This window comes from Leptidea sinapis, chromosome 28 (assembly GCF_905404315.1).
Source record: "Leptidea sinapis chromosome 28, ilLepSina1.1, whole genome shotgun sequence".
Classification (NCBI taxonomy): Eukaryota; Metazoa; Arthropoda; class Insecta; order Lepidoptera; family Pieridae; genus Leptidea; species Leptidea sinapis.
Window position 1 is genome coordinate 5,837,221 of NC_066292.1, and position 144,179 is coordinate 5,981,399.

At 34.1% G+C, this 144,179-nt stretch overlaps 1 protein-coding gene across 2 annotated transcripts; it reads right to left on the bottom strand.

Moving 5' to 3' along the window:
• Positions 1 to 9,856: 9,856 nt before the first annotated feature.
• On the bottom strand, positions 9,857 to 120,561 carry LOC126972950 (netrin receptor UNC5B-like). 2 transcript variants are annotated; one of them, XM_050820044.1, is made up of 13 exons: positions 120,371 to 120,561; positions 106,163 to 106,242; positions 92,480 to 93,052; positions 78,679 to 78,878; positions 71,669 to 71,747; positions 54,468 to 54,638; positions 52,194 to 52,247; positions 41,239 to 41,397; positions 20,192 to 20,329; positions 16,592 to 16,739; positions 15,696 to 15,817; positions 13,492 to 13,725; positions 9,857 to 12,669 (listed from the first exon to the last, which is right to left on the bottom strand). In XM_050820044.1, the coding sequence occupies exons 2-13, from the start codon at positions 106,218 to 106,220 to the stop codon at positions 11,492 to 11,494; spliced, it is 3,114 nt and encodes a 1,037-aa protein (XP_050676001.1). In that variant the 5' UTR covers positions 106,221 to 106,242; positions 120,371 to 120,561; the 3' UTR covers positions 9,857 to 11,491. The 2 variants fall into 2 exon arrangements, with proteins under 2 accessions (XP_050676001.1, XP_050676002.1); XM_050820045.1 differs by lacking the exon at positions 52,194 to 52,247.
• Positions 120,562 to 144,179: the final 23,618 nt, after the last annotated feature.

Consider the following 144,179-nt stretch of genomic DNA (forward strand, 5'->3'; position numbering starts at 1 on the left):
CAAGCGAGTGATTTTGTGAAATATGGTAGCGATCAAGTAAAAATTTTATGTTTATTTTATAGCAAGGTCGCTTTTGAATATTATTATATATTATTGATGAAAAGACTTTTGATCAACTTCGGGTTGTTTTGGAATTAGAAAGCTTCTCTGTAATCCTTACTTATATTATAAATTCGAACATAACTTTGTTTGTTTCACTTTAACGCCTTGAGTACTACACTCAACCGGTCGTCATGAAACTCGCAGAAGCTGTCAGGGGTAAAGACAATAAAACGGTTTAAAGTTCCCGAGGATACGCGATTAAAATCTAACATGGATGTAGAGTCACGACCTAGTAATATCTGTATCATACTAACTTTATGTCCACGTCGGTGTTTTCAACCGACTTAGGAAACAAGAAGATTTTCAATTTGAGTGTATTTTTGAAGTGTAAGTTTCATTAATGTCGTTGTTATTTGAAAGTTGAGACACGAAAAAGTGATAGTAAAATCAGACAAACACATGCATAAGATTTTACGTGGGAGAAAATGATATTGGAAGCATTATACAGTCTTTTGGTATATGGCGATCATAGTTGGAGAAGAGATTGTCTTATGTATGACGCGAGTATACCTTAATATATTCTGACATCATGCGCACGATATAGATATCAAGAGAACATAAATCTGGTAGATAGGTAGTAGGTGATACGATAATGTCTTTAATAGCGGTTGAAATTATGTGTCATTATAGCAACATGTACCAGGAGTTCATATGCAGGTTAGAGTTTTATGCACAATGCAGGTTTCACATCTGACATGTGTACTTTGTACGCGTGCAATATTTTATTTATTTATTCGTTTATGAACTTATATGGAGTTGTTTAATCATAAGAAAGGAATACAATCGTGCCGGCAAGGATTAATCCACATAATATATTTAAGAAAACAAAGTTGACACATAGACTCTGCATAATATAAGGCAGTATATAGCAACAGGATATTAGTAGGAAATGTCAGTAACAAAATGACACAGAAATTAATTTGCCAACAAAAGACCCTACGGAAGCATCAACCTTATAGTTGATGAATTGCCCTCAGCCCTTTGTCGATAAGGGATGCCATTTGCGATTGATTAGCCGACATTTGAGTCCCTTCAGTTGTAGGGTGTCTTAGAAGCCTCATAGGCAGGGGTTTGGTTCTGACCTGAGGGTTGCGGTGTGCGCTGACGGATAAGTAAAGGTTAATTAATGTTTTCCTGTATACAGAATGTCAGGTGTGAAGTGAAAACTGCTTAGCTCTTCAATCGGAAGAGAAACTTAAAATGACACTATAATCGGAAATGTAATTCGAGATCAAAAATGTAAACAAAGAAATGTCACTGTCATTATGACAATTCAGAGATTATCAACACTTTTCTAGGTAGTCTAATTATAAACTTATTTTGATTCATAATACATATAACATTAATATATAAAAATAAATTATTTAGAAATGTCTTTATTTTGTAATAGTTACATAAAATAATTAATTTCCATATTAATATTCGCTCGCTGATTTGGGGTCTGAAGTGCTAGATGATGGTGAATCGGAATTGGTTACTCTTATTATTAATTGTATTTTCTGCAGCCAACTTGTCCACAGCAAAAATTTAATTTTTCTCTTTTTACGATTTCTAACTGAGCTTTTATCATATTTTAGTACACTCTATCACGACAAACGTCAGAAACCAAATGAATAAAACAATATGGTGACCAGTCATACCAGTCACTGCAGCCCAGATTTTTTGTAACATTATTTACGTTTTTCTTGTGCCAAATGTTTAGAGCATCTATCATATTGCCAGTGTCAAAGAAAAGTTTGCACAATAAATTTACATTTTAATTTTTGGGTATATTTTATGCTATATTACAGAGAGAAAACGTTGTGCAATATTTATTTTTATGTATTTATAATACGCTTATAATTTTAAAATGATGTTTAAATATATTACTCGTTTTATTTGCATAGCTTCAGTGGGTACATTGGTGTTACATAATAATTTAAAAAAAAAAAAATTAATAATTTTTACTCTAATTAATACCTTGTTCTGCGGTCTTTGTACTTTTGCCACACGAAAAGAGTAATATGTGCCTGCATTTAGTATTGAACTCCTTGGATGTTTTACATGACGTAATTTCAAGTGATTGGGCAATGAATTATAGTGCGAATCTTAGTTCAACCATTTCAGGCCGTCACAGAAAGCTATAAGTATTTTCAGAGCGTATGAGAGCGATACTGGAGATCAGGAAATCTGTGCCCACCCTCGTTCCACCATTGTTCACACATCCTCCAACAGAATGTGTAGAGACGCTTATTCTATCTACATGCTTTCTCAGCTGACGTGCTTGGCACATCTTCTTCTTCACACGGGCGCTTTCCGCAACTCGACGTCATACGCGCCTATTTTGCATGCGAGGTGGGTAGAGGCTACTCCAACCAGCCAAGCTCCTCCAAGAAATCACCCCGCTTCTTAACGTCTCGGAAGACTTCCCGAAGAGCGCCTGGTGACCCCAGATGCTTCGCCCTGTAGTTTGCCACCTCACTGCATTCCAGCAGAACGTGAGCGGCTGTTTCCTCTGCCCCCAGGCAAGCTCTGCATAGAGGGCTGTCCATGACACCTATATTAAAAAGTGCTTGGCACATATTGAGCAGTGTAATCAAAACTCTACATATAAAAATACTACTACTCTACGCATAAAATATCGCCAAACAAAACCCTGCAATTCGTAATTAGAAGTTAGTTAATTTAGCACTTGCAGTAATGTAGGTATAAGCGATAGTACTAAACTTTTTCAAAACCAATACCAATAATTGACGACCTGTATAGCCGAGTGGTTAGCGATCCTACGTCTACTAAGCTAGAGGTACCGGTAGGTGCAAACATTTATATGATGAATATGGATGTTTGTTTCCGAGTCATGGATGTTTAAATGTATTTATGTATGTTTATATGAAATTATGTATGTTTAAGTAAGTAAATTGTATTAAATATATCATTGTCTTGTAGCCCATAACACAGGCTATATATGCTTAACTTGGGGCAAGATAATTTGTGTAAAAATTGTGTCAATATTATTATTATAATAATTATTAATTATAATAAAAATAATAGATTAGTAGAGTCAGTACAAGTTGTGGGGCCCAGAGGCGCGGAGAATGTTCAAAATACTATCTTCGCGCCTCAATAAGGCTACTGGAAACCCAAGTGCTGGCAGCTATTTCGGTCAACGGATCAGCCTTGCTATCCAACGGGGTAATGCTGCCAGTATTCTTGGTACGCTTCCACGTAATGATAGTTTTAATTTTATGTAGTCGTAGTATTGTAAATATAGTTATAAGATTTGTTTTGATTAAATATTTTGTAGTTATTATAAGTTATACAATAATACTTTATAGTATATACGTATATTGTTTATTATTATCCCTACTCTGTGATAATAATATACAAGAATCAAATTGATTGCTGTATGGATTTTTACCGTCAGATGGCAGAAAAATCTAATATATAAAATTCTCATGTCGCGGTGTTTGTAGTTAAACTCCTTCGAAACGGCTTGCCCGATTCTGAGATAGGAGAGGTAGGTCTGAGAATCGGACAACATCTATTTTTCACCCCCCTAAATGTTAAGGGTGGTCCTTCGCATTTTTTTTTAAATTTTTGACATTTTTTTTTAATATGTTTGATTATGAGTCAGCATTAAAAAATACATACAACTTTAAATTTTCACTCATCTACGATCAACAGTTACTTTTGTATAGCGATTTTAATATCGGCAATACAACGTTTGCTGGGTCAGCTAGTTAATTTATAAATCAATTCATTGTTAGCTGTACAGTTCAACGTCTTGTTAAACACCTTCAAAAAAAAGGAGGTACTCAATTCTTTGATTTTTTTAAGTATGTTACCTCAGAACTTTCGACTGAGTGGACCAATTTTGATAATTCTTTTTTTATTTAAAAGTTGGTGTGTGCGTGTAATTTGGACCGGATCCGGCAATGGCATCCATGTAAAAACCATAAAACTCTTAAATTTGCTATAAGTATGTGTGTGACAAATGGACGAATAACTAACTCAATACCGCGCCAACCGATTTCGATGACTGTTTATTTTTTGGAAAGGATCTTCAAAGGTAGTTTTGTGAGAGTTTAGTTAGGTTCTCATTATGGGATCCATGACAATGTAACGGAACTCTTCAATTCTTAGGAGCAAATTAACGATGCTCGGCTGAATTTATTTATTTTTTGTTTTCCGGATATTTGAGTCACCTCCCGTTATGTTATGGTCAAGTAATTGTCATTTTCGATTATGATGATCAATGGAACACCGTAATAACTTACAGCCGTTCCCAATATTCAGTCTATCTCTTACTTGAGATAAAAATCGTAACAATCGTTGACTTTTCTGTCCCAATAAACTTATCGATGGTAACTCACCTTATCCGTTCACGCTGTCTGCCAAAGGGACGACGTATAGCTTACTAGCGATAGAAGATTGTATGGAAATTTCAATTCTGCGTCCCAACATAAGGCGAAAAGAATGACTTATCGGGTTTATTGGGACAGCTAATTATTGACAATAGTAATTTATCTCTATCTGTAGATAGTATATTGGTAACGGCCGTTACAGTATTGGTGCGATCTGTGGCTGAATTGATGCAATCTTTCTGTAATCAAATTGCGATGAGTTTACGTTCATTGCTTCATTGCAAAATTTTGTAGGTCTACACAATATTTAGACAAATTATTAATTAGTGTACCGTATCTACTTCAGATTCACTAAAAATAAATAACCAACTGTACCTAATAGTTTTTTTTCTAGTTTTTGTAATACTTGCCTAGTCATGATGTAAATAAATACAGAACGATTCATTTTTAACCTATTAGGAGCTGTTAAATATATATTTTTAAATTTTATTAAAAAGTATTTGTTTACGAATTTTGTTGACATCTGTTACGAAATGCTGTGAACGCATTCAATTATAAATAATATTGAAACAATTATTTTAAAAAGAGTTCTTATATTTTCTATTACATACGACATCTGCACCAACATAATGTGTTATCTGCACCTGCCCTTAAATAAAATTACTCTAGTATGCAAATGGTATATAGTTAAACAATACATTTAAAAGTATTGACAAAGTGTCACTCTTGGAGCCCGATTGAAAGCGGATTATCTATCTACTATGTTATATTTAAGATCAATTTGAAATTTCCGTACATTTTTAAAATATAAATGTTAGCAAGATAGTGCTAACTGATATAAAAGATTTATTTATAAATTTAATAAGACTATAATTACATGTATATATAGCAACCGTGGGCTTAAGATTTCCTTGCGCACTCGTTTACTGCACTGTTACATCTGGCCCATACTTCTATACGGATGTGAGGCGTGGACTATAAATGAAGACCTCAGAAAACGTATAGAAGCTTTTGAAATGTGGGCATATAGACGTATGTTGGCCATAAGTTGGACCCACAAGGTCACAAATGTGGAAGTTTTGCGCCGCGTCAATCAAAAACGCGAACACATACAAACTATCAAGATGAGGAAAGTCGCATATTTGGGGCACGTGCTTAGGCACGAGAGGTACAAACTCCTACAACTCATCATGATGGGAAATGTTGCCGGAAGAAGAGGCGTAGGTCTCAGAAAAAAGTCTTGGCTGCGCAACATCCGAGAGTGGACTGCATCCGAGAGTGGACTGGCATCGGGAAGGACAAACAATTGAAACTACAACGCTGACCGCCAACCTTCGTTAGTCGAAGAGGCACGCGAAGAAGGCTAGATATTTATATGTGGCTTTTCGAGTGTTGCTGTGGTAACCCGTAGGGTAATTTTAGCAAAGTATAGAATTTGCTAAGCCATGATAAGATATTTAAAATAAAAGAATTGTTTATATTTTTTTAAATATTTCCATTACATAAGCGTAATAATTTAGTTAATATTCTTATCACATTATTTAAAAAATATAAATTTATTCACTTTATTAAAAATGTATCCATTGACTTTTATATTTTAAATTCTAAAACGGGGCTTCCGCAGCTGCTTGTAAGTCATATGAATTAATAATTTACAGAATGTCAGGCATAAACAAAAATAAGGTTAACATAAAAAAGGCGTGTATCTATGGTGTGGGTGTTTCACTAACGAGGAAGATATAATATTAGATATCTTGTCACAGTATTGTATATTTATATAACACACACGTGTACTTATTTATGTTGTGTGTAAATACAAGGAACTAAATTACACTGGCCTTCAAACGTAAGTATCACACTTTTAAAATTGGTATAACGTTTTAAGTTCACAATATATACTTTCGAAATAAAAAGGACTCCAAAGAGAATTTAATTTTGTACATAAAAACTTTATAGTCGGTAACCTTCTTTTAAGAATTGGCTGAAAAAAAACTTCAAAAACAAAACCATTCCTTTTTCAAAGTGGACGTTTTCGAATTACAATTTTACCATTCACATTTTTCTTTCTGTTTTAATTTTTTTTCAAGATCGATGGGTCTTGTTTTAAAAATTTATGCTAAAAAGCACATAACATTTATTTATCATGCCTCTTTCAGTTGAAGAATGTGCTAGGATCATGGCTTTTTTGGAACTAGGCATCAGTATGCGTCGCACTGCAAGAATGGTGGGTGTGACGGTACGAACGGTCCAGAAGGTAAAGCGAAGGTACGAAGAGACTGAACACCATCTGAGGAGACCCAGGTGTACCAGTGCCCGAGAAGATCGTTACATTATTTCCACTGTATTAAGAAATCGCCACCAAAATGCAGTTGAAGTCCAGCAACAGCTACTTCAGACCCGGAGGGCCTACATTAGTGAGAGTACAGTGAGAAGAAGACTTGCTGAAGGAAATTTGAAGCCCCGAAGACCAGCGAGTGGCACAAAACTCGAGAGACAGCATCGAGTAGCGAGCCTGCGATACGCCCGTGAAAACATGCAGTGGGATGAAGAAGAATGGTCAAGAATTTTGTTTGCAGATGAGTCTCGATTCTCCCTTTACACTTCTGATGGAAGGCGAAGTGTTTACAGGCGACCTGGTGAGCGATACCTTCAAGCCTACATCTCAGAAAGAGTCCAATACGGTGGAGGCAGTGTACATGCATGGGCTGGCACATCTTCAGAAAGTCGCACAGAGCTAGTAGCCATAGAAAATGGCACCCTCACTGGGCAAAGATATGCTCAATGAGTATGCAGGGCCGTATTTAGCAAATATGGGTTAGGGATCGATGCTGATGCATGATAATGCCCGGCCACACACGGCTCATATCGTACAAGAGTATATTCAGGAGGTCGGTATAAGCGTGATGGCTTGGCCATCAAGAAGTCCTGATCTCAACCCGATTGAACACGCCTGGGATGAGCTTGGGAGGCTAGTCAGAAATCGCAGACCACCACCTACTACCCTCAGGGCACTAAAGCAGGCCCTGGCAGAAGAATGGGAGAATATTCCCCAACATCGGCTCCGAAACCTAGTGTTCAGTATGCCAAACCGGCTCTAAGCTGTAATCAGAGCTCGAGGAGGCAATACCAGTTATTAAAAATTAAATAACATTTTAGTTGAATTTTTTTTCACTAAACTAAAAATGTCTATTTTCATTGTTTTATCTTTTTTAAGTTAAAAATGTTACTAATGTATAATTTTAGTTTCTAAGAATTAAAGCCTATAAAATCTGCAACAAAACGTTTTTAATCTTAAATCTCTACCTTCTATAGTTAAGAAAAAAAATTAATTTGAAAAGTGTGATAATTACTTTTGCAGGCCAGTGTATATTATTACAATTATTGTACATATTGTACTAGTTAGTGCCAGTTTCACTTGCTACGACCTAAAAAAATGCATATTTGTACAAAATTTCATATCGATTCGACCTATGGTTTAAAAGATAAAAGTCACCTCCACCAGCGCCACCTATCTGGCACTAACTATACGCTATTGATCATAGTATCATCCTTTGGGTGCAAACTTTCATTTCAACTGGTCTAACGGTTTTCGAACTTTAGGTGAACATATTACACACATATATTATTTTATATATGTTGACATAAAAATGAGATACTTGTTTTTGGGTATAGCCACGGACGAGTAAAAAAAGAAGGACTCCACGCCATGATATTATCAAGTGAAGCACCGTTATGCTAGTGTGTGTGCGGTTACGGGGGATACTAATTACCCAATGTTTTCTCCATTAATTAATCATATATTGCCACAAATACTTTTATAGTATCGTTTTTACACTTTTTCACAAATCACGACGGCATTTTTAAAATATTTTATTGAGACGCAAACAGATGATGACAATTCTCATAATGGCCGCCTATTGGCCTGTAGTAGTGTAAGTGTGTGCGTGCTATGTATTTACACGTTAATCAGCTTGTTTTGGTGCTACACTGTTATGTAAGGTGGCACGGAGTCCTTATTTTTTTTTACTAGTCAGTGGGTATAGCGAGGCACTAGTCATACGGGTGAACGAGCAAGTATTACAAAAATTAAAAAGACGTTGAACTGTACTAACAGCGTATTGATACATTTTTTTTTTTGTGAAATAGAATAGAGTATTTCATTTATCGTAGACTATTGTAGATATTGCTTTGTCGATATAACTTTGTCATTTGTTTAAGATAAATTAAAGGTATTAAGTTAGTTTTGATATGGCTGAAAAGATTAATAAAATAAGTATCTGTAGACACTACAATATCTGGAAATCTTCCATATTACACTCAACAAAAAGCGTGTGATATTTCCGCTCAAAGTCGCACCACACGAACAACAATTAGTCATAGTTCCAACGATAAAGGTAAGCACACACCTGCCAGCGACGTCTCACACACAGTTGCGCCTGATCGCTTTTAATTATTTACGCCTGTCTTGTTCATAACTTTTTACTTCTCAAATTTAATTTTGAGAAATCCTTTTGTTAGGAATGTGTCAGCGTAAAATTTGAGTAATGGTTATGTGGTGTGAAGAATTGTGTTGAACAAACTTTATTGTTTGGTATTATTTGTACTTGACCTACAAATTATTAATTCACTTTATTTATAGATCTATTTGGTATTCCGACGTTCTCAAATCTAGTGAATTATTTTTCATAAATTCCTTATGTGTTCAATATATGCAATAAAGTAAATGGTAACAACTTATATTTTGAATGAATGAAGACTTGGAATGGATGAAGCTGTCACACACGGCTATGTAACGTCGTTCGTGTAAAGCAGTCTCAATCCAACTTATAGAATTAGTGACAAGTCAGGGCATAAATTACCAGAGTAACTTATGCACAATTATTAATAATAATAATAATTATATATATTGTATATTTTATTTATTTTATATTATTTACCACCTTGATGCATTTTGCACTTTTGTCGTGTCGTCAAACATTAGGCGTTTTCTTACATGTAATAATTATTTTTAAAACAGTTTTAACGTTAAATTTATTGAAGTAGGCGTTACTTTGCGGAAATCCATAATTATACAAATGATTTGAGTTTTCTTTAGTGTTAATTCCGCCAATATTTGTCTTTAAACAATTCGACACGTGTTTCGCCTCTACACGAGGCATCCTCAGGACGTGTTGTCTCGCCAAAATCTGGCACGAGACTGAATCAGTCTCGTGCCGTTAGTTTTTTTCGCTTCAAAAAAAGCGCGTACACGCTCCTGTGATTGCTCTGGTGTTGCAAGACAATGTGAGCGGAGGTGACCACTTAACACCACACACACCACCCGTACGCTCGTTTGTCCTCCTTGTCCACAAGAAAGGTGGTATCCCTCACTTATGGGATAAAAAAAAAAAACAGAAAAAAAAACGAGGAAGTACACATTTAAACATAATTTATTTCGTATTATTTAATTATCACAGATCCATTTATATTAATAGTCATCACGTTAACAAAAATATATAGTCTACAGCGGTGAGGATTTCTTATACAAATCTTCAGAGTATTAAAACAAGATAGACAGAGCGCATAAAATAACCAGTTACGTTCTTTAAAAATTAAGTGTTTATATAATTTGATTGTACACAACTCCTATATTTAACAGCATCTGATAAGTAGAGGAGTGATTTGTAGAGAAAGTTAAATAACCGTTTTACTTGAAGGAATTCCTTCTTCAAAAAAATTCAAAAGTTTAGTTTGGAATGAAAATTAGTATTGTTTAAATGTTAATTTGGTAGAGATTGTAATAAAGAACATATTTTTGATGTACTGATCGATTCCACGCTAATTCTATCTTATTCTAAGTCTGTGTGAAAATCATTATAAGGATTTCTCTACGTGATACACAATATTTACAAAAGTTAATGCTATATATTATGTAGTTATCTGTCTACCAAAAGTAGCAAGCCTCTCATGGCTGGCTCATAATAACAGAACATAAAGATTAAAACAATTTCAAGCAAATTCTAGCAAAATTATGATCAGGGGCGTGCATTGGTTTTCTAGGTAGCAAGGTAGGCACTGTAGATCTAAGTAGTCGTAGTTGAGCCTTGAGATTGCTTACCGTAGGTATTTAGGAAATTTAAGACTGGGGGTTCAATAGAAGTTTAGTTATAAAATAACGAAACCACATTAAACTAAATTAACTTTAACATTATATTTATTTAGGTTTATAACGAAGTAGGCACTGCCTAATTGCCTATATGATATGCACGCCACTGATTATGATGTATTACTTAATGTGTAGAATGTAACAATTTAGAAATCAATAGTGATCTTCAAGGAAGATAACTTACAATGGTATTAGATAATTAGAATTTATTCTAATTCGACATATATAAAACAATCACCTTTTGTCATCAAACTCATTGCCAGCTAAATAAATTATACCACCTTTGGTACGTCTATATTTTTATAATACCATATATACATATTGGTTGAACTCCGGTATCAGGAACAAACTACTAGATATGAAATATAAAAATCAGTCAAATTATTAAAAACTGTCAAAAACAAGTACAATATGCGAAACTTTAATTTATAAATATTTCGATTCCATCAACATTACAATACCTTTAGACTTTGTTCTAAACTTAATATTTTAAAACCAAACTTACAATAATTACATTAAGTATATATTGGTAGAAAATTTAATTAGACAGTGAGATAGAAATAGATTAAATGCACTTTAGTCTTACAAGAAGTAATATGCCATCTAACATTTAATATTTAAGCTCAATGTGAACCTACGCCAAACGAATCGCCATTAATTACAAGTTTGGCACGTTAAGAGAAAAAAAAGCAAAACAAACACTCATAAAATAACATAAACAACAAAACGTTGAATTCTTCAAAATATATCAGGCACTATTATTGCTACTATAATTCATCCAACAGCGTAGATACAGCTCTATACAATATACTACCACGATTTTACAAGGCCGAAGCCGTCTAAACATTTAATCTAAGCGTGTGATTAATAAATACGCCCGTCGCTTGTGGAAGTCCGTACTTCATAACCACGAAGGTCGTCCCTGCAGTAGGTCTGCGGCGTCGTGCCGGTCCATCTGTCGTAGCGCGGTGGCCAGCGATGATATGGCTCCGGGGCCGCGCTCTCTGCATTCCCATAACTCTAAAATAGCTTCAGTGGGCGAGCTCTTAGTGGCAAACCACGTCGTATAACGATCCACTCCAAGCCGAGACGCAAGCGCGCGCCAGTCGTTACCGCGAGCGTTCGGCGGATCCAATATACCACATAACTGCCTCTTAACTCGCACGCTCAATTTAAACGGTCCTTCTCCACACTCGTTAACTCCGTTCTCGGTCACCGTAACGTTCCTTTTCACGCTTCCGTCGCTGCCTTCCCCGCTCATGTCACTCCGGCACATTCTCGCCTCGAGCATATTCTCAGTAATATTGAAGCTTCGTTGCGACTCTGCGCGCGGGGAGCGACCTCTAGGCGACCGACTGCACAGATCGTCAATAGATATTCGGAATGTTTGCTTGTAAGATGGATTCGTCCTTTGACAGGCGGAAGCTGTGAAATCAATATTGTCGCAGTCGTACGTCCTCTCCAATACAAAGTTACAATGAACAGCGTTATAGTTGGCACTCCAGATATGATTGAATGGAATCTCTTGATACGCCGTGCCGGGTTTTGTTTTCCAGCCGGGACTTACGTGTTCTAAATTTAAACATAAATTAGATCCGCCATCTTGGAATAGCAATGTTTTCGGCCGTTCTAGAAGCACGCCGCCCATTTTCTTCTCCTGTTCCTGGCAATAATACGTCGCGCAGGGAGTGTCTTCGAACACATAAAGTCTAATACTATACTCTGTACAAGACTCATTAATTGTTGTAGAAGCATAAATAGCGAGTTGTAGCGCTTTAACGGCTTTGCCATTAAAACTTTCACCGACAAGCACGAAAGTGGATAACATATCGGTTACAAGGAAGATTTTATCAGTATCGAGCTGAGTAAAAACGGGTGTATTTATAGTTTCTTGTCCCAAGTTGACGACTTTCTTCCAATTAGGTTGAGAGTCCGGTTTGTTGTGGTCTATGGCGTAGAGCGCCAGGTTCCAGAAGCCATGCTTGAGGCTAGCGCAGTGTGGTATTTGAAGGATGACTGACTTGTTGAACTGTAGACGAGGTGGGCCGCACTTAACCACCGGACTAAGTTGCGTGATACCTGCGGGGAAAAACATTTTAAAACCATCTGCCTTGGGCTAACTTGATTACTTCGCATAAATTACGGCTCGATTTCATAACGTAATTATATAGGTTCGCAAACTTGATATAAAAAGCAATTTTAATAAAATTTCGATTTATTATAATCGTGATGGTTTGTTAGAACAAATATTTGATGTAAGATATTTATAATCATAGTGATTGAAGGTAGTTTAGAGCATCATGTTTTAAATTAAATTTCATGTTAATGACCATTTATTGTTTTAGATATTGGCCTTAAAATAATAATGTTCGACATAATCAAAATATCATCTGTTAAGCAAAGGTTGTTTAATTTATTTTTGTTATGTATAAGTCCTGTATATTCTTTTATCTATAGCTTAAAAAAATCATATATAATATGGTCAAGAGAACTCAAGTGTGTTTTGTATTTTTATTTAAATAACGTAAAAACAGAACAGTTTCTATAAATTGTTTATAAATATTTATTTTAAGGCATAGGTCTTAATCTTAAGACTTTTTTCTTGCGCGTAAATGAAAGTTACTTAAGTTGTTTGTATTTCATTCTTTCTATTTTTTTATGATAATAAGGGACGAGAAGAGCGCGACGTTCAGCTGATGGTAATTGATACGCCCTGCCCATTATAATACAGTGCCGCTTAGTATTCTTCAAAAACCCAAAAATTCTGAGCGGCACTGCAATTGCGCTCGATATATATAAGATGTAAAGACTCATTTGCCCAGTAATTTCACTAGCTGTAAATACTCTACAAAATCGCGTTATTCATAATGAATATGTAATAAATAGTATAGTTACAATTACCTTTTCCAAGTCTTGCTCTGTATCTGTCATCTTTAACAACAGCGACGTACACTTGTTCCCTGCGACCCCTGGCCAGAGCTCCCTCTGGTATTGACAGAGCCACTCCAGCAGCTGGCAGTGCTAATCTCGCACCAGAGCTCGACACCGCCAGCGACTGTGACGTCGGAGAGTTGGACACGAGCTCCGCCAGTTGGAGAGTCACGGACTCGTTGGCTGCGTCATACATGGACCCCGCTGCAGATATAATATTGTACAGATATTCTCATTCTAATAAAATCCCAGTAGAGAGGATCACATAATTGTTATAGCCCTTGCCCAATATAGCTACGACACTAGACATAGGAATTGCTGGTTACTAATTTTATTAGGCTAGATAAAACACACAATTATTGTTATAAAATTCCGGTCTGTTTTCAGAGATTTCTCTAAATAAATTTAAAAGTTGACTAATACCTTAGATAGTTATCCGTCTAGATAGTCTCTCGCTATTAGACAACTGATAATAACAGGCCAGGTTTAATACTTTTGTGTGCGTGACGTCTTACACACTCACGATTTGTATGATTTTTTTTTTTATTTTTTTTTTATGGAATAGGAGGACAAACGAGCGTACGGGTCACCTGGTGTTAAGTGATCACCGCCGCCCACATTCTCTTGCAACACCAGAGGAATCACAAGAGCGTTGCCGGCCTTTAAGGAAGGTGTACGCGCTTTTTTTGAAGGTACCCATGTCGTATCGTCCCGGAAACACCGCACAAGGAAGCTCATTCCACAGCTTTGTAGTACGAGGGAGAAAGCTTCTTGAAAACCGCACTGTGGAGGACCGCCACACATCCAGATGATGGGGATGATATCCTAAATTGTGGCGTGTCGTGCGAAGGTGAAATTCGGCGGCAGGAATCAGGTTAAACAGCTCTTCGGAACACTCCCCGTGATAAATGCGGTAGAAGACACACAATGAAGCGACGTCTCTACGCAACGCCAAGTGAGCCGTTCACAGAGCACTGAGTCCCCGACAATTCGAGCTGCTCTACGTTGCACGCGGTCAAATGGATCGAGATATATCATATATCACTTTATGCGTAAATTACTCAAAATAGAGGTTAACTCTAAACTCAATTTTTTTCGACCTTTTCACAACTGTCATAATCTAAGACGTATAAATATACTAAGATTGCACAGTAATTCTTCTTCTTATTATAATAAAATCTTAGTGGAGAGGGTCACATCATTTTTATACAAAGCACTTGCTCAACATAGATACAATGTTAGCGACACTAGATGTAGGATTTTCTGGTTACTAATTCTAGTGGGCCTTGAAGCCTATTTTCAGAGTTTTCACTGAATAAATTTAAAAGTTGACTGCAACAAGGCTCTGCTGTTTTTGTTACTCAACTGCAGATAATCCAAGAGTTGGGACAGCCAGGGTTTAGATAATGATGAGGTATCTTTAGCAATTACTTATGTATATTAAAACTGGGAGAGTTGATATAACACATGGTTGAGCAGAACATATGACCACTTTGTTAACAGAACTGGTACTTATAAGAATTGACCTTTGGTAACTTTTATTTTTAATTGTAATATAAATAAGTTTATATATCCGCAACATTGTGTAACTAAAATATACGGATAGCGGTATTCCAACCAGCACTTCTGTTTAAAGCCACAGCTGGGGAGTTGAACAAACATACCAAAATTTATGAGCGTTGTAAGACTTAGCGGTTATATCCGACGATCTATATAGCCGAGTTTATAGTGACCCTGCCTAATAAGTTAGAGGTCCCGGGTTCGAATCTCGGTTGGTGCAAACATTTATATTATGATAAATATGACTGTTTGTTTCCAAGTCATGGATGTTTATTTGTATTTATGTTTTGTTTAGATAAGTATAATGTACACAAATTAAATTTATGAACGATGCGGGTTTCGAACGAACCAACGTGCGAGCACTCTTTCACTGTGCCAAACGTTCGAGTGAGGTATCGTTGATAAATCTTGTATGTCTTGATCAACTCTCATATTATGGCTTCATCTACAGGATCCACTTTTTGTGGCAATATTATAATATTTTTTTGCGTTGGGTGAATTAAGCGTTGGAGGCGTGATGCGATTTCAAATAATAATAAAATATAATAATATGGTGATCACTAAAAATAGATTTAAGAGAAATAATAAAATATAAACACAGAATTCAAACTTACAGCTCGTGAAGCAACTAGAGGCGGAATGTTCTGATTCAGCGTACGGCTTGGTGTCGTACTCATCGCTGTGACCCTTGGTTGAGGCCGAGGGTGTCACCTGGTGGTCCACAGGTGACGCGTAGCTGAAAGAATATTCCATATTAGTTGATTTGATAATTGCTGGCATATAAAGTAGTAGGAATAGCTGTTTAAAGTTTAAATGTAAAGTAAATAATTCACTCATAGTCGAATACAATTCTTCAAGTTGTTAGAGATCATTTTAAAAAGTATAAGAGCCTCTTCCACATCCAGAACCGAAATAAACGAGCTACAAATATCGTTAGGTTCGAAAAAAGCCGACTATACTCCTACTCATAATACTCCGAGTTATGCTTGATCGTATCTACAATAACTAAGGGCGCTCTGACCATATACAATATTATGTGTGCTGAGCATATTACCAAACACTCACGTAGTCCACAAATACATGAGCCGATACACCGAGCAAACATAGAAGGCAACCATACACTCCGAGACGCCTTAGACAGCCCCAATAGGGTTCATTACTTTTCGTCGGTGTTGGTTTGGCTAGAGCCACATGCAACGTTTCACGCACAACCGGCCATCTAAAGTACGTAAAATTATAGCCCAAACATGCACTCAACGTTGAAAATGATATAAAATTTTGAAGATTTAGATTCGAGTACGATAAAGCTATTTACAAGATTTTATAGAACCAAAATAATTGTATCTTTATACGTATTTAACCTTGAAAGTTTTGAAATTTTAAATCCATTTTTTTGACTCCTCTCTCACACTCTCACTCGGACACTCCGACTGATTTTCTAAACTTCTTCAATGCAAGAACTTTACACTAACTACAGGTTATTTATAAGAGCGATTAGTTACTGACTTACCTGTTGGTTAAATGTGGGACATCATAGTGATGTTCAGTTCTGGGATCTGGTTGAGGATGCTCGTATCTTGGAGGTCGGTGCTGCATCAGGTCTGGGGCAAGTGAGAGCGACTGCTTCTCCACTGTTGGGTAGATCTCAGGTTGAAAATCTGCCATTAAATTAGATTATTGGAACAGTTACTTTATACTCAGTGTATACATTATACTGAATAAGATACATTAAAATAAAAAGTACTACGAGACACTTTACGGCAAATGATCAGGACTACCCATCTTTTAGTTTGACACAGAACAGGAATTAAATTTTAGTTTATGATAAAAACTAGGGTCAATGAACCAACGTTGATTAATGTAGAGGTTGTGAAGTGCAGATTGTACGTTTCGCTCGGCGTTAAATCATTAATTAAGTACAGTCAGCACCAAATTCAATGGCCACAGAGTAGCCGAAAGAATGGTGGTAACATCCATCGTAAAAAACGTATAATCGGATCATCGAAATTGACCAAATAGTATATCTATTTGGTCAATTTCGATCATATCGTTATACACAAAATGCTAGAATATTTTATTTCTTTTTTTAACCGACTTCGAAAAAGGAGGAGGTTCTCAATTCGTCGGTAGTTTTTTTTTATGTTTGTTACCTCAATACTTTCGACTGGATGAACCGATTTTGATAATTCTTTCATTATTTGAAAGCTGGTGCTTCCCGAGTGGTCCCATTGTAATTTGGTCCAGATCTGACAATGGAATCCATGAGAAATCCATAAAAGTCTTAAATTTTGCTATACATACGTATAGCAAAGGACGATAAATTTACGAATAACTCAATATCGCGCCAACCGATTTCGACGATTCTTTTTTTATTGGAAAGCATATACGTCAAAGATAGTTAGGTACAAAGTAACGGAACACTGTCTGTTATCAAATTGCAAAGTACTAACGTCCATTGCTGCATTGAAAATTTTTGTATATTTAGACAAATTATTAATTAGTGTACTTCAAATTCACTAAAAATCATAAAAAAAAAATAAAAAAACAACGGCCTTCAAAAACACTATTCCAAAACGATAGATATAATGTGCACCGAAAAGTATAAAAATAATTGCGTATTTTTATACAATCTAATTAATTAATCTAATTCTAGTTACGATTATTGTAATTTTTGGAGTCGTTATACTGATACGGTTTTATACGTTAATTATTTGATCTTTCATCACTTAGTGAACTGAGTCTGTTTGTCCTAATTTGATAAAGATTTCTACCAAATTCTTCTATTCGGTTCTGTATCTGGTTATATAAGAGCATGTATTTTAATTAGCTTTTAATGAGTAAGCATTTCGTATAAACCAGGAGGCCTATTACCAAAATCGAAATAAGAAGTTATAGTTGACGGATTGTACATTTTCCTATAACGAAAGTGTTTCGGATCCGAAGATCGATATGAAGTTCGCGATTAGACATTTTGTCGTTCATTTATCTTATTCCCAAATTCACTTGACATTAACTTTTTCGTTGTTTGACATTATTATGATTGTAACTACAACTTCATACCATAGTTATGTCTATGATTCCAAAACTAAAACCGATCCGAATTACTTTGGTAATAGTATTTAATTCGAAGTTCGTCATTCTTTCATTGCGGACTGAAACTTCGGCTTTCAATTTTGGTAATAGACCTCCTGAACACACCATCGATGAAAGTACCACGTTTTCACAAAAATTCCCTATTTTCTTTTATTTTCCTATGCATCCACGAAGTATCCAAGTTATAGACAGCCTTAATAATAAGGCTCCATCAACCCTTTTGTACGTGGGCCCTTAAATTACAGTGACAGTTGGTATGCAGTGACCCTCGTTTACCAGCCGACTGACTGGGGGCCACATGCCAGAACATTATTATCTATTCCGTTCAAATACTACGTAACCCGATACTTGATATAATCGCGTACAGACAATGTCGTTAGAAAAAAGATCATTCTTACTTTAGCTTCCGCGATATATTATGTTACCTGTTATAGATAATATTCTTTTGTTCAATATTAAATTATAAACACGTGTGTTATACAGAAAGTGTGTACATATTATTACTGGTGAGTTAAGGAAGCTAATAGGAAATATTAATTGTCCTTTCTATGCCTGTCCAGAGCTAGTTTTTTTAATGAAAATATGAGACGAGACGAGCCGGACTTTCACCTGATGATAATCGATACGCCGTGCCATAATGCAGTAACGATAAGGAATCTTGAAAAACCCAAAAATTCTGAGAGGCTCTACAAATTATGCTCGTCACCTTCGGACATAATATGTTAAGTCTCATTTCTCCAGTAATTTCACTAGCTACGGCACCCTTCAGACCGAAACATAGGAATGTTTACACTTGAAATAGGCTGTGCAAAGGAGCCTCCTATTGGGACCTCTGGAGCCTCACAGGAACTACGAAGAGATAAAACAAGCTAAAGCTAAGTTTGTAATTCACAATCGTATCTCCCGAAACTGATCTTAAAAAATAACCTCTTTATGAACAACAACCTACAAAAGTCTGGACAGGTCTGGTTAGGTGTATGAATATTATAAATGTTCTGAACAGGGGCAAATCAAGAGTTCCTAGAAAGAGGCATAAAAAGGCATAAAAGACATTTATTTTCTCAAAATTGATTCCTTTAGAATCTTTTTGATGTCATTTCTAATAACTACTAGATACTACTACCGCTTCGGAAACAAATGGCGCTCTGAGAGAGAAGAAGCAGCGCAAGAAACTCTCCCGGCATTTTTTTTTGCGCTCTTTTCATTAAAAATATACAATATTGTACAGTCATTTCTATCGCTTTAAAATAATCACAATCTAGTCCCAGGCTGTCCGATCATTTAGATATTCAGCAGTGGAGTAATAGTATTTACGACAGAGCCATTTTTTTTATAAAACATTTAAATTTATTTACAGATAATACCTGAACAGTGGCTGGGACTTTATTATAGAAGTTTTTACATTTACCCTTAAAGCTATTATGTATTTTATGAAGCCTACTAGAATTAGTTACAAGCAATCCCTTATTTCTAGTGTTATAATAATGAAACTCACTATTAAGAGCAAAAAGGTGACGATTTTTGTGAATGTATATTAAATTTTCATAAATTTAATGAGAATGAACAGTCATAATATTTATTTCTTTAAATTTTTCTTTGAGAGACTGTCTATAACAAAGCTGATATATAGCACGAACAGCTCTCTTTTGCAGTGCAAACACTATATCAATGGAGAGAAGGTAAGTATTTCGAGACCGTATTAACTTGACATCCGTATCGTTTTATTTATTAATTATTTTATTTATTTAATACATCACAAAATCCACAAAATTTAAGTTAGGTTACTATAATACTATTGTAGAACTTACGTCTAATAATGGATTTACAATATTTATAATAAGACGTATACCACGTCTTGTGCGTATGTGTGTGTGTACGTATGTATGTAGGTATGTGTGTTTATGAATTATTACTAATTTTTTATTATTATATTATATACATTTAACAGCTGTTTCTCTGGTATACAGGCGTGGTGTGTATGTAATTTATAGGTAGTTGATGGGTTGTTAATAATCACCTGTTCTTGTCATGGTGTATAAGGAGTGGTCCCTGGTCTTCCTCTGCAACAGCTTGTAGACGACGGCAGCTCCTGCCAGGAACACCACCACGGCGACAGCGATACCGATATACAGGGGCACGTCATTGTGGGCCGCCACTGTTAGAAAGCATCACTTATTAAATTAATTAGTTTTTATCAGTAGAGCACTATATTATCATGGAAATATTTATCAATTCCAAAGTCACCATATTTTTATATAAGTGCAAGCAGTTTTTAAAATTTGTTCAAATTTCAGCCTGACAACAAGCCTGACTTCAAATGTCAGACGTATGGCTGACGGAGGCATGGTTAGCGGAGCCATAAGTATCCTTCAACTAAAATTTGAAAAGAAAATTTTCTGAACCTTGCGGGACTCGATATTTCGCGTTCCGTGCGAATGCTCTGCCAACTGAACTAACCGTTCGAGTGACGTATCGTCATAAAATCTTGTATTGAACAAAGATCTCAGGTTGTGGCTTCATCTACAGGATCGACTTTACAGTTGATAACCTGCTCAACCCCAATATTTGCATATTAGGAAATTGACTTCAGATGTCGCTCTTGTAAATCTAAACAATTTGTTATGTTTTTAAAGTCATAACCCTCACTTCTAGGATTAATACACAAATAAAATTTGAAAACAAAATTTTATGAACGATGCAGGACTCGAACCCACGGCCTCTCGCATTCCGTGCCAGTGCTCTGCCAACTGAGCTAACCGTTCGAGTGACGTATCGTCATAAAATCTTGTATACTTCGTTCAACTCTAAGGTTGTGCCAGATTTTATGACGATTCGTCACTCAGATACAGATACAGAAAGCTTGATAAGTTTAAATCTATTACTTATATTATTAATGTCGTATTTTTCATAAAATTAAAAGACGTTTATTTCGTGCAAAGAAAATACATCATCCATAAAATTAAAAAAAATAAATAACATCTTTGCTGTAATATTACGTTCTTTTATATTTTTGTTAAATATTTGAAAGTGATTCATAGCAGAAGTCCTCCAAACAGAGAGGGGAATAAATCACAACTTTGTAAGAAAGTTAGTTACTCAGGAAATATTATCACGTCACACCCGGGAAGTCTCAAACTAAATAATGCCTTTACAAACTTAAGAGCTATATTATAACACTTTATTTAAAAAAATATGAAAATCTTTGTTGAAATTATTGTTATTTAGTAAAAGTAATTTATTGAAAATTTATTGAAGTAGGCGTTACTTTGCGGAAATCCATAATAATCCAAAAGTTTTGAGTTTTCTTTAGTGTTAATTCCGCCAATATTTGTCTTTTAGTAAGTCATTAAGTAAGTAACATAAACATCCTTTGTTTACATAGGTTTATGTGTCAACTACACTTTTATATCTCAAAAATATTGTTTTTTTATATATTACTAGCTAACCCGACAGACGTTGTTCTGTAGATAAAAAAAATACTGTTTTATAGGAATTTGCCAATAATATTTCTAAACAAAACATTATTTCGTAAAAAATGCTCCCTGTGGTTATAATTAAATTGTTTCACAGCGGAACTGTCAAACCGTGCGTCACTAAATTCTCTCATAGAAAATATTTCCATACAAAACAAATATTAAAAATAAAACTATTGGAACGAAGTTCCTTACGGCAAGCTTGGAGGGGATAGGGATTTTGCTGCGCGACCGAACTGAAAAAAATGTGATAGTAAAACCGTAAGAAAAAATCCGTGGAAAAAAGTGCGTGGAAAAGTGCGTGGAATAAAACCGTTAAATGAGACGTGCGCAGATGCGACAGTCGCATACACAAGCGAGTAGTGTATATTATGTATTTGTGTCGATTCTACATTAGCCGAAGGAACTTCGTTTCTACCTGGTGTGCCACGACACCACATCATTTTTTAACTTATTATGGGTCCCAAATCGAAATAAAAACTATCCTATCTCTCAAGTTGGACCAAACTGCACTCCATGAAGTAATCCCCATTTAAATCCGTTCATTAGTTTAGGAGTCCATCGCGGACAACGTGTCACGTAATTAAGATATATTAAACATGAATATGACTCGAATGAAAGTGCAAACAATCCCTCCATGAAATCTACTGTACGAAGGTCAAGATATGAGCGACCTGCTATTAAGGTGGGAGTATCCTTGAAGGTCCCCAAGTCGTGCCTGTACCGGAATACTGCTGTGGTTTTTATGTACAAAAATGTGTATTACAAAACCTAATCAACCCTTACCTAATAAAGTAATGTTGCTGCTGTAAGAAAAAAGAACTTAAATATAAAAATAATGAATCTTTTAATGATAATGACGCAATTCTATTAAGATAAAAAGTATTGAGTATTAAATAATTGACGCTATATCTTCGATAAACGTTATTGAAGTAAAAAATAAATTAATAAAATCATTTATCAAAATGTATTTCTATAGAAATATGTAACAACGGTGAAAAATAACTTAATACATCTATGACTTACACTTTTAGAAATGACTAGCTGATGCCCGCCACTTCGTCCGCGTAGATAAGGGGTTTTTAAAAATAATAAGCAAGTTTCGAATTGAAGATTATCTCATGTCCTATTCCAGTTCCAGTTCCCGTTTTCGCTCCCGTTCCCAATATATTATATGAATCTTATTTTGCGCAAGATCACTATGGCAAGCTAAATCTACTATTGGCATAGTTATAGCTCATTGAAGTAAATTCCCAAATCCCGCGGGAACCATGGATTTTTCCGAGGTAAAATGTAGCCTCCTTTCCCAAGCTTTAGTGTATCGCTGTACCAAATTTCATCAAAATCGGTTCAGTATCTCCGACGTAAAAGCGTAATAATCAAAGAGAAATTATAAGCTTATGTGAGATTTCCAAATGATAATTTTGTCAGTGTCAATGCCTTTCAATTACGAGAAACAATCTGAGCTTCTAATTCAAACTCTATCAAGTCCACATTTATATCGCTGACAAAAACTGAACAGATAAACAACACCTGTAGCATAAGCTTTTAAATTTTACGAGATGATCGTAAAACGTGAAATATGATCACGAGTCTCATCGCACGGGAAGCCGCAGCGATGGCTTTAAGACCCGGCCGCGATGAAATGTTTAAATGCTCCTCGGTAATCAACATTTCTTACATTTAATGCTCTCAGATGCGGCTGGTACAAATAAAAACACTGTATTGCCGGCGATATCGGAATACTGAGTTATTCTTCCGAATAGGTTTAAATTTAAAAGGAATCATAAATTCATTTAACCTTTTTTTTAAGTTTTTGTAATATGTTGTCTTATCCTATAACTAGTGAAAAAACGCCAATACTTAAGCTTTTGAGAAAAGCTTCAAAGAAAAAAGATTTTTAAAATTTACAACATTTTTACAACTAGGAGGCTCTTTTCACAGGATGTCGGCTAGATTATGGGTACCACAACAGCGCCTAATTGTGCCGTGAAGCAGTAATGTGTAAACATTAGCGTGTATCGGTCTAAGATCACCGTAGCTTGTGAAATTACTAGGCAAATGAGACTTAACACATGTCTCAAGGTGACGAGTGAAATTGTAACTCAGAATTTTTGGGTTTTTCAAAAGGCTGGCAGGAGGCCAGTCTTGTCCCTTATTTCCATAAAAAAATCATACTTTGAATAAAATTTTGATCAGTTTCATCGCAATCAAATGCACGAATACTGCGCATTCAATATGAACATTCAAAGATACAATTTTATAAATAATCTATAATACAGGATTTTTGTCATTGCTACTTGGTACACAAAGATATTCTTTTAGATATTATTAATAAAAAATAAAAAAATATTTAACGAGTCTTTAGATTATTTGGTAAACAGTTTTAATAGTTTCAAAGTTAGAAAACGTGATAATATACAAAGTAAATTAATATTTGTTTTGCATTTCCTTATTTATACATCCACATATTAAATGGCAATTGTTCAACACTTTGCACTCTTCTACAAATTCCATAAAATTTCACATTCGCCACAGATTATGTTACTTTGACGTCCCTATCTCTAACTAATTTGCTTATGTGTTGAAGCCAAAATACAATATGAAGTATGCGCTATGCAATATGATACACTTTATTTTTCTCAGCTATCAGGTGATGTGAGTTCCCATGCCAATCCATCAACATCGTCAGCTGAGTTTATTTTAACTTCGATTACTAGAGGGAGTGACTGAAACATACTCTGGTAGTGTGGCTTTTCACAACCTTGGTAGATCGGTGGTTACTTAATTGGGATTTATTTATAAAATACGCCTATGATTTGAAAGCCTGAGCGAAATTTTACAGACGTTAAAGTACAATAAAGTCAGACTATTGCTTGTAAATAAGTCAAATCCCTTTTTTTTCACACTCTTACACAAATTATCTTGCCCCAAACTAGGCATAGCCTGCCTGTATTATGGTACAAGGCAACGATATATTTAAAACAATATACTTACTTAAACAGACATAAATACATATTATAAACATACATGATTCGGAAACAAGCATTCATATTCATTACATAAATGATTGCACTGGGATTCGAACCCGGCAGGGTCACTAACCACTGGGCTATAGGGGTCGTCAATAATCTCTTTTCTTCAGAATATGTATGAGACCTGTTTGTTCTGTTTACTGCTGCCGAATACCACGACACGAAACAAACTTAGATATAATTCTCGTCACCTCGATGTTTGGCGTTTCTCTGCTGTTCGGTTTTCAAGGAATACCTTACATTAAATATGGGACGAACTTCTTTGCGCGGTGTATTCAGGACGATACGACATGGGTACCTTCAAAAACCACCTTCATAAAAGGACGGCAGAGCTCTTTTTTGTGATCATAAGGGGCGAGACGAGCAAGACGTTCAGCTAATGGTAATTGATATGTCCTGTCCAATGCAGCGTCGCTCAGGATTCTGAGCCCAAAAATTCTGACACCTTGACACATAAGATGCTAAGTCTCATTTGCCCAGTAATTTCACTAGCTACGACGCCCTTCAGACTGAAACACATTAATGCTTATACATTACTGCTTCGCGGTAGAAATAGGCGCCGTGGTGGTACCCATAAGCTAGGCGGCATCCTATGCAAAGGTGCCAACCACTGGTAAGCTTATGTGATTCCTCTGGTGTTGCAGGAGATCGCTGAACATCAGGTGATCAATACTATTTTTTGTTATCTTTTTCCATAAATAAATAAAAATAAGTATTATATGCGTTACGATCATAAAAAGAATGGTCCTGATATCAACAGATGTAATTCCAAACACACTCCTGTAGTCTGCATTAAAATTATTTATGTCACTGTTCTATGTTTACGATTGGCCCCGGGGCGAATGTTAATGAGAACTTTTTACCAAATTAAGGGTTTAGTTAACGACATCTAAGATAGTTTCAGACGTGAATTGAAAGAAACTCTGGTGATAAATATTGAGTTTTATGCTTGTTTTCAAGTGGTTCCAGCTATTTTTACTTAATGGATGCGGCTTGCTCGTTTTTTATATATTTTATGTTTGTCTATGATTATAAAGGTTGTTTGGTCCTGGAGAGGATTGAGGAAAGTAGATTGAATAAACATTGCATATTACAAATACTAATTTATAGAGCTGATGTGGATGGAACATAGGAGTAAACTTAATATAAATATTTTAATTCAAAATAGGAATATTAAATCAGTAATTATTGAATATAAAATCTATAGAATCGATTATCTAGAAACTGTCATAACCATAATGCTAACACCAGGAACAGACATAAAGTTATAATGCCTCTTACTCGGCTAAGTCGAGTTAGTAAGTCTTTTGTGGGGCGATGTATATGCTTTTACAACGAGATCCCAAAACAAAAGTATTACGTTATTCAAAAGAATTGTTAAAAAACGTTTGTGTGGTAAAGGTTACTATAACATAAATGACTTTCTTGAAGATACCACAGATGGGGAATGGAGTGAACGACCTCAGGCTATTAAATAATTAGTTTAATTATACAATATTACTTTGTAAACATATTTTTTCGATGAAAAAAAAGCCCGCTGAGTTTGTTGCGCCAGCTCTTGTCAGGTCTGAGGCATTCATTTTGGAATCGGTGGCTTTGTGACTTTCAATAAGTGATGTCACATCCTATTTTGAATAAAAACATTTGAATTTGAATATTCATTCGAATTGATATACCCCACACCAGAAGAGAACGAACGCGGGTCTGAAGTAAGAACTTTAAATGAATTAAATTCATTAATGTTACATAAGAATTTAGAAAGCCATTAATACTGTATCAACCATTACATCATAATCATCATAGGTGTTTTAATAATTCTATTGAATTTCTCAACATATTTATGTATTTTGTACATAATCTTGGATCCTGTTTCTAGTAAATTCCGCAATCAGAGCGATCACTTACTGCGGAAGGGACAGTATACTATTAGCGAGAAATATTTATTTTTGATTGTGAAACTTATAAAAAGTGACTATTATTTATCATTCGCAGTATGGAATATATATAGCAGAGTACATTATTATATTATCAGTTTATTGAAAGGCTGAGAGCAATCGTGATAAAACTCTCGCAAGATTGAAAAAATAATGAGATAAGATTAATCTGTGAGACAGATCTGAAACTTGTCGTTGAATGGAGCCATCGATAATCGAATAATCGAATAATTAAATCGAGTTAAAAGCGTATAATTCATTGAATGATCATTATCGATTGTCGAGAGCGGAGACATCGATGGTATCGTAAATGAAAAACGACCTACTTTTTCACTTCCGCAGTGATTTACCGGTTCTAACGATGAAATATAACAACGACCATTATTTTGTTATTGTTTTGGAAAATAAAGTTTTGTGGTTGTTGACAATTTGTTATTTATTTTTAAGTGATAACCCTCACCTCTGGGATTAATTACACAAATTACATTTGACAACAAAATTTATGATCGACGCCAAAACCTGAGAGTTGAACAAGACCTACAAGATTTATCAACTATACGTCACTCGAAAGGTTGGCTCAGTTGTTAGAGCGCTCGCACGGCATGCGAGAGGTCGTGGGTTCGAGCCCCGTATCGTTCATAAATTCGTTTTGTTTTCAAATTGAATTTGTGTAATAAATCCCAGAAGTGCGGGTTATGACTTTAAATAAATAAGAAATTTTTAAGATTTGAAAGATCAACATCTCAAGTCAATTTCCTAATATATAATATAACGATAGCAAATATTGGGGTTGAGCAGGTTAACTGTGAAGTAGATCCTGTAGATGAAGCCACAATCTGAGAGTTGAACAAGACATAAAAGATTTATAAACTATACGTCACTCGAACGGTTGGCTCAGTTGTAAGAGCGGTCGTACGGCATGCGAGAGGTCGTGAGTTCGAGTCCCACATCGTTCATAAATTTCGTTATCAATTTTAATTTTGTGGTCGTTCTTATCGACAGAGTAATAAATATTTTTATTTATTATTTTGTAGTACGGCCCGTTTGAAAACTCTCGCTTTAACTCAACTGGTATTAAGTACGCCTACTTCAGGTACATTCCTTATAATGGGTAACGTGAAGGTTGGTATTTTGTTATAACATATTTAAATTCAAAATCATACCCTTTTTTATATGAAAGTTGCAAATGGGCAAGAGGCTCACATGACAGGAAGTCAACCCAAAAAACCAACTGCCCAAATCCGCAATACCTGAATATTTTGGTAGGCAGGGCAATATATAGGTTGAGTATGCTCTAAGTTTGATGGTTCAGGAACCATCAAACTTAGGAGTCAGGCTCCTATCAGTTCAAGAATACTGAAGTCGGCAGTTGATTCACAAGATGGCTGAAATAAGCTTCTTACAAACCGCGTGATATTTTTGTTATGACAACGACGATGATACAATTGATACGCGCTGCTCATTACAATGCAGTACCACTCAGGATTCTTGAAAAACACAAAAGTTCTGAGCGGCATGACAATTGCGCTTGTCACCTTGAGACATAAGATGTAAAGTCTCATTTGTCCAGTAATTTCACTAGCTACGGCGCCCTTCAGACCGTAACACAGTAATGTTTACACATTACTGCTTCACTACAGAAATAGGCGCAGTTGTGGTACCCATAATCTAGCCGGCATCCTGTGCAAAGCACCCTACCACTGGTAAACTGGTGGTTATGGAACTCAAGACAACACCTGCATCTCTAATTTGACAATTTAGCGTAGTCTGCGGTCAAATTTGGCTGCTGTTATTAACCTCAAAGACTCCTCTAAACACTCCCCGGGTGATATATGCATTAGAAGACGCAGAGGGACCACACATCATAATAAAACTGATGTTATTCAGAAACAACAGGGGAATCGTCGCGCACGATATCGCATGGTAAAAGTTTTTGTCGTTTTATCTACAATATAATATGTACCGAGTCTTCTTTTAGGTTATATGACTTTATCTTTTACTAGCTGATATCCGCGATTTCGATATAAGTTGGTATTTCAATGCTGCCAAATATACTATACAATCATATGTCTCTCATCCTGAAGGTAGCGTTCGTAAGAAATGTTTCCGTTCCACCATTTTTTCTCTGACTTACCTTGCGAATACCGATACTACGAATAATTTACCGGCCTATGTCACTAACAAATAATCTGGTATCTTTCTATTGGTAACAGAATTTTCAAAATCAGTTCAGTAGATACAGAAATTAACCCTTAAAACTCAAAGCTTTACCTCTTTATTTAATGTTTCAAAAACAGTAAATGAAAATTCACCATTGGAAATAAGTATTGCTATATGGCACAACCATCAATGCGTGATCACTACCAACTGTTAGTTGCTGTAGTGCCAACTTACACGAATCAAGTTAACTAAGATCTGAATACTATTACTAATTATTAATACTATTACTTATATTTCTAATCATAGTGACAATCTTATAAAATAACATTACTGAAACAATAATGAATAACATTAGTTAAATAAATGTAATTATTAATTTGGATATCTTATGGCTCCATGACGTTGGTAGCGCTTATAAAATTCACTAATCATTATAACACTATTTCTGTCAAATTTCCTTAGTTATTTATAAAGACCCACAACATTAAACGTTCAATTAAATTAAATCCTTCATTATTTAAAAGCAACCTCCATTCATTTAGCCCACTCTGGGGACGCATTTATTTAATGCGGCAACACTGCAGTCCATGAACATAGATAACATTGTCACCCGAGCCACGTTTGACCCAGATCTAGGTTGCAGCGAGATTGCGAATTCAATACATGGCAACTCACGTGAGGTCACGATGAAAACTTTTGGGGTACATTTTTTCGCTCAATAGAAATGAGGTTGAGTTTTTAATTCACGTCCCATTTAATTGTCAACAATGTAGGCTCTATGCGTATAACTTTCTAATTATTCAGACTTAACCTACATTATATTTTAATAGTTTCATGCGCCCGTATTTTTTAAAATACATTAATTTTGTGTAAACTATTCATGAGAGCTTGCGGTTCTTTATATGCCGCTATAAGGTGAGTTAAAAAGTATTCAATACATAGGTAAAGTAAACATGAAAAATCAGTTAGCGTTTCGGGTTTCAAACCATGATCTACAATTTGACATTCAATTTGATAAAACGTAAGAAATTAAGTTAATTAAAAATATTATTGAAACAGCTTAATGAAGTATGAAGACACTCGAACAATTTTTTTTGATTAATTTGTAGTTCTTGTGCCATGTTATTCGCACCGTTTCATCGTTCCAGGCCAACGAATATGAGAACTTTTGATAAGATTTCATTAAGTTATTCATACCCAGCTCCTACACGCTAAATATAATAATAAAGCTTTATATATCTCGAATCACTTTTTACATTTTGTTTCTGTATAAATAAGAATTTAAACTTAAATTAAAACAGTTAAATCTAAACTAAACTAAGTACATTTGATACTTATTGGTTTACTATGGAACCCTTTCGGGTATGTCCTGCTTTCACCCATTCCTATGCCGCATATCTCTTTTATGTCATCGGCCCACCGTCTCTTGGGTCTTCCGACTAGTCTTTTTCCTATCGGTCCCTTCCGTTTTGTTACCTTCATCGTCAATCTTTTGTCTTTTACTCTACAGATATATCCAGCCCACTGCAAATGTTGCTTTAAAGCATATTCAAATAATCTGAAAGCTTCGTTTCTACACGGTAAATACTTTCACTAAATCTGTCTCTACGTAAGTCCATTCGAACATTTTTCTGTCTCGATTATTTTTTTACACATCAGGAAATCCACAAATCCTCTCTGTCAGATTCTCCTCATTAACACTCCTCACGTTCTCATGTCACATTACTATGGCATCAATAAATCTTCAATATAAACATCCGAGAACTTTATAGTTATGTGCGAGATATAAATCAGACATCCGCACTTCACTACAGGTGCGATCGTTAACTAAAACGCAGTAAAACCTTCACGTTGACGGAATTAATTTGATCCGATTAACCCTCCAATGATTGACCTCTGCTAGGTCGGATTATAGTGAGTGTTTAAGAACTGCTAATGAGTTCGGAATTCAAAAAGACATTTTTTAATTCATCACAATTTTGATTGAACCTTTTATTTAGGTTAAGAATATCTATTATAATTTTGCATAAAAATTTTTTTTAAAAATTATTTCACATCATTTTTTTGTGCAAAGTCAGTTATTAGTAAAATGTTATTCAAAATAAGTGTAATAATAATACCTTAGATTATAGGAATAGATAGCAATGTGTTATGTTCAAATCTTCATCATAATAAATCAATTAATATTTGTTTAATATTATTCGAAATAAGTTTAATATGTAAGATTATATCTACGCACATCGATAAAGATTTATTTAATACATTCTTAATTACACTGCATAAATTACTTTTATTTTTAAAAAAAACCTATAAATCACGTATACCAACCACTCAATAATCGTATAACTCAAAATAAGAATTCAATTTCAAACTCGGATAGCACAATAAAAAGTTAATGGAAAATAAAAGCAACTAGGGCCTGTTGCGCCCCGCTGACCAATCTGACGGTTAATATTGAAATTTGTACACTGTGTAAACATTTGTCAGTGCCACTCGTACCTAAATCCATTGCAGAGATTGGGAGATACTGAATCCAATCGTTTACAAACCCTTGTCGCTTAGGCCATAACGTGGTAGGAGGCCTCGAATTAAATCCAACTCATTTTCTACATAGGATTTTGGCACTACCGACATTTATCATAAGAGTTGATGTTTTATTGTGCTGGGTTTGAATGCAGTTTGCGATCGCCCGCTGTGTTCGCTCGTTGAAATCACAACAAATCATTTACGGGATCCACCTACAGTAACGAGAATTGCATCGTGTGCTTGTGTATGACTTGAACATACAATGTTATTACGGTTATTTATTGTGCATTCAATGTTCTCTACATACCAAATTACATATATAACCCTCTGATACATCAAACATTAACTTAAAATTTATCCCGCAAAAGAAAGGCCCTACACAAAAGTAACTTTTTTCAAAATCAAAATCAAAGTCAAAATCATTATTCAATTAGGCTTAAAATAAATGCTTTTGAATAGTCACTATAAATATTTCATTTAAATTTACTGAATCTATCATATGTTTGAAAAAGTAGAGCACGTGAGAATAACATACAAGAATCTCAACGGCCACCTATCACTGCCTTATATCCTCGCCAGAAGAGAGAGAGATTTAACTCCACTCAGGATTTCTGAACAACACGAAATTCTGACGGGCATCTCAGTTGGTCTTGTCGTTTCGAATTCACAGTAATATCACAACCTAAAGCTCCCTTCAAATCGAACGCAATAATGTTTGCATGCACACTTCTGCTTGACGGCAGAATAAGTTACCGATATGGAACCCATGTGTTATGTAATTGGCTAGTTTTAATTAATAAATTTAGCAATAGCCAGGGATAACTGGCGTAGAATCGTTCGTCGTTCGACGTGACCACGACTGCTCTGTCAAGAGTAATCCGACGAAGAAGAAGAATTAATAAATAAAATCAAAATCACTTTATTCATGAAGGTCACGGAAATGACGCTTATGAATTATTGAATCTACCGCTACTTCGTAAAGGGTTGAGCTAATGAGAAGAAGTAGCAAGACACTCATTGTCACTCTTTTATATCATGATTTACCATTTTTTTCGATTTACAAATCATTTCATTTACAATATAATATGTAAAGCGATGCAACAAACATACTCAAACGTCAAATAGTCCATGCCTTACAAGAGTAAGTCAAAAAAAATGGATGTAAATTAATACAAAGACACACTACTAATATATAATATAACTATAATGTATGTTTCTCTGGAAACATAAAAGCATGAGTAATAAGTAGGCTGTTTACTTACAACTTAAATAAACCAAGCAAATTATTTCCTAAAATATTTCTCAACTTTCCACGCGGTTAATTGTTACAAAAACCGGGACGTGGACTGATTGCACCTTGATGATATCATTAACATTGAGCTTCCAAATTCCACCTCTTGCAGAACCGGGAATTTAATTCTCTTTTTTTGAAAATTTTCGTTAAAGTGCCTCAAACCGGTTGTACCAATAATTAAATTTGTTCAAAGTAAACATAAAGGCATAAAAGGCATTTATTTTCTCAAGATTGATTCCTTTAGAATTCTTTTTGATGTCATTTCTAGTAACTACTAGATACTACTACCGCTTCGGAAACAAATGGCGCTCTGAGAGAAAAGAACGGCGCAAGAAACTCTCCCAGCATTCTTTTTCTGCGCTCTTTTCAATAAAAATATACAATATTGTACAGTCATTTCTATCGCTATAAAATAATCACAATCTAGTCCCAGGCTGTCTGATCATTTATATATTCAGTAGTGGAGTAATAGGATTTACGACAGAGCCATTTTTTTATAATTTCGTTCCAACGAAATAATACGAAACGGTCACAATTGTAGAATATGTATATGTAACTTTGATTTCCAATTATAAAATATCAGAAGCCTCAGTATCTTTAGGAGGATATTATAACCTTCCCCTTTTTTGAAGTCGGTTTGAAACGATAAGTTGCAAAAAGATAACAAAGTAATATACTCGATTCAACCTCTTCGATCGTAATGAGATGCATAATAATCTACACTCAGCCATCCCATGCAAAGGAAACGACATTAAATCGCAATATTAACTCAATATCAAACTTCAAAGTTCATGTTTGTCACACTACTCTTTATGGTTATTAGTACACCCGAGCCATTTGAGTTTCCGTCGAATGCTGTACGCATATTTACACCCTTTACTTTATCACATCGTTACTTGCCCGTAACGAAGCTTTAAATAACTGCACATACTTTAATAATTCAACAGATACAAAATCATTAGGCACGCAGTTTATTGAAGATTTAAATATGGTAATAGATAGAGCGTACATAGAATTGATTGAGTTGTTTATGCAAATTGTTCTGCTTAATTTGCAAGTCTATGGGAGGAAAGCATATTTATCAATTTATGGTTTAGGTGAAACGAAGAAATGTTAAAGAGTGAAAAATGATAAAGTCAATATTCAAATGTTTTGTGTTTTCTTGAGTGTTAATTCCACCAATATTCATCTTCAAAGAATTCGACACGTGTTTCGCCTCTACACGAGGCATCCACAGGAGATGTTGAATCGCCATACTCTGGCACGATACTCAGAGGTGAAACACGTGTCGAATTGTTTGAAGACGAATATTGACGGAATTAACATTCAAAAAAACTCAAAACATTTCCGCAAAATGAAGCCTAATTCAATATTTTTTTTTATTTTCTGTCAAATATTCCTTAATGAAATGGTCTCTGAAAACTGTGAATTACAGAAGCATTAATAAATGCCAACAAAGCACAAACACAAGACAACTGTACATTAAAGCTTGATGTTTAGGCAACAAGAGATGGAAGTGGCTATAAAATTTCACTATTCCCCTTTGTGTGAGCAATTAGGCTAATGAAGAGGGCCGAGTTCCAGTGCAAATGAATAGTCCTTTACCCAGCGTTCTTCTCATTCAACGGTTCACCTTTCATGTGGGTAATTTACTGATGTACGCTGTTTGACTTTATATATTTAGACGGAGTTCGAGCACTGAAACTATGAAAATAACACAATTTCAATTAACAGATATTCTATGGAGAGTAAATGTCTACTACATTGAAGTTGTCGACAATGAAGTTATAACATGTACATTTGTAATATAAGTATAAGTTCACCAGTGGGAGGCTTCTTTGCACAAGATGCCGGCTAGATTATAAGTACCACAACAGCACTTATTTCTGCTATGAAACAGTAATGTGTAAACATTACTGTGTTTCGGTCTGAGGGCGCCATAGCAAGTGAAATTACTGGGCAAATGAGACTTAACATCTTATGTCTCAAGGTGACGAGCGCAATTATTGTAGTGCCACTCATAATTTTTGGGTTTTTAAAGAATCCTGAGCGGCACTGCTAGGTAATGGGCAGGGGCAACGTCCTGCGCGTCTCGTCCCTTATTTTCATAAAAAAAGTGAAAACGCGATTTGGTAACTGAATACTAAATATTGTTTCCGTTATGTTATCTTTTATGGTTATAAAAAAAGGTACTCTTAAGTAGCGATATCTAATTAAAACTTTTAATGGTAAGACAGAACTACACTTCTATCCAAAAGTAATTGTTGTGTGGTCAATCTTTAATGTACTGATCAAAATTATACATAAATTTCCAGCTTTACCACAAACAATCCAAGTTCTGTCTATTTCCTTCTTAGTTTCGTGAACCTGTGTTCTTATGCTCTACTTGAATTAGTTAGCGGCAGGCTCGTGTCTATGAATCACTCATATTCAATGAACGTTGACCGTATTTTCATTTACTCTTCATATATTTCTATAAGCTCAGAAACTATGACTTTTTATATAACTTAATTAATATGACCTAGATGTATATTAAGTAATACATCTGTAAGACACCTGTTTTTAAATTGAAAGGTATTGTTGAAAACCTTGATATAGTAACAACATAAATGGTTTGCACTCTTGCACCAGTTCCTCTAAGCAATCTGACTTTTAAACAAGCGATACAAGATACAACTTTGAATAAAACGATTTAATTTAAATTTGAATGCATTAATGCGTAGCTGACTAATATCGTGAATGACTAGAAACTATAACTACGCTTTCGACTTAAGCCAAGTAGTTTTTCGTTTTAAAATTTTCACCATTCTCATTTTTAAAATCAATGTCAGTTATCCAGTCATTTTACCAGTGAGACGCTCCCTTGCACCGGATAACGGCTAGATTATGGGAACCACAACGGCGCCTATTTCTGCCGTGAAGCAGTAATGTGAAAACGCCGTAAAAGGGCGCCGTAGCCAGTGAAATTACTAGGCAAATGATACTTAACATCCTATGTCTCAAGGTGACGAGCGCAGTTGTAGTGCTGTTCAGAATTTTCAGGTTTTTAAGCAATCGTAAGTGGCACTGCATGGCGTATCAATTAACATCTCCTAAACGTCCTGCTCGTCTCGTCCCTTGTTTTCATAAAAAAAACTAAACACGCATACTAAATCAACATAGTGGTTGATGGATTGTATGAAACGAGAAAATCAATAAATATTACACAGTCTATGATTCGCTGAAATATGATAAGCGATAAACAGCGATCAATCTGGCAGCGAAGATAAACAAAAGCGATTTATACGTAAATGTGTCATAGGTTTCAGATTCATAACAGTAAGATGAGCGGAGTGTGAAACTCGAACGGGGCGTGCCTTGAGAAATGATCTATTTATAGTATTTTCCTTTGTTACATGTTATTCATCATTATCATCATCAGCTGGAAGACGTCCAGTGCTGGACAAAAGCCTCCCCTAAAAATCTCCACGATGATCGGTCCTGCGCTGCCCCATCCAACGTATTCCGGCAATCTTGATCATATCGTTAGTCCATCTAGTGGCGGGCCTACCAACACAACTTCTTCCGGTACGTTGTCGCCATTCGAGAACTTTTCTGCCCCACCATCTGTCCGTGAAACTATGTGCCCTGCCCACTGCCACTTCAGTTTTGCAATTATTTGGGCTATGTCGGTAAATTTAGTTCTACTAAGAATCTCATCATTTCTGATTCGATCTTGATATTATACTATAAACTAACTATTAAGTTAAGATAATAAATAATCTCTTAGTTGAGGAAGATTTTTCACTCGGTTGAGCTTTTTTTTAATGGCCAGGATGAGGACAAAACTGCGTTCGGGTCACCTGATGATAAAAGGAACACAGGAGCATTGCCGGGTTTTTAGTAACGTAAACGCACTTTGTTTTCAAGGTTTCCCATTTGGTATCATTCTGGAAATCAGGAAATACCGCACAAGGAAGGTCTTTTTATAGTATTGTTGTAATAGTTACAGTTGAGTTAAATTAATAATATAACAGGTGGAGTTGTTACAGACGTTACAATATGACTATTTGTACATTCATGTTAATTGAGTACTATTATTTGTTGCATTAAGACTAGATAGTTTCTTTCAACTTGAATTGTACATGGGGCACACTAAAAGTGGCAAATTGAATAAAACCCGCGGATTACCTATGAGACAATTCCTCATGAACTGACAGTGGAGCAGAAGCGGGCTCGCGTGGAATGAAGCTCGCAGATGCTAATGAAGTACGACCACGTACATTCTAATGATGACATTGTCACAGGAGAGGAAACGTGGATTTATTGTTTTGTTTCGGACCCGAAATAACAGCAATCTTGTGAATGGGTGTGAAAATGAGAACAGGCCACCAAAAGGGAGGCAGGCGAGAAACGTTGGAAAAAAAAATATCGAATATTTTTTCTCAGTTACAGGTCCCGTCTGCAAAATTCCATTTGAAGATCAAAAGTCATTTTTAGCTTCTGAAAAAGTACAACTCGTCACCCATAGCCCCGACCTAGCAACCTGTGATTTCTGTATTTTCCCCAAAATCAAAGATTTGATGAGAGGTTTCACTTTTACCAATTCCGAAGAGGCAGTGATTGCGTTCAATCAGCACGTAGAAAACATGCCTTCAGATCTGTGGTCCTCCTGTTCGACTACTAAAAATAAAAATGGTTCGATCGCATAAAAAAATGATTAAAATGTAAAGGAGAGTATTTTGAAAAGCAATAAACATAATATTTTGGTTATAACATGTTGTTTTTTTAAGTTACGCAAAACTTTTAGTGTGACCTACGAAAATTCGTTTGTGTATGAATCTAGTATAATTTGAATGTAATGTATTTTTTGGAATATTAAAGCATCTTTACGCACGAAGTTTATGGAACTATCAAAAAATTTCTAAGTAACTAGTAATTTTAAGTTTCACTTCAAAATACATTAGATGGATCGATAATCTTTGTCAAAATATTCATTGTGTTGAACAGAACAAATTTCTTGCTCTAATGTAACGTACTAAAACTAAATACATTTCAAAGCTGCCATATATATCTGAGATTCGGTTATCATATTACTGTTATTGTAATTATTAAAACTGTAAATTTATCAAATATTAAATTATTAATTACCAACATATTTAAGAGTCACAATTTAATATTACCGCAACAGACTTACAAGAGCTTGTTATTTTTTGGAGCGATAAACTTAAACGATACAAATCGAATGACATTCCTTTATATTTATATTTTTTTGTTTGCACTTGCACAAGAAACCGAACAAAGACTAGCGAAATATAATACAACCGCAGGCTATTTGTCAAAACAAACAGATAGAGGAAATTGAAGCTGAATCAACGGGGGCCAGAAATGATTTATCGGCTTAATAACCAAAATATAGATTGATCATTCCATTTGCTATATTAGGTCGGTAGCATTGGCGAGCTCGAATTCCATTTGAGTCTGCTTTTAAATATTTATGTTGTTTTATAACACTGCTGTTTATAGCATTTAAGTTAAGCGTGATTTTAAGCCTATTTAAGGATATTTACTGTTGAATCATCAGGAGTAACATTTTTTGTATTATTATGAGTATTTCAATGCGAAATATATACTGGTATTAGCTATAAGGTTTTTAAGCTTGTTATTTATTAAAATGGATTAATGATTTTTTTTTTAACAAACGAGTTAGTAAACGATATGTTTATATGTCCATGCTTACTTTCCATGACACCTTATATCGCTACATACAGCAAAACGAAAAATATATTATGTTATTGTTGAAAATCAGCGCGATTGAGAAATCACTGCTAAAACTTAAACGGTGTTATTAAAAAAAAAAATATTTAAACATGACCTAGACACATGTTTTGTAAGACAGACATGAGTTTATCTTTTTCTATTACAAAACAATAATAAGCTGAATGAAGTACAGGAAAAATTAAAAAAACGAAACCACATTTTTGTCAGCTATCATCTATCTGTCATCATATAAACTAAATCTTGATGAATGAATATGATCTATCCACACCTTAGACTAGTTTCATCTCGTGTTTAAATATAAGCAGTGTCTAAAGATTACGCTAAACAACAGAAAGACACAGTAACTGTTTCAGTCGAACAATCAGATAGAATTTCTTATAGTTTGTCCAATTTAGTAACAGAGGTATAAAAATATGAAATTTAAAGTAAATGTTACGTAAGTATATCATAAAATCTTAGATCTTTCTTTATTTAGACGGCATGATATGACCCAGATGGTCACGGGTCTCGATTTTAGTATCTCTCGAATCTTTTTAACGTGACCGACTACAGTGGAGCTTTTGTGTTCCTTATCTTGTAATTCAGTCCATAAAATTTTGTTTGCTGACGCAAGGTACGAGGGTTCGAGATATATTGGTAGGTCGGGGTTACCGATAGCCAGTTATGAAGAGAGCTCAGTTCGTGTAACATTTCATAGTTATGGGCGCGGAAAAGGAAGTGTATTTTTGGAACGGCATCTGGTTGAATAGGATACGGATTTCTTAGAACCACCTAAATTGATATGTCCCTGAATGTTTCATAATGTTTAACTCTTGATAGTGCTACAAGAAGATGATTGAAGGTTTTTGATTGTTATCACATTATCATCATCCAGTTATCAGTTTTATAATGTATTTATTACGGGAACCATAAAGGCAATTATTTTTTCAAAAATCACTTCTTCAGAATTCTTTTTGATGTCATTTCTAATACTAATATCGCTTCGGAAACAAATGGCGCTCTGAGAGAGAAGAATTGGCGCAAGAAACTCTCTCAGCATTCTTTTTTTGTGCTCTTATTAATTAAATACACAATATTGTACTGCCATTGTTATAGCTATAAGGTAATCATTTTCTAGTCCCAGGCTGTCCACTGTCTAGTAAGCTTGCTTATAAAATATTTCAAATTATGATTTCCATTATTTCTTGGCAGTATTTTTAATCGATAGAAACAATGACCTTCTATACATACGTCATTGGATATAAACGTTAGAATTCCTCAAAAATATCTACGTCAATTTTGGTAAAATGACCAAAGTAACAGTATTTCTACCATGAAAGTAAGACATAAAACCTTTACTATGAAAATTTTATAATAGTAAAAGTGGTGATTTTAAGCACATTTACTTAAAAATTTGACCAGCTCGTTCGTTTAGTTATATAGCCTACGTTTCTAATGGTTATTGGGGTTACTGCATATTTTCCTCATCTGGGTATGTGTTGTAACCAAAGATTGGGAATGGATCGACCGCCCTCAGGCTATTTTAATTATAAATTTGAATTTACTGAAATTAAAAAAAAGGAGAAGTCCGCTGAGTTTCTTGCAGCCATTTTTCACAGATCTTAGGCATAAATTTTCGAGTTTTAAAGACATATTTTTATATACAAACATTTTAAAGTAATTTCAGTCACATTTTGAATAAAAATATTTGAATTTGAATTCAACTAAATATCACAGATAAGATAAGATAAGATTTAAAAAGGTTAGTAAATATTTTAGTTTTATATATATTTTGAGGTAAATTCTCGCTAGAAAGGATTGCAGACTATTCTTACTGAATTGTAGATTCACATTAAATTTTAATGAAATCTCAGGCAGTATTTTAAGGTTACTGCGGTTACAGTGTAGCATGGCCCACTTTCACAATTTACACTGCACTGCGTACTTGTAGCTCGTGGAAATGATTATGAAGTATTGTTTCGGTAAAATGTAATTAACGGTACCATTATTTATTACTGTAAGGTTTCTAAATTTAATAGCTAGCGATTCTAGAATAGTTGTTCGTTTTAATGGAATCGGAACACTAATAACCTTGCAGTAAACTTGACAATATTTACTCACCACACAAAACAACTCAAGCAATACGAGAGGTTTTTGGTATTTTTTATTGTATTTATTTTCCAGTCAGAAACAATGTTTTATTAATTATGCTTTACCAAGTTATTAAGTTAGGATACCAAGTTCAAAAATAAAAATCTAGGATGAGAAATATATACATTCTAATTCGCTACACATTTTAAGTGGCATAGGATAAACTGACGCCACGTATATTGGTTGAAATCAACATACTAGCCAGAATAGTTTAAAACTGCCATCAACCTTAGTTTAAGGATTGGTCACCGCTGCGATATACGAACTAGATACCGCACGACCTAAGAACAATAGCTTTTTTATTACGGCAACTATTAGATGCTTTTGCGCGTAGCATCTTGACACTCTGGCATCTTTCAAATTTTATAATATACGATTCATGTTATTTTACATTGAAATTAATAAAATACAAAATATTTACTGATGATATGTGATCCCAGCGTCTTCCTTATTTCATGTATATTATTTTTACAAAGTTTAACTACGCAACCCGGCGATTTTAGTTTCAATTATTAGCAAAGTTTAACAGAAGGTTTCGCACGTCAACGTCACATATTGTTCGATACTTGGTCGAGTACGCCCACTTGACGTAGTTGCCGCACTTTGCGAGAATGCCTGCGTTATCTAGTTATACTGTACGGATGAGTACTAAAAACATCATTATTTCGTAATCCCACTTCTGACTTCAGATAATGCGGGTAGAGAGTGATTTTATGACGACTTTGTATTTGTGGCTTATAAAGAAACGTTACCTCCATGAACTCCGCAGAAGTCTCCAATGCAGTCTGCGTGCTGCACCTGTGCCCCTGAGCAGGTGTCTCCGACGCATGATCTCCGTCGAGACTGTCTGCAATCCGATCCACATTCCGACCACTCCGTCCACGCTCCCCACCGGCCAGATCCTGGAGATGCTGTTGAAAAATTATTGGTCATTAAAAATAAAATTAATCATTAAATAATTTCGCCTATAATCTATATACAATAAAGTGAGTGGAAATTAAAGGATTGACACCTGTTCTGAATAAAAAAATATAAACACGCTAAAAGACGTCTTATAATCCAACGAGCTTCGAACTAGCTTTTTACGTTGATATAAGCCCGTCAATCAATATTATCTATAGTTCTAGTTAACGTCATTAAAAAAAACATTTATTCTTTACGTGATGCATTAAAGTATAAACTTCCGTATATTGAACACTGCAGGGCTATTAAGTTACCCATTACACAAATCATTCCAATTTACTAAAAGCATAACATCTCAATAAAATTGTATTTTCAATATGTGGAACATGCGATCGGCCCATTTGCGAATTTGATCCGCGAATATCGATAACTGCAGCAATATTAAGTCGAGAGCTATTTATATCAACATGTATCGTTATATTATTATGATTATTGGGACAAAGCACACGTTTGCGTTGAAGAGATTTGGAATGTGGTTGGTTGTAAGTAAAACAATATTTTCATATTCAATACAGTTCAACGTTTATTTACACATAAAATAAAGAGAAAATATTTGTATTTTTCAATTTAATTGTAAATATTTTCTCTAAATATTGAGTTTAATAGTAAGTAGTATGGTATATTATCACTGTGAAAGTAGGGTGTTCTTTTTAATTAAAAAAATTTGCAATTTGCTTTTAACAATACTTTGATTTATTAATACTGTTATATTAATAAGCACAGTGTAAAGTTACTCCAAGTTTAAAACTACTTCTCCCTGTCATGTAATTCTGTAGTGACAAGGGTATAATAGATAGGAATAAGTGTTTATACTTCTGATGCTACCAAATTAACCACTAAAGAGGTCGAAAAATTTGTCAAATATAAAAAGCAGTAATAAAGCGTCTTATTGATGCAATTACTGTTCCTTACAGATGAATTAATAAGAACAAAAACTTAAATATAACGTAAATTATTGTAAAATTAATTAAACAGTGAAATGACAATGTCTACCGCAGTAAGACACTTTTGAAATTAAAACTGACACTACTTGTAGTGCGTTTGTTTTATGATAAATCTAGCGGACTTATTATACAATGACAAATAAATAGCTTTTTCCATAAGTTTTACTGTGAGATCGTGTAACAATTCTTATTTACACAATACTTACCAACGGATGCTACCGCTGGACATTCACGTCATTCGCACTATTGAGACGCGTAAATAGTACTTTGTACATTCAAATTGAAATATTTTTATTCAAAATAGGATGTGACATCACTTATAGAAAGTCTAAAACTACCACCCATTCCAAAACGAATGCCTCAGACCTGAAAAGAATGGGCGCAACAAACTAAGCGGGCTTTATTTTTCATCAAAAAAATTTGTTAACAAAGTAATATTGTAGAATTAAACATATTATTTAATAGCCTGAGGGCGCTCGCTCCATTCCCAATCTGTGGTATTATTAAGAAAGTCATTTATGTTATAGTAATCTTTACCACACAAATGTTTTTTAACAATTCTTTTGAATAACGTAATACTTTTGTTTAGCAGCATATAAATTGCCTCACAAAAGACTTACTAACTCGACAGTAGGCATTATAACTTATAAGTTTATGTCTATTCCTGGTATTAACATTATGGTTATGACAGTTTCTAGCAAATTCACTTATGAACATAAATTACATTATAAAGGATATATTGAGAAGCAACAGTCAAGATATTAATTTCTTTGAATTTTACTCTTAAAGATTATCTGGGCCTCTGGGCCCTACGGGCCGAGTCTCTCTAAGATCTATGGTTATTAAGGGTTCCTTATTTATAAAACAGGAAATCGTAGAGACAATATTTATCAGCCAACGTGAAATGCAGAACCCGCAGCTTGAAAGCCACATTACACTGTTTGACTAACAGACTGAGAAGGCATTCATGTCAACTTTGAATGTTTTCTAGCATAAGAAATAGTTATACTTAACAGATAAACTTATAATAACACTGGAGCATTATATTTCTTAACAAAACGGTGAAAACTGTGAATAATCGGGGAGAAGCAACAACAAGTGAACATAAGTTAGTGTGGTATAAATTGAAACTAGAGTAATGTTCTACCGTTGGCTTTACATGGCCAGCGAGGATAAATCACAGAGTTCTTTATAAGAAATAATAGTGTGAAGAGTTCCTAAGTGCTATGTGTGGGATATGTTGTAAGATGATAGCGGTTAATATTTATGATGATTATTCATACATTGCTTGAGTGTACTCAGTGTTAGTTAGTAAGCTTTATTGAAATATATCCTTTTCGCTTAACTCTTACTCAGTCTGAATGATTTTTGTTTTGTTTTTATTGTAACACTTTCCCTGTTTTTACTTCTAAATAAGAAGTTAAAACTTAAAAGGTTGAAAAAATAAGTTATGGTAACTTTTTTATGTGGTTAAATCACTACTTCTACTTTAGTTAAACTTAATGAATCGGAATTAAAAATATATTAATCTAACCACAGCGTATACTAATGTGGAATACTTTGGTACAAAATTAACCATTAATATTAAAACGAAAGTAATTATAACTTAACTTTAACTTTAACACCGCCTTCTAAAACGCAGGTACAATAAACTTACAAAGTTAAACCTTAAATTGAAATTTAATTGAAGGATAGTGTAAGTATATTCTGATGCAATGTATGTGTTAGTTAATTTAGTTATTTTACTTTGAAAAGTACGGCCGCAGACCAGTTACACTAATTAAACACTGTGACATAAAGTCAAAAAAATATATGCTTACTCCACCTACCTTCAAACAAATAGAAATTAGGATGATATATAGGTAACAAGTAATGCATTTAACATGAAAAGGATGCGCGGTATTGGCGACTTACTTCGTATACGACTTAGTAACAACGAGACAAAGAAACAGCATAGTGTTAATGATTTAGGTTACGGATATACTCTAGTTTCATGAGGATGGCTTAAATTGTTTTGTAATTTGTTTTTTGTATTATTTTTTATGAAAAAAAGAGACGGGACGAGTTGGACCTTCAATTGCGCCTGTCACCTTGACACATAAGATGTTAAGTCCCATTTGCCCAGTAAGTTCACTAGCTATGACGCCCTTCAGACCGAAACTGCTTCACGGCAGAAATAGGCACCGTTGTGGTGCCCATAATTTAGCCGGCTTCCTATGCATAGGAGCCTCCCACTTTTATTTTATTTTGAACAATAAAAAAATATAGTTGTGGAGTACATATAACTATAAATCAGGTGCATCGATACGTCCGTGTGTCACATAAATATCTGATCTAGGGTCCTTCTTGCTTTGAGAAAGTTTCATCTCAGACAACCGAGAAGAGAAGTGGCTGGGGAAAGAAAAGGATAGAAGTATCTTTTATACACTACTATATAATACTATACTAAGGAAGTATTTTTTGCATTTTCCAAGTTTCAGACGCAAATTAAGATGTAAATTGCACGATTCTGTGAAACAAAATATAAAAGTGTTTTTTTTTTGTAATCGTGAATAATTGTTATTTTTTGAAATAATAATTATCACTGTACAAGTATAATGTGGCTAGGGTCCCAGACTCTAAAAGCGACAAGATGGAGTGATCCCTCAGGTAACAGATACCGAGGCACACCCAAAATGAGGTGGAGTGATGACCTTCTTACAGATGCAGGTAAAAACTGGCTAGAGAAAGCAAAAAATAGAGAGTTGTGGAAGAAGATGGAGGAGGGATAAATCCGGATGGGATCAACATTATAGTTTAAGTAATAACATTAGTTTAATGTATATTTTTAAGTTACTAACACATTAAAATATGTAATCAATAACTCTTGAATAAATATGCTTATTATATTATATATATACAAGTATATCTAAATGCATTTTATTCCCTTTAATAATGTTTGTTACTCGCGTTATTCCAATTACATATAATAAATTAGCACTTGATCAAAGTAATTAAGTGATTTGAAGTATCTTACAGCTTGCACCAAATGCACCCCACGTATGTAGGAGTAGCGACGCATAACTACAGCGCATCTCATATTAATTAATGCGCGCGCATAAATCAGTCGAGCTTCGATAGAACATAAAGCTCCGTCACATTCAACTTTTTATTGCCTCAAGTAAATAAATTGTAATTACAGCGGCGTTCTGACGCGGATGGCATGAATATTTGGAGACGCGCAAACGGAAGTCTGAACAAGATATATTGTTATAATTTCTAACTTTTAATATAATATTGACACACTTTTTACACAAATTATCTTGCCCCAAGTTAAGAATATATAGCCTATGTTATGGGTTACAAGACTATGATATATTTAATACAATATACTTACTTAAATATACATAAATTCATATAAACATATATAAATACATTTAAACATCCATGACTCGGAAACAAACATCCATATTCATCATATATGCTTGCACCTACCGTGATTCGAACCCGGGACCTCTAGATTAGTAGGTAGGATCGCTAACCACTCGGCTATACAGGTAATGTATGGGCGGATGCAATTGTTTGTGGTTTTCGGTGGTCTTATACAGTTTTTTGGGGCCAAGTATTATTTGAGATGAGGATACACTCGTTTGGCTAGATGACTAGAGCAGTTGGTTTTTCAAAAAACAAGACGAAGGCATATCATGTACCTTAAAGTATTGAATATCTTTCTAGCTTTTTCACTTCTAATAATAAGAAACTTTTTATATATTACTATATTGGTTACTTCTTTGGATAACAAAATGTACAGAATGACACAGACTAAACTTTATTAACTTTTAGATAAAAAACATAAAATAAGATTACATTTGCAAAGCAGCGTTCATGACCAAATGGATTCTTGTGTTATTTTGAAAGCTTTTATTTAATTTGTCTCTAACTGAAATTTAAAATGTGTTCTTTTTTTAAATTTATTTGTTATAAACAAACAGTATCTTTATTAACTAATACAAAGTCCTGTAAAACTGTTTACACAGTTTGTCAACAGGAACGAGCGAATCTCATACAATAAATCCTAAAACTAATTTTACAACTGTTACTTCAACAATAAATAATAGTTATTTTATTTGGTTCCCGTTGGATGTCCTCTGGCAAAGTATTAAGCAGATATAGCAATCTCTTCTTTAAAGTTCTATCGCCAAAGTAACTGTTTACTCAAGGTACTTCAAGTTTGCCTGATGTCATGTGCCATGATTATGACTATTAGCTTAACCGATTAAGTTGAAGTTTAGAATGTTGGTTTAAATTTGATGACAGTTGACTGGCCAGGATTGACGGCCAGGATTACCTCCTCATGAAGGAACTTAAAATATTGAATAAATTATATAGGGCAATTTAAATGAAATAAATATCTAATCTTATTTTGTTTATCTTTTTCTTGCAACGTTTCTAACAGTTAAATATTTGCGGTATTAATATTGTTCATCAACTGATTGTGCACTATCAGTTCACTTACGAGATATACTTTTTCTCTTATTTTCCAGAAATTATACATCGCAATTTTACTAACGAAAATAGTTATTTTATCTGGTGTGGTCCCACCTTCTCTCTGTTTTTTTTTTCTTCTGAAAAGCACAGCACCATCAGTAGCAGAACAGTGGACGAAAAGCTAGTCTGAAATTTGTGGATGAAATGATTCCTGCCGCCGAATTCCACCTTCGCACGACACGCCACAAGTTGGGATATCATCCCCACCAACTGGATGTGTGGCGGTCCTCCACAGTGCGTTTACAAGGAACTTTCTTCCACGTACTACAAAGCTGTGGAATGAACTTCCTTGGGTGGTGTTTCCGGGACGATAAGACATGGGTACCTTCAAAAAAAGCGCGTATACCTTCCTTAAAGGCCGGCAACGCTCCTGTGATTCCTCACAAAAAAAAATGAAAATGGAGGAGGTTCAATCTGAGATCCATATCTCAAAATCATAAAAAATAACAATCGTACTAACAACCAAGATAAAGACAATATATACTATCAAAACAAATAACGCTTGAAATGTAATTTTTTTACTTCCCGCTAAGAAAATTGAAAATTTTCGGGAAGTTATTGGTTTTACCCCGTTTTGCAAAAATCTAATTCTTATCAGATCTCTACGTTCTGAGGTCCTAGGAAGCTTTACTACTCTTCGCGAGGGTGTCACTATGTTTGTACTTAAGTGTGTGTGTGTGTGTGTGTGAGTGTGTGTGTCTGTGTGTGTGTGTAAGTATGTAAACCTCCTAATAACTTTTGAACGGTTTTAACGATTTCATCGCAGTTGACGCCATTCAGAAGGGCTTGGCCAAACTTAGATTTTGAATACAATTTGGACCGATTCAGACCGGTAAATATTGAGAAATCTCAAAAAATCTACAATTCTTTTTAAATGTGTTTTTTTTTTGGAATTACTTCCGATTAGTTCCATACTGACCAACTTTATCATAACAAAAAAAAGAGTGTGTGTACTTATGTATGCGCGTTAGAAGTTATACTTCTTTCGCGTATCGAAAAATAAATCAAATTTTAACAAATAGTTAAGATCAAAGATAGTATAAGCACTTAGCATTTAAGGTTAATATAAACAAGTATAGAAAATTAATTATTTTTTTTATTTATACCTACATAAAATTTGTTAATATACTTACCAGAAAAAAAAACAAAACAAAAAAATCTTTTTTAGATAATAATGTAATAATTTTTAATTAAGGATCTAAATAAATTATACATACCGACAATTAACCTCAAATCTATAAATGCACTCAAAACAGTTTATTCAAATCAGTTTTATAACTAATATCCAATATACATAGATATACTAATAAATTATTAGTAAATACTATCACCGTCGTATATGAAATTGATTTAATAAAAACACCAAAATAATGTTTATTTATTCACACTGTTTAATTGTACTGTTACGAAACACGTGTACCAAATATAAAAATACTAGAATATACAAACTTGAACTTAGTTATCGATTTTCATGCCACCTCGAACTAACTTCACGATGTAGAACTCAGGTGTCGGTGTGCGGGCGCATCGTAAAAATTCACTCATCATTTTTCTCCATCGCGGCAAAAGAAGTATAATTCAAAAAATAGTGTTATTTGATACTTACAACAGACTTTTGCGCTCTTTCAGCTCAAAAGCAGAGAAAAGCTATCTCTCTGAGCTCAGAGAGCTCAAAAACATCACAAGTCCAATTTTAACCGCCTAGGTATAGAATTAGCGGGAAGTTGCAGGTATGGCCTTCAGGGTGAACTGTTTTCCATTTTTTTTTAATAGACATATGTTTATAGTTACATTATTATTTTCTAAACCAGACAGATAAACAAATCGATCGCCTAACTCACCGTCACAATATTAGGCACCATAACCAATTATTAGTGAACAGAGGGCCACAAGTTGAACAAACTGTAAACAGATTGATTGAACATCGTCTGCGGCCGTGTGTCACTGCTGCTAGCAATTAGTTCAAACAAAGCCGATGCCACGTTCCGAGCGGCACGGCTTGATGAGACTTTATTGTCGACGTGCTTGATCTAATTCGGACACACATATCGAGTGTATGACCTAATAGCTTCTCCGCTTGTAACAGGTTTGATTATATGTTATCTTGAACATTTTTTACAAATTCAGAATTCGAACGATTTCAGTATCTCAAGCTAAAAGCTCAAGGTTTTTTTTTATGACAATAAGGGATGACACGAGCAGGACGTTCAGCTCATTGTAATTTGTACGCCCTGCCCATTACAGTACATGCGGCTCGGGATTCTTGAATAGCCCAAAAATTTTGAGCTTGCGCTAGTCTCCTGGAGACATAAGATGTTAAGTCTCGTTTGCCCAGTAATTTCACTAGATACGGCACCCTTGCCGAGATCTGATGAGAATTAAATTTTTGTAAAAAAATTCCTAATGCTAGCTTTCGATTAAGAGCCTTGCACCGTAGCCCTGGGAAAAAACACAAAATAATGTATACAACTTTTTAAGCATAAGTGACTGATCGTGCAATAGGACAATATATTGATGTATAATATTATATTAATGTTTACCCTTCTGACCGAAACACAATAACGCTTACACATTACTGCTTCACGGCAGAAATAGGCGCCAAGGCTCAAGGTGAAACTAAAATAAAATTAAACTAAACAGCTGAAGTAAAAATTACGGTAAAAGTATTGGGACAGCTTAAATATAATGTACTTGACAAATGAGTGTACGTAAAATGTAAAAATATGGTGGATATTTAAAACACGTTTGGAATTACATGGCATCAACTTCATGGCGCAATTAAAAAGTCAAAAACCAAATGTGAAAACCGCAAACACAGAATATCTGTTAAACAAAATATTAATTAAAGACATCACTGCGACATTACTTAGTAATTATTAATTGCACTAAACTCGACATTTCCTAAAGTCCAATTGCACGGCGTAAACAAATTCTTCATTTTCTCTATCGAATAATTCAAGTTTTTCAAACACATAACCGGAAGCGCAAATGTTGAATATTCTTTTGAGCGTTAAGTAAACACTTGATTCGACTGACATCCGGCACACGATATTTTACTATCGCCGCCAAACTCTTTGATGTCAATTGTGAGTACTCATAGAAAATTCTAGAGAGCCCGGTTATTGAGGTCAATCATTATTTATACTTTAGATTCCTACACATACATACACACGATGATAAACCATGGGGTATAATTATTTTTGATTCAATTAATTCACAGAATCAATGATTTTTCAACTTATTTATTTTCAACTTATATATTATACTTTCAAAATTACTCCCCTTCCATGAAATATAATTAATAGCTTAGATCATTTATATGTCTAGTTGACTATGACGATTTTTTTAAATCAAAATACGGGAGGAGACGTGCAGGGCGTTCAGCTGATGGTAATTGATACGCCCTGCCCATTACAATGAACAGCTCAGGGTTCTTGAAAAAATTCTGAGCGGCACTACAATTGCGCTTGTCACCTTGAGATATAAGATGTTAAGTCTCATTTGAACAGTAATTTCACTAGCTACGCCGCCCTTTTATTGAGAAATCACCTCTATTTTGAGCATTTCACGGACACTAAAGTATTATCCCTGGCCTGTTTGTATCGGTTGTGTAATAGCAAGGGACTCTATTTAGACGTACAAGTTGTTCAACACTTAATATAAAAAACCGTTAGAATACATTGATGTACACAGTTATTCGTCGAAACGGATATTATTATTGGAAGTTAAATCTTTGAGATTTAAAAAAAAATGGAAGGAGAACTTCCAATAAAAGTAATGGATTATTTTTGAATCCGGCCCTGTGCACTGGACTCTTGCTTAACTGAGTTATATTCCAGCGTTTTATTGCCCGATGCTCGATAAGGTGAGCTTTGTGTCGCACGTGGTAATACAACTGGTTTTAGAAAACCTCAGGTTCTTTTGTACATGAACAGCGACGAACAATGTCGAAAGTAGTAATCTTTTCTGTATAAAAACGTTAGTTTGTTAGTTCGACGTAGAAAGTTGTAACAATTATGTCGGTATTTAATCTGCACTTAGATCCATTTTCTATTGAGATTCATCCTGTTTCTTATTGCAGTTATTATACACTAGTATTACTGGCAGTTGAGTTTTTTTTTATTTTTCGTTATTATGTTGAGTGTCTTTAGAGAAATGAAATTTTACCAGTGGGAAATTTTACCTCGTTTGCACAGGATGCCGGCTAGATTATGGGTACCACAACGGCGCCTATTTCTACCGAAGAAGTAATGTACCGTTCAAAAGTTTTGGGTATTTCAAGTATCCTTAACGCACTGCATTATAATGGGCAGGGCGTATCAATTACAATCAGCTGAACGTTCGGCTTGTCTCGTGCCTTATTTTAGTAAAAAAAAGTGTCTTAGCAATAAATGTAATTGAATAGTAGTTATACAACGTGTCGCATACAATAATTTTTCAACGACTAGGTAATTTTAAATTTAAATAAACAATTTTAAACACAAATACCACAAATTTTCGAGTCTCCGTTTAAATGGGCTGGTATTTTGATATGTATTGTATCTTATCTCTGGTGAGTGGTTTCATTTTTCCTTCAAGAAAAGGCAAATGTACACCCATACAGCCGACGAAATAAGAAAAATTTACACTTTTTTAAGTTGATATAAAATGTTTTGCCTAATGATTTAAACATGAAAATATTATGTATGTAATATACTATGTACCTGATATTTCAAAGATTCAATAAAGCATGTACTTATATCAGTAATAGTGGCTGTATAAATGACAGATAAAAGGAAAAAAGACGAAAAAATTAAATAAATTGATACGAGTCAAATGTAGCTAGGTATACACTATCAACAGAATATATTCGGGATTAGTTAAGTATTATCTTGCAGAAAAAAATATTTTCCATACAAAAAAAAATGTCGAATATAATTTCTTGCGAGATATTTCCGATGGTCATTAAAACAAAAAATTAAAACCAAAATATATGGCATACAACAATTATATTGCAAATACTCGTAAAATAAAAGTATTAACTTAAACTAGATACGTTGACGAACATATTGAACGACCGTTATAGAAACCTCATACATCGTAATACACATCATAAATCATAACCAATAATAACAATTATAACATAAAGTTATTTGCTAGATTGGTGGAGTATTTCTAACATAATGATATAAAAAGACATATCTGAAAAGGACCCCAAAGTTCTCTTCAAGACATTTCTAGTTTTTGAAAAGGGAAAAATCTGTTTGTATCTTTTCTATTAGGTAGTTACTTACCGACCAACAACTGTTGACTATTGTCATATATTTGTAGATCCATGTTATATCCATCTTCAGTAAGCATTGCAAAGAAAATAATGCAAATGTTAACAATGTGGGAATTTAAAAAAAAACCTAAATGAGCTTAATTATTCCTTAACTGTTTTTATTTTCACAACATAGCATAGAAGGCTAGCTACAGAACAGAAAATATATTCACTTGAGCTTACTTCCACGCACTACAAAGCTGTCGAATGAACTTCCTTGTGCGGTGTTTCCGGGACGATACGACATGGGTACCTTCAAAAAAATCGCGTACACCTTCCTTAAAGGCCGGTAACGCTCCTGTGATTCCTCTGGTGTTGCAAGAGATTGTGGGCGGCGGTGATCACTTAACAACAGGTAACCCATACGCTCGTTTGTCCACGTTTCCATAAAAAAACACATATAATATTAAATTGTCTTAGAAATCCTGTAGAATAATATATAACAGAGAATTTAATCCTAATACTAAAATATTAAAGTGTTCAGTGTTAAATATAGCGCCAACGATAAACTATTCTATTTTAGAACTAAATTATGATACGAATTTACTTTTGTATCCTGTACTAATGCATAATAAACATGAGAGCAAATCTACAAGCATATTGCAACTTATGAGTTCCCTTTGACTCACTGGTTATTACAAACACTCAATAAATCATACGGAAACAGTAATTATGAATATTCCATCGTGAAAGATACGTGCCTAATGAACTTGCTTTAGAGCAATATGGGTAGACTAAATGCAATATATGAAGTCTTTAGAAATATTGATAAATTGGTTTGCACTACGATATTGCAATTTCTATATTTATTATTTTATGTTTGCGTTGAGTGCCATTTATATTTTTCAAATCATAGAAACAATAATATAGAAGAATAATTAATTGCCACATGTGAATGCTTAAACAGGCATAAAAGGCATTTATTTTCTCAAAATTGATTGCTTTAAAATTCTCTTTGATGTCATTTCTAATAACTAGACAGTACTACTACAGCTTTGGAAACAAATGGCGCTCTGGGCTCTCTCAGAAGAAGAAGAAGCTGCGCAAAGAACTCTCCCAGCAATCTTTTTTTTGCGCTCTTTTTAATGAAATATACATAATAATATTGTCATTGCTAGTCGGGGTATCGAACCCAAAGGGTAAAAAATGGGAAACTCCTTTACTAAGGCACCGTCTGTCTGTAGGCTATATCTCAAAAGACGCCATAGTAACTACTAAAATTTTGACAGAGTATGTAATACTACAGCCATTATGATAAAACCATGATAGCTACTTACAAATACAAATCATAATATTATGTTTAATATTCTGACAAAAATATCAGAGCCTCACATAGATTTTATTTAGAATGGTAGACCTACAGTTATTTTGAGAATATTTTCTTAATACCTCGGAACATAATTAATGTTGCATGATTCTTTTTTTACCTAAACATTAGTCAAAACTGCTTATATTCATTAGACAAATATTTTCAACTAAAAACTTGACTTTATATAATACTGCTACTAATCTTTTGTTAAATTTATATTATTGTAACTAATGATTTAGAAATGTATTTTATAAAATTTGCACGTCATAAATGTGGCAAACATGTACTTTATAATATGTATGTAACATCAATCTAACATGTTTATGCAAATAAAAACTTTGACTTTGACTTTTAAACTGGTGCCCCTGTAAGAATAAGTTCTTATACCGGCGCCAGTATTTGTATGAAAAGCCAGATTTAGAGATGTCATTCACAACAGGTTGGTGGCTCGTTGCTCTGTACAGTCACTAAGTGATCCGTTATAAAATTTCTGAATTATTGCGAGTTGGGACCTTCAGGCTCTAATATCTCATCTGAGGCATTTACGGCCGTTCCCAATATTCAGTCTATCTCCGGTTGTGGCCTGCTTGAGATAAAAATCGTAACTATAGTTGACTTTTCTGTCCCAATAAACTTATCGACGGTAACCTTATCCGTACCCGCTATCTCTGAATGGGAGGACGTATAGCTTACCAGCGATAGAAGTTTGTATGGAAATTGCAATTCACGCGTCCCAATATAAGGCGATAAGAATGACTTTTCGGGTATATTGGGACAGCTTCTGATTATTGACTAGTAGCAGGTAGTAATTTATCTCTATCTGTAGATAGTTTATTGGGAACGGCCGTTAGTGAGCTTCCATTGTCCCCTCTTAAAATCCGGTCAAAAGCAAACGATCAACACGTGTTTCTGAACTTATACAGTAAGGTTGCTTACCACTTTGACACACAATACAGTCGGAGGTCTTGTGAACGCTCTGCCCCTGGCACGGAGCACCTCCGTTCAGTGGGTGCGGCTCCGTGCAGGTGCGCACGCGCCGCTGCCCTGACACCCGACCGTTGCACCTGCACTGGGTCCACGGGCCCCAGCCACTCCAACCTCCGTTAACTGGGGAAAAATCATCTCTAATCAAAATCACTTTATTGTAAGGAAATGACACTTATAAATGTCAAAAGTTTTCTTTTATGAAAAGAAGTGGCAAGAAACTGTAACGTTCGAATTGCAACTTAAGCCCACTTAACATATATATGTACCATAAGGGAAACGGGATGAGTTGCAGGGATCATGATGAAACAAGTAAACCTTTAAACAAGCAAGTACACTGGAAAAATCTGGATTCTGAAGCTAAAAGGCATAAAGTTAAAGTGAAATCAAAGTAGAATTTATACAATTAGTCCAAGAAATGAGGGATATCACTTTTAACAATAAAAAAATATAATAGAATGTATTAAAACGATGCAGTAATAAGAAATATTTCGAAAGTTTAGTGGGGTTACTCCCACTATAGCTCATGTTCACTTCATCATAACATATGAAAATCACATTTTCACAAAATTACTTAATTTAGTACTAAAAAATATTGCGCACAATATCTAACGGTTTAGTTGAATTACATAGGTTTTGTATATTTAATTAAAAGAACTCAAAACTAATGCTTAATTAATGCTTGTTTCCGAAGCGTGGTAGTGTTAGAAATGACATCAAAAAGAATTCTAAAGGAATCAATTTGAGAAAATAAATGCATTTCATGCCTTTTATAACTTTCTATTCCTAGAATTTGCGATTATTTTATGAAAATATTTGACAATTAATTTTTGTATGTTCATATGTTTGTGTTGTCTGCCAGGAAATATTTCAGGATCAAAATAAATAAACCCTTGTTTTATGCAAATAAATTAATAAGTTTTTTCATAAACATTAGTTTTTCACATCCTATTCCAACCTTGGCAAATTATGAATTATTTTTTTTGGCATTTTATACCTGAATTCCAACATTTAATGTATCCTACATTAAATTGTTACAGCTTTCGTGAGAAATTTTAAACTTATTTATTGATACGGATTTACTCAAGATTTATCGGTGTGGATACCGACTAGTTTCGGATCATTCGGAGGTACTTCATCAGGGTGGACACCAATAGTGATATAGTGTCAATGACACCATGCTCGTCATCACCAGGACAGGACAGGACAGGGCGGGAGATGCGGTCTCCCCGCCCTGTCCAGCGGCGCACTACGAGCAAAAGTCCGCAGTAAGAGGCAGGACGTTATCGCGAACCCACTACACTCACCCTGATGAAGGATCTCCTAATGGTCCGAAACTAGGCGGTACGCACACCGATAAAACTTGAGTAAAGCCGTATTAATAAATAAATAGGATACATTTATCCAATTTTGGACAATAACGTAGTGAATATAATGGGAGTAATTTAAATGATTACAATATTATTATAAGACTTTCTCTTGCCGTGTGAACGAATAAAAGATCCCTCATCAGAACCGCACTTAAATGAACTCGTAAAGTTTCATATCATAAGCGGAGCACGTGTTGATTCGAGCACTGAGTAAGTTGGTACCACCCGCAACGAACATAACATAACCAGTCATATGGAACTATTAACTATTCTTTGAACTTATTAAATGCAAGTTTGATGGGAATTTTTTGTTGAACATAGAAAAATGAGGTGTATATGTGAAATATCCAAATTATTATAAACAGAAAATCTGCCAGAAAGGGATATCGAAAAAATTGTTTTCTTGAGTAAAAAAAATATTCTGCCATTTTTTTAATACTCCTGGTGATAGGAACAAATATTAAGTTTTTATGCCTACTACTCGTCGAGTTAGTAAGTCTTTTGTGGGGCGATGTATATGCTTTTACAACAAGATCCCACAAAATGGTCAAAACAAAAGTATAACGATATTCAAAATAATTGTTAAAAAACGTTTGTGTGGTAAAGGTTACTATAACATAAATGTCTTTCTTAATGATTCCACAGATTGGAAATGGAGCGACAGCTCTCAGGCTATTAAATAATAAGTTTAATTGAACATATTTTTTGATGAAAAAAAAGCCCGTTGAGTTTGTTGCGACCATTCTTCTCAGGTCAGAGGCATTCTTTTTGGAATGGATGGTAGTTTTTGACTTTCAATAAGTGATGTCACTTCCTATTTTGAATAAAAATATCTGAATTTGAATGTGGATATGTGTGTATTAATGAATAAATTGATCACGTTCAAAACTTAAACCAACTTCCGGTAGGGTAAGTACAAGTTCCTATTTGCCAATGAACAAGTAATTCATCAACCCGAGAGCTCTTACGGCACAAGTATAGAAAAAATCATTCTACATTTGTTTTTATACTGAGTCTATTAAAACCATGTATGTACATTTAGTACCCTATTAACACTAATGGCTTAGTGTACAGTTTTATGGAAAAGGAGGACAAACAAGGTCACCAATTGATCACCACCACCCACATTCTTTCGTAACACCAGATGAATCACAGGAACATCGCCGGTCTTAAAGGAACGCGAAAGTGCTTTTTTTGATATCGATGTCGTATCGTCCCGAAAACACTGCACAAGGAAGCTCATTCCACAGCTTTGTAGTTCGTGTAAGAAAGCTCCTTGAAAACCGCACTGTAGAGGACCGCTACACATCCAGATGGTGGGGATGATATCCTAACTTGTGGTGTGTCGTGCGAAGATGGAATTTGGCCTCAGGAATCAGGTACCAGATATGTAGTCTAATTCGTCTTTGGTCTTTATATATCATAAGAGGTTTTGAGAAGAATAATATTTTTCGCCATATAAACTTTCACTGTGCCTAAGGACGAATATATATAACGTATAAATACTTATATATAGAAAATTATAACTTTGTGAATACCTAACATTTGATTAAACAATTGCGATTTGACGGTGATTAAAATTTAACAAGTCAACAAGTACAGTAATAAACAATTTTAATTAAAAGTCACAGCACGCAACTGCACGCATACTAAGCCGACTGCTATCTTTTTTCTAAATCAATCTTGGTCATGCTAACTCGCGTGTAACCTAAGTGACCTGTTTGAACCTAGCTTAGTATTGTAGCTTAGGTCAGATTCATATCTGTTTTGCATAGAGTTGTACTAGAAATTGTAGTGGGCGGAATTCGTCGGGATAATTCGTAATTCATAAAGAATGAAAATACCACAAACTGATTACTGATTATTATATATTAATATTATTATATCCTCATCTTATATCGAAACTAAACCTGGCTGTTCCAAAAACTCAACTGAGAGCGTGTTAGAAATAACCCTTTTCTCTGTAACTATGCAGGATCTAATTAAGGCTATTTCTCTCCCTTGAATAGAATTACCAGGGAATATAAAAGACATCACGATGAAGTCGACATATTTGATCACGATTTGAATAAAAAAATAATAGTTAAAAAAAAACTAAAAAGCACGCTTTATATAAAATTCAACTAAAAAATAGAAAATAAATTAAAATTGAAAATAGTGTTTTTAGTTTTTTTTAACTATTATCTATTTTTCATTTTTTAGTTAAATTTTCTATAAGCGTATTTTTAAAACTATTAAGTACTTTAACATCAATTCCTGCCTTATCGACTATAGATGAAAATTATATAAATTAACAAAAATCATATTTTGCAAATTGAAAAATTGAATAATTTTAACAAATTAGTGTAATGTCATCGGTCCTCGATAAAGCTACAAAGTTTGAACGAAATCTAGTCGTTTAAAGTGGGTCAAAATCGCGCCCAAAGAAGTCGGTTACAAACATACAGGTGAAGCTAATATAAATCGTATAAAAAATAAAAACGGTTCTTTCAAGGGTGGAATGACCTCGATGTGTTGTGTTCTACTATATAATCTTAATATACATTCTGATCTACGAATATAATCTTAATATACATTATATTAAGATTATATTCATATAGAGAGAGAGATATTTAGATTATATAACAAATTCATTGTTAAATTTAATATTCAGCCAGGCTTTTGGTTTTCAAATACAACCATTGAGGTAAATTAACGATAGCCATTACATATAATTTGGCAACACAAGCGGGTTTAACTGTTTTGTTATACTTCACCAAATGGGGAAAAATATGGTAATTTGCGTAAGCAATTTTCTAAAGAGTTTGCCATATGGTGCCCATAACATATTGTTATGGTGTTATTATAGACGATTATATTCTAAACGTTGATGTTTTCTTAAATTGAAGTAAGTGTAAGTCAAAATCAGTAATCAAACACACTCCATGATATATTAACATACGCTCTTCATAGTGGCTTCCAAGCGTGGAAGAAGTTCCATAGTCCAGGAGGCTACCAGTGGGAGGCTCCTTTGCACAGGATGCCGGCTATATTATGGGTAGCGCATTACTGTGTTTTCGGTCCGAAGGGTGCCGTAGCAAGTGAAATTACTGGGCAAATGAGACTTGACATCTTATATCTCAAGGTGAAGAGCCCAGTTGTAGTGCTGCTCAGAATTTTTGGATATTTCAATAATCCTTGGCGGCACTGCATTGTTATAGGCAGGGCGTATCAATTACCATCAGATGAACGTCCTGCTGGTCTCGACCCTAATTTTCATAAAAAAGGCGCCATAATACGTCATCGACGATGTATATAACAGTATTGCTGTCGCTGTCTACATAGGTAAGATAAAAGTACATGAAAGAAACAACAATTAACACAAGTGTTGTACATAATAGTGACATAAAAGTTTTAGTGATGACGCATGGAGCGCGTCATCACCACCGGCGAACTCCTCACCTAGCGCTCTTTCAAACTGCGCGCTACGAGCGCGCAAATCCGCAAACTCACTACACTCATCATGATAAAGGACCTCCGAATGATCCAAAACTAGTCGGTACCAACACCGATGATACATAAGTAAGTAAATATCGAACGCAAAAGTAAAAGTGTGATGACAGTCGTGCCATACAAGAATATTGCTCATACAGTTAAGGCGACACTAAATGCCGGCGACCTTGAGCGATGAGTTCACGGCTGTTATGTAACAAAGCCAATATTTTGAAAATTCTCGCGTCAAAAATGTAACATTTTAACAGGCGCAAACAGTTTATTTGCTTACAATCCTCATTATTGATTACTAATCAGAATAAATGTACCTCCACAAAAAAGTTAAAGCTATATAAATAACTTTTATGAGAGTAGTATACTAAGCAAATGCATCATGCCGAGAAAAAACTTGTTTAACTTCAAAGAAAACTGGTAGTTCATAATAGTTCTGGAGTGTTAACTTTAACCAACAGCAAGCATTAGAAACCTACAAGTAAGACTTAAGGGTATGTGTAACAGGATAAAGTAGTGTGCATAGCTAAAAATGCTATATTTTCACCACTGAACGTGTCTAAAAACACCTTGATTGCGTGTTTTCTGTCTACCCTTCGCCTTAATTCTATTGCTACTTGGTATATTTACGAAACTCTTAAATAAATTTTATTTATTTCCAAGTATCATCACAACTCATCTTTTACATAAAAATACTCTCATAATATTAGCTCCTCTGAAATATTATTCCTATTCCCCTCAGAACAAAATATAAAATTTACTAAGTTTAAAATACACGCGAGTTGAAAATTTTCATCACAGAATATAAGGGTTGGCACTGGGATTTCCCGGCGGGTTAACTGAGCTTTCACTAAAATAGTTTACAAAGTACGGCATTATGTAACATAATAACTAGCGACAAGCCGCGATATTTCCTCAAAGAGCAGCTCGCTGTGACAAGTTCTGTTACTACTTTAACTTTTAAGTGGCAGCCCTGATAGTTAACATAAAATGTTATGATATTCTCCGTGAAATTGGGACAAACAATTAGGATTTTCTACATAATACAACTTGGTGTGTACACTTTCATTATAAATGTTATTCAGAAACATTAATTCATACTAGTCACTGATTTGAGTAACATTTTGAATTTCATTACAATTATACATTATCTCATCATTGAAGGTGTTTTTTGAAATAAAACAAAATTTCACTTACATTATGAATGATTTTAATAATGATGAAATAACGTTATTTAATTTAAATTTTTTTGTATGACAATACGGGACGAGACGAGCAGGACGTTCATCTGGAGGTAATTGATACGCCCTGCCCGTTACAATGAAATGCCGCTCAGGATTATTGAAAAATTGAAAAATTCAGAGTGGCACCACAATTGCGCTCGTCACCTTGAAATATAAGATGTTAGGTCTCATTTGCACAGTAATTTCACTGGCTACGGCGCCTTTCAGACAGATACACAGTAATGCTTACACATTACTGCTTCACGGTAGAAATAAGCGCCGTTGTGGTACCCATAATCTAGCCGGCATCCTGTGCAAAGAAGCCTGGTACATAGAGAACATTATTAGCATCCATATCATTTAGGGAAACATTGTTATAAGTCAGGACTACACGAAACGCAAAAAATCAGTGTAATTCCACAAAAAATACCGCAGACAATAATACACTACTTATAAGATACTATTATCTCGGTACATACTATTACTGATCACCACAAAGTACTAGTACATACTACATGTATCGCCTGTTATAGGTATCGTTCAGATGTTCAATAACCCAATCAATGACATATATCTATACATGTAAGGATTATTCTCGAATGTTCTCGAACAGTCTAGACTCTAGAGAAAACTTTTTGTATATATTTTCCAGATTCTTTCGTGAACATGCGACGTTCGTCATAAAATCCGTAACAATATTCATGTAATACGTTATCAAATAAATAATACGCACATTATGTATTTCTTACTTCTTAAAAACACAAAGAAGAAGTAAAATCTTCATAAAGCGAGGTTAGCAATACTAAATATAACTTTCTTTTTTTTCAAAACTCGTGACGGATCAAATTTTTATAAGAAAATAAGAGACCAGACGAGCAGGACGTTCAGCTGATGGTAATTGATACGCCCTGCCCATTAAAATGCTCAAGATTATTGAAAAACCCAAAAATTCTGTGCGGCACTTAAGACAAGATGTCAATTCTTATTTGCCCAGTATTTTAATCTCATTCAATACCCACAAAGTAAAGTACACTACGCGTCCAAAGTGGATTTCACTTAAACAATTGAAAAATGTATTAACTGACAATTAAATTATAAATAATAATAAACCGCATATAAAATGATAAATATGGCCCAGATTATTACAATTTCTAGTAACAATAAAGTCCTCCCATTATTCTGATATAAACATTAAACATATTGCACCGACAAATTTGTGTCGAATATGTTAACGTAGAAACATAAAAATCAAACGCAAATTCACCGAACCACGGGCATTACCGGAATGGAAGCCGTAACCGGTGTTTTGTTATAAAAATTCATGGGCCTATTATCGTTTCGGTTAAATATAAAACTATCCACGTAATAGCAATCTATATGAAAGTTACTCCACTTATTTTATTATACTTACTGTTATACACTACTAGTTTTGAATAAAGGCATAAAAGGCATTTATTTTCCCAAAATTGATTCCTTTAGAATTCTTTACGATGTCATTTCTAATATACTAGATACCACTTCCGCTTCGAAAACAAATGGCGCTCTGAGAGAGAAGAAGCGGCGCAAGAAACTCTCCTATAATACTTATGAGCGACAAAGTTCGGACTGTGTAGAAAGGTTAAGAAATGGTATATATCCAGTCACTTTATGTTTTGCACTGGAAAATAAAAGAATTATTATATATAAAACTTTACAAAAAATCCTGCCTAATGTTATCGATATATTATACTTAAAATTCAAAATTAACTAGATTAATAGGCAAACAAAATTAATGGGCATACGTATAGGTCACTATTCACTAACCAAATTTTAATTTTAATAAGACTCAAGTCATGAGTCTCGTGTCAGATTTTGGCGAGACAACACGTCCTGAGAATGCCTCGGGTAGAGGCGAAACACGTGACGAATTGTTTTAAAAACAAATATTGGCGGAATTAACACTAAAAAAAACTTAAATCAATTGTATAATAATGGATTTCCGCAAAGTAACGCCTAATTCAATAAATTTACTATAGAAGAGATTAGAGAGGGCCAATTTTTTTAATACTTATCTATTTCAATAGGTCAAAACGACTTTGTATGATATTAGCTTATTCATAATAAAAGTCTTATTTGATTGAACAGGAAATCTGTACTTGAACATGTGTTTTATTTCGCCGCAATTTCAAGTCCCGCAAGACCCCACTTCTTTCCATAAACGACGCGGCAAAATCTATTAAGTTATAATTGAAAAGTACGCCGGGCAGTAACGGGCGACCAGCTGTCTAATATAGATTATTTAAAATCAATTAAGTGAGGTATTCGTTTTAATGATAATGGAAGAGGCTTAGCGGGCGATCTGCAGCGGGAAACCTCATAAAATGTACTTTTTACGAGTTTAATAATTTACACCGTAAATAGAAAGTTTAGGTTATTTATAATGATTATAAAACTTAATACGGTAATGGGTTTAGAGTTGAAACGATCAGTTGGTTACAGGTAAATAGCTTTATTAAAATATTAACATATTTAAATAATGGTTTTTCATTCTGTGTTATTACTCATTAGAAACGAATGGCCATGCTTAAATGAAATATAACACGTTAAGAAATATTGGACTCATATTCTAAAAAGATAGTTAACAGTACTCTTAACATAGAAATCTAATAAAGAATGTTCTAGAAGTCAAATTACCGTTAAACATTTTAATTACTTCCATTACTTCTACCGAAGATTGGATTATGTGTACCTTATCATTGTCGTACACATCTGTCAGTACATGTACGATTTTTCAGAAACAATTATGAAATCACTCACTCAAATTCACCTACCCAACTTATTTCAAAATTATATAACAGTAAATTCCATAGTAATAGAAGTATAGATATAAATTAAATACATTTGGCAATTTTAAAAAAATACGCTTTTGACCCCTTATAATTTGCTTGTATAAACTTATAGTTTTAGTAATAGTAAAAAAACATATTATAGTTGTATTACTTAACTTACAATAAGAAATGAAGGCAACGCTGTGCATACCTATAAGTTAGATATACAAGCATTAAATATAAGAAATTTTACATTATAAGTAGTCATAATATTAATTGTATATTAACTAGTTGGTAAGCCTTTTATAATAAATAAATAAACAAATCGCCTCACAGGTGACTTATAGACCACCAGCGAGTAAGTCGTTATTTTAGTATAAATTAGAACAGCAGACGTGAAACAAAGCGTAAATAATCTGATGTATTTCTGTTTCATTTGCTGAAACTGATCACAACCTGAAACTGTACCAATCAAAATATTACATTCCATCCGCAAATCTTGTATTAAGACTAAGCTGTTATTTTTTATATGGCGATTATAACATATATTATAAAACATAAGCTGCTTCAGCTCGTCATGGTGGGTGGGAAGATAAGGAGACGCGCAGGAAGAAGACAAAATCCTGGTGAAACATTCGGGACTGGACGGAGATTACGACGGAAAAACGTTCCTTCTTGCCGTTTATAGGGGGCAAGTTCAAAAAGCTTCCAGTCAACCTTTTTGACAGAAGTGGCAATAAAAGAAAAAAAATAATAAATATTTAACATAAATATTTAATAGTCATTATTATATTTTTTTATGAAATTAAGGAATGAGACGAGCAGGACGTTCAGCTGATGTTAATTGAAACGCCCTGCCCATTACAATGCAGTGCCGCACAGGATTCTTGAAAAACTCAAAACTTCTGAGCGGCACTACAATTGCGCTCCTCACCTTGAGACATAAGGTGTTAAGTCTCAGTTGTCCAGTAATTTCACTAGCTTCTTCTGACTGAAACACAGTAATGTTTACACATATTGTTTCACGGCTGAATTAGGCGCCGATGTGGTACCCATAATCTAGCCGGTATCCTGTGCAAAGGAGCATCCCACTGGTAAAACGTCTTGCCGGTTATAGGGACAAGTTCAAAAAACTTACAGCCAACCTTTATGCCTGAAGTTGCAATAAAAAAAGAACAATAATGTAAAACTAACAAATATTTAACATTAATATGTAATAGACGTTTCCATATAATATGATTTATTCAATGTTTGATCTAGATCTAGGATCACTATAACTTGAATAGCGATCGATCAATCAAAACGCTTGTATTGATTGATACAACTGCTTTCCAAACGATATAAACATTTAGCTTTCAAAGCTCTTAAAGTACGAAATTGATGACCAAAATAAAATATTATCATCCACGGTAGAATGATTGATTGGTGCTTAACGTATTAAAAGAGTTGGTATCATCCATTAACCTGAGCTATTACCAAGAATTATTATTTATTCAGTGCAATTACATCTAAGTTAACTAAATCGATCTTTAAAGATTGTGTGGGATGTTTAATAAAGCACAAATGTTTAATAAATAATTAACTTGAAACATAATATGTACATCATAGATAAAGTGTTTATTACAATGCTTTTCTTTGCATTTAAAATGCAATTAAAATATAATATAGAGAAAACAAATTTTTACAATTCCAGATTGATTATCAACTATCACTACTGATGAAACCAGGAAGGGACTATGATGGATTCAATGCGGAATTTTACGTAGACTGTTAATGGATGGATTCCATTGAAAATAAATTTAATTAAATATTAGTATAAAAAAAATTCACCCAATTTAAACCACTTAAGCGCTGTAATTTTTAAATTAGAACATAAATTAAAAAATTCTGAAAATTACAATAGATATGATTGTACATAATTAGGTATACACTCTGTAATACTTCTTATTCATCATGATGAGGTAGTATAATAAAAAGTTACTGGGGTACCGAGTTTATATTCACAAATTAATCAACCATCGAAACATTCAAGTCAAATGCTTGTTACCCACTAACAAAAAAGTCCCAATACATCAGAAGTAACGAACACTGCAAATATTCAATTCCTTGAATCCAACGCTACTAAAAATATTCGAAGATCACCATGTGCCAAATATCTTACACCTTAATTGTTTTCAGTTTACAAATAATAATATTACTACTTTGACTGCGAAAAATATTATTATCATAACATCATATACGAGATACGGGATCGTGTCATTTGGCCTACTTATATAGTTGATTGGAATGCAGCCGTTCCGTGACTCCCGTGTGTCTATTAGCTTATGGAGATTTCCAATTGTTACGGAGGCTATGGATAGATAGTGTTTATTTATTTACTTTATTAGGACCAATAAACAGTAACACAATAATAATATTTAACTATAACTAATACATAAAAACCTTAATTAATTGTGAAACCAACTACATTAGCCAAAGATAAACTATATGAGAGAGAGATAAGCACGTACATCTATATAAACAAAAAATAAAATTTATGTGCTTAGTAACAATTAAAATAGAAAAGAGAAAAAAAAAGATCAATATAATAAATGTTATTGTTTATAACATAGGTATCGGTTAGTAGCTTTCATTTACTATATCTATTTAAATTAAATTATGCTATAACATAAAGTTGAATAACTAATTTAAACTTTTCAATTTTACTTAGTAGTTATCTTTTAATCATACTACCTAATTTATTTTTTAAAACATCAATAACTTCTACTGTAAAAGAGGAAGCACGATTACTGAAAATATCTATGTGTGTAAAGTACTCATTATAATTTTTAAGGAGTCTAAATAACGGTGCACGGAAACCAGCGTTTGTGGAGCATCTATTATTTGCAAATAAGTATTTCTTTTTTATAGCACGCACATGTGTCCTAACCGGCACTAAATAGCGTATTTTATTAATAAGATCAATATAGTCGTAGCGATTGTGACAAATGTCATATAATAGCATCACTTCAAGATAAATTCTTCTAGATTTTAGATCCAAAATGCAATACTTTTTTAACAGTTCATCATAAGAGATGTGACTGTTATGGCATTTATACTGCATGCATTTTAAAAACTTTTTCTGTATACGTTCTATACTATGAATATACTTTTCATAAAAAGGATTCCATATAGAGACTGCGTATTCTAGCTGAGATCTTATCAACGTTTTATATAGTATACTTGGTTTTTTAAACTGCTTACTCGATCTTATAACAAAGCCATACATTTTAAAAGCTTTATTACAAAAAATATTAATGTGAGTATTTAGGGTCAATTTACAGTCCAGATGTACACCCAGGTCTCTCACGATGTCTACTTTTTTCAGAACAGAAGCATTAAGTTTGTAGCAATAGTTTGACTTACTGATTTTCCTGGTAAAGACAATATGATGACATTTGTTTATACTTAGTTCAAGTTTATTCAATTCCCAATAGATAGTGAGACCAACAAGATCTTCTTGTAAACGTTGGTGATCTTCAAAACTGTCAATAATTTGGTATATTCTGAGGTCGTCAGCGTACAAAAGAAATTTATTGAACTTAAAACACGTGTGAATGTCATTAATAAACAGGATAAACAAAAGCGGGCCTAGAATTGAGCCCTGGGGTACACCAGATGTAACATTAATAGAATTGGACTCGAAGCCATGTAAAACTTCCTTTTGTGTTCTATTAGTAATGTAAGACTTGAACCATCGCCAAAGATTACCGCGGATTCCATTAAATGCAAGTTTTTCTAACAGTTTTTTATGGTCCACTCAAATGCTTTTTTAAGGTCCGTGTATATACTATGTGTTTCTTTATTAGCATCCATATTTTCAAAAAGTTAGCAAAACTAACTATCGTAGATCTAACAATGTTGTACTTTTTTACCAGCGCTTACGTGTTACATACACCATACGGATCACGAAGGCGTTTTTTTAAGACTCCCCCAAGTTGTGAAAAAGGTATCTGACTGTTTGGTGCTTAGTGCGGATCTGAAATACGTCAAGAGGAGTAGAGTTAAATATATTTTAGGGAGCCATGAGAGATGCGGTGGTAGAAATACAATGAAGCGACGTCGCTAGTTAGTTCAAGTGGTCAAACGTTGAACAAAGTAAAATGGTTGATTCAAGATATGTTTACAAGATCAAGTCAAGTCAAGACACGTTTCGGACTTCATCAGAGGTGAAGACTGCCCGCTTCTAGTCCCGATCTTAATCCGCTGGATAATAATTTATGGTCAGTTTTAGAGAGTGCTTCTTGCTCTAAACGTCTTGATAATTTGGAGTCCCTAAAACAATCCTTACGATTGGCAGTGAAGAAATGTAACAGTATTTATGGCCAGACTAAGTATAGAATAAAAACCAATATAATCATCATGATAATGAAAAATCGTAACATCAGAACATCAAAGGAAACATCCAAATACAACTCATTTTTCATTCAAGTAAATGCATATATCTGTGTTCAAAAAGTTAAAATATCTCCCCAATTAGTGACTTCCATGCGCTTGTTTGTGTTTTAAATATTTCACGATGGTAATTAATTTCATGAAATATGTGATCCATCAAAGGGGTTTTGCGTGACAACAGAACACGTCAAAGTTGCAATGTTACACGGAAAATTTAATAAACATCTGATGAATTGTAATATTTCACGAAAATGTTTTAAAATAAAAATTACAAAGCTTTGATGTGAGTGAGAAACATTTGTCCAACATTAACATCTAAAACATTTAACTAATCTACACTTTTACAATTTTTAAATTAAACCATTACACTCTTCGTTTAGAATACATGCCGCCGAATTTAAATATGGATCAACCACACGCCATATCCACGAACTTAAATATAATTATCAACTCTTCAATGAACTTTCTTCTAAATTTAACCAAACGAGAATGCATTTATTTAAATAAAACATTTTCATAGCATTACAACGTCATTTTAATGCGCGTAAAATTAATCTAATAATAAGTATTTTATTTATTTAATTATGGAATATACTATTGTAGAATGAGCTTCCTTGTGAGCAATTTCGGCGACATGGGTATTTCTTTTCTTCGAAGGAAGTTTATGTTGATATTACAAGAGAAAATGGGTAGTTGTTGTGATTGTTTTCCTAATCCCATACGCACTTAGGTCCATATTAAAAAACAAAAAATTAAATCACAATTAATATACACATATTATAATATACTATATACTAGCAGACCCGACAGACGTTGCTCTGTAGATCTTAAAAAAAATACTGTTATATAGGAATTTGCCAATAATATTTCAAAACATCAAGAATGATTTCGTAAAAAATGCTCCCTGTTGTTATAATGAAATTGTTTCACAGCGGAACTGTCAAACCCTGCGTCACTAAATTCTCTCATAGAAAATATGTCCATACAAAACAAATATTGAAAATAAAAATAATTAGGGGTCCCAAATCGAAATAAAAACTATCCTATCTCTCAAGGTGGACGAAACTGCACATGAAGTAATCCTTATAAAAATCCGTTCATTAGTTTAGGATTCCATCGCGGACAAACAACGTGTCACGTAATTTATATATATTAAGATTACTTCCAGACCGGAAAGACGTAAACCACAAAAATCTAGAGTTAAACTTAAAATTGTATTTAACTTAAAACCTACTTCAAAAAAGGGGTTTAAAAAGGACGGTAGATAATATAATAATTATAATATTGACACACTTCACACAAATTATCTTGCCCCAAGTTTTAAGCATATATAGCCTGTGTGATGGGTTACAAGACAATGATATATTTAATACAACATACTTACTTAAACATGCATAAATTCATATAAACATACATAATTACATTTAAACATCCATGACTCGGAAACAAACATCCATATTCATCATATAAATGCTTGCACCTACCGGGATTCGAACCGGGATAGATATATTATGTGTTTATTTGTTTGTATTTAGGAAGTTATCATTCAAGGCATCTTTTCCTGTTTTGTGGTTAAGAGCCCTTAATAAGCGATTGGAGATTTTCTGGAAATAAGAACTACAATAGAATCAGTTTGAAACTTATTTACCAAAGTCCGTTTTGGACACTCTAATTGGAGAGGTTGTTCCGGTTACGCCGTGGCCGGGAGTAATTAACTTTGTTAGAGGGTCCGAACTTAGCGTGCAGGAAGTATTGTATATGTGTGATAATTGTGAGTGGTGTTAGCGCTTCATATTCAATTTTAATTGAATGACAGCAAACGTTGGAAGTGCAATTGCCTTTTTAATAAACATTTGTACTCTGACCCTTTTAAATTGGATTTTATCACGCCTTATTGCACTATCTACAGTTTACATAAATCATTGTTGTTCTAAGTTACAATTGGCACTAGTTACTTTTAACACCAATAGATGGCACTAATTTGTAATTTTTATTGACTTTCATACACAACATAATATTGAATATTTTACTTGGAACACTTTTTGATTTTCGATTTGGCGCTACTAGAAAATAACTGGCCAACTTGTGAATTCTCAAAGCAATTGTTATCAAGAAAATTTGATAGGACGTAATGTGTTTTACCAGTGGGAGGCTCCTTTGCACAGGATGCCGGCTAGATTATGGGTACCACAACGGCGCCTATTTCTGCCATGACGCAGTTATGTGTAAGCATTAAGTATTATGTTTCGGTCTGAAGGGCGCCGTAGCTAGTGAAATGACTGGGCAAATGGGACTTAAAATCTTACGTCACAAAGTGACGAGCCCAGTTGTAGTGCCGCTCAGAATTTTTGGGGTTTTTCAAGAATCCTGAGTGGCACTGCATTGTAATGGGCAGGGCGTACCAATTACCATCAGCTGAACGTCCTGCTCGTCTCGTCCCTTATTTTCATAAGAAAAAAAAACAATGTGATCTTTTATAACTGAGCTATATTGTCGGGTAGTCGTAATATTATAGCGGAAATAGTGTTGATGGTAATGTGATAACTTACAATTACGCCTTACAACTAACAAGCAAACATTGAATTTCGAACGTGCCGCGTCAGATGATCGCAATCTCTTAGGCGCCATATTTTCAAGATGGCGTGGGCGCATTCCTAATGACTCTCCCATGCGCCTGCGCATCTATAATTGCAAGCCAGCGCGCCCTTTGATCTGCTTGAAGTATGGTTATTATAGAGGACCGAGGGTAGAAGCGCTAAATGGCATTCAATTGTTGTTCGAAGTAATAATACTCATTTGATGCTTGTTAGCGATTACTGGGATACTTTCTAAATAAAGACGATATTTAAATTTTTTAACATCTAGATAAAAATCACCTTAACTCTAGCTGTTCGTGTTCCGAGATGGTAAATAACAGTAAGCAATCAAACAAAAAATAAAATAACTTAAAAATATTTTATTTAATACACCTCTTATGCAACGTAATCGGTGTATATACATAAAAAATACCGACTGCATTGTGAACCTCCTCCTTTTTGAAGTCGGTTAAAAATATTGAAATAAATTGTAAAAAAAAATTAAACATAAACCACTGTCTAGCTTCTATACTTATATCATCACCGTATCTTTGAAGAAGCATCCTTTATTAATGGAATGGAAAACTTACTTACATTAAGAAAAAGGTGTATTAAATTTATTTTGCGATGTTGTATATTCAGAATTTTGCACCCATTTCACCTTCGCACGACACGCCACAAGTTAGGATAACATCCCTACCATCTGGATGTGTGGCGGTCCTCCACAGTGCGGTTTTTAAGGAGCTTTCTTCCTCGTACTACGAAGCTATGGAATGAGCTTCCTTGTGCGGTGTTTCCGGGACGTTACGACATGGGTACCTTCAAGAAAAGCGCGTACACCTTCCTTAAAGGCCGGCAACGCTCTTGTGATTCCTCTGGTGTTGCAAGAGAGTGTGGGCGGCGGTGATCACTTAACACCAGGTGACCCGTACGCTCGTTGGTCCTCCTATTCCATTAAAAAAAAAACAAATGTGATAATGCAAGTCAGCTTAAATATAAAGAATATGCAGTATAAAGAATTTAGATCTAAATTCTCTTGTCGTAGTCAACTTCAATTAACATAACAATATTGTAGTCGACTCACATTTTCACATATCTTAAGCTTTCGATATTACCTATATATAATTCACAGTAATATTGCATTAAGCCACCATTAGTGTTTGAAATTTAATGTAATTTGTAAACCACTGGTCTCCGAGCAGTTAAACTATAATTTGTGTGACCGAATGTATGCTAAGCGTTAAAATTATAATGTCTTACCGTATACAGTCAATGTGGTGGACTCTGATATACGTTTGCCCGCTATGTTCTCCGCCACGCAACTGTAGTTTGCCATGTCCTGGAAAATAGGTAAATGTTAGACTTACAGACAGACAGTACGCTTAATTTATGTCGTATGTAGTTAGCCGAGGAACAGTTAATTACACAGACCAGTATAAATACCACTGGACAGGCTGTTCCATATGTTTGACAGCAAAATTTTTGTGCCTATTTGAAGCGCCACTCCCAAGCGTCCAGAGAGTATTTTTGCATTTTGAATTAATTTCGTTTGTTTTCCGCGTTATTTATAGTTCAAGAATCAACTTAATAAAGTTCACAATTGTTTTTGTAGTTTCCCACTATCTATCGATGTTTGCTGAGGTTGTTATCACTAGTTTTAGTACGGCAGACTCTCGCTACTTGGCCAACAGCGCCAACATGGAGAATATCAAACAGGCACACAAGCACTATGACAGCCGCCAGTCCAGTGGTATATAGATGTCAGTGGTCACTTATCATCATAGTCCAATTTTAGATCAGTTAAATAAATTCAAAAACACTTGCAGCCTTTATGAACGCCTAAAATTACTGACGAAATTTAGTTTTGTGAATGATGTTTTCATTTAAGTCGCTATCAACGTTATTCAAGTATCGAATTGTATTTAATTTATAATTATATGAATTTTGCTAAGTGACACTTATAACATCCTACTAATATTATAAATGTGAAAGTTTGTATGTCTGGATGTATGTTTGAACTTCTTTAACGCAAAATCTACTGAATAGATATTGATGAAACTTTACAATAATATAGCTTACACACCAGAATAACAAATAAAATATTAGGGTTAGGCTATAATTTATAAAACTATAGTGTGAATTATACAAAATATAAAAGAAGTGTGATTGTTACTAATGAATACAACTAGCGCCATCTCTTATCAACTAGCAAGCACAAGATCAGTACAATTTATATGACAAAACAACGTTTGCCATGTCAGCTAGTAATCTGTTTGTTATTTTTTAATTTGTGATTGATCGGATTGGACTTAAACAAAACTTTAACTGTCACTGGAAGCTTGCCACAATATATAGGTAACATTGAAAACATTAAAATTGGGTCAACTAGTTATTGAGATTTATTTTGCAAAATAATTTTGCTGTTTGGGTTTTTGAGTAAACAGCTCCTGAAGATGCCTCATGTAATGGCTAAATCCGTGTCGAAGTGAAACTTAGTGCAAACTGTTATAATACTTTAAATCTGTAATTTATGTCAAAGTGGTATTAAAAAGTTAATGTCACCATAAATATATTATAACTTTCGTGAAGGTTTCCAAGGAATAATAAAGTTGTCATCAACACATAATATCAAATCTAAGGAGTATATTATGTGTATTATTGAACTTTTAAGTAAATTACACCACAATTCAAAAAACATATCGCCTGATACTCTAACATTGTTATATCACCTTACTAGCTGACCCGGCAAACGTTGTTTTGCCATATAAAGTATAATTCACGCGATAGTTTTATAAGTATAAAATATTGCCCATATTATAGCCTGTACATCATTTTGTTCTATTGTCAATAGTATTTGCAGCGCACGCAAAAATAGGTTTTCGATTTTACACCTTGTGTTACAAAATAGCAATTTTATTACGGATCCCTAATTTTGAAAAAAAAACATAGCCTATAGCCTTCCTCGATAAATGGACTACCCAACACTGAAAGAATCATTCAAATCGGACCAGTAGTACCAGAGATTAGCGCGTTCAAACAAACAAATAAACAAACACTGCAGCTTTATAATATTAGTATAGATAGTATAGATTTACAAAGTAAACAATATCATGTTATATTTTAAAACAAACCTATTAAAGCTAGCAAAGTGACAATATCAAGCGAAGAGCACGCAAGGGAGACGTGTACTACACAACGAAACACGAATCAACACATTTGCATTGAAAGAGAATATCAAATATTCACACGTACTATTTAAATTTCATATAACATCGTCGGAGTATCGACAAATATTTAAATGAGATAAATTTTAAAATGATCTCTAGATACTGTAGAGATATTTTAAGAAATATTTACCACAGCTGCATAACTGAGCACTTATTAGAAAAACTGATCAAATGTTGCAGACCTGGTCAACTCATTACACATGACATGCACCCTCAGCAGCTTTTTCAGAATTTTAACAGAAACAAGATGGTGCTTCATCAGTATACCCTTTGTAGGGCCCGTTATGGGAATAGGTTGATACAGGTATTCACCAGAGCCTTTTTGAGTATTTAATTTTAAACAACCGCAATGGCCTAGTGCGGGTAGTGCGACAAAGAACGCAATACCGGAAACCGAATAAACCGGTCCGCGATAGCTTCATGTCATCTAAGAAGCATCAAATAATACATGATATAAATAAAAAATGGCATAACGGAGGGTATTTGATAACTCAAATAATTTTAAAGGCTTAATACACTTTCACGTCCCAGTAGCTATCATATGCATAATATAACCTATACCTATGTTCCAAATTTATGTTATGTTCTGCAAAAAGTATGGAGAGCTCCAGTTTCCGCAATTAAACTCCTGAGTTTGTACATTTTACGTACATCGTTGACCAGATAATCCGACGAGTCAAGCTCTTTTCTAAAGTTCAGAACCTTCCTGGCATGTTCACAAAATTCTCAGAAGCATTTTTTTTGAAGATTTGTGCAGAGAACATAAATTTTCAATGTGTTTACGTTTTTGTTATATCACGTTACGTTACGTCAGAGGCCAAGAAACATGGTTGATAAGTTTGTAGCGTTGAAAGAAGTACTCGTAATTACACAACCTACAAAAATGGGAAAAAAATTTAACAAAATGATGTAAATACAAATGTATGGACCGGCAATTCACAGTTTGCCATTGGACAGAACTAACGGCAGCAATCCATTCCAGTCACGTGACAACTGAAGTTATTTGATAGATGTACTCGTGGTTCTACTCACTATTTACTCCATCACTGAATCCATTTTAAACACTGGATGATTTTAATCATTTTACTACAGCATTAACAAATTCTTAGACGACTTACGCCTAAATATAGAATTTAGTGAAAACAAACCAACCAAGAAAACGCAATGTTAAAAATATTCAATAATTTTCTTAGTTCATTTTTATTTAATAATGCTACGACTAATATCTGTTACATAATTAAATTGTGAAAAGCATTTTTACGGCAACTTGCACAACTATTGCAGAAAAACCTCGTAACTAACAAAATTAAACACTAAATTATGCTGTAAACATAATATTTAATTAAGAAAATTATGTTCCGTCCGAGATAACGTTACCGAGGTTGACACTGCTGCAATTAATACATGTCTCGCCACAAAGGGTAATTAGAAGAGTGCTTTGTAGGAAACAGGAGATGGTGTGAGCTATTTGCAATTCTACCGCGAAACCGGAGTTCATTATGTGGGACACTCGGCTGTGATTACAAGCCTGGGACTGACGTTTAAGTGGATAATTACTGTACGGCTGTCAATATGGAGTAATTGTTGAGTATGTAGGCTATGTGGTGCAATTACCGCTCTTTACATACTAAAGGTCTACTTTAAATCATTTCAAGGACATTATAATATTATGGCCCAAGGTTATACAAAATTATGTTTTTTTGTATATATAAAAATCTGTTCATGTTTGAAGATGAGACGCTTCTATTTTATGTTTTTGCTTTTTTCATATTCTTATTTCGGAACTGGAATACTCGAGATCAATAATCCGTTAAAATAAATAACATTAAAGTCCTAACCGACGTGTCATCGAGATGACCGACGAACATACTGTGCATAGTACCAATAAAGTGTGCCGATCAGTTTTACATGTTGCTTTCGGAATTTCAAAAACACTCACGCCTTTTTAAATGACCAACGGTACTGCGATGCACGTTCGGAAAATTTATTTGTTACTTTGCATTTATTCTAACTATAAGCAACTGTACTACATAAAGTACGTATGTGATGTTGGTAACCAACTAAGGGAAAGGTTACAGGTAATTTAATATTTTCATTTTAATAAAGTCTTTAGTTGTACTCTATATGAAACAAGAATTAAATATTATGATATCATTAACAAATTTTTCACCAAAAAGTCTACAATTATAACACAATAATTCTAAAAATTTTATTTTTTTATTTTGAACATTGTTGTTATTACACTAATTCAAATGAATATCAAATCACTTATTAAAAGCCAAAACTACCAAACATTCGAAAAAGTATTCCTCAGACCTAGTGGCCGAATACGTATTTTTTTATAAACAGTGTACCATACCTTCATATTATTAATAAATTCGATTATGTACCAAGATCAAATTTTCATATCTTTTCAAATTGAACTTTCACTTTCGTCATATTTTTCAAACTTTTCCCTCAGTCATACTTCCGTGAACTGTTCCACATCTTTCACGCTCCGTAACTTTTCAATTACAAACTCACTACAATTTTCATACCCCAAAGTGATTAATTATACCGTGGCAAACTTTCAACTTCGTCCATTCTTCAGCACTATTGTTTTATTCATGTCAGGATAAACTTAGAGATAATATTTCATTCGTTTTTATTACATCGTGCCTTCGATAAACTAATTTATTCCAAGTTATATCAACGCTTGGGAATGCTATTGTATCTTCTTCTACCGCAACATCTCCATAAGACTTCTCATTTGCATCTTTATGCCTCGATAATTATAAACATCATATACAATGACTTAAATATTTGTGAGGTTTATAATGCAATAAAAAGATATTATGATCAGATTAATGAGACCGCAAATTTAAACAGTGACTTTAATGTTCAACTGTTTAACATGTGCTAGAATTGGGTGCTTGTTTTCGTTCACATCTTTGATTTTATCTGCAAGAGAATATATCACTACGTACTTGGGTAAAAGAGCTGAGAATACTGAATTAGCTTCATTTAATTGGTTACTCATATCGTTGAGTCAGTGGTCTGACACACGTGCTCATTCAAATGTGCGTGTAACTTTTGATGGCGTGCCCGTTCGGCTGACTGTGATGTGTCGCTTGTTTCGTCGTTTTCTTTTACAGCCGATTCTGACAGTTAACAAAATGTATGCATTTGTCATTTCTACCTTGAGCAGCAAATGCACGAATTAAATCAGTTTTAAACTAAAATTTTGGATTTAGGCGCATTTTATTATGTTCAATTTATAATTACTTTATAAGTGTTGCAAATAAATGTACTTGCAAACAAACTCTGTAAATTAATTACATTGTGATGTTATTCATGAAATACTAAATAGTAATTAAAATTTACCCATTTTGAAAGTAGGTGTTGTTAAAATAAGTTAATTATGAATATAGAATAACAGACTGTCAAGCGACTGAGTTTTCGAAGCGAGGAATTCGGGATTTTAAATATACGGTTTAAAAGCTCATTTTCTAACACCATCATAATATGAGCTAAGTATAATAATAAAGTTAAATTATTTTTGCTTATATTAGTTTATTTAAAGGATTAAGTAATAAACACTCTATCAAAATTTCAGCTGCCTGTTGCGGCCGCTATCCCAATAAATCGCCAAAATAGCGCATAATTGAAACCATTTCTTGATGGTTTTTATAAGGCTTGTCTTTTTACAAAAAATAATAGTATATCTACAGAATATGAGAAGAAAATTCATTTTTTCTTTACATTTGTATTTTTTATAGACACTGCGAAAAAATTCACCAAAATACCCCTCCCCAAATTTTTTCAGTTGGAGCCATTATCATTCAATCTAGATAAAAATTGTAAGACAATTAATTAAGTATGCACCAATATAAAAACATAATATAGTTTTGTAAAGAAAATTGTATTGTGTTTGTAAAAAATTAAAGATGCTTCTAATTCTGAATAGAGAGGTAACCTAGCTCCGCTCGATTTCTCAAGACCGTTGGCTCGGTCCCCAGCCTTAATAGGTATTACATATTTAATTACCTTTCGGGTATACAACCCATAAAAGTTCTATAACAAACCATACTCAATTAAGTACCGATAAAATAGTTTGCTATTTCATTGTGAGCCACGCATTATTATAAGTCACTTGTAGTTATAACCTATATTTTATCAGAACGTGTTCATAATATACAATTTAAATCTAAAACAGATGGCGCATGAGGATAGTGAGACGCGTATAATTCACCGTTCATATGATCAGCTTATCTTAAGAGACTGCTATTAAACGACGCTTTCACTTCAGATGGAGAATTGATAAGGAAACCGACAATCGCCTCGTTGCATTCATCTTTATGCCCAGCGACAGCGCAAGCAATCTTAGCATGTTGTCCCAAGTGTTTATTTATCTGTGGACTGCGACTAATTAGTCGGGAGAGTTGGACATTTATTAATCGAGACACGACTCTCTGTCGACTCGATGTCCTTTTTCTTGTCTGATTTAGGTATTCGTTGTTTGTTCAAAGTTCACGCGATAAAAGTCGGTTCAATTAAATCCATTTACATTGCTTAGCTTGTTTTGTTCCTAAGTACCAATTTTCACCATTATTTAAGCTGAAGTTGCGTATGTTGAATTCATATTAATATTCTTAGTAGAAACTAGTTTGACGCGGTCTAACAATTTTCTTAGTAAACGTTCTCTGTAAAAGTCATGAAACGTCTGGATAAATAAAATAATAATAAAAATGTAACTTTTACGCAAATGTAAAAATACAGTTATAATTAGACGCGTTTTAATCCTTTAAAAAGAATTTATTTGAATATTTTTTTTAGTTTTAAATTTAGGTAAATAATTGGAACTTTTTTAACTAAATAAATAAGTAATATATTGAAAAATATATACTTAATAATATTTGTTGCACCAAATGAATACGTTATTTAAATTGAACATAATACATGTCATGTGGAATCAAACTTTGGAATGCAATAATTTTTGTCGGAAGCACTTTAAAAATAAAAAAAACACAAATTAACAAGAGATATAATCAAAATAAAATATACCTGCAGGGTTGCTCTCGATATAAGCATGTTGCCTTCAGCCGATATGAGCACATTGTGATCCTGCTGAAGTGGAACTCCATTCTTGAGCCACGATATCCGAGGGGGAGGCGCCGCGGGAGGGGGGGAACATCGCAAGGATGCAGCTGACCCAGCCTCCACTGACAATGAAGTCGGTGACACGGTGAATTGCTTCTTGAGGTCTGTAGAGATAAACAATATTTTATTCATTAGTATAAAGTAAATGCTGGCTGGCGCCTATTTCTGCCGTGAAGCAGTAATGTGTAAACATTACTGTGTTTCGGTCTGAGGGGCACCGTAGCTAGTGAAATTTCTGGGCAAATGAGACGTAACACGAAAAAAATTGAGTTTAGAACGAACCTCTATTTTGTGCAATTAACGTACACTAACACAAAGTGTCATACAAATCGCGAGTGTAATACGTAGCTTGTCACGCACACTAAACTAATACTCATGGCCTGTTTTTATGGGTTGTCTAGCAGCAAGAGGCTTTATCTAGTTGTATAAATTATCTAAGTTTCTGTATATAGTGAAGTAACATATTTTTCAATAAAAATAATTGCCTCAATATCTCTAGAGCAGTGTGTTACTAATGCGAGTGTCGCCGGAGTATCAACACACCGTGACAATAATTTACAACATCTCGTATCTGTTTTGACTTTGAACAAAGCTTTTAATATATTCTCGCAATCTCGACCATCTGTCTTACTCGCTGTCTTTTGTAGCGCTTACAATTTATGTATTCGCACTAACGTAATTAACAAGAAGCAGTTTAACAATTAATAGCTCATATAAATAAGAAAAGACATGAATAGTTGTAATAAAATATTATGGCTGTTCCCATTAAACTCAAAACTGTTAATTGTTTCCACTTCCCATACCACCACACAGGTAATAACGAAATTGATAGAAATTTGGTCAATGTTTTAGGTATCTATGTGCTTAGATCATTTATATTTTATTTCTAGATAGACTCGGACAGCTGTGAAAACATCGAAAAAAGTTGAGGTTCACACTTAGCCTCTATTTTTCGCAATACACGCACTACAACAAAGTGACACACAAATCGCGAATGTAAAACGTAGCTTGTAACGCACACTAAGGTAATAAAACTGGCCTGTTTTCATCGATTTTCTAGCAGCAAGAGGCTCTATCTAGACATATAAATTATCTAAATCTATGTGATTCTGAGATAGAAGATTTTAATAACAATAATTAAAATATTCTGCTTTCCATCATAATCTATTTAACTGTAGTGGTTTGTGTGCTGCTAAGGATTTCCCATTAAATTAAAAAATTCAAAGTATGTTTCACTTTCTTGATTTCACTTTTTTTGACATTATAAGATGATGATATTAATTCTAAATTATAATTTGGATTACCAGAAGCAGGCACTGGATGCTAGTGGGTACCACAGCGGCGCCTGTTTCTGCCGTGAAACAGTGACGTGCAAATATTAATGTTTCGGTTTGAAGGGCGCTGTAGCTAATGAAACTACTAGTCTAGTCTTATGATCTTAATAATGTCTTATGTATCAGCGACCAAGGCCCGTTATCCACCGAAACGGAGAGGCGAGGAGACAAGAGGCGATAGGCCGCGATGCTGTCAGATTCCACCAAAGCGGAGAGGAGATGTGAGCCGTGTGAGCTCGAAATCAGTCAAGTGATGTCTTCGAAAGTAAGAAGTCATCACGCCCGCCTACATACATCTCCGCTCCGCCGCGCCATTTGATCGCTCGACGCGGCACAAAATTCTATAGAAACATGAGACATCTTCTCTCCTCTTCGCTTGATCCATTTCCACCGAAGCTAAGCAGAGAGAAGATGTGGAAATAACAAAATCTGATTGGTTGACATCATCACACAATACATCTCCTCTCCTCTCCCCTTTTGTGGATACCAGGCCTGACACTGGATTGTAACGTACAGGGCATATAATCTGGTATTACTTACTATCGGATGTATGTCTTATCTTATCGGTTCGTAACTTTTCTTCATAAAAAAATCAAATTCAACGTAGTAACAATTAAGTGTTTGACTACTTGGATTATTTTTCTTATATTTAAGTTAAACATAGCTAGGATAAAAATTTCGTGAGAATTATTGAGACAAATCGAAGTAGTCTTTTAAATATCTAAAAGTAAAACAATAAATTACACAGTACACTAAAATTGAGTATTTGCTATTTTATTTTGCTTTTATAGTTGTAAGATAAGTACACACTACGCAAAAAATTCTGATGTTTAACTATTTTAGCTTACGAGGAAACTACTAACTGACAGAAGGAAGATGGAGTCGGGTTCTTTTGGTTGCCCTTCAGGTACGGAACACGAAATAGGGGTAGTTTCCTTAATTATAAAGATATAAGTCAATTTACTATACTGGATATCGCTATCTACTCAAGTAAAACAAAATGAATTGAAAATAACATGAACAATATTTCAAGAATAATCCAAACAGACAGTCGAATAACAATCCACCGCAAACCTCTCAGCCAAAGGACAGAAGAACAAACATATCACGGACACAGGAACGGGGAGTGTAATGGACCGTACACTCTGCAGATTTATGGCTCGCTTAAAGCACTCAAGAGTTCAACTGTTCATTTTGCTGAATGTACACGAACTAGCGAATATTAGTTTCGCTCGAAACCCTTTCAGAACAGATATTTATGTGATGCGCTTCATGGAATTAGAATTGCGACGATTCCGCCTGGAGACGTGCCGAGCGTAATTGATTTAAAACATCACAGGCGAGTACGAACATTTTTTTTTGTTTTATTAATTATTCTGTGCTAAATAATTCTAACTATTTACCTTATTCTTTACCAGTGGAATGCTCTTTTGCACAGGATGCCGGCTAGATTATGGGTACCAAAAATTTATTGAAGTAGGCGTTACTTTGCGGAAATCCATAATTATACAAATGACTTGAGTTTTCTTTAGTGTTGATTCCGCTCGAGCAGTCTCGTGCCAGATTTTGGTGAGACAACATGTCCTGAGGATGCCTCGTGTAGAGGCGAAACACGTGTCGAATTGTTTAAAGACAAATATTGGCGGAATTAACACTAAAGAAAACTCAAATCATTTGTATAATTATGGGTACCCCACCATCGCCTATTTCTGCCGTGAAGCAGTAATGTGTAAACATTACTGTGTTTCGGTCTGAAGGGAACCGTAGCTAGTAAAATTACTGAGCAAATGAGACTTAAAATCTATATATCAGAATATTTGGGCTTTTCAAGAGACCTGAGCGGCACTGCATTGTAATGAGCAGGGTGTATCAATTACCATCAGCTGAAAGTCCTGCTCTTCTCATTCTCTCTACTCTATTTTCATAAAAAAATATATATATTCGGAGTTGCAACAGTATGGAAGAGCCTACACGATAAATCTACTCACCAAACAAATTTATGCGTCGAAATAAGCCTACTGTTGTGTAAAAAAAAGCTTTTAAAAATATATCGTGGAAGACCGTTCACCTTAGGTTGACACCATTTTCAGCGATTCTTTATGCTCGATTTGAATCGGCATAAATAATTTACACTTGCTTCCACAATGGTGCATTTGAATAACAAATGAATTAGTATGTATTATTATGTACATGCAATTAATTAAAACAGTAATACAATTGTAGGTTGTTATTAGTTATTTTATCTAACAAGGTGTGTTTTCAAGCAACTTTCATCCTCATGAATCCAGACCCAGGCACTTATTTTCCCGTTCTTCCGGGTTCGTATGACAGGAGAAGGTACTTTCAGTAACTTACTATCAGGTGGCCTGCAATTTGTAAGTTCGTTTGTATATATATTTAATTTCGATTTAAAAACTTGTCCGGTACAATTTTACAGTCGTACTTGATCATGATAAGCAGAAAAAAATCGAAACATTGTAATAAATACTTATATAATTTTTATTTACAAATTAATGATATATTTAAGTTTCAATTACACGCATTTTACACCTTTCAAAGTATTCAATTTTAAGGTAATTAAGTTAAATGCGAATTAAACTTATAAATAGTGGAATTCTCACCAAAATCAAAAATTATGTAAGTATTGGAGTATTTTTTTTGGAATAGAGGACAAACGAGCGTACGGGTCACCTGGTGTTAAGTAATCACCGCCGCCCACATTCTCATGCAAAACGTTTATTAATGGCACCTAAGACGTTTCGAACTGAAGTTTGTTCCAATTAATAATTTTTGTTTATTCCTGCTTGGTTACAGTATATAGAAATGGTTTAATGGTGCGCGGAGAAAATTACCCTTCACACTGACTAACTCTGAAACACCATGCAGGTGGGGGCGATGATTGTGAAGCGAGCCATGACTTGAAGAGTGGAAATAATTTTGAATTTAAAAGCACAGGTCCTGGATACCATTATCCATAATATATTGTATGTTTTAGTTGTCGTTTGAGCCAAAAGGAATAAGTATATAAAATTATTATTAATCATTCATTTCGTAGCATTTATTCAGTTTAAACCAATCTGCAACATTATTCTAACACAATTACCCAATGCCTAGCTGAGCCGAAATAGCTAAATTATTTAATGAAGAGCAATTATCGTCGTGGGACGGACCGTCAACTTTATTGTATAATCGACGAGCTTGAAACTTTTTTATGAAGATTGACGTGAGAACAGATGAGCGGTTGTGCAATTTATAAACGGAAGCGATTATTTTATCGATATTTTATTAATTCTCTTTGGTAAGTATATATTTTATGGTATACGGGCTTAAAGCTCTAATAGAACATGAGCGGAGTTTATCCTCAACTTTCTTCTCCTATTTCACAAAAAAAAAATGTTTAAATTAAAGGTATGGAGCGTAGTACGTACTAGAGAATTCTCAAGAGCGTTGCCGGCCTTTTAGGAAGGTGTACGCGCTTTTTTTGAAGGTGTCAAACCCATGTCGTATCGTCCCAGAAACACCGCACAAGGAAGCTCATTCCACAGCTTTGCAGTACGAGACAAAAAGCTCCTTGAAAACCGCACTGTGGAAAACCGCCGCACATCCAGATGGTGGGGATGATATCCTAACTTGTGGCGTGTCGCGCGAAGATAGAATTCGGCGGAAGGAATCAGGTTAAACAGCTCTACGGAGCACTCCCCGTAATAAATGCGATAGAAGACACACAATGAAGCGACGTCTCTACGCAACGCCAAGTGATCCAGCCGTTCACAGAGCACTGGGTACCCGACAATTCGAGCTGCTCTGCGTTGCACGCGGTTTAATGAATCGAGTTGATACTGGGGTGCGCCAGACCAGATATCTCCCTATTTTCTTCTATGGAGTAGGAACGTGTACAATCTTGGCCCAAGAAAGGCAATGAATGGATTGATGCAATCGAGAAGTGGTATTGGGGGCGATAACGCATTATTGCATTGATCCTGAACCAGTTTCAAATAAAAACTTGATTTTCCACCTTATGCCGACAACATATTCTTTCGTATTTTGGCCACACAATCCGCAGAGGCAACGAAAATTTGGAAAAACTATTTAAGTCATTTATGAACAAGATGGACCGACGCACGAACGCACTGAACAGAAACTGGTAGAGTCAGGTACTCCGCTCCTGATGTAGTTTCTGATCCAGCTGGAACGTCTTTGAACTACGGTTATCTCATGTAACATAAGCTACTTTTCTATTTTAGAAACATGACTAATTTATAAGAAAGGACTTTTCTACGCAAATATTGCGACTCATTAAATTATAATATAATAAAAGAACTTTTTATACTTTTGAGTGTTTATTATATCTATTGTTTTGGAACAGTGTTTTTGAAATCGGTTGTTTTTTTTTACAAATTTTATAACGAAAAATACTGTGTTGTTTGAAATCGTAAAAAACATAAAAAAAATATTCAACAATTAATTAAAACACAAAAAGCACAACATTGAATCAGATAAGCACATAACATGGGTACGAAAAATAATTCACACCATAGCAGATCGTAATAATTGACTACAATACCAAGACACGTTTTTGCTGTAATAATTTATGTTGTGAACGTTCTTGAAAGCTAATTTCTATACTTAGAATTTTTACCATGTCGACACCGCAGACTTGCAGCGGTGCGGAAATACATACAGTCGTGAACACGGGACGAAGATTCTTACATTGCATACAAATTATTTTCGGGCCCTTTGTCTGTTTTTGCAGAACAAGTTTTTCATTTCGTTTAACTGTTTTATAATTTTAATTAGAATGAATAGCATGCTAATTTGATATTCAAAGTACTTATACAACATAAATAATTGTTTTCACTTTTTTTATTTTTATATTTAAATACATCAAAATAATAAATTTCTTTATATTCATTAAAGAAGATTTCATTGTTGATAATATATTTGAAAAAAAAGCATACTTTTCACATTGTTTTATTTGAAATTATATAAATTAATTGAATAACTAATTTGTGAAACGTAAACACATTTTTTTTTGTTTTTATTATGAAAAATAGAATTACAATTTATTATTATATAACAGGCCAAAAACCATTGTAATACTTCGGTTGATGGAATAAGGTGCGTCAATATGTTTTTTGCGAGACAATTTTCATGGTATAAATTTGTGTGTAAAACGCTTTCTTATAAAGCTATTAATAATACTATAATTAATTAAAATATATTAATAAGTACGAATGAAAAACATCATTACGAAGGAGTTTATGATATTTCAACAATTACCGAATTCATTTCCGCTTTATCTTCCAATTTGAACCCCATCCTGAATTTAGTTATGCAATATTAATATAAACAATTGCTTATTATCGATTATGTTGCTAACAGACCCCTCATTATTAAGATATCAGGTTCAGTGTAATTGACATTTTGATCATCATTTACTGATATTTTTTATTCATTATTGTTTTGAAGCTCGCTCATATGCGGGCGAATGATTTTGATCCACTGTTCCACAATGTATTGTGTTACAATGTATAGTTACGTATTCTATTTTAAATTAGGCTGAATTGATGTCTAACAAGATTTGACATGCGTGAATAATTTTTGATGTGCATTTGATGACGATATTAACGGTAGGAGTTTGGATAACTTTATATATTTATTATTTTAATAGTCTAGCCTTTATTAATATTAAATAAAGCTGCTTTTATGTTGATTGATTCTTAGTAATTGACTGAATTTGAAAAAACAGTGTCATTAATTATTATTTTTTATTTATAAAACTAGCTGACCCGGCAAACGTTGTTTTACCATATAAAGTATAATTCACGCGATAGTTTTATAAGTAATAAAATATTGCCTATATTATAATAGCCTGTACATCATTTTGTTCTATTGTCAATAGTTTTTGCAGCGCACGCAAAAATAGGTTTTCGATTTTACACCTTGTGTTACAAAATAGCAATTTTATTACGGATCCCTAATTAAAAAAAAAACATAGCCTATAGCCTTCCTCAATAAATGGACTACCCAACACTGAAAGAATCATTCAAATCAGACCAGTAGTACCAGAGATTAGCGCGTTCAAACAAACAAACAAACACTGCAGCTTTATAATATTAGTATAGATTATCGCAAAGACAAAAAATGTTTTTAATTAGATTTTAATGTTTAGACACGCTTAACTCGTGGAGTAAGATGGTAAATGCGTGACGAGAGCGTTACGAAAAGTGTGATCGGGCGAGGCGAAGGGAAGTTGAGATAGAGATATGAGTTTATGAAGATATCAAGAGAGAAAGTTAAGTTTCGTATTTTAATGAATAATATTAATATAAAATTATATATTTTTTTGTGAAATATATAAGTAATAATAAATATTATTAAATGGTGATATGATATTTATTTTAAGTTAAATCGTTTCAGTGATAAAGTGTCGTAAGCGTCAAAGACGTTTTACTTCAATCGCGCGTAAAGATTATACGCACATACTTTTTTATATGTTATCTGCTAATCTTTCCCTTAAATTATATTTTTTTTATAAGCATAAAATCTATTTATCTTAAAGGTGGCCTTTGAAAAATTTTATGTTAGAATAGGGCATTCGTTTTAATATGTGAATCAATTTTAACTAGTTTGGTTTTGGTAAGTTGTTTTTATGATTAAAAACATTAATCTAGGCTTGATAATTTGTTAAAATAATTTCCTATTAAGATCGAATCAGATCAGAATAGAAGCACGCGGCATACGAAACTCATAAACATCTAAATATACCGTAAGACGCCACTCGGCCCTAATTGCACGAGCAGCGTGTGTAATACACGCCTTTAAATCCTCATTCTGACGCTTTAATTGTTCCTCGAGAGCTTTAAATACACTCTGAAGTGGCATCTACGTCGCTATTAATGATTATACCTACGGGATTGTGAGTGCACGTAAAAGTGTCTATGGTAAGTCACCGAGAAAGATTTAAAAGTAGGTAAGCTTGTTATATTCGGTTTAATGGCCCAACACGTGTTAGTGGTATTGAATAACGCATAAAACTGATTGCGGACTTCTATTATTTGTTCAATGGAGTGGTTTTATAATCATGCATTTTCTTTCACCGATCTGTATAAATAACACTGGACAGGCTATTCCATATCTTTGACAGCAAATTTTTTGCGCCTAGTTGAAGCGCCACTCGCGAGCGTCAAGAGAACTAATTTTGACGTTTAATACAAATGGCTGCGAGAGAAGCGTACATTAGATACTATGAAGTATTTTTGCATTTTGAATTGGTTTCGTTTGTTTTCCGTGTTATTTATACTATATATATAGGAATTAACGTAATAAAGAAAACATTTTTATCCTCGATGTTTGTTTAGTTGAGTTCGTCGTCACTAGTTTTAGTACCGCAGAGTCTCACTATGGCCAACAGCGCCAAAATAGCGAATATCAAACAGACACAAAAGCACTTTGACAGCAGCCGAGGTCAGTGGGTTCTTTCAAATAGTCCCTTAATAAGGCGGAGTCAATATTGATATCTGCAATATCCTCATCTGTAAAATATTTAAGTTTTTTTCAGCCTGTCGTTATCAGAAAATTCGCTACCAAGATGTATTTAGTAAAGCTTTTAAATCTGTGCGATTATTTATTTTAAAGGGCCGTTTAAATCACCAACAAATGAGGTTTCCATTAAAAACTTTAAACCGTAAATGTAAAACTTCTATCTGATGGGCGTAAATGATAAATGGGAGAGGGGGGGAGAAGACCGAGTATTCGTGCGCTATAAATTTAAGCGGTACGTTTCATTTCCTGGGTAGGTTTCGTTACTGCTCTATGAGATATGCTGAAAATGTATGAGGTACGGTCACTTAAACAATAGATGGAATATAAAATGGAATTCGAGCTTATGAAATGAAATTCATTTATATATGATACTAGCTGACCCGACAGACGTTGTTCTGTACATAATAAATAATAAACTGTTTTTTTGTGAACTCGTCAATAATATTTCGTAACTTCAAGAATTATTTCCTAAAATATGCTCGCTGTTGTTGAAACGAAATTATTTTACAGCAGAACTGTCAAACCGTGCGTCAAACAATTCTCTCATAGAAAATATGTCCATACAAAACAAATATTGGAAATAAAAATAATTATGGGTCCCAAATCGAAATAAGAACTATCCTATCTCTCAAGTTGGACTAAACTGCACTCCATGAAGTAATCCCCAATTAAAATCCGTTCATTAGTTTAGGAGTCCATCGGGGACAAACAACGTGACACGTAATTTAGTAAAGTTGCTATAGTTTGTCCAGTGATATTATTATTGCATACTTATTGCTTATTAAAGTGACATTGAATTTCTATTGTTAATACTTACAATATTTTAATTAAATAACAGTTTCCATTGTTGCTTTATCAAAACCAGTTTTGATAGACTATGACATAGGTAAAATCTAATCTCGTGTCACGATGTTAGAACGGGTGAGACACTAAAACCACTCAATGTATTTGAATGACATTTTGTAAACATTAAACATTATATATATTGTTTGGTCCAACTTGAGAGAGCTCATTAGCTTTATTTATTGTACGAAAACCCAATTTCTGAAAGGTAAATGTTGAATTTATAACTGAACATCTACCTATTTCAAATTATTACATTAAAACATTAAGGAGTAATTGAAAAAAATAGTCTATGGGATGCTAGATGATCTGGATGCTGGCTAAGAGGAGTACCACCACGGCACCTTGATCAGCACAAGCAGTAGAGTGCTACATTACTGTTTAAAGCACCTATTGTAGATTCAATAATTTAAATTTAATATTTGTAATGATGATTCAAAAGCGCTTATTTTAAGTATATTTGAATAAAGTTCATTTAAGTTCGACTTTTAAATGATACTTAAAATCTTAGTACAAGGGGACCAGCTTGATCACGGTACCGCTCAGAATTTTGTGTTTAAAGAATCCTAAGCGTCACCACAACTAACTTAAAAAACAAATGTTTAGATTTGAAAGGGCGACATCTCAAGTCAATTTCCTAATATGCAAATATTGGGGTTGAGCAGGTTATCAACTGTAAAGTAGATCCTGTAGATGAAACAACAACCTGAACAAGACATACAAAATTTGTCAACGATACTCACTCACTCGAACGGTTGGCTCCGTGGAAAGAGCGCTCGCACGGAACGCGAGAGGTCGCGTGTTCAATTTAATTTGTGTAATTACTCCCAGAAGAGAGGGTTATTTAAAAAGTGCACTTTAAAAAGAAATCCATCAGGTAAACGCCTTGTTCGTTTATTTTTTACTCAGAAAATAAATTTCGTTTTTCAAATTAATAAGTTTGGAGACTTTTACGTTTTTGGTAAAAGGCGCAGTATACAGCCTAGATTTACGGTTAGTTTGTTATTACTTTTCAACATAAATACTAACTTTTGTTATAATGCACAACGTCGGTCCGTATTACGAGGATTTTTTTTTATTACGCCTTTTAAAGTTTCTATCATCATCATCAGCCGGAAGACGTTCACTGTTGGACAAAGGCCTCCTCCAAAATACATTATATTCCATTTTTAAGTTGAACAATACAAAATTTTACGTAGACAAAATCAGATCAAAATCTAGTATAATTAAAGTTCGTGACCTTCAAAGTGAACACGTCTGAACGTAGAATCTCAAATAAAATTTCAAGAGATAACTCGACGATTAATTTAATTTAGAACTTTGAAGACTTTGTACAATTCTAAATGGAAAATTTCTTCAAACGGGACTTGGAATCGATTGAAGGGTGTATAAGAGCGTAATTTAAACGTATTAATGAGCTATTCAATTATTGCTTAGTATTCACGACCGCTTCGGAATTCTACTTAGAATTCTCGATTCTATTGACACTCCAATCGTAAGGCCTCATCTCTATTACTAACTGCGCATACTGTTAAATTACCATTAAGTAGTTGTTTAAATAATTGAGGGTAACCAATTTGCTATACCTGACGACCTGTATAGCCGAGTGGTTAGCGATCCTACCTACAAAGCTAGAGGTCCTGGGTTCGAATCCCGGTAGGTGCAAGCATTTATATGACGAATATGGATGTTTGTTTCCGAGTCATGGATGTTTAAATGTATTTATGTATGTTTATATGAATTTATGTATGTTTAAGTAAGTATATTGTATTAAATATATCATTGTCTTGTAACCCATAACACAGGCTATATATGCTTAACTTGGGGCAAGATAATTTGTGTAAAAAGTGTGTCAATATTATTATTATTATTATACCTAATTGAAAGTTAAAAGAAGTTAATGTTCAAAAAAGGGAGATACAGCTTCGATTCTCGTTTATGTTATCTTATTGAGACTTTTGGCCTTTGAAGAATAGGTACTTGATATGAACAACTTGACTATTTTGATAGAATACTGTCCAACTAAGGCAAACATTATCAAGTGGGTTTTTTACGCTAACTGTCAGAGAAAGATACAAGTCGTTAGAATATTTAATTAAGGATTTTATATTTTTAACCGACTTCAAAAAGGAGGAGATTCTCAATTCGATCGGTATTTTTTATGTATGTACACCGATTTCGCTGAGATTTATATTCCTATTGACGTAATTCTTCTTCAGTTCGATGCGGAATAGATGCCATTTGGTCCTATGGCACCGACTTAAAACCAATCCATAGATAGCACATATAAATAATAGTATTTTAATATTATTCAAGGTAATGGTTTGCATAAGAGGTGTATTAACCTTGCAGTTTATGATTTCGGATTTTTTAAACGTAGTTTTTTTATTAAGGATTAATAAAGAGTTTCTTTTATAAATGGGGCAATAAAACAAGAGGTCCACATGATAGAAAGTGAAATACGAACCGCCCATGGATACCCGCAGTAACATAGGCCAAGAGTTGAACATATCAATATACTCATTAACATAACAAATGTTGTATAATATACTTATACACTTTTCCTATACATTTCGGTATTTTTAATTGTATGACCTGTAACTATGTATTACCTAGGATATTAAATAGACTACCTGATGATCTTATAGATATATATCTACAAAAGAAAAATTTCAAAGTAAAGCTAAAAAAATACTATCTAGAAGCTAATAACCAGGAATACCTTTGATATATATTTTAATATTACTACTAAACTATGTTATATTAAGTCTTAAGTAATGAAAAAATTATTGCAATGCGAACATACTGCTCGCACATAAACCTTAGAGGTTTTGCGAGGATATCTTTATTATTATATATATTAAGATAATTTTGTTCATTGAATAAATAAATAATGTTTATAGCTCATATAATTGAATTTCAATCAAGAATTCAATTCAAATGTAAAGCTTAATGTACTTAGATTAGTAAAGTGAATTTCCAAATTCGTTATTTTGAAATACATTGAACAATAAAAATTATTCGAATATAATCGAAGAGAAATGATTACTTTTAAAACAATTCATCTCGACTCCCTTAAAATTAATCTACCTTAAATGAAAACATACCAAATTCATTTCTATACGAGACTGTCGTGAAATAAACATTAGTAGAAACGAGCTTAAATTGGCTTGTACGAAAGTCAATCTAGAGGCAACACTTAAATTATGAGCTTTGAGGAAATGTTTCACCACGGCCCATTTACACCGGAAATATGATTTTTAATGCCTCGCCAGTATCAAATGTTTATTGACTGCTTTACAACCTTCTGAGTTTATGTTTACGTTTAATATTCTTTTCTATTCATTTACATTCGTATTATGAATATTAATATGTAGGTTTAAAGTTGACTTTATATGTCAATGTACTTAATACGTAAACATTAATTCCGCCAGACTTGCTGTTTAAGGAAAAAAATATAATTTACTTGCTATCGATATATTCCGACATTACTATACAAATAACTTTACGTATGAATTGCTACATCAGGGCGTTAAAAACCTATCCGCAGCATAATATTGTTAAATGCATAACTACGTGCAGTTGGAAATATATTTAATAGTTTTGGTAACTAAACAGTTTAATTATAAGTTGAAAAGTTATTTCAATTAGTTTTTTTATGACATAGTGGAACGAGATGAGCAGGACGCTTAGCTGATGGTAATTGATACGCCCTGTCCATTACAATGCAGTGCCGCTCTTGATAAGCCCGAAAATTCTGAGCGGCACTAAAGTCTCATTTGCCCAGTAATTTCACTAGCTACGGTGCCCTTCAGACCAAAAAACAATAATGCTTACACATTACTGCTTCACGGCGGAAAATGGCGCTGTTGTACCCATAATCTAGCCGGCATGCTGTGCTAAAGCACCTCCAACTGGTAGTAGTTAGTAAATTAGTAGACAATACACTTTGGTAACTTATTTTAAGTTACGAGTATACTTACAAGCTAACTCAACAATCGCTGGTTGACTTCTTATGTCGCCACGACTGCTCCACGCATAGCACGTACACGAAAATCTGTCCTCTCCAAAGTACTCCTCTAAATGGTCTCTTGTCACATTGCACTCTGCTTCAACAATTCTCACACCACTTTGAGGATCTACAAATTCAAACTGAGTACTACCCACTGAACGTATATCGTTACACTTAAAGTACACTTGCAATGCATTCGCTGCACGACATCTTAACATAGCTGGCTTGTTGCGCACAACATAGGCATGTTGAGGTTCCAGAAGAAACATTGGCAGATCATCAGTAGAACTCTGCAGAAGATGATCTCCTGATAATGAAGGCAGCTCATCAGCATCCTCTCTATTTTCATTGTCGTCTTCTTTGTGCCCTTCATGATCGTAATCTTCTTCGAGATAATCTCTATGATGTGAAGGAGCATGGTTTTTCTCAGAGTTATACGGATCTAAGGCTTCCACTCCGGCTGGGTGAGCATATTCTGGTCGTAGAGGAATCGGCGGTGCTGTCGCGGCTGTTGTGCGATCTGGTTCAGTTGAACTGACATCATCTGTAAACAAATAACTTTATTTAAAATTTGTATCAGGCAATTTCAATTCGGAGTTCCGACAACTGTTTGGATCTCAAGATGGATTGTGTTGGAAATAACTCTAAATGGCCTTTGAAATCCTACTTAATTGCTTCGTCTTATTTAAACACAAACATAAACTTATAATCCAGTCGTTCAGAGATATTCTAATTGTAGGCTTAATAAACATCGGCGTCTTTCGAAATAAACGACAACTGTCATAATAATACCTCCCTAGAGTGCCGCCATCGATTTCTCTTAAAAGTCCGCACCTGGTTTGACGCCTCACTCACTCCTGTTTACATGCAAAACATATATATTGGGATACTGTATACTTCACTCTACCAATCAGCTCTAGTTTGATCAAAATTGGACCATACAATTCGGTAATAGGGTCTATTTTGTGGGTACGAATACTGAAGCCACCCTCGACAAAATTTTGCTCGGAATCGTTATCAGCACATCAGTGTATGTTTCTCTTCCAACAGTGTTGACAGTAATACCTCTAGTATTGTATTACTATTTGAAATGTGGAATGGTACGAAAATAAACCGCAAGTCGCGCGAAGCGAGGATAACTTAATTAGTTTCACTTCCGTGGTATATTTCTATTTCCGATTTGTAGGGAACGTTGTTTCCTTCTCATGTATTTTTCTTTAATAAGATTGCATTCCTTTTCTTAAAACTTTTGTAGTACTCTAAGAGAATGGAATAGATTTTTGAATTATAAAAGAAGTAGATTTATAATTAAAGAAAAAGAAAATTTAAAGCTCAACATTTTAGAAAGTCCCAAGTGATTGCCTAAACTGATACTTCTCGTATTCATACCTTTTGGATTCAAATTTTAGTCCCTAGACGGCTAAAGTTATCCTGTCTTGTAAAAGCCGTAATAATTTTAAAGCTGGAAGAGCTTTAACTTTTGTAACATGTGACATAGATACCCGTGTCAATTGACATGGGTGAGTTTAAATGTAAATAGTCTATGATTATTGTTCGCTAAACATCATCGGGTATTATTAGTTAATAATCTTTTTCTAACTATTTATTTGAAAAAGCTATTGATATTAAGAATCAAATTAAATACATTGAATCACTCCTGTATCCGACTTTCCTGGATCCATTAGCCACGGTACTAACACATTTTTGGAGTTAATTAGCACGAAAAAATAGGCAGCCATAGACTGCTGATAAAAGTGAAAACTTAAAGCTAAAGTAACAATAGTTGTACTTGTCAGCTGCTAAGCGCTACATTTCAAAGTAATTTAATAGCCACAGGATAAAGTTGACAGCGCGCCTAGAGAAGTATTTAAGAAGCTTTAAACACGTTTCTTTTATAAAAATAAAAGTACCAATACGTATTTTTAATTAAGGACACGCCCTTTTTTATTTGTTATTAGTTGTTGTACCGCAGTGTCTGAAGACGAAGATTTTTAAACAGTGTGTGTTGCCAGTGATGACGTACGGTACCCAGACGTGGTCGCTAACTATTGGCTCTATGAGGAAGCTCATTGTCGCTCAGAGCGCAATGGAGAGGGCTATGCTCGGAGTTTTCCTGCAAATCGAATGAGAAATGAGGAGATCCGCAGGAGAACCAAATTCACTGACATAGCCCAAATGATTGCGAAACTGAAGTGGCGGTGGGCAGGGCACATAATTCGACGGACAGGTGGCTGGTGGGGCAGAAAAGTCCTCGAATGTCAACCACGTGCCGACGCAGTGTTGGTAGGCCCACCACAATATGGACCGAAGATCTGGTATAGATCGCCGGAATACGTTGGGCAACGCAGGACCGGTCGTCATGGAGATCTTTGGGGGAGGCTTTTGTCCAGCAGTGGACATCTTCCAGCTGATGATGATGATTATTTGTTGTTATTGCGACAATAGATATATATTCTGTAAAAATTTTAGGTGTTTCAGCCCTCTTGACAGATCTGCGGACGGACAGCAGAGTCTTAGTAATAGGTTCTGTTAGATACCACGCAAGCAAGGACCCGTATAAACTGAATAGAGGCATACTGTGAGTAAAACAATTTGGAAAATTTTATTTTGACTTTTACCGAGACTTAGTTTGTTTGTATATTGTTAAAATGTTAATCGTATTTAAAATTGTTTTTCATCATAAATAATGAATGAAAATGTCATTTTATTTTGATACGAGAACGTAACTAGAGCAGCGGGTCGTCGTAAGCAGCAGTTATTTCAATCGACTGTCAATTGCAAACGGTATATTGGACATTTGAATATTTTGTAAGTCAGATTCAGTGCTAGTTGCTTCAATGTTTTGCAAAAATCGATGCTTCGAGAAATAAACTTAACCTTATCAGATGATATCACAGTGCATCACAGTTTAATGTACAAAATATGACACACCAACTAAATAGACTGTGTTCTAATTATTTCTGGACATAATGATGATTAAAATAAGATAATACTAACATGTAGTAATGTCTCATTTTATTATTAATGTGATAATATTGAGCTACTTGCATTAGTATAATATTAAAAGTTAGCGATACATTACATTTCACATTTTTACGTGTCATATTAGATAATAAACTTCAAACCACTATTCATACTAAATTTTAAGCTTATAATGCAGGGTTACGTATTTCATCTTGGTTATTATTAAGGTACAATGAATAAAAAAAATACGTGTTGCACTCCGTGAGTGCCGGCAGAAGTGAAAACTTCAACCTTAACGTTGTGCATTTTTGAATATTTAGAAAAAAAATCGCACGAATTGCTTTATTTATAGTTTTTATATATTTATTTTTTATTATATATATTTATTAAAGTACGATTAATATGTGGTTAAATACAATATTCATGTACTTGCACTATCGTACACAAAAATAACAATTAATATTGCATAAAATTTAACACTTTAGATCTATTACAATTATTTTACATTAAAAAGTTTATCCCACAGAAAAATCAACTTCCATTCATAATTTCAACGACTCTTTCGCCGTCTTCATTATCATAATTCAATTATAACTATCGCCTTAGGGAGAGTCTTCGCTAATGACAAAGCTTAAAAACAGAATAATTGAACAGTAGAAATATTTAAAAGCTGTGATTCGAACCCTCGACCTCGCGGTGTTTCGGCTTTGCAATCACAATTATTCAACCACAGGTCCAAGGACTGTATGGTCATCAGTTGAAATAGCTGAACTGGAAGTATAATTAATCTTTCATCCATAATTTCAATGTCTTATGAAATTTCGATCAGGCCATCACAAGAAAAGTGTTCAACTCCACAAATTCAATTTTATTTCTGGAATAACATTAGGTATATATGCTCGCTGGAATTTTTGCTTTTAACATTCTTAGCATACCGATGTTTGGAAAACAAAAGCACGCAGAAGTGCCTTATCGCCACAAATTGAAATATGTTCGGAGTGATGAACGACCGAATTCCGCAGCCTACTAACGAGATCTAAAAATACTGCTCGTCGCAACGTCCGCGTCGCATCATTAAGATGAAAGGGACCGTCTAGTGTTGTCCCTACCTTACACTATAACAAAGTATTTTTTTTTTGTGGGTAGTTATAATTTATTTTAAATTATTTTAATATTTGCATTTTTTTATGCACAAATTGCAGTATTATTTTGGAAATATATCAGACGAAAATAATATTTGTTCCATAATAATATGTTATATAAAATGCAATATATAATTTAATTCAAATTAATTTTAAAAATTGTTGTGTGAATTAACTAATTTATATCACTTTTAAATGTTACCTTGTTTAATTCACATAATATTTTTACATGACGTGTTTGATACTAGAACACTTAAAGTGCACTTAATATTACGGGCTGATTGGTCTTTATAATCGTTTGTTCTTTAGTAATCTTTAGATTAAAAAAATATCAAAGTATTATTTGATATATAAGTACTTATCATCGACATTGTTATTTATAAAGTGAGTTGTAGTTGAAAAAACATAATATAACAACCATTAAAATTTTTGTATAAGTAAAAGTAATTTATACAGAAATAGTTTATATAGAAGTCTACCGAATATTAAAGAAACTGCAGTAAAAAAAGGAGAAGAAAATAGTGTATGTGTACTTATCTATGCACGCAAGAAGTTATACTTCTTGGGCCTAACAAAGGAAAAATCCTTAAAATTCCCCGATATTGTAAAAATCTTGCAACGATTGCTTTGATAAATAATTATAAAATAACGAATACGGCTGTACGGGCTTGAACCCTTTGCCTATACTAATAATGGACGAAAAAAATAATAACGAATATCGCAAACGTCAGAAAATTTTAGGAACCAACTTCACCCCGTTACTTTTGTATTACAGTGACGCGCATCTTAAAATTTCACTCTCATAATTTTTTCATAACGTGCCTAAAGAAGTATAACTTCAAAAACAGAATTACAGTTTATAATCCGTTAGTGATTTTAAAGAAAAGAAGCTAGACTGCATAAATAAGGCACCAGAAACTATAGTGACAATCGATAACAAAATACTAGTACAGTCCCAACACTAGTAGATGAAAGGGGCCGACTGTCTCGGACGTTATTCAAATTATTAAAATATAAAGCTGCAATATATTATATAATTTCAGAACTTCCCTTTTTATATTAAAACATTTGTCACACTTGTGTTTGTTTGCACCGATTATAAGTTACATAGAACATGATATTTGTTTATTTTTTTAAGAAATAAGGGATGAGACGAGCAGGACGTTAAGCTGATGGTAAATGATACGCCGTGCCCATTACAATGCAGTGCCGCTCAGTGTTCTTGAAAAACCCCAAAAATTCTGAGCGGCACTAAAATTGCGCTCGTCACCTTGAGACATAAGATGTTAAGTCTCATTTGATTCCCTTATAACCGAAACACAGTAATGCTTATACATTACTGCTTCACGGCAGAAATAGGCGCCGTTGCGGTTCCCATAATCTAGCCGGTATCCGGTGCAAAGGAGCCTCCCACTGGAAGGGAACAGAGACCAGATTACTGACCTAAAGGTCATATTCGATCATAATTCATTAAATATTCAATTTGTAGAGTTTTACCAATAAGAGAAACATGACTTTTGCATCCGTTTAAGACTGATTTTTTTCATACAATATTAATTTCGTAATCTGACTCTGTATGTTATTCAGTTTAGCTTTCTACACTTCTTCTTGATGTAATATTTCATTATGACAAAACTCACACTACTCAATGCCAAACGAATTCTTCTTGAAAAGGGATTAAAACGTTTTGCATTAATTTTTTAAATATTATTCAATTAGTTTGTTTATGAATTCTTATTTTGTCTTATGCCAGCTAGTTTATGGGCAGCACAACAGTGCCTGTTTCTGCCGTGAAGCAGTAATGTGTAAGCATTACTGTGTGTCGGTCTGAAAGGCGCCGTAGCAAGTGAAATTACTAGACAATGAGACTTAACTTATTTTGTAGGATATAGGCACAATAGACCTACTAATTAGGAAGCCGCAGCACCAACTGACGTAACTAAAGTCCCACTTCTGATTGTTTTACATAAAAATCTATTTCTTAACCAGAAAGCTGTAGCAATATTATGGTGTTAACTTCAAACTTTACCAAGTATTTTAAGCTTTAAAGTATAGTATGATATGTAGATATGGCTTCGAAAGCAGACAATATATTAAATTAGCAGTGTACTATTATTGTTATGTAGATTGTAGGTATTTTAAATAAAACACTTTTTAAAGGATTTAATTACATGAGATTGAGTTGACAACGAGATCTGGAAAGGTCTTGAAACGTCGGGTTGACTTTTTACTAAAAATGTAACTTAATTAACTGACTTTATAATGTAACTTTACGCAAAAATCGGAGTGGCGTGCCCTATGGCGTGTTACCGCTCCGTGGTGCTCCCTGCTAGACAACAGACGAGGATATGGCGACCGAGTCAATGGCGGTATAACCATACACCTGACTGGGAAACCGGTTGGAAGAGGCTACAGCGGCCTTGAAGACTAAATAACTTCTGAAATGACTGGTGCAGAAGGCAAAGGGAATCCACTGCACTATTTTCCCATGATAGTCACGTATGAATATTATACTAGGATGATAATTTTCTACCTAATGCGCTTGACCACCAAGGGTAAAAACATGGCTTTAATTTATTACATAAAACTCTGAAGCATCCCATTACATTAACTCTATATAACCATCTAGATAACGAGCTAAAATTTCACACTTCGCCATTAAGAGTTCTTATTGATGAGCGGTACTCACTCACTGTCCGGAACGAATCTAACTGAATACACTTTATTCGCAATCCACCACTATGAATACTTTAGTGTCGTTAATATTTTGTATTAAGTATCACACTATATAGATTGGTCTGGTCTTGGTAAGACTTCGCATTGGACGGCGATAAGCTCAAGAACTTAAGGTAATGATGTGCCTGAAATTAACTGAAATGCAAATTTCACTTGGAATGGGAACAATATTAAAATCAAAGCTTCCGGATGGTTTACTTGCTAAAATAAATTACATCTTACTTTTATATATATCTACACATATTTATCTATATATTTGGGTTAGGTATTCATTGTATGGGTGAGGTAATTTATTTATCATTATTATAACTAACATCTTGACTGTAGCTTCTCAATATATTCTTGATAATGTAATGCATGTTCATAGGCACATAAGTGAATTTGCCAGAATCTGTCATAACCATAATGTTAACACCAGGAACAGACATAAACTGATGATGCCTACTACTCGGGTAAGTCGAGTTAGTAAGTCTTTTGTGGGGCGATGTATATGCTTTTACAACAAGATCCCAGAAATTGTTCAAAACAAAAGTATTACGTTATTCAAAAGAATTGTTAAAAAACGTTTTTGTGGTAAAGGTTACTATAACATAAATGACTTTCTTAATGATACCTGAGATTGGGAATGGAGTGACCGCCCTCAGTCTATTAAATAATAAGTTCAATTGTACAATATTACTTTGTAAACATATTTTTTCGATGAAACAAAAAAGCCCGCTGAGCTTGTTGCGCCCATTCTTCTCAGGTCCGAGGCATTCATTTTGGAATGGGTGGTAGTTTTTTGACTTTTAATAGGTGATGTCACCTTCTTATTGTGAATAAAAATATTTGAATTTGAATTTATCATCCTAAGAGAGGATCTTTTACAGAAGAGAAGACAAAGGAGTATACATACTATTAAGAACGTAACCGTACATAACAGCATCAAGTAAATGTACATATGTAAATTCGAAAACTTTGGGTTTTCCAAAAACAATGCGTTTTTGGCGATGATGGAACCGAAGACCCCTGGTTAGTCAACTGTTCTGCCTATAGCGATGCCGAAACCGTTTAATTTATTACCTCTGTACCTTCTGCTCATTTAAAACTAGTTCAGAAAGCCTCAGATGGGTAAGTCACAAGAGCAGCAAAACCATAGCTAAGGAGCAAGATGCCATAGCATAAATATTGGAATAATTCATTATATTGGTAATATGTTGAGAAATATTCTAACAGCTTGATATGGAATCTAATCCCGTGAACAAACTGTCCAGTTGTTAGTTCCAGTGTTCAAATTTATTTAAATAAATAAACAGTTGTATCATTAATATGGTTATTTGCTTCCAAGTCATGTTTTAGAGTCTAGGGTATATTATATTAAGACTACTAGCCGACCCTTTAATACTGTTTTTTATGAATTTGTCAATAATATTTCATAAAATATGCTCCCTGTTGTTATAACGAAATTGTTTCACAGCATAACTGTCAAACCGTGCGTCAATACATTCTTTCCTAGAAAATATATCCAAACAAAACAAATATTCGAATTAAAGTAATTATGGGTCCCAAATCGAAATAAAAACTCTCCTTTCGCTCAGCATAGACTATACTGCACTCCATGAAGTAGTCCCCATTGAAATCCGTTCATTAGTTTAAGAGTTTACAGGAAACAAACAACAGGACACAGCTAAGTCTGGTTTAGGACTAGATATTTTGTGTGAGGATGTGTTGCTAAAACTTAATTATTATTATCAAATCAGGCTTATATTTGATTAGTTTTTTGAAACATAAGTAAGTATATCATAAGACAAACAATTAATATCAATAAAATAAACCACAAGCCGCTACATACTTTAAGTTTATCATCATATATAGTGCATTACATTGAGTAATGGGGAGTCATTAAAAGCGATTCTAACGAACACCCACACTTATCTCCCATTACAGATGTAACTAATAACATATTAAGTGTTTGAGCCGAATATGTAATAAAAGACTAATATTAAGATATCGGTCATTACTCCCAGATCTTTTGAGTGCTATATAACTTTAGATACATGGACAGAAACTAGAAAGTGATTGAGAGATAAATTCTTCTCGGTAAGTATAAAAATATAGCAACTGTAGGCTGTTCTAGATCTAAGCAATTTATTAGATGGTTGGCCTGATATTTTCAGGCTTGAAATTGAAAGAGTTTATATTCAGAACAACAATAATAAAACAGATTCAAATCAAATCAAATCAAAATCACTTTTATCGTTTATTCACGTAGGTCACGTAATGACACTTATGAATGTCAAAAAAAATTTTTTTTTCTTATTGAATCTACCGCTACTTCGTAAAGGGTTGAGCTAATGAGAAGAAGTAGCCAGAAACTCATTGCCACTCTTTTATATCAAGATTTACAAATCATTTCAATTACAATATAATATGTAAAATGTAAAATGATGCATGAAACACACTCAAACGTCAAATAGTCATAATAGATTTAACCCCCTATCTATAGGTAAATGGAATATAAACTCTTGAAAACATTAACATTGGCTACGATATTAATCATTGCTTACATTATTTATGTTCAAGTATGTATGTATGTCCACGTTTTTCAAGTGATATAACTTAATATGTTTTGATGAAAGATTTTTTGTACAATACATTATTTTTCATTGTAAACTCCAAACCTAAGGGTTGCGAGTTTACTTGTGCACCTCAAAAATTAATGCCGGTTTGCCTGTAGTGGTGTTTACACCATAAATAATACTTATTTTGTTATTTTTACAGGCTAGTAATGGTGTATAATTTGTTAGTGAAACAAATAAATAAATAAAAAATATTCAAACTTTTTACAATCATAAACTACAAAACTACTGTTTTTGAGATTTTTCATTATAAACAAAAAAATGTCAGTATGATACAAAAGCAAATATTTACTCGAAATACTTAATATAAATTTTCGATGAAAAATATTAAAATATAATATATGTCTATTTATATAAAAGGCGTAATAGTATGCGATTACATATGTTTATGAGTAATATACAAGCAAACGCTTTAAGTGTAAACTAAAATCGTAACAAAAGAGATAAAATAAATCAGAACTTAGATATGTTCAAAGAGCATCATAAAACATTCAAGGGGCGAATCGTATCCGAAGACGCTTCTGCTTGATGCAGTTTACTCGTAAATGCACTTAACGTACCACATAAAATGCACTCCAAATGGTTAATGACAGTGGGTGGGGAAAGTCGAATGCTGTGGCTTGTTTGTGATTGATGGGACATTCAAATTGAGAATATTTTACTATGATTTATTACTGAGGCCGTATTAATGGTAACGGGTGCATGGACAACAATGACATTTGAAAATAAAAACAATATGTCCGTAGATATTTGATTGCGTTAAAATAAGATATTATCATCGCACCACTTTTTTTTAATGAAAATAAGGGACGAGACGAGCAGGACGTTCAGCTGATAGTAATTGATACGCCTTGCCCATTACAATGCAGTGCCGCTCAGGATTCTTGAAAGACAAAAAATTCTGAGCGGCATTACAGCACACGTCACCTTGAGACATAAGATGTTAAGTCTGAATTGCCCAGTAATTTCACTAGCTACGGCGCCCTTTAGACCGAAACACAGTCATGTTTACACATGACTGCTTCACGGCAGAAATAGGCGCCGTTGTGGTACCCATAAGCTAGCCGGCATCCTGTGCTAAGGAGCCTCCCACTGGTTATTTAAATTAATTATTTAACAGCACTTGCCCTTCCTGATAAAGAACAGAGTAGTTTATGAGTAAATAATCTTTTCATCCTTTTTTAGCTATCCAAATTTTTAAGTTAAGTATTTCTATAATAGTCTTTCTTCTCCTGATTTATGAAAGTGTTTATTATTAGTTGGGCTCAAACTATTCCCTTAAATATAACACTTATATTGAAAGTAAAACAGTCCACAAACTTAACGGAAGCGTCCGGATATAAAAACAAGCTTAAGTCGAAAGTACAAGGTGCAAACCCAAATCCTGAATTACTTTTAAGGACCAAGACCGAATTAACGCTAACGAAAAACAGCGGTCCTATAAAAACTCCTTGAATAGCCAACTCCTATTCAGAAATGTAACAGGATACATACAAAGAGATGTTGAGTGCAAGTCAAGAGGTTCCCAAACAAGATAATCCCTTTGTTAGTCGTGTTATAATGGCATCGCCTGAGAGACTATTATTTTCTATTTCACAGCAGCTGTGATGTTTAAGTTTCGTATTTCAAAGTTAATGTAGCTTTAATTTCTATTCTCGCACCATCGTATTGCAACGAAGATGTTAAATGTTTTATTAGTATTCTGTGGAGTCCAAAGACGATGAATACTAGGTCGCTCATGTATTAGCACAATATATCTAGGTATAACAATTTGTTTTCTTTTTAAGTGATAATCCTCACTTCTGGGAATAATTACACAAATTAAATTTGAAAACAAAAAATTGTGAACGATACGGGACTTGATCCGTTCGAATGACGTATCATTGATAAATCTTGTATGTCTTGTTCAACTCTCAGGTTGTGACTTCATCTACAGGATCTACTTTACAGTTGATAACCTGCTCAACCCTAATATTTGCATATTAGGATATTGACTTAAGTTGTCGCGCTTTCAAATAAAAACAATTGGTGATTTGTATTAAAGTGATAACCCTCACTTCTGGGATTAATTAGACAAATTAAATTTTAAAACAAACTTTAAACTTCATAAATTTTAACTATAAAACAACATAGTTATTGGATCCCGTTAAAACAAGACGTCGCAAGACCAATATAAAGATCGGAGCTGATACCAAGAATTCAAGACCACGACCTAAACTCACGAAGAAAATAAAAAGCCAATTGACAAGTTTAAATGGGATTGTCATGTCGAGAATAGCTATTGTTTCTTCAAAAACGAGCTTCTTGCTATTTAAGTAAAGCCTTTCTTATCCATGTGTAATTTTCAATTAATTTTACTGGTTTTCAAGAACATATATTTTGCGTTTATTGGAATCGGCTCAAAGATTTGATTAACTTACTACACACAGATTTCGGAGGCAGATAATCAAACTAGGTCACAGCAAAGACGCTTAGCGAAAAATAAGCCATGTTTTATACGTATAAGTATCTACTATTATATATGCAATATATTTGAGAAAGTTTAAATAACAAGATCATAAAACAAATAACAATATTGTAATACCAGCTGAAACACTTTTCACAGTCATTAAAAGATTTTAAAGTCCCAACGCTAAAAAATATTACACAACTTTATTCTTCATTCCCTAATACATTAACTGAATAACTTCGAGAGAGTTTTTGCTCAAGTTTCGAAGCATCTTTAAGAGGACTGTTATCTTTTTTGTACATTTTCTTATCTCATTTAGATTAGGTGCCAAGCTTCGCAGTTCCGTCTATATATCTCTTAATTTTTTAGCCCTCACACTTTTTAAATTTTTTGTCACTTAACTTTTTTAACTTCATCTTTCCACACTCATATCTTGAGTGTAACAGATGATCACCAGTCAAAGGTCTATTGTTATAAATGGGTACTTAATGATGCCATAAATTGTGTTGATCTAGTAAAGAGAAAAGAGATTGCTGATAATTATAACATTTATTTTATCAATGCAAAAGGCAGTTAGATAAATTCATTCAAGTGAGATAGTTATGCTTTTCATGAGCTTAATGAGTTTGATTTTTGTTGGAGATATAAATGTGCCTGAAGTAATTTGCTATCGTCTAAATGCAAAATTTTAATTTAATCTAAGCTCAGTTAGTTTTTCGAGACACAAATTTTAAAATAAATTATATTTCGAAAGCTGTAAAATAGTATTTTCCACTGTACTGTAGGTCCACTCAGAACAATGTAGTACATTAAAGTATTAACCATAAAACTATTAACTAATTGTCATATTCATTATCAAATAATGATAATTATGTAAATATTCGGTGAGTCTCTTGGTTCTTATCAATTTACCAACTTACTCGGGTATTGCAAATAGAACCACATCCAGTCGTGAAAAGCCAGTATTGTCCACGACATGGACTATATACAATCCAGTAGGATAAACATTTATGAACAATGTCATGAACATTGTTGCAATATTAGATTAAAACCCCACAGGCTAATTGATAGGTTTATATTGATAGATTTGACATAAATGTAAAAAAAAAAATCATAATTTTAGGAAGCCACGCATTAAAATACGTGCATAATTTTAAGCTCTGTCAACTGTCGAAGAACTTTTCAAAACACAAGCATTTCAGCGATCACTCTAACAACTTTATATGCTTTTTTTAATGAAAATAAGGGACGAGACGAGCAGGACGTTCAGCTGATGGTAATTGATACGCCATGCCCATTACATTGCAGTGCCGCTCAAGATTATTGAAAAACCCAAAAATTCTGAGCGGCACTACAACTGCACTCGTCAATGCCAAGTCTCATTTTCCCAGTAATTTCACTAGCTACGGCGCCTTTCAGACCGAAACACAACAATGCTTACTACCCATTACTTCTTCACGGCAGAAATAGGCGCTGTTGTGGTACCTATAATCTAGCCGGCATCCGGTGCAAAGGCGCCACCTACTGGTATTATGTCAATATCCCTTGAATAAATTGCAAATACAGCTTGCAATGGCACTAATTTTGTGGTAAAAAGCAAACAAAATCACATCAAAATATAAGTAACTATGACATAAAGAGTAACAAATATTGTTTCGCATTTGTATGAATGACTTGTCGTATGATATCAGATAGAGATCTTTAGCTACAATCGTACAGAGGCAAGATAATAATGTCCAACTTACCATGCTTGTCCGCTGCGGCGACGACCACCCAAAGGATGAGAAGCACGCACCGCGACATCTTAAGAACGCACGCGCATCACCTAAAACAATACACATGTTTGTAGACGTAATAGCTGACCAATATTTGGACTGTGACGGACAGCTGTTTGTTTTGTCATTAAAAATTTTAAAGGGTAATAGAAAGGATTTGAAGAATACCAAGTGCTCACTTGAGTTTTAACATTTGTGATGATTGAATATATGCTTTTGTTTGTAGCGTCTGTCATACCTATACCTATATGATGATAGCTTTGGAATATAGCTAACCAAACCTTTTTTTTATTTTCATAAAAACATATATATTTTTATATCATAATATAAGACATTAAGTACGATTAATTTATATGTATTAGAGAATAATATAAAGATTCTGTGTAACCCTATGACTTAAGCCTGGCTAGCAATCTGAAGGAAACCACAAGAACTGTCATTAGCAAACCATTCAGTGTGTCATCTGCTAGCAACCTATCTCTAGCATTGAAAGTGACCTAAGGAAATATGATATTTTTTTAATAAATAAAGTAATAGGTAAGTTCCTTTTTTTATGACAATACGGGACGAGACAATGCAGTGCCGCTCACGATTTTTGTAAAGCCCAAAAATTCTGAGCGGCACTACATTTGCGCTCGTCACCTTGAGACATAAGATGTTAAGTCTTATTTGCCCAGTAATTTCACTAGCTACGGTGCGCTTCAAAACGAAATACAATAATGCATTACTGCTTCACGGCAGGAATAGGAACCGTTGTGGTACCTATAATCTAAGCGGCATCCTGTGCAAAGGAGCCTTCCACTGGTAAACATATGATATAGTAATTACTATAATATTATTATTTAATAATGCTCTTTTATAAGTGGCAAGTGCTATAGTGTACAAATTAGAAACTAACTTGACTTTACTTGCTGTTTCAGTACAATTATCATTGGAATAGTAAAAGTACGTAGCATAGTATTCAACCCTGTGGTAATAGTCAAGCACTCACACAAAAATTCGAGGATTACGAATGAAAATTATTTCAAACCATTAAATAGCCAGCAACTAAGATGTTCGTTTCTAAGCGTCGTGGTTTTAGAGCAACACACCGTTACAAATTGGACCCTTCGTGGCACAAAAAAGGGCGAAACGAGAAATGCGGTTAGACTGGGCCGGAGCTAAAAATAATGGGTTTGGGTCTAGCGAGGATAGAAGCGTTGATTGAATGAGGTTTGTGGGTTAAAAGTTATATATTTGATGTGTTTGAAGTATTTTATGAAAAATAACGATCAATTCCAAGGCTTATTACATTATTGACGACCCCTATAGCCCAGTGGTTAATGACCCTGCCTACTGAGCTAGAGGTCCCGGGGTCGAATCCCGGTAGGTGCAATCATTTATATGATGAATATGAATGTTTTTTTCTGAGTCATGAATGTTTATTTGTATTTATGTATGTTTAAGTAAGTATATCGTATTAAATATATCGTTGTCTTGCTCCCATAGTACAGGCTACGCCAAGTTTGGGGCAAGATCATTTGTGTAAGAGTGTGTCAATATTATTAACTAGACATTACAAGAAATTATTTCATAACATGAACAGGGAAGAAAGAAATAATTATAATAGTTATTGATTTTCAAAAAATTTCGTAACCAACAAACTTGGTGAATAAAGTTTTGTATATATGCATTGATTTAGGTGAAGCATGCAGCATCAGCTAGTAGTAGGTAATATAAATTAATATTTTGCAATAGACTTGTACAAGATAATAAAATTGTTAAAGATTGACTAACGGCCGATCCTAATATTCAGTCTTTCTTATTATTATTATCTTTTACTTGAGATAAGAATCGTAACTATCGTTGACTTTTCTGTCCCAATAAACTTATCGACGGTAACTCACCTTATCCGTACACGCTGTCTGTCAATGGGACGACGTATAGCTTACGAGCGATAGAAGTTTCTATGAAAAATTTCAATTCACGTGTCCCAATATAAGGTGATAAGAATGACTTATCGGGTATATTGGGACAGCTTCAGATTATTGACAGTAGAAGGTAGTCATTTATCTCTATCTGTAGATAGTATATTGGGAACGGCCGTAAGTGTCAAGATTGAAAGTGTAATGTGCCTTAAATTAACTACTTTATTCATCTTAATCGTCATGTTTACATCAGTTTATAAAATGTCTATAGTGTTAAGTATTAGTTCATTTTATATCGTTTAAGAACTTAATCTTCATAACAAGCATATCTTTGACAACGATAAGGCTTACACAGGTGCCACTACATCCAGCTTATCTGATAGCAAAGACCCCACACGTTCACACAAGATGCACACCTAATATTACTATAAAAACTTGGAAAGATTTATGATCACATACTTTGCATATTATACCGGCTTAATTATAGTGTACGTTGCTGTTGGCTTCGGGATAAAATGCATTTATATTCTCAAAATTGATTCCTTTAGAATTATTTTTGATGTCATTTCTAATAACTACTAGATACTACTACCGCTTCGGAAAAAAATGGCGCTCTGAGAGAGAAGTAGCGGCGCAAGAAACTCTCCCAGCATTCTTTTTTTGCGCTCTTTTCAATTAAAATATACAATATTGTACAGTCATTTCTATTGCTATAAAATAATCACAATCTAGTCCCAGGCTGTCCGTTCATTTAGTGAAGCAGTGGATAGGATTTACGACAGAGCCATTTTTTTATAAAACATTTAAATTTATTTATAGATAATGCCTGAACAGTGGCTGGGACTTTATTATAGAAGTGTATACATTTACCCTTAAAGCTATTATGTATCTTATGAAGCCTAATAGAATTAGTTACAAGCAATCCCTTATTTCTAGTGTTATAATAACGAAAATCACTATTAAGAGATACCGTTACACATGAGTTTATTTACACTCAAAATTAAGTATTATTTAACTTCTGATTGAATCTTAATTGTTAATTATGTTACTATTTTTATTTATTACAGCTATGACATTACAATAACTAAAAAAATGGTCCCATGAAACCATCTTGTTGGTTTGTCTGTGGGATACATAATAACATTTAATAACTTAAGATGTAAATAGATGTTAAGTTATGGAGTTTTTTATGCAAAATGTTACATAATATTGTTTAACATCACTAAGGACTATTATTATTTAAATGTTAATATATAATATAATAAAAATATTATATGACAATCTAGACGATTGTTAATATAATATTTTTAACACTCATTCAAGATTCGTTCGCTGTCCATCTGAAATAATCATAGACTGTATACACTATATATCTACGATCTCAACTTCTAAAAAAACATACATTATTTTTACACTTTAAATGTTAATCACCGCCGCCCATATTCTCCTACAATACCAGTGGAATCACAGGAGTATTGTCCGCGTTGAAGGAAGGAGAACCCTTCTGGGAACATCGTGCAATGAAGCTCATTTCAAGGTTTAGTATGATGAAGCGTAGTAAAGAACAAACTAGCATAACAGTTATATATTACTGTACAACTAATAAGTGTTTTGAATTAAAAGTAGCAAGTTTATAGTCCTGAATATGCCTATTGAAAGCTCAATGTCTCTCTCCTGAGTCATAAGTCACGGAACTGTTATTTTTGAAGTGAAATATTATTTAGCCGCGTTGGTCACTTTTTGGTATGGGAAAATCTTATGGGTTCCCGTCACCGACATGCACATGACTGGCGCACGCGATAATTGAGTGGTTAGAAAATTAATATAAATATATAGAGTTAGGCTTTTGGATGTGTGAAATCTAGTGAGTTCGAGTCACCAAAATGCTTAAAGCAGTATATCTGTAGCTATACAGCTGCCGTATTGTGCATCATTGAGTATATCTTATATGAATATATATGAAATTGAATGGATTGTTTGTTGAAATAGTGTTTTTTTTATTAATATATTATTGAAAATAAGTTTTTTAAAATAAGTAAAAGTCCTAAGTTTTCACTTCTGATGGCAGTCTCTACATCTGCCATTTTTTTAAGAGTACTTGGTCTTGTAATTCTCTGATACCATTGCTAGCTTTGCCACAAGATGGACTGCCACTCATACAGTAAGTTAATTATTAGAATGCTAAGAGGTGCCTTATCTCACGTAGGTCTGTTTTATTAAATTAATCTCTTATACCATTGAATACAAACCTGTCATAAGTTAGATACGTGATTAAAGTACAACTATAAATCCAAGCAATTTTAAAGTAATAGGTATATTAAATTTCAACGCATTAGTTCGAAGGTTTTGTAAACGCAGCTACGAATTATTAAGCAATGTTCGTATTGATTACAGACCCTTTAAAGTTTAAAGGCCTTCACTACGGAATTCGATAATATTACCAACCGTTCATATATTTACTTAAGTCTTAGTATCCAAATGTTTTGAGATTTCTTTAGTGTTAATTCCGCTAATATTTGCCTTTTAAACAATTCGACACGTGTTTCGCCTCTACACGAGGCATCCTTAGGACATGTTGACTCGGCAAAATCTGACACGAGACTCAATTTCTTTTCAATTGATGTCCTGAGGATGCCTCGTTTAGAGGCAAAACACGTGTCAAATTGTTTAATATTGGCGGAATTGACACTAAAGAAAACTCAAAACATTTGGATAATTATGGATTTCCGCAAAGTAACGCCTACTTCAATAAATTTTCTTAAGTCTTAGTGATTATTATTAAATCTCAAAATGTGTACATCAAATATTCCCATATTTTATGAGTGGGATTCGATGACCAAAGATTTCAACTTTACTTAATTTATTACATACCGTTAAAGCGATGTTTAATTTAAAATTTATAAGTTGTGTCATCGAATTAACATACCCGATTCAATGATTAATGTTGGAATTCTCTCTTTACGTAATGGATAAATGTGTGACGCAGTATTCGGGAAACGCGTTGATATTAATATTATTAATTCGCTTTAGTTTAACTATAGCATGTCGAACGTGGGGCTAATTTGATTCTTTTTTTTTTATGAAAATAAGGGACAAGACGAGCAGGACGTTCAGCTGATGGTAATTGATACGACCTGCCCATTACAATGCAGTGCCGCTCAGGATTCTTGAAACCCCCAAAAATTCTGAGCATCACTACAACTGCGCTCGTCATCTTGAGACAAGATGTTAAGTCTCATTTGCCAAGTAATTTCACTAGCTACAGTGCCCTTCAGATCGAAACACAGTAATGCTTACACATTACTGCTTCACGGCAGAAATAGGCGTTGTTGTGGTACCCATAATCCAGCCGGCATCCTGTGCAAAGGAGCCTCCCACTGGTATTGTTTATCATCTTGAAGCAACTATGACTAGCTACTATACGGTTAAGTCGAGTTAGTATTTTTTTTGTTGGACTATGTAAATGCTTAATACAACATAACCAGAAAATGTACCCAACAAATGTGCCTAAGTTACGAAATTCGGAATAGTTGTTAAAAACCTTTATGTGGTAAAGGTTACTATAACATACATGACTTTTTTAATAATACCACACGATTATTTATTATAATTATTAATTTTATTTTAAATTAAATAAGTACACTTTTAACTTATTAATATATCTTGCCAAACTTTAACAGTTTGTTGGCAAGTTAATGCGCTTAAAAAACATTTAATTATGTGTACATACTTAACTACTACTTACTTTAAACTAAACTATTAGGACTTACAACTAAACATTATTAGTATTATTAGTTTAGATAGGAGCGAAGGCCGTCAGGCTATTTAATTAATAAAATTTATTGAAAAGAAATTCGATTTAAAAATAGAAATGCCTACACAACAAATAGATAAAAAATATTAAGTAAAATAATATTGAATTTTATTAAACAATGACATTATGAAAAATAATAAATTTTTATTTGTCGAGTTTACTTAATACGAACTGAAAAAGCTTCCAAAGTACACGAAGTATTTATAAAGAGCTCGCCTAGTTAGTGACTTAAAATTCATTTTCCGAACTGTCAATAACATCTCCTTAGACTCCCAACAGACGAATATGTTTAGAAGAATCTACGGATCACCACGGACGAGTCAAAAAGAAGAACTCCGCGCCGTGATATTAGCAAGTGCCGTTATGCTAGTGTTTGTGCGGTCACGGGGGATACTAGTTACACAATTTTTTGTGGCCAAATGGCAATGGTGGTGGTTAAATCGCCACAAATACTTATATCGTATCGTAACACTTTTTTCGCATGACGGCATTTTTAAAATATGTTATTGAGACGCAAACTGATCTGTCACAGACGATGACAATTCTCATAATGGCCGCCTATCGGCCTGTATTAGTGTAAGTGTGTACGTGGGGCTATGGCGTATTTACACGTTAATCGGCTGGTTTTGGTGCTACACTGTTATGTAAGGTGACACGCAGTCCTTATTTTTTTACTAGTCCGTACCGATTACGTAAGCTATCTTCTAAAAACAATAACACGTATAAAATAATAAATGAATCAACAATATAAGATCTGGGGTAACAATAACAACATTTCCCTAGCGAGAATGTACATCAAATTAAGGCAGTCGAAATAAAAGTCGACACTCGGCAGTGTATGTAAGAAGTTCGCAATAGTGTAAGGTACAGGCCCGAGGCATATTGTTTTATTTAAGATAAGCCCACTTCCGGCGCTCTTATCGCCGCATCGGTGACTGGTAGCTTTTGCAAATTTAATGTTATTACGTCCCTGTTGAGATGTATTATGTTACCTATAAATATAATTGCTATATTGTAACCTACTTTGCATTGATTGACTTAATACTACTGATGATTTCTCTTTTAATGATTGATTGCATAAAAGATTATAAAAAGAAAAATGTGTTCAATTGCGAGTATTACTAAACGCGAAGGGTTTTTTATGCAAGATACTGTTTTATATTACTTTGAAGTACTTTTATAAAAGAAACAATAGAAAGCTGTTATAAGATATAAAAAATATCTAAATTGGAATTTGTCATCGCGGCTTATATTTTCGTTCCCGTTCCCAACATATTATAATATGAATATTATTTCTAGCAAGATTGCTATGGCAAACTAAACCTACTATTGGTATAGTTATAGCTAATCGGGGTGAATTAGAATTTTTCTCATACCTCGCGGGAACCATGGTGTTTTTCAGAGATAAAATGTAGCCTATGTCCTTTCCCATGGTCCATTCTATTGCTGTACCAAATTTCACCAAAATCGGTTCAGTAGCTCCGGCGTAAAAGAGCAACAAATAAACTTACATTCACATTAATAATATTAGTAGAGATTTACCAATCGGAATGATTTATTGGTTATAATAATAGGCTTATGCATATTTTAAAATGTTTATAATTTTTATTTTATGAAACAAATACAACGTAAGAAAAGGAAAGGTCCGAAGCACCCGCAACCGGCAAGCATGTATGAAAAGAGTAATGAATGTAGAGGAAGAGCGTGAGGTTTGTAAGGATAGAAGCAAGTGGCATTCTATTGTCTCTGCCTATCCCGACGGGAACAAGGCGTGAGTGTATATATGTAAATACAACGTAAATCGGAACAGGTAATTAAATAAATAAAACTCATATGTATCAGATTAATGTACCTTTCACCTGGCGGTATAAAACACACCTGCCTTGCAATGTGGATATTATCTACGTGTGAATTGTTTATTTTGTTTTATTGGAAAATTTATTGGGCAAATTTCCTCAGCAGTTATGGAAAATATGAACCAGGTAATCGGAATAGCGGTTTTTGAAAAAATTTCAATATTTCCAATATGGCGGCGTAGTTTTAACAAATATCTGAAAACCTGGCTGAGGTTTAATTAAAAAACAGGCAATATTTCCGAGAAATTTTAACCCCCATAACTGTAGGGTAAATTTTTAAAAGCAACATATATATAAGTGGAATAAGATTACCTCATAATTTAAAGACATTTATAATTGTTTGTGAGTGTGTGAGCATTAATACAGTGCATGTGAAATTTGGATTTCTGACACTTGACATCATGACCATCAAGGTACAGAATCGGGGTATCGCTTAGAATATTGGATTCTCAAGTACCCTGAGCTGCACTGTACAATGGGCAGGGCGTATAAGTATGATATACCATCAGGTGAATACAGCCCTGTGAAATGTGTGTGAAATTGTACACAGTGAAAGTCATTGCATGAGCTAGTCCAGTTGTTATTCCTATGACTATTATCGCCAACGAGAACAAGAACGCTAGAATCGGAAAATGCAATTTGCTAGTTTTGAGCAGAAAGAACTGATATTTTTAAAGTATCAGACTCTAACTTCTAATGGTGCAAGTTTCTGAAAGATTGTAGTAACATAGTTTATTTAAGTTTTGTATATCACCACCCTTACGTCATGTGAAATGGATTTTTTGACACTCATTTCTGCTTTAAAATCCACTATGTGCATGTACAAGTAAAAAAAAAATGCTCGAATGCACAATGACTCATATAAACATGTACTTATTTGTTTTAAGTTTTCTTATTTGTATTATTGTTCAAACCGTAGGTATTATTTTAGTTTACTTCAACTGTTATCTTTATAAGTCGTTAGCCACATCCAGCCCTTCTTATTCCGGATAAATATAAAATATGTTGATGTTCTTTTGTTGAGAATTTTTAATGTACCTTCATTTTTGTAATTTTTCATTTTGTTTGTTTTGCATGCTTAGTCATAGAAACCTAAGGTAATATTATATTGTATATTTATGTAAAATTCTCATCAGTCTTGGTTGATTCATCAATCTATACTAATATTATAAAGCTGCACTTTGTTTGTTTGAACGCGCTAATCTCTGGTACTACTGGTCCGATTTGAATAATTCTTTCAGTGTTGGGTAGTCCATTTATCGAGGAAGGCTACAGGCTATGTTTTTTTTTTTCAAAATTAGGGATCCGTAATAAAATTGCTATTTTGTAACACAAGGTGTAAAATCGAATACCTATTTTTGCGTGCGCTGCAAAATCTATTGACAATAGAACAAAATGATGTACAGGCTATAATATAGGCAATATTTTATTACTTATAAAACTATCGCGTGAATTATACTTTATATGGCAAAACAACGTTTGCCGGGCCAGCGAGTGTGGACATAAAAGTGGAAAAAGACCCATCAATGGATTTTTTCAATGCATTTTACTGGACAAAGGTTAATTATCATCATGTTATTGACACCCTCCTTAAATTGTAGCTACTAATTTAATATTTGGCCACGTATGCATAACAACTGACAAGGGAGCTTCAAAGATATTAGTTAATGTAACTTATGAGCATAGTTTCCACATCAAACTATAGCGTCGACGACAATCGGGGGCTTCACATTCCATATACGTCATAGCTTACCACGGGATTATCTTTGTGTACATATATTATATACAGGTTAGAAGGTTTGATATCCTTTGTATGAGTGATTTGTGAGCTTGAAAGTTACATGATTTATTCGTCACTTAGTAGTTGAATTCACTTTGTTATGATTATACGCATCTATTGTAACTACATATCACTGTTATTGTTACATATTTTCTTTATTATGTACGGTATGCTTTCTAGAATTTCATAGACTTTTTATTCTAAACGTATCATATCACTATATACACGATAAATGTTACAGAAATATAATAACCATGCTGATAAACATTAAATAAATATATATGTATATATATTTTACCAGTTGGAGGCCCTCTTGCACAGGATGCCGGCTAGATTATGGGTACCACCACAACGGCGCTTATTTCAGTCGTGAAGTAATTATGTGTAAACATTATTGTGTTTTGGCACCTTAGCTAGTAAAATTACTGGGCAAATGAGACTTAATATCTTATGTAAGGTGACGAGCGCAATCGTAGTGCCGCTCAGAATTTTTGGGTTTTCCAAGAATCCTGAGCGGCACTGCATTGTACTAATGCACTGGGCAGAGCGTATCAAATACAATCAACTGAAGGTCCTGCTCGTCTCGTCCCTTATTTTCATAAAAACATATATATTTTTATATAATAATATATGACATTGAGTACGAATAATTTATATGTATTAGGTAATAATATAAAGATTCTGTGTAACCCTAAGATTTAAGCCTGGCTAGCAATCTGAAGGAAACCACAAGAACTGTCATTAGCAAACCATTCAGTGTGTCATCTGCTAGCAACCTATCTCTAGCATTGAAAGTGACCTAAGGAAATATGACAATTTTTTAATAAATAAAGTAATAGGTAAGTTTCTTTTTTTATGACAATACGGGACGAGACGAGCAGGACGTTCAGATGATGGTAATTGATACGCCCTGCCCATACAATGCAGTGCAGCTGAGGATTCTTGAAAAGCCCAAAAATTCTGAGCGGCACTTCAATAGCGCTCGTCACCTTGAGACACAAGATGCTAAGTCTCATTTTCCCAGTAATTTCACTGGCTAGGGCGCCCTTCAGACCGAAACACAGTAATGTTTACACATTACTGCTTCACGGCAGAAATAGGCGCCGTTGTGGTACCCACAATCTAGCCGGCATTATGTGCAAAGGAGCCTCCCACTGGTTTCTTCTCTGATAGTAGTTTCTGCGATACGTCAAGGTGCCTTTTCCAATCCACCATAGATCCTACCAAACACAGCAGTTTATTTATCCACCTTACATAACATTAAACGTTAAAATTCACGTACCCAATAATAATGTTTGAGTTTATCAGCGCCCATCGCTCCGTGACGCTGCATCACGCCACGACATTAACCTATTTTTATACAGCTTTTTATCTGATAGTCCCAACAATAGTTTACAGTTTGCCCATAAAAACTGGTAACTCTTTGAAGTGAGCGTCTTTCTAAGTTCAATGACAACTCAAATTATATTTCGCTGTTCGGGGCCGTACTGTCACTATTATGCCCCCATAAGGGTAGTATATTCTTATAAAAATGATTTTAAAACTATTATGAAAAAAATATGAGAATGAAATTTTAAGATGAGCGCGCATCAACATAAAAGTAACAGGGTGAAGTTGGTTCCTACAATTTTCTGACGTTTGAGCATTTATTGAGCAGCTATTGCATAGCTTCTATCGCGGGCCTTGAGCGTGGGGACCGAATCCAGAAATTCCGTAACGAAAATAACCTAACACTTACTTACTAGATGTATATAGATATTTCGGCACGCTTTTTACAGTTGCCGTGGAACATCGGTTATCACATATGCTCGTTGTGCAGCAGGTCCCAGGTTCGAACCTTTTTATCACGTTTTTTTTATTTTTATTATTATGACAAGAATTTTTATTTAGTTTCACCTGTCCCGTTGTCTGTCTGTAATCAAATCTTGCAAGTTAAATTTTACTCAGTTCCCGTTTGCTTTTTTTTTAAATTAATTTTATTAAAAAAAATACTGCATAAATAAATAATTATAATTGCATAAGTTGATAAAAAATGCTATGCATTAGCTTCACCGCGGCAGTCCCCGAGTGCCACACGTCGTGTTGGTTTTTTCGTCCATTATTAGGATACGCAAAGGGATCAAGCCCGTACAGCTGTATTCGTTATTTAATAATTAACTGTCAAAGCCGTCGTTGCATTCGATTCGTCGATTTTTGCAGTACTGTTCTTTCTACAAACGTAGGATAGCACGAGGAATAAATAATTTTAAGAATTTTTACTTTGTAAGCTCAAAGAAGTACTACTTCTAGCGTGCATACATTAATACACACACACACGTTTTTTTATAACTTTAGCAGTTGTTGTCGTATGATCAAGCAGTTTAAAGAAAAATCATAGTTTAGTTCATGTTATTGTACACACTTTAATGTATACAATGCTATTCCAATATTAGAATATTCCAGTTCATAAGTAACCGGAAAAAGCATTTTCTTTTTGATTTTTTGTTCTTTATATAAACATCTTTGATATGAAATGTTGTGAGTAGATGTTGCTTGGACACAAAAGCTAACGGTTTAGAATTTTCTAATTATTAAGTATTTTTTGACTGCATGGTTAATTATTAAGTATTTTTTGACTGCATGGTTAATTATTAAGTATTTTTTGACTGCATGGTTTACTTAGAGAGCATTTAAATGGTAATTGATTTATAAAATTGGCATTAGTACTGGCCGCACTATGAAAAATATTTACAGGTTGTGGTTATCAAAAGATTTCCTTGAGATACAGTGCTTACTTCTACTTACAGTGCTCTACAATACCTACCAATAGTCTAACTTACTTACTTGAACTTAAAAAATATCATTTTTAAAGTACTTAACCCACGCCTTAAAGAGGACTAGTTAATAGATATTATTTGAACCACAGATACTCTGAATTTAGCAACAATACAGCCTGGAACTAGATCTTAACCATAACAATAGGAATAAAGTATCAGAATATTGTATTTTTTTTATAAAAAATGCAAAAGAATATAGTAGATTGATTGAGCTTCTCTCTCAGTCCGCTATTTGCTTCAAAAGCGGTGGTAGTTATTTAATTAATATCAAAAATTATTATTATATTCGAAATGAATCAATTTTGAGATAATAAATACGTGTTATGCCAGTAGGTGTTTGTATTATTGGTAACTAGGTAAATTTAATAAAATGCTTATAAAAATGGATATATCATATAATATACCAGTGTTTTCAAAAACCCATTCCAATTGATCTATGAAACCTTTTACATTGAACGGAATCCCTCCCGCCGACGAGTTATTGAAACCAGAGAACTCATAGAGTTTTGTCGGCCTTCATGGTACCTAAGTTGTACGTGCATACTGAAGATTCTCATGTCATATCAACCTGTAATTACAGCAGCATTAGTTGATATTTGTAAAGCAAAATTGTTACTTTAAATATTCAAAATGATAAAATAATCGATGATTTCGAGTGCGCTTTTTAGTACATACGTTAATAATTACTTAATTAAACATTGGGCCATACAACTACATTATATATTATATATATATATTAATATACTATGCCATTTTTTTCAATGACTTTTAGTTTTCTTGTAAGTAGTGAATTGATCCCGTCGCTGTAGACATTTTTGGACTTACGATCGAAAATTCGACACTTAGTTTTAGTAGTCCTTTCTTGATGTGATCCTGACACTCCCTAAAGGATAGTTAAGAGACAAATAAATAGGTGGAAATTTAAAGGTGCAAGTTTAGGACTAGGTATATAGCCAGCCAAACTCTCATAATATAGTGCTGAGCCCTTTATATCAATTCTGGCCACTTTCTCTAAACTTCTTTTCTGAATCTCTTCAGTTTTCGGAAGTAGAGATCCGAGTCGATGGTTCTGCCCGGCAGTAAAAGCTCAGAATGAACAATGCTCTTCCAATCTCACCAAATCCATCACTTTTTTGTGAGTTCACCCGGGTTTTGCTACGGTCTGAAGCCTGACCGATCTTTTTATTTTGATGTTCATGTCGAACGTGATCCACACTTTATATCAACAGTTACGAATTTCTTCAAGAGCGAGCTTTTTTCTCGATTTACGTTGCTTTTTTTCCTATTTTGTAATACAATTTTGAAAATGAATAGTAATATCTTTATTAGATTCACCCATTTCCACAGATAAACTATAATGAAAAATTGCTGGAAACCCTTTACTAATCTTTTCTAAGCAAAACGTTGTTTTGATGACAAATGACAAACCTTCTTATTTCCCCCGTCCTATTTAATATATTTTAACAAAAAATTAACAATTAATAACATCGCCGCTTGATGCTGATAGTAAGAAATTAACATAGGTGACTTAATTATTCCCTTTAGAAGTTAAATATTTATATTTATAATTAATGAAAATTTTAACTATGATCAATAAAGTTGATTAATATAGCTAGCTGGTTAATGAGGAGTGTTTAATTTCAGTGTAACTATTAGTGTAACTCTCTACAATATTGCTTTTAAGAATTTGATTATTAAACTTAATATCTGAACCATTATTTGTAATATACTTACTTCATAATTTATGAATAAATTAATTTTAAGGTTTTAAACGCGCCATCAAAAATGAATTAAGAACATTATTGACAAAAGAATGCAAAATAATATTGGTGACTATTTTAACTGTAAATAAGGTAAAGGTAAGTTATATCAACCGTTAAAAAGATCGATAATTAAATAAAATAAAACCCAATAAAACGACTCACAAAAAGTTAACAAGCCGCTAAAAGATCCAACATCTCAATCACGCCAATAAACTTAGCAAAAATAACGGCTAATAACTTACAATGTAATCAAATCCTCACGATCCGTTAAAAGCACTTATTTAAACATTCATTAGTTTTATTCACATCACATTACGAATCAAGTTTCACTCACAATCAAGTTATACACTACGCAGTACGTAATAACTAAAATCACTTTAAACCGCAACACGTCCTTAGAGCGAGCCATCCAAAACACAACTGGCTCGTTTGAAGCTTCCCAAGCCAAACATAGGGGAACACCGAGAAGGGAATCGACGGCTGAGGGGAAGGGGGGTTCCTAACAGAGAAAATAACTTTTGATCTTTTTGGTGCTGTAGAAGATTTTAATGTCGCATCTGGAGAGATAGAAAAAGTGGACTAAGTGTTAATACATGTCAAGGACTTAGTGGAAGAGAGGTATAAAAAGTGACGTGTCACGCGTCGCTTGGGAGTTGCGGGTGACATACTCGTATATAAATAGACCAATATTCGGTTTAAGACAAATGCTGGGATTGATTAGCTTAACGAACGACATTTCTATGAAGATAAGATGGAATCCTAAGCCGAAACGTTATATAGTTACTGTTGGATACGATAATACTAATTTGTAGAAATAATGGCAACCTTTATTAAATCTTTACCTACTCAATTCTTTGTTTTACACAGATTCGGGTGCATGTTTTGTTTATCAGTCTGTATGTCTAAGAAAATTAATGTATTCTCCATAATAATAAAATAATTAATAACCCATATACTTACTATATAGGTTTTTTTTTATGAAAATAAATCCCGAAAATTCTGAGCGGCATTACAATTGCGCTCGTCGTCTTGAGACATAAGTTGTTAAATCTCATTTGCCCAGTAATTTCACTAGCTACGGCCCTCTTCAAACCGAAACATGATAATATTTACACATTACTGCTTCACGGTAGAAATAGGAGCCGTTGTGGTACCCATAATCTAGCCAGCATCCTGTACAAAGGAGCCTCCCACTGGTACCTATAGTTTCTTTTCACATGTCAAAAATTAAAGTATTTTTATACTGAAACTGAAATTATGTAATAGTTGGATGAATATACTATTGTGTAATAATTGATGCATCGTCGCAATAGTTAAAACTGTTGACTCTCACCACGAAGCTCCCGGTTCGGTCTCACCCGCAACATACCAATTCTTGAACATATTATTATTTTGCATAATTTTGGCCAAAATTGCGCTTTAGTTGTTTTGTCTTTCCAGTGACGATAATATATTAGTTTTTTCGATGCTTTTAAGATCGGTAATGCTCTTGTGATTTCTCCGATGTTACAAGAGAGCACTCACCTCTACTATTTACCACTGGAATGGCGGCTGTGCAAAGTGCTTCTGTGCCTGTTTGATATTCGCCATTTTGGCGCTGTTGGCCATGTAGCGAGAGTCTGCGGTACTAAAACTAGTGATGACAGCCTCAGCAAACATCGATAGATGGCGGGAAACTATTTACAAAAAAGAATTCTGTACTTTATTACGTTGATTCTTGAAGTACTTATTTAATATTTATATTAAATTAATGCAAAATGCAAAAATACTTCAGAGTATTATACGCTCCTTCGCAGCCATTTGTATTATACGTCAAAATTAGTTCTCTGGACGCTCGTGAGTGGCGCTACAAATAGACACAAATAAATTGCTGTCAAATATATACATACATACAGGTACAGTACAAGAGAGTGTGATTAGAAGACAAGTAACCTGTACGTAGGCCACTTTATCCCTTTGTAAAACAAAGATATATATATATATATATGTGTATATGTATATATATTTAACGTAAAGCTTTAGCTGTCACTTAACTATACCATCTTACGTAAACTTTGTTAAATACAAAAAAAAAATTGCGTCTTTATCATGATAGGTAAATGTACTTTGTTATCTAGTCCAATGAAAATTTTTTTTATATTAATAGATTTTAATTCAAATTCAAATAGTTTTATTCAAAGTAGGATATTATATCACTTATTGAAAATCAAAAACTTTTCCTCGGTCTGAATCAAACAAAAGCTGATATCTTCAATTAATATAAAATGACAATAATCTTTAACAAAAGCTAAGATGTTAGATTAATTTATATAAAAAAAAACACGAAGAGGCTTAAAACGAGAAAGATATGAGCTGCTGTCTTTCATATTATTTTCAAGTCAACGCGAGCATTAGGGTGGATATTGCACAAGCTTTTTGTAATATTCCCGCATATGTCAGGGGCAATACAAAAGGCTGACGAGCAGGTACAAAAGATCCTTGCCTCAAGTTACAACGGACTCATATTGACGACGCGATGCTAAGAACCCAAAAATTTACAACTGCATTGTGTTAATGTACAACAATGGCCCTGGCTTCTGTTATATGCTTATCAATGATCGTTTCATGTAATAGAATATCGATTATGCACAGATGTTTATGAGGCGTACCGTTAGTTTTGTATCAATTTTTATTATTGTGATTTGAGTGTAGTAATTCTGGAGATCTCTTCTCTGGGAACAAATTTGTCACAATAAAATAGGATTATTTGTAGCAAATAGCAATTTGCGGTTTTTATTCATAACATACTACTCACGTTTCAAGTACTTTGCTTAGTTTAATATCTCCTTTGACTTTAGAGATGTAGTCTTTGTAAAACTACTTGCGACTGTTACGGGAGCTCATTTCGCCTACATCACTAACGATATCTTGTAAAAGATAAATTTCAGACAATATTTTTTGAGGTGCATTATCGTTGGCATTATTATTTATTTGTTTGCAACCACTTTCACCGTTCCACTGCTAAACTCACAACCAAACCTTAATTGCTTGATCTACTTTATATTTATGTGCCTGGTTACAGTTAAAACATTAAGTATTAGGATTTAATGGTATTATTTATACACCTGAGGTTAATTTGAAAATTCTTGTTCTAGGACATTGCAATGCATGTATTTGATTTTTATTCGAGGTTCGACTATTAGCTTCAAGCTCCCCGAGTTTTATGGTAGTCGCTGGCTTTACAAAGTACTTATCTGTCCAAATTATGTACTTTAGTACTTTTAATTTTAACACAACATCGAAGTTTCCCATAATGTTGTATTGACACACTCTTACACACAAATTATCTTGTCCCAAACTAGGCAACGCCAATTACTATGGGCGAGCAGCGATATATTTAATATAATATACTTACTTAAACATACATAAATAAATATAAACATCGGAATCAAACATTCATATTTATCATATGAGTGATGCAATAGATTGCTCCTACCGGGATTCGAACCCAGGACCTCTAGCTCAGTAGGCAGGATCACTTACCAAAACTTATTGCAAAGGAATGTATTTAAGAGCGCAATTAATATATTATAAAGTGTACGTTACCTGAAAATAGAGAATGGAGCCCATTCGTCATTCATTGCTAGGTCAGTCCAAAGCGAAAGTCGTACTTTCCTGTTCAAACACTAGGCTGAATTCGAAAGCAATTATTTAACAAAATAACACACTATAACAAATAACATATTTCACACAATAACTTCGCCAACACTGCGGATAGACAAGATAAATGGTCGGTAGTCGTTGTTATAGAAGCTGTATAGAAATAAGTAATGATCGTCGCTCACGAGCCCACAAGCACACCGCGACCTGTAATCTGTCAGCGACGAGGCTTCTGTGTCGTGATGATGACGGCCGATCATAATGTCTAGGGACTTTATCATTTAATGATGATTCGCATTGGGTGATGGCTTTCCTGATAGTAGGAGTATCTGCCAATACTACGATAATATTTGGTCTGAATTGCATTATAATCACAAGACGACTAGAGGCCTAGGACTAAAGGCGCCATCAAATTACAACTTAAAGATTAACCCCCTTATTCATAATAGTCTGCTAACTTAAAGCATTGCTAATTCTCACTCTGTCTTCTTCTATTGACCTAAGTCAGAATGAGAACAAACACTCCTTAGCGGCTGTTTATATTTATGAATAAGGGGGTTAATGTGCTGTGAGTCTAGAATTACTTCAGAAAATATTAATAAAAGCTCCAAACAAAAAAAAATATTTGACAGAATTTTATTGTTATTGTTGCAGCAATAGTTATGGTTACAGAAAACAACGAATCTGCTATTAATGATTTGGCTACTATATATCCACACAATGAATATGTATCTAATTATATGGTTCATTATGAGTAGGTAATACTACAATAATACTGAAGAATTTAAAATGTTTCTAAAAAAAACTTCAAGCTTTTTAAGTTTGAAGTTTTTAATAATATTTAAAGTGAAAACAAGATACAGTAAATATCATATAATAATATCAAGCTGTCGTGACATATAATTTTATTTAAATATGATCGCGTTATTATCGGAAAACAAATTGCAGACGATATCAACAAATTCTGTTGTGAAATCAAGATTGTAACTATATGGTAGTAGAACTTACTTAAATCCTTATCAAAAGCAGCACATGTTATATTTAAATACCTATATTTAGGAACCCGATAGTTACTTATTTTAAGAATATTTAATATTGCATAATAATATTACAGAGCCAATTTACCAACTCTTACCTTGCATGCTTACATCATTAACCATCGTTATTTTTAACTATTAATTTCTCAAGCGTTAAAACTAAAGCAAACTGCTATATGCTGGGTTATCGCTTAGGTTTTACTTTATGTAAATCCGTAATACTATTCATTTTTCGATTTGAGTTTTTCAACTTATAGCAACATGCAAATGCACTTTCACCAATATACAAATGAAAACGGTTTCATAATATCGTTCCGAAAATGCATACATATTTTTAACATTCTGTTGCCGGGGTCTGCCCATTGGGAAATGGTCCCATACCGACTAGACCAACGGCTTGTAGAGTGATGCAATAGGTGCGACAATATCTATAAATAGCTACAATAATATTTAACCGATTGACTCGATTTTTTTTTGGATCTCTGTGTGGCTCATGAATTTAACAACCGATTGTCGGCTGCTCGCCATATGCGTGCAGACATGATTGCCATCTCCCGCCCTTAAAGGTTTTATCACGATTGTTTAGTCCATAATGGGTTTCTCGCTTATATCGTCTGTTTTGTTGCCTACAACTTTGAGTTTATTATAATTTTCCTGAACAACAAAACGATTATTACAAAGATGATGAATAATATCTTTTTAAATATCTTATTAATTTACAATTTTTGTTAGTCGTCAATAAATTGCTGTAAGAACTTTAAGTTTCAGCAAACATTTTTAATTTGCGGATAAGTAAAAAGTAGGTAAATATAATTCAAGTAAATTATTATAATTTGTTTTTATATTTCAAGATCCATATTCATATAATATTAAACTAATACCAACGGCTTCATTTATATTGACAAGTTTGTGAGAAGTTCTGCATTCGAGGGGGGAGCCGGCTGGTCCAAGCGTCATGCAAGGGGACGGGGCGCTACTTGTGGCGGCTGGAAAACATAATTTTAGCCGGAAGACGTAGATCTTTACGACGAGCAAAGCAAATCTAAGGTACAAATAAAAAAAAATATATTTGCGATGGCATTACAGTACACCATTAGCTTCATTTTTATCTGATTGCCATGACATATACATATTATTTATAGACGTATATCTTTGGTTGTGTTATAAACCAAGTTCATCATTATTAAGTAAGGACTCACATTGCATCTCTAATAAAATTACAAGATTCTAACCAAATTCGGTCGTAGATAGCGCGTCATTAGCGTCTTAAAAGTCTACAGTGTTTTGTTGTTTTTCTTAGGTCTTCTCTAATGAAAGCCAGCTATACATCTCGCTTCTATACCACCCAACCGCACGTTTTGAACCCACTTAAAAATTGAGGAGGTTCCCAATTCGATCGGTATTTTTTTATGTATGTACACCGATTACTCTGATATTTATGATCCGTTTTACGTAATTCTTCTTTAGTTCGATGCGGAATAGATGCGATTTGGTCCCATAAACTTTTTCCATAATTTGGCCCAGTAGTTTTTATTGTAAAAACATTTTTTATGAAAAGTTTATCTACGTGGATGATATTATTGTTTTTTGTGTACGGCTTTTTAGGAGTTTTCATTCGGGTTGATTATATATTATTATTATTAACTGACACTTAAAAGGAAAAAAAAGAAACTACGTTTACAAAACCGACTTCAAAAACTGAAAAGTTTCAAATAACAGATAATTGAATTTTAATACACCTCTCATGCAAACCATTACCTTTAATATTAATAAAATGCTATTATTAGCTGTTTGTGATTGTCCAAAATTAATAAATCAGCTTACAACAAACAATTGGATAACAATAAATGCTCGAAGAATTATATCTTTGTGTGAGTTATTTAAGATACCAGTATCTATAGTTGATATTTAATACTGGTTTTAAGACACGCTGCGGAAAATTTTAATGTCACCTTTGATCACGATAAATATGTACTCGATATGTCATAAAATTATCAATTAAAATTCTCTTGATATGTAATTGAGTGCTCAATTTAAACCGTGTTTATTTATCTTCAGATCTGACTTCGCCTCTCAATGGATAGCGACGGGTGGCGGGTGTTATCGACGTTCCTTACGATAAAACCTTTATAATCTTACTTTTTATCAGCAATTAGCAGTGGGTTCGGTTACCGCCGAGATCTTAGACTTAAATTGCTTTGAATTGCATAGTTGCCCTTTGGAGATGTCTTTTGAAAGAACTATTTAAGATGTTAAGTAATATTTTCCTTTTGTCACTTTCAATAAGATGGGTATATTAAAATATTATTAGTGAATTAGTATTATATTTAATCCAATAGTAGGTATGTTACTGTTCTATGATTATATTATTGAATCACTCTTTTAATGAGTAAGCTATTATTATTTTTCATATAATCTGATAGTGAAGTGAAAAACTGTTCATAGACATTTTTTTATGGAAAGGAGGACAAACGAGCGTACGGGTCCTGGTGTTAAATGATCACCGCTGCCCACATTCTCTTGCAACACCAGAGGAATCACAAGAGCGTTGCCGGCCTTCTTTTTCGATCGAAGGTTTGAAGGATCGTGGAAGGAAGACAGCCGGTTGATATAGAATTGTCATATACAAGCTACTGCTGGCGAATTCGTCCATATTATATTTATATTGAGCTCGCTCGGATACTCATAAGAATTTCAGCGTTAAATGTACCACATAATAATTTGTGAGATCTGCAAAAGTTTATAATTTTTGGTTGAGTATTTACCTATCTAAGGCTTGGAAGCGAAACAAACAAATGAATAAACGCACACACGCTTGAATGACGTAAGATAGGGAAGCTTTTCAACACTAGATATTATATAAAAGCCTTTTTAATAATAATATCAAAATATTATGTAAATCCAACTGTTCCTAAAACAAAAGTACACTCGCTGGGCTAATCCGAAGATTGTATGAAAATTTATTCGATATCGTTTTAGCAGTCTCTTAACGTTTTTTTATAAAAACTATATTTACGAAAATACACATTGCTGTAAAGAACTACTCCCTTATTCAAAATGGTCTGCTAACTTAAAACAGCCGCTAAGGAGTGTTTTTTCTCATTCTGACTTAGGTCAATATAAGAAGACAGAGTGAGAATTAGCAATGCTTTAAGTTAGCAGACTATTATGAGTAATGGGGTTAGTGTACCTTTTGTCATGACTTAGTTTCCGTTGAATTCAGTTATATCGCACGCTTTCTCCTTTTTTGTACCCCTGACCTGTATTAGGATTCATTAGGAGATCATGTACGTTCATGGAGATCATAATACGAATATTTACTAGTAGGAGGCTCCTTTGCACAGGATGCCGGCTAGATTATGGGTAGCAATTGGCGCCTATCTCTGCCGTGAAGCATAAATGTGTAAGAATTATTGTGTTTCGGTCTGAAGGTCGCCGGAGCTAGTGAAATTAAGGGCAAATGACACTTAACATCTCATGTCTTAAGGTGTCGAGCGCAATTGTAGTGCCGCTAAGGAATTTTTCGTTTTTCAAATATCCTGAGCGGCTCTGCATTGTATTGGTCAATGCGTATCAATTACCAACAGTTGAACGTCCTGCTCGTCTCATCCCTTATTTTCAATAAAAAAATACTTTGGAACCTTTATAATAATTCTGGTTCTCTTTAAATGCAATTTTCAAATATAATTTTAATAATTTCAGTGAAAGAATAGGACTACAAGTTAATCTTTAGAGCTCTATAATTGAACGGGTAACTAACCACAATCCTGTTTGTAATACGCCGCGGTGTCCATCCGTCACTCCATTTGTCTATGTATCTGTCTGTTTATTTCATAAACTGCAATAGTGAGACAGCTGATACTTTACAGTGTGTCCATAGATAGTGAAAATCTAGATGGAGACTTCTGGAATAACCGCCATACAAACAAACAAAAATTTATATAAAATATCTAAATTTTATTTCAAAATGACATTTCTTGAACAGTGAAGGCATATATCTTGAATGTATATATATCACACTTTATGCTTCACACTATGCTAGAGTAAGGCTTAAGACAAGTTGGAACCTTCCATAAATAATCCGGACTCGCACTTGACGGAAAATTTTCAATATTTTACTTTCTTTCTTTTCTTGCGCCGCTTATTCTCTCTCATTGCGCCATTTGTTTCCGAAGCAGTAGTAGTATCTTCTATATTAAGAATGACATCAAAAAGAAATCTGAATGAATCAATTTTGAGAGAATAAATGCCTTTTCATTTAATACGAACATATTTCTCATGTTCACTGAGTAGGAGCCAAACAAGAAAATGCAAGACTTAATTATTAAATTAGTCACTTTTACAGAATTCTTAATTTAAGATTTTTTTTATGGAAATAAGGGACGAGACGGGCTGGACGTCCAGCTGATGGTGATTGATACGCTCTGCTCATTACAATGCAGTGCCGCTCAGGATTCTTGAAAAACCCCAAAAATTCTGAGCGGCACTACAACTGTGCTCGTCACCTTGAGACATAAGATGTTAGTCCCATTGCCCAGTAATTTCACTAGCTACGGCGCCCTTCAGACCGTAACACAGTAATGCTTACACTTTACTGCTTCACGGTAGAAATAGGCGCCGTTGTGGTACCCATAATCTAGCCGGCATCCTGTGCAAAGGAGCCTCCCACTGGTAAGATCAAACCAAAACAAATTTTATGAATGATCATCGTTTTAAAGCGCGACCCAGACATAATTAAAGGCTCTACGTTGATTGCTTCCCTTACATCTTACCCTGCGGTAATTAATCCATACAAATTGTAGGCCGCCACTCCCTTCTGATTGCCTCTGACCGCCATCCCTACTCATTATATCTGTGGCTTTTTTGGTATTGAAGTGAAATAGGCACTTTGAACACTTAATTTTGTGACTATTAAATTATACTGAGCTGTTACGCTCGCCTTTGTAACGCTGGGTCAAGTAAAGCTAACTAATATATAACAGAGTAGGTATTTGTTACTCAATAGTAATAGAGTATACACATTATAAATTCAATTAATTTACGAATATCAAACTAACTTCGTTACTAATTACCATCTCATATATAAAATTCTCGTGTCATGGTGTTAAACTTTGAACTCCTCCGAAACGGCTTGACTGATTCTGATGAAATTTTTAATGCATGTGGGGTTAGGTCTGAGAATCGGACAACATCTATTTTTCATCCCCCTAAATGTGGGTGGTCCACGCGAATTTTTTTTTTAAATTTTTTTTAAATTTGTTTGATTATGAATTATCATAAAAATACATACAAATTCAAATTTTCACCCATCTACGATCAACAGTTACTTTTGTATCGCGATTTTAATATCGGCAATACAACGTTTGCTGGGTCAACTAGTAAATATATAAAAAGCTTGTCAAAGTCAAATAAATTTTATTCAGAAAAGCTTAAACTAATCGCTTTTCAATCGTCACTACAAATATTTCTTTTAAATTACTAAATTTTCCCGAACCGACACAACTTAGGGACCTTCAAAAAAAGAGCATACCTAATACCTTAAAGGCCGGCAACGCATCTCTTGACACCTGATGTTGCGAATGTCCATGGGCGGATGCCACACCTACCCCATCCCGTTTGTGCATCTTGCAAGTTTGCCCCTCATATAAAAAAAATCTCAACAGTCACGCTTTTAAATCAAATAGTGTTATAACAAATTAGTTTGTACGTAATCCTATATATGAGTCGTGTTTAAATAATATAAATTATTTCATAAAGATAAATAAAGAATAAACTGAATAAATATAGATTATCGTATGTTGGATAAAAGGCATAAAAGGCATTTATTTTCTCAAAATTGATTACTTTAAACTTCTTTTTGATGTCATTTCTTATACTACCAGATACTTCTACCGCTTCGAAAACAAATGGCGCTCTGAGAGAGAAGAAGCGGCGCATGAAACTCTCCCAGCATTAAGCAATAAAAATATGCAATATTGTACAGTCATTTCTATCGCTATAAAATGATCACAATCTAGTCCCAGGCTGTCCGATCATTTAGATATTCAGCAGTGGAGTAATAGGATTTACGACAGAGCCATTTTTTTATGAAACATTTAAATTTATTTTTAAATAATGCCTGAACAGTGGCTGGGACTTTATTATACAAGTGTATACATTTACCCTTAAAGCTATTATGTATCTTATGAAGCCTACTAGAACAAGTTACAAGCAATCCCTTATTTCTAGTGTTATAATAATGAAAAGCACTATTAAGAGTATAAAGGTGACGATTTTTGTGAAGGTATAATAAATTTTCATAAATGTACTGACAATGAACAGTCATAATATTTATTTCTTTAAATTTTTCTTTGAGAGACTGTCTATAACCCAGCTGATATATAGCACGAACAGCTCTCTTTTGCAGAGCAAACACTATATCAATGTCAGCAGCATGACCCCATAGTAATATACCGTACGTCATGATGCTGTGAAAATAATTGAAGTACACTAATTTAGCGGTCGCAACATTCGCGTACTCCGTAATCTTTCTAACTGCATATGCCGCAGAGCTGAGTCTATCTGTTAGATGGGCAATATGTGGACCCCACTGAAGCTTTTTATCTAACGTGATACCCAAGAAGACCTTAGTGTCCACAAGTTCCAATCTCTGGTTATTTATAAGTACGTTGGTTTGTACTTCCGCTGTGTTTGGTGTAATGAACCGTAAACACTTTGTTTTTTTACTGTTTGCAGATTATTCGTCTCAAACCAACGCAATATCTTTGAGAGTGCATTGTTTACCTCGTCATAAATATCCGCACGTCGCTTCACTTTAAAAGTAAGTGAAGTATCATCCACCAATGGTAGTTCGTTAATATATATAAGAAACAAGAAAGGACCGAGAATAGAACCCTGTGGAACACCTATTCCCACAGGTTTACCCGAGATTTAGGGCTCTATTTTTCACTCCATAATGTTTAAGTTTTAGGAGTAAAGTTTCATGGTGGACGCAGTCAAATGCTTTGGACAATTCACAAAAAATGCCCAATGCATCCTATGACTCTTGCCAGGCGTCATAGATGTGCTCAATGTGTCTAGTACCCGCATTGATTGTTGATAAGCCCCTAGTGAAACCAAACTGATTTTTGTTCATTAATTAAAAAAAATGTATTTGTAGCTGTTGAAGCAAAAGTTTTTCAAAAATTTTACTAAAAACAGGCAGCACTGAAGTAGGTCTGAAATTAGCAGGGTCAAAAAACTGCCCGATTCAAACAAAGGTATAACTTTGCTGTATTTCATGAGGTCAGGGAACACACCCTCATCTATGCATTCATTAAATATTATTGCTAATTCAGGTGCTATAATGCCAAGTATGTATTTTACAATATTAGTCGAATGGCCCCATACGTCCTTTGTATTTTTTAGGTTAATTATTTTGAAGATTTTTATTATATCGCTACCTGTAACATACTTAAATTTCAAATCAGTGGAAGATACTGGTACGTGTAATTTAAGCATATCATATGCTGCTTTTGGCGAAGGGTTAAGGTCTTTGGTCGTGACAATCGGGATTTCGGAGAAGTATTTATCAAATTGATTTGCAATTTCTATTTCCGAATTTATAACGCGATTATTAATATTTTAACAGATAGAGGTGTTACGGCAATTCGATCTACCAGTTTCATTGTTAATTACACTCCAAGTCGCTTTTACTAGATTATTACTGTTTTTATTTTTATCTGCAATGAAACGTGTTTTCGCTTCATGACAAACTACTTTAAAGAGCTTAGAGTATTTTTTTTACATATATTTTAAATTATTTACTATTATTGTAATGTTTCTCATAATAAAGGTCATATAAGCGTTTACGACTTGTTGATTGTTGCCCAATCATTAAAACAATGTTTGTTGTTTACTGTCACCGTTACTGGAGTAAAAATCCTGTCAAATTCCTCACAGAAGGAATTGAAGACAAAGTTATAGTGAAAATTAGCAATTTCACCACAGTGTAAAAATGGTATCGTAGAAATATTTTGGTATTTACCAAACGTACTACTAAACCTCTCAAGACGGCTACCCGTAAGTGGTATAATCGTCACCTTTTTTGGTCTGACATTGTCCAATCTCGTATATACTTTTATAAGTTGCCCACTATGGTCGGACTGAAGATTATTAATTATGAGTTTACTAGTAATAGTAACATCTGTAAAAATATTATCTAAACAGGTTGCTGTTGTTGAAGTGATTCTAGTAGGTTCCCAAAATACATTGAACAAATTAAAACTTTGAAATAAATTTTTAAGGCTAGTACAATGGGCCGAAGGTTCAAGCAAGTTTTTTATTAAAATCTCATCACACTACAATTGACTTGCTGGTTTTGCTAAATTTTGATAGTACCTCCTCCATTCTATGTTGGAATTGTTCATATGATGCAGTGGGGGGGCGGTATACACTTACAATAATAAATTGCTCTAGTTCTATACAAGCTATCTCAATTAGTTGTTATATCTCTTCTATTTTTACATTTTAGTCTGTTATCAATAATAATTAGGGAACCTCCATGTATTGCCCTACTTCTACAAAACTAACTGACTACTTTATGTTCTCTAAAACTAAACTGGAGCTGATGACTCTTACGCCAATGTTCTGTAATACATAATATATTTATATTCTAGAAAATCATTTAAGCAAAAATTAAAATGGTGCCAATCCAATCAGGACAAAATTAAAATGGACATAATTGCAACCTTTAGACGAAATAATGACTTTGGAAAATTTTGGAAGGAAACGAATAAATTAAAGCCTAAATGTAGTACTCCTGTGTCGGTGGGTGGTTTACACCACCATAAAGATATAGCAAACTTATTTGTAAATACATTCCGTGTAGACTGCCCCTTAATCGGCGCATGCCCTACCGCTGAGTCACACCCCGGTGGCGACGCGGGCGCGGGCGACTCGTGCACGCTACACGTGTCAGTTGACGAGGTGGCGCGGTGCGTGAGTGACATGCAGCGTGGCAAGTCCCCGGGCCACGACCACCTCAGTGTGGAGCATGTGCTATACGGTGGCCCGAGGCTCTTTGAGATAATGGCTACATTATACAATTCATGTATCGATCATAGCTATCTCCCTGTAAATATGATGAAAACGAATGTAATACCGATCGTTAAAAACAGAGCTGGTGACGTCTCCGACCCTAAAAACTACCGCCCTATTTCTCTCACAACAATATTTTCAAAAATTTTTGAGAGATTGTTAATATCCCACTTAAATTGCAATATCAAATTACACTGCGGTCAGTTTGGTTTTCGTAGCGGTTTATCAACAGACTTAGCCATTTTTGCCTTAAAAAGTACTGTTAACTATTATCTCACTAGGGAAACATCCGTATATGGATGTTTCCTGGATCTGAGCAAAGCATTCGATACTATTAATTACAATATTTTGTGGAATAAACTGCGAGCTACCAAAGTACCTAGCAGGATAGTGGACTTGTTACAGTTTTGGTATACAAACCAAATTAACCAAGTAAAATGGCAAAATGATTTTTCCGATACCTATCGGTTAAATTGCGGCGTTAGGCAGGGTGGTCTGACGTCACCGATTCTATTTAACATCTATGTAAATGAACTGATCGGGGAACTGAGCAGTGCTAGGGCAGGCTGCCAGATTGGAGGCGTCAGCGTTAACAATCTGAGCTACGCTGATGACATGGCTCTGCTCAGTCCCTCGGTCTGCGGCTTGCGTAGCCTTATTGTCATTTGTGAAAAATATGCGGAAAAACATGGATTATTGTATAATGTGTCTAAAACTAAAGTTATGATATTTAAATTCAAAAAAGGTCCAGAAAATGTACTGCCTATAAAACTATGTGGCTCAGAACTGCAATATGTGACTAAATTTAAATATCTAGGACATGTACTAAGTGAGACGATGAAAGATAATGAGGACCTAGAGAGACAGAGAAGGTCACTGGCAGCAAAAAGCAATATGCTGGCTAGGCGTTTCGCCCGCTGTTCCCGACAAGTAAAGGTCACCCTGTTCAAAGCCTACTGCCAGGCACTCTACACCTCTCAGCTCTGGTACAATTACACCAAAGCCACCTTTGACGCTCTCAGAGTGCAATATAACAATGCGTTTCGGTCTCTGCTGGGGTTGCCATGGAGGTGTAGCGCGTCGGGTATGTTTGCGATGCACAGGGTTGACGATTTTTATGCTGTAATGCGTAGGGCTAGAGCGGGATTTCTGACGAGATTATATAATAATCGTAAAAATTGTATATTGAAAACGGTAAAACATTACCACCGAAACATACCAAAATTTTTTCTTATATAATAATGTTATTTTTAATATTTTTAATTTTCCATTTGTAATTTATACTTTTTAATTCTAATTTATATAAAACTTCTTTTACTAATTAATGTTATCTAATTAAGTAATGTTGTATACCTTTTTTAATGCAAAATTGGCTATGGATGATATAATCTGTCCGAAATAAAATATTTTTATTTATTATTTATTTTTTATATTACAGCAGCTCAAAAACAGTTCAATTCATACATCAACCTTTAGAGCTTGAATTCATTGTTTGTGTGAGGATGCTTCGTGAATAGGATGATCATGATTACAATTATAAAGTAATTATAAAATATTACTTGTCAATGAACAACTTACTAGATCTCGTTCAAACCAATTTCCGGTGGAAGTTTGCATGGTACGTCAAATTTAGTTTTATCATTAAGTTTCAGTTCTAAGGATAAAGAACCCCCAAAATTCATTGTTTTTTTTCTATTTTTGTGTAAAAATCTTAACGCGGTTCACAAAATACATCTACTTACCAAGTTTCAACAATATAGTTCTTATAGTTTCGGAGAAAAGTGACTGTGATATGCGGACGGACAGACAGATATGACGAATCTATTAGGATTTTTTCCGTTTTTTTCCATTTGGCTACGGAACCCTAAAATGTACAATATATAGGTATGGATACATCATCGTTCATATTATCATGCCAGTGTTGTCCCTAAGCTATCGAGTCGATGCACTAAGCTTATTAGAAACTTATTCACGTCGATGTTGTGGTTCAACTTTTAAATAAGTTACCGAACCTCCTTAGCTCTAACACTTGACTCTTGCGTTACAATGTTTTTCAAATCAGCAATCATTTAGCTGTTCTATTTTTGTTATTTATGAAATTGTTCAGATCGATTCTTCATCATTCAATGAAATCATCTACACTATCCTCCAAGGGAGTATAGGCAATGGTAAGTACTGATTATCCTATTATTATGTTCACCACCTTATATATTATGTAGTTGTTTGCAATTTAAACTGTTTTTATGACAGTAAGGCCAAGACGAGCAGTAAGTTCAGCTGATGGTAATTGATACGCCCTGCTCATTACAAAGCGGCCTATGAAGATTCTTGAAAACCCCAAAAGTTCTGAGTGGCACTACAATTGCGCTTATGTTAATTCTCATTTGACCAGTAATTTCACTAGCTACGGCGCCTTTCGGACCGAAACACAGTAATGTTTACACATTACTGCTTCACGGCAGCATTAGGCCCCATTGTGGTACCCATAATCTAGCCGGATTCCTGTGCAAAGGAGCCTCCGGTATCTATTGGATAAAGAATCATCAATTAAACGCCCTCCTAACATTAAATGCAACCTTTAGTTTATCCGCAGCATACATTTGCATATTTATAGTCCATATAATTTGAACTATTCCCTCATCATTCGATATTCTCCGAATTGTTTTATATTGGAAATTGGTTCGGCCACGAGGTCGGAGGGTATCTTGAGGAGCGATACACTGCAGTGACGTCACGTCGGCACTTTGTCTTTCGTTTTATTATCGTTGTTTGTAATGTTTTGTGATTAAGTTATTATTGATACGGTACATTCCTTCATGTTTTGTTTACACAGGCATATGCTATCTAGAATTCAGTTCATTATTTTGATTAAAGATAACTTAAGATTCACAAGAAATTAGTAACTAAGTTGTTGCTCATTGGACGTGGTGGTGGGAAGGCGTTCCTGAGAGAAAAGGATTTGATAGCGCTTGGGTTTCCAGTAGCCTTATTGATGCGCGAAGATAGTACTTTATACATTCTCCGCGCTTCTGGGCCCCACGGGCCAAGTGTCATACAACGTGTACACCAAACGTCACAAAGGAGTATGACTCACTGAGACCGACATAATTGCGACGCTTGCTGTCTTCGGCAGTCGAAGCAACAGCCCCGGCACCAACTAACGTAACTTGGACATGAGAAGGAGCCAGAAAGTAAACGCAAGTAGCGTCCCTAACCAGCGCCCTTTCCCGTGCCTAAGCCACCAGCGATATTCTATCACGCTTGCCAGCGCGGCGGGTAATACCATTTGGCTCTAAAACAGCTGGTATATAAAGAGCGGCGTGCTGGCGTGACTACTGATACGGCCTGCCGATTTTAGGCAGGATAGCCCGTGACGCCCAAGAGTATCTACCTGAATGCCACATCTACATTGATGTGGTTCATTCAATTTTATACCTAAATAGATGGGTATTTCCAGATACAAATACAATTTGTTCATATTGCTACACAACCTTCCACCTTCGCACGATACGCCACAAGTTAGGATATCATCCCCACCATCTGGATGTGTGGCGGTCCTCCACAGTGCGGTTTTCAAGGAGCTTTCTTCCACGTACTACAAAGCTGTTGAATGAGCTTCCTTATGCGGTGTTTCCGCGACGATACGACATGGGTACCTTCAAAAAAAGCGCATACTCCTTCCTTAAAGGCCGGAAACGCTCCTGTGATTCCTCTGGTGTTGCAAGAGATTGTGGGCGGCGGTGATCACTTAACACCAGGTGACCCGTACGCTCGTTTGTCCACCTATTTTTGAGAACCAAAATGGTGAATTGTTAAATCCTGTACTGTAGTATTTAACCCTTCGCTTGAGGATCCGTCTTTCACTTAAATGCTTATTTTTTATTTGTCTATTTTTATGTCAATCAACGCTACACATATATCTATCTATTGCACTCATAACTGGTCCGATATAATATTCCATTGCTGCAATGCTCCCTGCGATTGTAATTCGCAGATCACGAATAAGAAAGTAATATTTTACTTCGTTTTTGAAATTCTGATCGTTTTTAGCAATTCTAATATTCTACGTGACTTTCTATAGAAACTGAGATATCATTAGGGCGCTGGTTTTTGCCTGTCCCTTTGTAGTAATCTTTTGTAACGGTAATACCTTTTTTCCGCTTGCTTCGAGACTCACTCAATTGTGTAACATTCTTTAAAGTGCGTATACTTTCACTTAAATCTCGGATTTTCCATTTGAAAAATTCGTTTTAGTTTTTTTAAGATGTGTTCTACATATTGACGAGTAACCTCACTTTTGATAAAACAAATTGGTTAATAGCGAGACAGACTAAATAATATTTTTTTTTAATTGAAAAGTTTAATCACATTGAATAAAGAAAAAAATAAAGGTTAATAATAAAGAAGTAACTGTTAAATTAATATTTGATCTATAAATCGTATTACTATTTTCCAAAAGGAAATATTTTGGTATCAACACAAAAATTTATTAACTGGTCTCTTTCTGTACTATCGTACAACATTACACTTTATAGGTACAAGGCAAGGCATTTATTTTCTCAAAATTGACATACATACATCATACATACCAACCTTCAAAAGTTTTTTGTTAAATGGGACACCTAACCATTATTGAATTCGTTTTTATTATATTTTGTTCTTATAGCAGCCATAGAAATACACACACTAGCAGATTTTTAGCTATGTAAACTATTACAGTTACCCTTTGCATTCGGAATTCTAAACGAAAGATGTTTTAACAATTTAGTATATAATTTTTTTATGGGTAGGTAAAAGAAAAGCTATAAACCTTAATTTACTTTTAGCCGATTTCATTAAAGGGAGGTTATAAAATCGTGTGTATGTTTGTATGTTTGATTACTATCTAAGAGTTATATCCAGATTGGTAACATTGTAATTACAAATCTGTTCATGGAATTTGTGAGTAACTGAGGGAAATCCTCTAATTTTATAGATATGATATGTCTTTACAACAAAGCAAGAATCGATATACAATCAATAACATTATATAAATTGAAACTGATGAAAGATACATATCAACAATATATAGTAATAATATAGCATATTACGGCAACGACAAGTAGTTAAGTGACTATGACCAATCTCCGTTTAACGGTTCTAAAAACACTAATAAATGATGCATTCCGAAGGTAGGCGTCGCAATCTTAATAAAAAATTTATTTATACTATCATAGCCGAGTTTGGGCTACTTAGACTTTTCATTACACACTCTCTCTATACATTTAATATAGTTTCTAGTTCTACTTCGCAATACTTGTAGTACCTAACTAGGTATATAGCCTTTATTATAATAAACGAAATGAAAAAAATAAGAGAAAAATTTAAGAAATTTAAATAATGTATATGATGTTTATGTGCATAAGCGATGTTTCTAGATAAATTAAAGCCATGAACAAACATAAACTTGTTACACCTACTACTCGAATAAGTTGGGTTAGTAAGTTAAGATACTACAGATTATATATTAGAGGCATCTATCATTCTATTTAATTAATTAATTTTAATGTACCAAAATTTTATTCAAGAAAAGAAGTCCGCCCGAGTTTTCCGTGCCCGTTCGCTTAGGTTTGTGGAATTACTATCTGAATGGGTGGTAGTTTTATATATTTGCTGAAGTGATTTAAAATTGTAGTATCATGTTACTTAAAAGTGTAAATATAATTCAAATTCAAATTAAAATATTTTTATTCAAAATAGGATGTGAAATCACTTATTGAAAGTCAAAAAAAAAACTACCACCCATTCCAAAGTGAATGCCTCAGGCCTGAGAAGAATGGGCGCAACAAACTCAGCGGGCTTTTTTTTTCATCAAAAATATGTTTTACAATTAAAGTAACATTTACAAAGTAACATTGTACAATTAAACTTATTATTTAATAGCCTGAGGGCGGTCGCTCCATTCCCAATCTGTGGTATCATGAAGAAAGTCACTTATGTTATAGTAACCTGCTTCCATCATCCGATTTCTTTTCGTCAATCGTTAGAAATAGTTAAACGACTGCACCGTACTTTATTTTCGCAGTATTTATCGGATTCGGATCGGACGTAGTGCGAAAGCGCTCTTAGGTCTTTACCACACAAACGTTTTTTAACAATTCTTTTGAATAACGTAACACCTTTGTTTTGAACATTTTCTGGGATCTTGTTGTAAAAGCATATACATCGCCCCACAAAAGACTTACTAACTCGACTAAGCCGAGTAGTAGGCATCATCAGTTTATGTCTGTTCCTGGTGTTAGGATTATGGTTATGACAGTTTCTGGCAAATTCACTTATGTGCCTATGAACATACATTTCATTATCAAGAATATACTGAGAAGCAACAGTCAAGATGTTAATTTCTTTGAATTTTGCTCTCAATGCTTCTCTAGGTTATAAATAGCGCGAATAGCCCTCTTCTGCAGCACAAATATTGTATTAATATCAGCAGCGTTGCCCCATAGCAATATACCATAGGACATAATACTATGGAAATAACTAAAGTATACTAGTCGCGCCGTATCTATGTCAGTTAATTGTCTAATTTTTTTAACCGCGTATGCTGCAGTACTAAGTCTGTTCGCCAATCCTTCAATATGGGGGCCCCATTGTAATTTGGAATCTAGAGTTATGCCAAGAAATATAGCAGATTCCACCGATTCTATCACCTCTCCGTTTAACAAAACATTTGCATTTACATTTTTGACATTTGGTACGGTAAATTTAATGAATTTAGTTTTCTTGCTATTTAACAATAGGTTATTAGCGCTAAACCAGTACACGATGTCAGATAAAATATCGTTCACTTCGTCATACATAGCTTGGTTTCTTTTCACTTTGAAAATCAGTGAAGTATCGTCCGCAAACAATACTACCTTATCTTTTTTCTCTATAAGATTAGGAAGATCATTTATATAGATAAGGAAGAGAAACAGTCCAAGAATAGACCCTTGTGGTACCCCCATACTGAGAGGAGTCCCAGGAGATCTCCTGCCATTCACGTCGACCCTCTGAATTCTATTGTTTAGATATGACGTCAGAAGATCGAGCGAAGTTCCTTTTATGCCATAGTGGTATAGCTTCCTGACCAGCGTTGAAAGTTGAACACAATTAAAAGCCTTAGATAAATCACAGAAGATGCCAAGTGCATTCTGCGATTCCTCCCAGGCATCAAAAATATTCTTGATCAGCTCAACACCTGCATCCGTTGTTGAACGTCCCCGTAAAAAAAAATTAAGAAAATATCGACTTGAAGGTGCTTAGAAACAAGAGTTCATTAAAATGTTATAAAAAAGACAACCTCTAAAAAAATTCACTCAGCAGTAGCTTTACATCATATAAACATGTGTCATAATTTTTGTACCTAAATACTAACTTTTGTAGAAAAAAAAAAAATTCTAGTTATCATTGTCAATATTGTCACGAAGTTAATGCTTAAAGTCGATAATTTATTTTCGTACAAAATTTATGTGATTGAAATTTTTTAAATATTTTGTAAGTTGAAACTGTAGTTATCCAACTTATTAGGTATATAAATTTCTTGGAACCATTTAGTATTGTAGACCTACATAAGTTTATTCTACTTCCACGGAGCATAAAATATGAAGAGTTCAGCTAAGGTTGAGCAGAGCCCGAGGCGGTGGTCGTGTGCTACCGGTGAGGTGTACTCACGATGCCATTTGTCGACTGCCCGCGGCCGCAATTTTGCATCCACACCCACTACTGTATGTGCTGGTGATCCAGAAATAGATATGCTATACTCTCTTAACGTAATATATAGCTCTCGCTATGAACAACATGATGACAGGTTAAATGTCAATTATCAGTATCATCGCCCAATATTAGGTTCCCAAATAATTGAAGAATTCCTTAGTTTATTTTAAATAAAAATAAAAATATTCTGTATATTATGCCAAGAATAACTTTGTTAAGTGGTTGAAAGTAATATATTATAATAACCATTATCATCCGGAAGACGTCCACTGCTGGAGAAAGGCCTCACTCAAAGATCTCCACGACGATTGCTGCGCTGCCATCATCTAATATAGTCCGGTGATCCTAACCAGATCGTCAGTCCATCTCATGGTGGGCCTATCAACACTTCGTCTCCCGGATATAGTCGCCATTCGAGGACTTTACTGCCCCACCGGCCATCTGTGCGTTTAACTATGTACCCTGCCCACTGCCACTGTGAATGAAATACTGATCATTTGGGCTATGTCAGTGACTTTGTTAATAAATATTATTAAGAAATAAATATATATTACAAATAGTCCATGTAACATCTTCACTAATTATATATAATATTTAGACCAGTTTGAGTGAAGAAGTGAAATAAACACCCACTATTACTCTTTAAACTACAAAAACTTAATAGTAATAGATTATTTTATTTTTTTGAATAAATCCAAAAGAAAACTCATCTGATCATATTATCTTTATATTTAAATAACTCTCCGAGTAATTTTTACAATGCACTTTTGCAAATAGCTTAAAATTTCGTGGATTGCTAACCTTATATTATTGTGTCAGTAATTCAATACGGTCCGCTTCGCATAGACTTCTGTGTTTGTCTCACAGTGACGTGTGACATTTGCCGTATTATTTGTTGTCAGAAATAAGTAATTTACTGCCCAAACTATCATTATCCATTTCCATAAGGCTGGTCGGAGGAATTATGAAGTAACCTACTGAAAATAAGGAAATCAAACGCTATTGGTAAAGTCTTTTGTTTTATTTACTTAAACATATGGCTTTTGATAATATAATTGTATATGTAATATAATAATATTGACACACTCTTACACAAATTATTTTGGACCAAACTAGGCATAGCCTGTACTATGGGTACAAGACAACGATATATTTAATACAATATACTTACTTAAACAGACATAAATACATATAAACATCCATATTCATCATTTAAATGATTGCACCTACCGGGATTTGAACTCGGGACCTCTAGTTTAGTAGTCAGGGTCACTAAACTTTCGGCTATATGGGTTGTCAATGTCAATATGTTTTGTGCATATAGAACCACGTTCATATCTACACATTTTCAGAAAAACATTTAAGTAAAAGAAAGAAGTCATAAACTACTTTATCGTGATACAAATTCGTGCATCAAGAATTATTTGTGACTTCAAACGCTTAACTAAATAACCTTTATCTACACCCATGCTTTAAATCCTCTATTAAAGATTCTGAAACAGTTAGCTTATTACCAAAATTAAAACACCCAATGTTCTAATAACCATTACATCATCCAAACGAGTGTTGTAATGTTGTACTGAATTTTAACAACACTCCTTAGATCTCGTCATGCGCAAAGGGTTTCAACAAACAGCCACATTCTTATTGCTCGATGCGTGGTATCTGTATGAATTTCAAAAAAAGAACATTTTCGTTTACGCGCGTTCAACACTACCAGAACGTGGCGCGTCGTAAAAAAAAGTAGGTTATTCGAAACCCCGCCTTTTTGCTTGATAAAATGAGCGATTTAAGTTTTGACAGCACACCACCGGATATTTAAAACAAACGCTGCAAAAGAACATAATATTCAAGTGAATTATAATAATTGCACTATAGAAAATGTAAATTACTACTAAAATAAATAATTCTTTCATTAATACTTAGTTTATTTGTATATAATCAGTAATGGATGATATTAGGTTACTACTAGGACTGGCTGTTTTAATGTTAGCAGTAAGCTAACTATTTCAGAATCTTTTATAGAGGATTCATATTATGGGTGTAGATTAAGGTATGTATGCAACTGTTGATAATTAGGTATTAAAACACTCATGTGATACTATTGTCACTACCCACCTACACCCACATTTATGTTTTAATACCCCTTATTACACAACAGTTGCATAGATAACTATTACCAAATTAAACATCTGACAATTTATATGGAAAAGTTGCCTTCACCGTTTGTGGAGGATTAATAACTATTTACACTGTGTAAAAAACTACAACTGCTTCATCTATTTGTGGTTAATTTTAAAATATGAAGTTTAAAATATGTGAAGCAATCAACGCTAATTATAGGTTAAGAAATTGCAATCGAGACTACGACCGTAGTCTTACAAAAGGAGAACTAAATGTTCCTTGGAGAATTTATCAAATTACTTAAAGCGTAAGGGTGAAAATTGCTTGCAACAATTTCTTGCCACTCACTTGATGTTGACGTCTAAGAGAGTACGCAATTTTACTCCCTAATTTCCTTGTAAATAGGACGAAAACTGCGTCAAATTTTAATGTTTTATAT

What these genes read in the sequence shown, in the direction of transcription:
- LOC126972950 (XM_050820044.1), bottom strand. Translation starts at nt 106,220, where the DNA reads ATGTCGCGGTGCGTGCTTCTCATCCTTTGGGTGGTCGTCGCCGCAGCG. An exon ending in GTCCCACATTTAACCAACAG is followed by an intron (nt 15,818 to 16,591) that starts GTAAGTCAGTAA and finishes ATATTCTTTCAG; the next exon opens with CTACGCGTCACCTGTGGACC. An exon ending in CTCTAGTTGCTTCACGAGCT is followed by an intron (nt 13,726 to 15,695) that starts GTAAGTTTGAAT and finishes TTATATCTGCAG; the next exon opens with CGGGGTCCATGTATGACGCA.